Raw genomic sequence first — 108,582 nt, 5'->3', positions numbered from 1 at the left:
CGCGTTGGAAACCGTAAGCAGTATTGATAAGAAAACCGACACGCTGGTCAAAATACTGCAAAACACATCCCGCAAGTGTTTTCCGCCACAGAAAAGAGACAGCGCACCAAAACTCTCTGCTGAGACACTCGAGCTCATGAGGAAACGACGAGAACTACCATCGTTTTTGTCAGATAAGGCCTTAAACCGAACAATAAAAACGCTGACGCGGCGCGATCTCAGATGCTCCAATACCCGCGCCATCAAGGCTGCGATTGAGCAAAATCGGGGATCGAAAGTGTTCGCTCGCAAGTTTGGGAGGCCGCGTCTGACGAAACTTAAAACTGAAAATGGTAAGGTCGTTACCTCAAGGCCTGAGATCGTCGGAGAAGTAGAGAGGTTTTATGGGCAGTTGTTCTCTTCAAGATCGGATAAACCTGTGGGAATCAGTATTGATGACCAGCGCGCCCCTCTTACGCGCCATTATTCCGAGGAGCTCCCGGTCGTTGACCAAGGCGAGATTAGGGCGGCTCTAGAACAGCTTAAAAACAACAAAGCTCCGGGAGATGACGGAATCACAACAGAGTTGCTTAAGGCAGGCGGGACTCCGGTCCTGAAAGAGCTAGCAAGCCTCTTTAATTCCGTCATCCAACATGGCAAGACCCCGGAAACGTGGAGCGGGAGTGAGGTGGTACTGTTCTTCAAAAAAGGTGATAAAACCCTCTTGAAAAACTACAGACCAATCTCCCTCCTGAGTCACGTGTATAAGCTGTTCTCAAGAGTCGTCACGAACCGTCTCGCCAGACGACTTGACGAGTTCCAGCCCCCAGAGCAAGCCGGCTTTCGATCAGGCTACAGCACCGTAGACCATATCCATACTGTTCGGCAGATTGTGCAGAAGACCGAAGAGTACAATCAGCCGCTGTGTATGGCTTTTGTGGATTACGAGAAAGCCTTTGATTCCATCGAAACCTGGGCAGTGCTCGACTCATTGCAGAGATGTCATATCGATTGGAGATATATCGAGGTATTGAGGTGTCTGTACAACGCCGCTACAATGACTGTCCACATCCAGGACTGTAAGACGAAGGCGATCCAACTGCGCAGAGGGGTGAGACAGGGGGATGTAATATCCCCGAAACTGTTCACCAACGCGTTGGAAGACGTCTTCAAGACGCTGGATTGGACTGGATATGGAGTCAATGTAAACGGCGAGTGCATCTCACACCTTCGATTTGCCGACGATATCGTCATCATAGCAGAGTCGCTGGAACAGCTAACCGAAATGCTGCGTAGCCTAAGCGATTCTTCCCGGCGTGTCGGTCTCGGTATGAACTTGGACAAGACCAAGGTCATGTTCAATAGGCATGTCGTGCCGGGGCCGATATACGTCGAAGGGAAACCTCTCGAAGTTGTCAGTGAATATACCTACCTAGGACAGGTCATTCAAGTCGGTAGGAACAACTTCGAGAAGGAAGCCGATCGAAGAATTCGCTTGGGATGGGCAGCATTTGGCAACCTTCGTCAAGTCCTCACGTCGTCTATACCGCAATGTTTGAAGACGAAAGTCTTCAACCAATGCGTCTTACCTGCCATGACATACGGTGCCGAAACGTGGACACTGACTGCGGGACTAGTCCACAAATTCAAAGTCGCTCAGCGGGCTATGGAGCGAGCTATGCTCGGAGTATCTTTGAAGGATAAGATCAGAAATGAGATTATCCGGAAAAGAACCGGAGTCACCGACATAGCTTGCAAAATTAGCAGGCTGAAGTGGCAGTGGGCTGGTCACGTATGTCGTAGGACCGATGGCCGTTGGAGCAGACGAGTCCTAGAGTGGAGACCGCGAATCGGCAAACGCAGCGTAGGGCGCCCTCCAGCCAGGTGGACCGATGACCTCATGAAGGTGGCGGGGACCGACTGGATGCGGAAGGCGGAGGACCGGGAGCTTTGGCGCACCTTGGGAGAGGCCTATGTTCAGCAGTGGACAACGATTGGCTTTTGATTGATTAAGTAATTACTGCATTACCTAGTAATGGAAATATGCAGTTTTTAGTATAGACTAGTAAAGAAAATTCATCACCGAATTAAATTTAATAGCTGAGTAAGTACCTAAACATCAAAAGTAAAGAGAAGAAGTTTCATTATATGAATATCAACGCTCATAGGATATTTTTTAATTTTAAATTATTGTCAAAATATTCTGCCAATGTTCGAATAGAATTAATTGTACAACTATAGCTATCCGAATCAACAATATAATTAAAAGTATCGTATTATAAATGAATTATACAATAAGCAGTTTTCGGACGAATAAACTATCAAAGTAAGTATCAAAATGACAGCTGTCGTACAAAATATTGACGATTGACTGAATTCACTGAGTATAAATATTAAATATGTAATTTGCAATCACAGTTTGTATTTACAAAAAGTATAATATAAAGTACCGCCACTCTTTAAATACATTTTTTTTTTATATAAAATGGCAATGGCTAACGATACACCCGAAAGCGATTTTTCAATCGAATGCTTCCAAAACTATTCGGCCCCAGAGGTTTTTGTTCAAGGGTTGGCTGGAATGGTAGATCAAACTGATGTAGAAATGATAATACGTGCACAAAAAACGATGTATGTTAATTATATATATTTAATAAATAACTTTCCACGTAACACACTTGATACTTATTTAATTAGTTTTATGTATAAAAGTGAACGTTTTACTGTGTAACTATTTTCTATATTACAGGCTACAACGCTTTGAGAAAACAACAGAAATGCTAACAAACTGCAATCAATTGTCGGCCAGCCGACTTCGAGCTGCTTCAGTGGAGTTCAAGAAACACACTCAACTACTTCTAGACATGAAAAAGGATTTGGAATTTATATTTAAAAAGATTAGAGCCATCAAAACTAAGCTAAGGTACTTTTATTATTTACTATCATTCAAAATATTCAATAAACATAATGTTTAGAGTTTAATACACCAAGTTGCTCCAGTACATACCAGCGAATACACATTTAACAATATAAATCTGACACATGTAGGAATTATTAAACTGCTTAGCATGGGATGATTTATAATTATGAATCATATATAGCACATGCCTGTGATGCTTGAATGTTGACTTGAATCTTCAATTCTCTTGAGTCGGCTCAGCTTGATTTTTTTCATATATAGGATTGATCGAGCCTAATATTAATAGAATTATACAAATATTAAAGCGAAAGTAACTCTGACAAACCATTGAAGTAAATTTGATGAAATTTAGACAAAGGCTACTATTTTGTATATAAAACTGGACAACCATCTCAAAAAACATGAACAACCAAGTAGGCAACATCTATTATTAAATATTAATAATATATTAATAGATGATTTAATAAACATGCTCTATTTTGAAATACTTATTTGTATATAACATATCATGCATTTAAAATTTCCAGCACACAGTATCCCGATGCATATAAAGTTGCAATTGCAGCAGCAGTAGAACATAAAAAACCAATAGAAGAAGAGGAAGATTTCAAAGCAGAAACTAAAATTGAATCCAAAATGGTTGCAACGGTTTCAACAGAAACATTAAAACCAGCAAGTGTGGACGAGAAGAAATCAAAGAAAAAATTGTCTAAACCAGAAATTGATATTAATTGTAACGAAGGAGAAGGTTCTAGAACAACGAGAAAGGTTAAAAGTAGTAGTTCTTCTGAAACGGAGAGTGCAAGTTCAGGGGACGAAGAGAGCACAGATACTGGTTGAAATATTTAATTATTAATTGATAATTTGAGTTTCAAACTATTACATTGTAAGTTTGCTTGAAATATTTCATATAATTGAGCATGTAAAAACTCAATAAGATTGCATTAATATTGACAAAAAAGATATGAAAGTTTTAACCAACATTTATTGATGCGTTTGTCTGGGTTGGTACCAACCACACATCATATATTCTACCACCAAACAGTAATAGTTAGTATTGTTGTATTCCAATTTGAAGGGACAATGAGCCAGTGTAAAGGGACATAACATCTTAGTTCCCAAGGTTGGTGGCGCATAGGTGATGTAAGGAATACTTAATACTTCTTACAGGGCCTTTGTCTATGGGTGGTGGTGACCACTTACCATCAGGTGGCCCATATGCTCGTCCAATTCTTTTTATATTATTTATTATGACCATTTATATAGTGTCAAATTAATGTCAAATAATTTTTATTTGGCTTTTGTTATCTAGTGATTGGAATGGAGTATATAAGAAGTAATTTCTGCTGAAATATATAGAAACTATACATGGCCCAAATTCTAGCACCACACCTTAAATGTTTTGTCTCTAGTGACGGTACTTACACTGGCTAACCCTTCAAATATATATAGGTACATAAAATAATTCTGTTTGCTCTAATGAAATGAACATTGTGATATTTTCAAATTCTATCTGTAAATATAATTAATCTACAATTCAATCTTAATTTATAGACAAACAAACAAAAAAAGAATAATAGAGTTCTGTATTGTTTTAACTTAAATCAGTATTCTTTTATATTTAACGGAAAGTAATAAATTAATTATTAAATTTACCTGTTTTATTTGTTATTACATTCATTTTCCAATGTAATATAACAAAATCAGTATTAATTAAAATATAGCAGTGAAAAAGTAGGTAAAAAAGCAAAAGAATAGATAATAGGTACTTACTAAGATACTTATTAACTTAGTCTAATTAGTATTTTCAAAAACTTTAAATTGTTTGTTACTAGCTAATAAACTAAAGAGAAATATCTATGGCCATGCACGTTTTTGAACAGCTAACACTAATAGGATTCTTGATCCTGACCTCTATGGATGAAATATTTCATTTTAACTATATTTTTTACACTTTAGAGTTAATTAATACAAATACCTCAGTATAATGCTTATTTATTGTACATATTTAATAATAAAATAGATCACAAGGTCGAAGACACTGAAGTTCTAAAGGTAAGGACTTAAATTCGATTTAAGTAGTTTTTTTTTTATTAATTGAATAAAATAGCAAATGCTACACTAATAATTCATTTACATTTTTTTAACTTTCTATACAAAGAAAATCTTATTTTTAAGGTTTTAATACAAACTTTATTAGAGAGCATTTTATAATGAAGCAACTATAAATATTTTATTATATTTTATATATACGCTGACATTTTATCGGCATTTTAATATAATTCTTCTCGTTTATATTTTGCATTGTCGATACTTTTTGTTAAATTTTATTCATATGACATTTATGTAACCTCGTAAATATTTTAAATTTAAATAACTTGGTACTTAAATAGCGAACACAAGTTTTTTAATTATTTATCTGATATTATAATAACCGACTAGCGACATAACGTTTAAATGTAACAAAATCCAATACATAACAAAATGATCAAAAAATAATTTATTAATTTCCCGCCCTTATTTGACAGACACGACTGCCGACTGGGCATAGTGGCCAGTCTCGATATAATATAAATAGATGTATAATAAAAATAAAAAAATACTAATATAAAAGTAAAAACATTAATGGAATATGCTTACAATAACGAAGTAATATAATATGTATATTTCGCACACTATGAGAATAGGATGAAAATTTTGTCGAATTATATTGAAAATGAGTTTTATATAAATGCTAATGCAAAGCTAAATGATTCTGGTTTGGGTCATGGTTACCGTTAACATGTTTACGTAGGTATGTTTATTAAAATGTCTAATCACTAAAATATATATAAATCTCACAGTAGCAAATCACGAGCTAAAATCCATACTATCAAATAATAAATAACATTCCATTCCACTACTGGGCAGACTGTAGGTATGTTATGTGTCAGTTAAGTTCCATTTTGACCGCACTTGGATATTAAATTAAATATGTTTTTACATATAACATTTTGTCATGTCTATTATCACCAGTTTAAAAAAAATAAATGCACTTTGCTTCAGCATTTTCGTTTCAGTTTGTCATAGTAAAAGAAACAAAATTTTTATTACATAAAAAAATCCTTAAATAACATCAAACACAAAAGTTATTTAGATGAGAGCTTTTAATTTTACTTGTATTTTATATTTTATTGATTTGTGCACTAGTAGTAACTATACCTCAATGTATAATTAAAACTGGGCCTTATAAGAGATTAGTTCCAGCTAGTCCCATCTAAAATTGGTTTCAATCTAATAGGAAATTTGAAAACTAATCACAAATATTAGAGATGAAACAAATATCTGTCAAATTTTCGGTGTTCAGTTGGATAGCCCAGTTTTAAAACTAGCTATGTATTTCTAAAGATATTTTAATTATAATATAGATGTAGTAGTACAATATCACAAGTAAAAGATATTTGCGTAGCGATGAATACAAAATAAAACTTGTAAATAGAATAAGAACTTTATTAAAATATGATTAATTCGTTGTTTTTGAGTAAGTATTTAATTAATACTTAAATTTAGCATGTGGTAAATTTCCTTTAATAAGAAAGAAACTTTTAGCATTTAACTTTATTGAGCACTTAGGTTTGTTTTCATAAACAAGACCAGTTTAAAACTGACTCTAGAAATAAACACTGGTTCCAAGAAGTTTTAAGCAAATATTCTATAAAACTTTGTCAATTATAAATGTATCGATGCATGCTATAGACAGATTTAGAATTGTCAAAACATTGCCTGCGTGGTGCTAAGATAGTTGCGACATACAAAGAAATAACAACAAATTGAATTAGAAGCCACTGGATATCAGACTATCAGACCAAACAACTATCGATTTCATCTCTAATATAGATCCATATTTTTATTTTATTTTAATGTTATTCTAAATAACAAATTAAAATGAGTAACAAAAAATATTGTTCCAATGGATTAAATTTTACATAACATTCACCCAAATCTCAAACAAGACCAAAACAATGGCCTCACCATAATGATCATATAGCATACTTTTGTGTGTGTTTCCGTGCATTATCTAAAAATTTCTCTATATCATGTTTGTATTCTATCGCCAAGTCCATCATGAGAGGATCATCTGGGTTCGGATTAGCGAGGAGGCTTTGCACAGAAATTATAAGTGTTTCTATTGTTATGGTCGGCAACCATGATCCTTTTGGTGGCATCTTCAACATGTTCATGCATATTCTACCACCTGAAAAAATGTAATAATATCTATAAATATATATTTTTTTTTAATTCAGTATAGTTATACAGTGATGTTTGAATTAAATTAATGGTGGACATATATACCAACTCATTGTCTCCTATGTCTGTTCATATTTTGGTCTGAACGCATTAAGCTTAAAAAAGTGGTCAATGATTTGGCCATGAAAGAACAACAGACTGACAGAGACTAGAGCTATTTTCACATTTAAAATATTAGTATAGATATTGCTGTAAAATGTTATATGTTGAATTATATTGTATGATAATGTTTAGCTAAAACCTGAATAAGATGGCACCACTTTCACAGCATTGTTTTTAAAAATCACAGTCATTTTTTTATAAATATAAATTAACTAAAAATTACAGTTTTAAATATACAATATTTAAATTAACAAAAGTTATAATTTTGCAGAATAACTAAAATTGCCAACATAAAAATTAATTTTGTTACAACAATTAAATGTAATACTTTTTTTATAGATAAATAATTTGAGCAAAAGTAGCATTTAAGCAGCAGTAGCAGTAGTGACATCTAAGATTGTCATAGAAATGAGGTTTTATTACTATAATAAATGAAAAATATATACCTATCAACTTAATAAAATAAAACTTTGCATATTTTAATAATAAGGAATTAGGCCGTAAAATGTTGACATTGAAGGAAATAAATATAATTCCTGAAACACAATTACCCTGTTTATTAGCCATAATTGATTGTCATCATAATATGCTTAAAATTATATATGTAACCATTTCATCATAATTAAATATAATTTCATTATAACATAGGTAAATAGTTACTATATCAGATAAATAATGTTAACAAGTACATTCATTTTCTGATAAGCTATCACTTGAGGACAGTAGTGATTATAAAGTTAAAATGACTAAATTGTGCTAAATAATCTTAATATACAGAAATCGGTACCTTTGTCAATATTGGGGTGATATACAGGCGTAATAAACTTCACTTGTGGTGGTTCGAAGGGGTACTTCTCGGGGACGTTGATAATAAGATCGAACACTCCACTTTCATATGGAGAGCCTCTGGGTCCTAACATTTTCACATGCAAAACATTTAGTGATTCATCTTTATCTGGATTGCAAGTTATTCCCCAGGGAGGCGATGCTTCCAAATTTTTTATTTCACGCATTAGACGCGCATTCCGCATACTTGCCATGGCTGAACTTTTTTAATATTACTTTACATGGAGTATTTACATTGATTTATATCAATACAAAAAAAAAAACTTAACTTTTTTTTTATTTTGCTTTTATTTGTGCAATAACTTAATTGTAACATCAAAATAACCTGAATAAATATCGTACCGCTATTCCTTATTATAATTTGACTTTGACATCAAATAAAACATTTGTATAATAACTGATAAAAACTGTTATAGTTTCTCAAAACATTTTTCTAATCTTTAAAATATAATAAACATATTATTACGATTAATAATTTACATTTTAATTATCAAAATATTGTATTTGTTTCATTTTATTTTCAATTATTCTAAGTATTATTAAAACACTGCTTAACAAGATAAGATGTTAAACGTAATTCTGAAATGTCAAATAGTGATACTAGCGCCATTTTCATGCAGTTCGGAAAGTGAGTGAACTACAAATAGACAAGTTCGAATATTTACAAGGTGCAGGCGGTAGTGTAGTGTGTTGAATCGTATAAAAAATTATAAAATAGTATATGGAAAGGTCATTTCATGAAATAATTGTTCTCGTACATTCTATGGTTATTCTAGATAATTATTAATTATTATTGTTATATTAGTGCACGAATAGTCGCTGTTTTATTTAGTACAAGTAAAACAGTAAAAATATTCATCCTACAGCATCAGCACATATATTGGTAAGTAAATTTATTACTAGTTAACTGTATACGATTTATAAACATTACATACTTAATAGATAAGCGTATTAAACCTAATTGATAGCCAGTATGAAACGTTTAAAGTTCTGAAAATCGATATACACACGTTGGGTTGATGGATCGAGTTTCTATCTATTTAAGGAAATAAATTAAATGTGAATAGGTCTTTTAAAGTATTTCAGTATAAATTAGTAAGTGTAACGATAGATTTTTCATTTATAAGATTCTTCATTTCGTTTCTATAAGCCGGTATTCGACGTAGTTTCTAGGAACTACCATTTCTTAAGCATGTAACTCACATGTATTATTTCTTTATTTAACAAACGAAAATGTTATAAGTTTTTAACTTAATAATATATTTACGTTTTCAAAAATATTTTAATACTATATATACTGTATTTTGCAATGATCATTAAACATTTTTAGATGTCTTTTTAACATGTGGGCATTATAGTCAAAAAAAATGTTACATAATTATAACATCCACTTAATAATGGCTTTTTACCTTTGTCTGTAAATATGTTAACTACAGAATGATCTGAACTGGAATCTGACTGGCAAGACAGTTGATATTGTTGATATATTGCTCTTCTGTCTTTAACCAAGGTAATAAGTCTAGTGATTTGAGCTTTAAAATGATTAAGAATATATATTTTAAAAATAAACATAAGCTAATAAGCTCCTTGATTTAAACTTTACCTTCAAAAAAACTGATACTGACTGATACTGAACTGATAGACTGATGTTGATTCAGTATTAGATTCAGATTTAGTAGTAGATGTATCAGTCAGTTTGATGAATGGACTTATTTATTAAAATAAGTCCATTCATCAAACCGATTAGCCACCAACCAGGGAAGAAAAATCAGTCTTGTATACTCACTCACCCTTTAAACCAAGACACATAAATCCAAAATAGTAATATTAATGCTTGGGTGATCTTTATAGCTACCTTAAATAGTTTAACCACCATTCAATTTATTAGGAAGCAATTCTTGAGTTCTGTCATTAGTCTGAAAGACCATACATAAAATAGATTATCGATAGATTAGTTATGTTTAGGCTAAAACAATCGCATCAAACATGGATCACTTATTATGATAAAGTAAATTAACATTTAGTAAATTTAATTATATTATTATTACATAAATAATCACAGAAAAACTCTATTATTACATAAATTTTCAACAAAAACAGTTAATTCAAAAGGTTTATTTTCTTTACTCAAACTGAATGATTATGAATCTATATATTTTGATAGTTGAGATTTAAAATCATAATTATTACAATCGTTGGGAGTATGTTGATGATATGTAAAGTTACAGCTTATTCTGACGATATCTCTGGAAGTTACCACTACTAAATAGTGGACATCTGTCATTGTTCACTTGTCTGCCTTTTAGATAAAATAAAAAGTAATAACGAAAGATAAAGTCAAGTAATGTATATTATATGAATGAAAACATCCATTCAATAAGCGTATAGTCCTATAAACATATCTGAGAAATTGTTTTATAAATAGTGTTAAGTTTATTACATGAACTTAAATGATATTGTATTACTATAAGCATCGTCCAGATTGAAATGAAACTATAACAGAAGTAGGTGTCACATGTTATATATTATTACATAAACAGTTCCAACACATAGATTTGTTATTGCTCCATTACTAAATAATACAAAGCAATTGTTTCCAAATTCGAACTGAAGAAAAAAAAAAAGTTAAGACTAACATACCAAAGAGTTTTTATATAAAATGATTGTCTCAAAGTAATTTATCTTAATTTGGTTCTTGAACATGAATTTTCTGTTCTTGATTACTATATAATTATCCTTGTTTATAATAACGATATGCATTGCTAGTACAAATAGTAACAATACACTTTATAACTAATAAATATATATTATTTCCTATTCAATTTGTTATTTCATTGTATACTTTTTAATATGTCCTTTCCTGCATAAAATTCTGAATATCTTGAATAATTGTAAGCTTTGCTTGATTGTGCAAACTCATCTGGGTAAGTATCACCCATTTATAAAATAATCTACCTCTCAAGCTTTAATAAATACTAATTATTGTGTTCCTGTTAAAAGGGTGAGTCAGTGTAACTAACTTCCGGTACAAGGGTCTTATGACCCTTTATCTCAGTTCCCAAGGCCATAGGCAATGTAAGAAACCATTTATAATTTTTATAGTGCAATATCTATGCCCATTGATGACTATAATCACGTGGCTAATTTGCCCATCTAACAATGAATAGCATGAAAAAAGAATGTAAATATTAATTTTTGCCGGATGGTACCTGATCAGAGAGATGGGGAAGACCCACAGATCTGCGTGACTCAAGTTTTATCACATAATTGACACGTATTCTACCTGATTAGATAAAAACAGGTGATCTTACTGTCTCAACTGATATAAGCTTGGAATAAGATCAATAGATAAAAATGACGATTTTTATGACTGGGTTTTTTGGGTATGTTTTCCGAATTATACGATAAAATACTGTTAAGGCTAGTTGCAAATCTAAAGTGACTTTAAACATCTAGTCGATCTATTTATACGATTAGGCTTGATATTCAAGGTCTCCTCATGATAAGCACAAGGGAAAAATAACATACGAGATATTTATACTAATATTATTACTACGAAACTCTGTCTGTTACCTCTATCCGCTTATCGTTCTTAAATCGTTAAACCGATTTGGTATGGGGATAGTTTGTGTTCCGGGAAGGATATATACTTCTTTTATTAATTCATCTCTCGAGAGGCGGAAAATTGGTTTGTACTTGAAAGTTTTATAAATTTCACACGGGTAAAAGCGCGGGTTCAGCTAGTTTTACGATATTACCAAAATGAATACTGATACAAAAGTCATTTACAAAATTTAAAGGCATTAAATACATATGCAGTAAGATAAATTATATTTTTTCCGCTGCGTGTGATGTACACAAACCCAAATAGAGAAACATCAAAGCATATAGTATTCATGCTCCGGTTACAGAAACAAGTAGAGAGCGAGAGAGAGAGAGATGTTGGAAAGAGGTCATGGTGGCTTAAAAGAACACCGTACCGTTGGTCACAGTATTCAAGCAATATCAAGAAATTGAGAATTTTTTGATATTGCAGATCTGACTGCATATCGAGACACGATTTATACTTAGATCAATATATATGACGATTTATATTCAGATAAATATAACAGGACCATAAGATTTATCGGAATCCAATTGAAGATTCAGGAGTAAGTGTTATAGCCATCGATCACGCAAGCCAAGTCCCGTTAAAAACGCCCGTAATAAAAGTGCTCCTTTTATCGTTCATCATTAAAACAGTACAATCAATACGTCGTATCGTGTTAAATGTTAAACTTTATATTGAATAATTCGTTAATCCAAGAATTCGATTCTGTATTGGTATTCTGTATCTGTAACTTATTACCGGTCACGTGAGTCGGTTGTCACCATTTCACGAGTGAGGTGCAAAGCGAATTCTTACAGAATCGCACTGCTGTATTATTTACCATTATAGAAGAAAATATCGTATTCATATTCTATTTAATCGTTAACATAATAACTAAGTCATGCAAAATTTTTATAAAAAGTAATCTTATGACTTCATTCATTTCACTTGACGGGGTTGCTTATAGTAAACCCGTCTTGGTAGGTCAAATCATCATATGGTCACACCGACAGACAGAAATGCTGAGTAATGTTGCATTTTTAAGATTTGTGATTGTTAGTACGCCAACTACAGGCGCAGGTAACATCTTAATTCCCAATTTTGGTGACGAACTGATGATGTTAGGAATGGTAAATGTTTCTTACATGAAGACTACTATCATATGATCTATTTACCTCCGTATGTAAGTGTTTTTTGTAAGCTATTAATCGATACGACACATTCACTTATGGTACTAGACCAGTTCTTGAGACAACAACTGGATAAGGTTAAAACTCAATCGGAAGAACGTTCCGTGAACGTATGAAATTCGAACAAAAACAAGTGTTCACTTTTGTTGTAAAAACTAGTCTGTACGCGACTTTGTATCCATTGAATTACTGTTTACGTGTGTGTCTGATTATACGAGTTCTTAAGGCGAGGTTCGACGTTGACAAGGCATCTAAGTCTGAAAATCTGATGATTTTTTTAAAGTTTACTACATTTTTCTATGGTAAAATGTTTCTTAAATGACGTATCGATTCCCTAGCAAAGCTCATTTAAAACCTTAAGTATCTAATGTATGTTTATCTGCAAAAAATAAATATAACGCATTTAATAGTGAGTTTGGACGGACGCGGATCGTGATTTTCTGAAACCATTTCTCCTTAAAAGAAAGCGAGTAATTAAAGTTTCTTCACAGAATGAGAGAAATTGCACATTAGGGGTACTGTTCTATGTATATACCTCGATTAAATCATAATTACCATGGAAAATATATTCTTTGTTTATATTTCGCAGAATATAATCTATTTCTGTTTGCGATAAATATTTTAAGATAAGATAAATATTTCTTGCAGCACAAGCTGTTCTCCGCTGTGCCGTAAACGTCTTTTTTTTTTCTATAAATCCAGTTACATGTTAAAATTAATGACGATCACATTCGAATCAAATTGTGATGACGTAACAAAAAGGCAGACATAGTATCACAATTATAATATTGGTAAATATTGTGTACAATAAACTGCGTAATGCTTTGCTAAAATGGGATAAGCTTAGTTTTTTAAGTTAGTTGAATGTATAAAAACCTTCGATGTACAATTTTAAGTCTGTGGTAATCAAACTACGATAATTTGAGTAAGTTGCTCGATTTTCTGGAAATTAGTAAAATTAAATAATAAAAGTTAAAAAGTCTTATATATTGGCTAAAAATTTGACCGAAATTATTGCGGTTGAGTTTCATGTATATTATTGGACATTCTTGGAAATCCGAAACTGAAAGAAAACAGTTATTTTTGTAATAAACTGTGTACCCCTATTGATATTTTAATTTTACAGGATAAACTGTATCCCGAGATTATATTCATTTGCACATTTTAAACTTCAAATTTGAAGAACATGCATCCCCTCAATCCTATCTTACTTGGTGATAGAGCTTTGTGCAAGCCCGTCTGGGTAGGTACCACCCACTCATCACATATTCTACCGCCAAATAACAATACTCTATATTGTTGTGTTCCGGTTAGAAGGGTGAGTCAGCCAGTGTAATCACAGGCACAAGGGACTAAACATCCCATTAGTTCCCAAGGTTGGTGGCGCATAGGTGATGTAAGGAATGGTTAATATTTCTTACAGCGCCTTTGTATATAGGCGGTGGTGACCACTTACCATCAGGTGGCCCATATACTCGTCAGCGAACCAATGCCATAAAAAAAGAAAAAATCTTAACCCCCTTTGAATGGCTGAATATCTGAAGTTTTACTGAAATTGACCCAAGAAAATATATGAATACATTTATAGGGTTTTAATCAAAATATAAACATTCTCCGAAATTATTTTAACGTCGCTAGCGCTCGCTCGCTACCGCTAGACCGAAATTAGTTTCAACACTCAAAGTATATAACGGAACTAATATTTACATTGTAAACGTTATCGATAACTTAGAAATTAATGTTTACATTTTCTTTACACGGCATAATCGTGTACCTTCGTAATTACAAGGAAATATTAACTTTAATTGAATGCGTTAAAGACGTATTCGTATTAAGGCGTTCTTGTAAAACATGGCGGGCGTCCTATTTAATAACAAAGTGATGTTATGGTTTCCAGCGATTACAAGATTACTTCAACCTACTGTCTACTTGGTTGTACCACTCAATCATTACATATTCCGAGCCATAAACAAAGTATTGCTTGTGTGTTGGTTTGGTCAGTGTAGCTACCATCCCAAAAGGCATATCATCTTATTTCCTAAGGTTGATGGTGCATTGTCTATGTATGGTCGATGAATGTTGCTTAATGGTAGTGCCCTTGTAAGTACTTATTATCAAGTGGTCCATTGGTAAGACTGCGTTCCTTTTCGAATAAAAAAAGCTTAACTCCTTATGCCTTTGTATCTAAACGCAATAAAAAAAGTTACCACATGGTTCAAATACATCGTCAAACACTTTATACGAATGTCTTGGTCGTTTTTTTAGTAATTTCTATTGTATCTTAATGAGCCATTGGCTCGAACACGTGTATCTTGTTCTGCGTAAGCACCATTGAATTTTTGTGTAGGTATTTATTTATCTTAATTAGTTTTGAGGTTTATCTCATGTACTGTGTGAAGAAAAAGTCATGAGTCATGTGAGTTAATGACGTCCCCATAATTTAAGAGTTTCGATTTTAGGGTAGGAAATGGGAGATGTATTTTTGAACAAGTTTTACCAGTACGAGTTCGAAACGGTACTAACTATTAATGAAAATATGAATTCATATTAGTATTTGTAAATATTGATCCGCATTTGTATAAATAACGTCCGTCCAAGCATCTTGTTGACAATGTTTTATGACGTGACCTAATCTTATATGGTCAAGTTCAAGACTTAATCGTTATCAGCAAGATTTCCGCTCAGCCACGGATTGATGCACGGTTAATGGCGGAAACGACCAGACGTTTTTCTTCGGTCAATATTTAGCGTCAATGTTTTTTTTTTTATAATATTGGTAGAGAGGTGGGCAAATGAATGGATTCCAAAATGAATTGATAGAAAAAGAAAATTAGTACGTAAAATGCCACTCAAATCAGTTAACCTTTTTCGCTCACATATATTGTTTTTGATCTGAGATGGCCGTAGATAGGCAAGCATCACTGAATTTCCATCTTTTTAATTTCTGTTTATAATTCATGTCTTGCTCGGCTGAAAGAAAACTTCGTAATGGAGGTTCCATGTGTCTCATTTTAATGTAATTCTGTAACATCTGTGTCGCATTCAAGCGTCGTGTTGGAACTAGCTCTAAACCTTCCCCTCCAAGCTGGCTGTTAATGTTTTAAGCAATATTAGTTGCAAAAGCCAACACCTCGCAGCTGGACTCTCCTTTTAGGCTTGGAGCTTATTCCACCAAGATGCTCAAATCCGCATTAATGGATACAAATGTAGTCAATTTTCATATGATAAGTATTGGTTTCCTCGCGATGGTTTCCTTCGCCGCCGAACAGGAAAATAATTAAAACCAAACATGTAAACTAAAGAGATGTTTGCCGGGGCTTATATCCGCGATCATCGGTGAAGAGTTACATTTTGGCTGACAGGAAAAATAATAAATAGAAAATACTAATACTAGATAATAAAAAAACACAACAAGTTAACACAACATTGCTGGTAACAGACTATCACATGAATAGCTACTAATATAGATTAACCTTGGTATTATTTTACAGTCATCCAATAATCCCACACAGTGCCTCTATGGTAACTATATATATGTACACACGAGTACATTGACACTAACTAATGGTACACGTAAAAAATATTACCAGTTTGGATTGCAAGAATACAATAATCGCAATCTGACCAAAAAATTGGCTCCGAATTAAGAAAAAAAAACAATACCAATGTACATTGAAACATTAATAATTACATCATTATATGGATGATAACATAATTACGCATAATCACATACATGCACGTAATTCTAAGCAAGGTACTTATTTAATACGTAAGCAGATTGGCGAATTAACTTAATGCTCACCACCTCCTTAGACTTTGGTACTGTGAGAAATATTAATCGTCCATTAAATCGTGGCTGACCAAGTCTGCAAACCGAAACACAACAATTCCAGGTATTGCTTTGTAACAGTAGCACGTGTGATGTATTTGCAGTACTAATGAATATCCTTACCAAACTTATTATTTACCGTGTGATCGATGCCTAGGCGTACAATGTTGAATGCACGTCATTCCTCCCTCCCGACGATGACGGCGTTCTAAGCCGAGGCCCGGCCTCACGTGCATACTCTGAGCCCTTAAGTGGGTCCTCAAAAACCAGGCTTGAGTATTTTAACTTGCCTTCCCACCCAGTGACGCTGTAGATGCCATTAGGGCCAAAAGCATAAACAGTTTGAAAAAAAAAACTTGCAGTACTAGTTTACGGGTACAGCTTAGTAGTCCAAAATGCTAATGAGATACAGCTTTTGTCAAATATAAAATGTTTCTACCAAGATGCGTCTCTGTAAATTGATAGATTCACCATACCAAGGTAGGTATGGTGAATCTATCAATTTACAGAGACGTTTATTCACCTTCGTCTCTTTCCTTTGAGAAGTAGTTTTGGAGTTTGGGATGGTGATATAAATGTGAAAGATTTTTTTTTGAAATGAGACACATGTAGGTTTCTCACGATGTTTTCCTTCACCGACTGCGAGATGAATTAAGCACATAAAAATTCAGAGGTGCTTGTCTTTGGGGACCGCAATCATCGGTTAAGATGCACGCGTTCTAACCAATGGACCATATGAACTGTAAATTCATGACCTCTTTACAAATCAATGATGAACAAAAAAATATAAACGACATCGTCATCAATATGTAAACATGAATCAGAGTATCTCGGAGATTTATTATTTACAAAGGACAATTTTAGCTTTGATTAGATCTCATCATATGTGAAGATAATGAGAAAAAACGGCAATTTACGTATGATTGCATAAATACACACAACATTTTAACACAAACCTGTTATAACATGTCTGTTGGATGTTTTTTGTTGATACGATGACTTGCACGATATGGCTGCTTGGACACTTGGCTAATGATTGATTTGAAAACAAGAAATATAGAAGATTACAGAAGATTTGAAGATTATGTTATGTTGTATATGTATTAGGTCAGAGAAATCTATAGTAATGTTAGAAAGCTTATGAGTATGTTTGACTGCGCTAATCTTTGGAACTAGCAGACGGACAGAATGTCGCTCGACTAAAAATGTATACAAAAGTAATGTAGCTTGTATACATCGCATGGCTGGACAAAGGCTTTCTTTCTTCTGGAGTCGCCAGCTTTTATTTGGAATTTATTTCACAATGCTGCTCCAATGGGAACAGCGCACCAAACCAAACCGATACAGCTTGGGAACCTTCAAGAAAAGAGCGTACCCCTTCCTTGAAAGGCCGGCAACGCACCTGCAAGGCACCCCGGTGTTGCAGATGTCCATGGGCTGTGGTAGTCACTTTCCATCAGGTGAGCCTCCTGCTCGTTTGCCATCTATCACAAAAAAGATATATGGATACACCTGTCGTATATTAATTTTTCAATGTTTTATTGGTTCTAAGTAACCATACCATATATCTTCAATGTGATCCCAACCTTGGGAACTAAGATGTGATGACTCTTGTCTATGCTATTACTGTGGTTTACTTACCCTTTTATACACAACGATACCCAGTCGAACTCGGAGTCCACCAGGGTAACCAACACATTTATTCTCGTGGTTTCCTTTTTCATAGGCTTTTTATCACTACGATACGGCGAGGACAAAGCAGAAAAGTTTATCGTACATGAAACCGCAAGGAACATGTGTACATCATATTTGATAGAACTGTATTATTGCTCTCTCTCTTTTTTATGCGTGTAGTAAAAAGGATAGAATTTCTTGTTTTATTTCTGTCAACATAATTTTTTCACCAATGACGTTTGGCAAATTTTACGGAAGTTCAAGCAACTTCGTCTCTCTTCGGGATGTTTTTAACAAAGTAGTAATAATCACGCAACAGCGTCATAATATATTTACAACAATATTATGTATAGTCACAGTAGCATTGATCACTTTGATAAAATCAGTGATAATCATTGTATGTGCACAAGAAGTAAGGATAAGCTTATAACGCCAAGTTTCCGACTCTGCAAAGTCAATAAATCATTCTTGGGGCAAGATATCCGTTTCTATAATAAATTCCACTGACATTTTTAACTTTGCCGTTTCATAAATTCAAATCATTTGTAAAAAATACATTGGTAAAGAAGACATATTATTCCATACAAGATTATATCGATGATAAAAAAGGGTGGAGTTAATGCTTGTTGACTCCCAGACAGGAGACATAACACACATATATATAATTGTATTTAACTAACATGACTGTATTTTTAGATGTTGAAAAAGAGTAACTACTGAGTTTCTTGCTGGTTCTTCTCGGTAGAATCTACATTCCGAACCTGTGGTAGCTTTACTTAAAATAGTTTGTTAAATGACGATTCAAAAAAGCTTGTAAAAGCCTACTTGAGTAAACTATATTTTGATTTTGACTATTTAATAAATGTTTGTAATAAATTATCCTTCCGAAACAATGGTGGCAAAAAATATTGTATAAATAAAGTGTACGGTAAGTGTATTGTAATCATTTTACAATAAAAGTTTTATAGCGTGTTTAAGAATTCAAGTGCATTGTGATGTGAGATTTACCAATTACAGTATAACCGAGATTGCTCAGTGATGCGAGTCATACCAATGACTGCGGTTTCAAACCTAAGCAGCCCAATGCTTCCAACTTTTAGACTACTAATTGTATTACAACAGAAAATTCTAATAACCCGTTGAACCAGAACTTCGAGACATTAAGTGATAAGTACTAAACAAAAGTGGCAGTTTAATAAAACAAAGACGATATAGTTGTTAAAAGAAAATAAAAAGTTCTGAATCTGTATAAATGTTTTGTAGAGATTGCAACAATCGATATAATCACGGCCTTACCAATGAACTGGGCGGAAGTATTAATTGAACTTGTTTTAAATCGCACAGATTATTAATAATGTCGAAGCACAACATTTGATGACCTTGTCGACATTATCTGTATTATTTATTTAATATATACATCTAGCTAATGGAGTCTGATGATTTGTTCAAATGTACGTGATCAATAAATGAATCAAGAAAATATGAACTTGTTTTATTATATTACTGATACACTTTGCTGGCGTTGTGGCAGTTGTTCGACATGCCCAGCAAGTACTCCAAAGAGTAACTACCGAAAAGCCGGTGAACAAAGGTCCAGGAAGCAGCATAGATGTCTGACCTACACCCCGAATTTGACATACAATTTTATATTACTTAAATTTCAATTTTGTGGTCCTTATTCTAATAATCCTGTCATTACATTAAAAAGTGTAAGACTTAATTAGAATGTATAACCTTATATTAAATATTATATGAGTTATTATTATTTGTATATTACAGATGAGTATCTGTCGTTTTTTTTTTTTTTTTTATTGCCCGGGAGGGCAAATGACTCTGCTCCACTTGATGGTAAGTGGTAGTAGAGTCCAAATGCGACGACGGCTAGTGCAGTTGGGAAAGGTGATCTGCTCTAGCCGCCCCCGCCTTGCCGGCCCGCAAGATGCCTCTTCACGCCTCGCTTGAAGGAACCCAGGTCATAAGAGGAGGGGAATACGTGCGCTGGTAAAGAATTCCATGTTTTGGAAGTGCGGCAAAGAAAAGAGTTGCCAAATTTCTTTGTACGCGATGGAATTGATGTCACAGTTAGGCGGTGACATCGAGAACCAGCACGCGTGGACTTGTGAAGGAAAGGGGAAGCAGGAATAAGGGAGAATAGTTCCTCTGAGCACTCGCCGTGACACATTCGATAGAAAGCGCTGAGTGCCGCTATCTCTCGACGCAATTGTAAAGGCTCGAGGGTGTTGGTGACCTTTACATCGCCAATAATGCGAACCGAACGTTTAATCTAGTAAACTTTATAAGATATTTTTAATCTGGTTACATGACATTGACAGATACTGTCAGTCATGGCGGGAAAATTGATTCTCGAATATATATTTTTAACTGCATATCGAGTAAAACATTATTTAAAATTCATATCAAATTATATAAGACTAACCTAATTAACATTGTTTTATTTCAGAGTTAAGACAAAGTTCTTACTAAAGTAGAATTGTGTAGGTAGGTACCTGCCCACTGTTCCATGATAAAATCAATATTAGTCGAGTCGTTCAGGTAGAATGATTGACATGGTTTCCGAATAGCGAAATGGTGTTTTTTATTTATTTATTTATTTAATTCTCGAATCTCCAACAAAAGATACACACTAAATACATATTCTTAAAATTAAACAATACAATGGTTACAAGTTGTGTGCTCCTTCAATTATAGCCAACCACAGCTTGTACTAAATAATAATTTAAATACAATTAAGATAAAAAGTGAAAAAAAATATACGTAGCAGTAAAAAACTAATATAAATTAGTAACTTAAAAATTAAGATTAGCTTATTAATTAAACATTTCTTTGTGTTAGGTTAAAAGTTTAGTTAGACACACTCTGCTGCTGCCTAGCGATGTAAAAAGTCGCAGGTTCTCGACCCCTTTGGGCTATTGTCGTGCAGGGATAAATAGGAAAATTAGTAATTCGTCAAAATTGGACATTGCGTCCAATCTTTAAAAAAAAAAAACATTAAGTTATTACGTATTACGTACATAGATAAGAATACATCATTTCAATTTCCATTCAAGTAGGATCGCAGTCATCTTTGATATCGTTTACAAGATTAAACGAAGCTGTCGCCGCTATTAATTAGATGTTCGGTGTGGGTGTATCTAGAGTGTCTGGTATATTAGATGTCTAGTGAAGTATCAAACGTCTTGTCAAAATCGTTAAATCTCTGTGAGGTAACACATAAACATATATATGTCGGAAGATTTCTCCTTTGTCATAATAGACATACGTAATATGTAATAGTATAAAAACGGCAGCTTAAAAAAAAATCTGGATTTATATTTTTTTATTGAAGTGAAATAGCTTGAATAATTTTGCTTGGTGGTAGGGCTCTGTGCACGCCTGTTTGGATAGGTATCATCCGCTCATCAGATACTCTACCGCAAAACAGCAGTATTCAGTATTGTTGTGTTTCGGTTTGAAGGGTGAGTGAGCCAGTGTAACTACAGGCACAAGGGACTTAACATCTTAGTTCCCAAGGTTGGTGGCGCATTGGTGATGTGAGGAACGGTTAATATTTCCTACAGCGCCATTATGGCACACACATACACAATACAGGCGGTTGTGACCACTTACCATCAGGTGGCCCATTTGCTCGTTAGCCTACAGATATCATAAAATAAAACAATAGAGCCGTACAAACGAAGGCAGACCAGTAAAGAAAAGACAGTCAATAATGCCGATTTTCAATTGTTTTTTTTTTATAGTTTATTCAACGTTGCACGTCTTATATAACCTTGTACTGAGGTTGAATTTATTATAATCTATAATTCGTTGTATAAATAGTTTCTGATAATGATGGCTTAAAATTGTTTGCGAAATTAACAAAACTAATACCCGTTTAGTGATAAATAGATAAGAATTTAGTTATATTTTCTAAATGAATTTAGTTTATTTGTGTGATATATCAGTATGGAAACAAACCTTAGCCTATTCCAAGGCTATAAACTTTACTTAGTGGTAGGACTTTGTGTGTCCGTCTGGGTATGTACCACCGACTCATCAGATATTCAACAAAACAGCAATACTTAGTACGTTTGTGTTCCAGTTTAAAAAGGTGAGTGAGCCAGTGGCGATGTAAGGACAGGTTAATATTTCTTACCGCCCTACTAATATCCAGTAGTATCTCTCCTTTGCCCGCCAATCTTTACTATAAAAAATAAACTCACGATATTGATCGACATCTTAAATAGTCTGTGGTATTCATTATGATTTCGCGAAGAAATGCCGTTTTGGATGGAATGGAAACTGCGGAGTAATAATAAAGCTGTTAGTTAAGTGGAACAGAGTACCTATTATTACAAATAAAGGTATATTTAATTATTGGAAATCAAATAGTACTTTATAAAAGTAAGCTCGTAAGAGTACCTACATTTGAATTGACATTTTACAAGTATATTTTTTGTATAAATCTGCCCACGGTCGGAATGTAGGTTCTATCGAGAAGAAACGGTAAGAAATTCAGGAGCTCTGATCAATTATATAGTATTATAAATGCGAAAGTAACTCTGTCTGTCTGTCGCTCTTTCACGGCTAAACCAATTTGATGAAATTTTATTTGAAGCAAGCTTGAACTCCAAGGAAGGATATAGGCATACTTCTTATGAGACTACCTCCGTGGTCGAGTAGTGTGTACACCGGTTTTCATGGGTACGTCACTCCGAGGTCTCGGGTTCGATTCCCGGCCGAGTCGATGTAGAAAAAGTCATTAGTTTTCTATGTTGTCTTGGTTCTGGGTGTTTGTGGTACCGTAGCATAACACAAGTGCTTTAGCTACTTACATTGAGATCAGAGTAATGTATCTGATGTTGTCCAATATTTATTTTTATTTATTTACATTTATGCCTAAGACCTGACGAAAAATCACTAAAACGCGAACAAAGCCACGGACGAAATCTAGTTATAAATAAAATAGCTATATTCGTGTATCCTGATCGGAACACCAACTAATAAAAACTCTAAGCTCTCTCATTATAAACGAAACCATGAAACGCTTTTAACGTCAATAGACATAATATCAATTTACAACTGCGAAGCGCTACTCACAATATAATATCAAACACTAAAAGTTTAGTAATTTTTTTTTAAGTTAAACATTACAATAATATAGATGTGTCAATCAAACATTACAATAATATAGATATCATTATTAAGTAAGCTTTATTTATTAATACATTTTGTTTCTAGTTTATTTTTAAAAATAAACATTGTTCTCTTTTTAAAGTTACAAAGTCAGAAACAATCTATAATAATGTGTCTAACAAAGTCGAATGCACGTTTTTAAATTTGGAACGAAACTAACCTATTGAGAAACAGTTCAAATATAAATTACAATTTTAAATTCGGAAGTCAAGTGTCGTACTTCGCTTTGATCATTTGAATCCATAGAACAGAAAAAAATAGATGTGGCATAAATATGATTCTCGTATAGAATTGCACAATAGTAAAATTATATGGCGCAGTCTACAGTTAGTGATTTTTTTTTTAAATCTTTGTAATATATATTTTTACTAATAAACAAGTGTATTATTAATGTTTATGTTGCCTTCGTATTATTTTGTTTCCACTGCAATTAAGCACGTGACAGAAAATTTAAATTACAAAGTTACACGTAATTGCAATTAGTCAAAATGACCAAAATTTTTCGTCTGTGTTAGTCTAGCCGTCGCGGTCGTTTCATATCTTGCTAAATATAATTGATGTCATTTGTAAAGCTGTATGTTCCGAGGTTGAGTCAGAACATGATTAAAATAATCAGTTGTCGCGTGAACGCGTTGGAGAGCGCACGTATCGTTTGTTGCTAAATCTGTTCTACGTTGTTCTAGTGTTTTAATTGGTTTCTGAAAAGTTTATTAAAGTGATTAAGAATATTATTAATACGTGAGTATTTTTTTTAATGAGGCTTTCACTGTAGATTTTATATTATTTGTATTTAGAGATTTAGAATTTTGTTCCAAGGAATATTTAGATATTTTTTAATTGTGGAAATAATATGTAATTATTATTTTCTACACAAACTAATATTCCAGGTTACATGCAGCGTTTTGTGCGAAATGCAATGCATTTTGTTTTGCGTCATTGGATATTTTTATTAAATGTGAAAAACAGATTTTTTTGGCTAACCTTAGTCAATGTTAAGGTATTTTTTTTTAATTTTTCCAATTTTGACGAATATTTTTGGGTAGCTTCCAAATAATGAAAAAATATTCAATTACAATTTAATTATTTTTCATAAAGAAATGATAAATTAAAACCAATAATGTGTAATTAAAATCTTCATCTGATTTAATTATAGGTTTGAGTACATATTTTCAAATATTATAAAGAAATCAAATTTGTTTGTATGCTGATGGGTATTATCTGGAACTTGTAGATAAATTCCAAAAATATTTTCACTGGAAGATAGATATTCCTGCGAGCTATGGGTTGTAAAATATAACTTTCTTTCGAGCGAAGCCGGGCCGCGTCGCTAGTAGGTAGTAATAAATATATTGTGAAATAATAATTTTCATTAGTCACCTAGACTCTCTACTAATATTATAAATGCGAAAGTAACTCTGTCTGTTAACACTACACGCTTTAACCGCTGAACCGCTTTAGATTAAATTTGCTACGTTCATAGTTTGAGTTCCAGTTAAGGACATAGGCTTTTTTTTTTACTTTATAGAAGTTTTTTTTTTTTCTTTTATATATTTTAATATTAAAACAAATAATATTAAGGACAATAGGAAATTTATTAAAATAATAATAGTACTTTAAAATTGTATTTGATTTTGATTATTTGTACATATAAGTAAAATACTTGATTTAATTATATATATAGTACACTAACCCGTATTTCATTATATATACAATAAATAAATATTAAAAAAAAAATATAAGGTCTTAATAATCAGCAAGGTTGCTAGAATATGTGACGGTCGCTTTTCCTAAATTATAAATTAAATTAGATGCTTATATATACAATAGAGTTATTCGATAGATGGTTATTACAAATACGTCTGATACGACTTGATACGACTTTGGAACGAGAAAAGAGCGTACATGCCTTAAAGGCCGGCAACCTGCAAGCCCCCGGTGTTGCAGATGTCCATGGGCGGTGGTAATCACTTTCCATCAGGTGAGCCTCCTGCTCGTTTGCCCCCTATAACATAAAATAATATATAATATATTTAACTTGTAGTGGTTGTATTGGGGATTTTTTTTATATAATTTGTGATTAAAATTTTATTAAAAGTAGTTAAAAAAACCAAGCCAGAATTTAACCAACTTGGTGGTATAACCAATTATTTTCAAAAGTAAAGGAAACCTTAATCCAGTTGAACATGTAAAGGCAGGTAATTAAAAAGGTTATAATAGTAAAAGGAAGCTTGGATTGAATGCCACTGTTGAGAAAATTATCGAAAAGTGTTTTACATTAACGCTCAAATGTTCGTAAATAAACAAATTATAATTTAAATCGCCGTAGAGCTCCGCTTAAGTCTGTAAACTGATAGAACTATTTGTAACTATAAGATTTTAAATTAACATGCTTATTTTGATTAGTACAAGTAGTTAAAACTTGTTCACGAAACAAGACGTTCGTATATAATGTCGAAATATCGAGCACCATCAAAAAAAAGTAAAAAGCTTGGTAAATAGCATGTTTTAAGTACTTATTTGTAACTGATCTGTGTTTAATTATCCGTTATTATTTGTGTATAATCCTCTACGTCTTTCAAATTGATGATTTAATTTTTATATATTATGAATTGATAATGATATCAGGAAGCCAATTATAACGTAATTATCGCTGATAACATATATATCTGAGTGAAAATAACTTGTCATGATTGAATGATATTTTTTGTTGACAGACTAGCTTCCTGCCCCGACTTTGTTAGGGTATTTTTTTTATATACCTGTAGCTGGACCTACAACGCCCTTACACCATTTACCACCTTTAGGAGCTAAGAAGTTATGTCCCTTATGCCTATAGTTACACTGGCTCACTCATCCTTCAAGCTGGAACATAACAATGTTAAGTATTGGTTTAACGGTAGAATATCTGATGAGTAGCTAGTACCTACCCATTCGGGCTTCCACAAAGCTCTACCATCAAGTAAAAAATCATACACAGTTAACTCCTATCTGTCCCTACCTACCTAATGTCCTGCCCTAAATGATAGCTGCTGACACTGAGCCTTAATGATGATGACGTTATAAAATAAACCTATGTAGCGAATTTCAAATTTCTAAACTCAGCAGTATCGGCTTCAAATTCAACTGGATAAGGTCCCAACTTTAAAATTAAGTAACTGTTCGCTCAACTAGAACTACTCTCTTTTTTTTAATCTTAAATTTTTGTAAATATTATGGTATGTTTTTACACTCCAAGATTTTTGAAAGATACATTTTTCAATGTTATTCACTATTTGTTTTGTGTTCTGAATACATATCAATGAAAATTACGCCGTCTTGAATTTGGTTCTTAAAATATATCTAATTATGAAGATGGTTGCAGGGCTTATTTCGTAGGAAACATATTTTGTAGAAGATATGAAGTACTCTTGTACATTGTCTTCTTTGGCAATGTACTTGTAAAAAATATTTTTAAATCTTTTTTTTAAATGAGGTTCTATATATGTAAAAGTCTTATTCGAAGAATAATTAACGGAATCGTTGTCTTCATGCACTTGGGGCTTTACTGATAACCAAAACGGAGTTACATTATGAGTCCACTTTTTGGTGTCCACCCATCGACACATTACAATTGTACTTGCTAATTACACAAGTGTTTGAAATAAAGATGCGCTTATTAAAAGGTCAGATGACTAATTACCCTTTGGAACAAACTCATTAAAGAATGGATCTTCTAACAAATTTACAATTATCAGCATTAATATCACCTGTCGTCGTTATATATCCTTCCTGGGGGTTCAAGCTTGTTTCATATCGAATTTAGTTTAGAGGTTAGGCCGTGACACAACAACCGACAGACAGAGTTACTTTCGTATTTATAATATTAGTGTTTGTATTAGTTAACAATAAAATTTTCACTTTTTTAAACAAGCCATTTAGTATCTAGCAAGACAAATTATGCGTAGGTTTTCGCCTTTCCTACTTATATTGTACGTCAAATATACAAAGCTTGTTGACAGAAAACACGAAATTGAATTATTTTCGAAATTTAATTAAACTCAAATATGATTTAATAGAGAACTCTGCCTTGAAATTGAATTATTGAGCATTCAAATTTTACCCTGTCCAGGTTGAATGCTATTCGCAGAGGTCCAATAATATAAGTACATAATAGTAAGCTATATTAATATCGAAAAGTCGCAGCTCTCTTTGTCGGACACCCTGTGATGAATTTCAGTCACAAATTTTAGTTTGCGTATGTCGTATTCGACTTGATTTAGGCTACTATACTTTTCAGTGCTGGGTGTGTATGCCAGTTTAACTACAGTCACGAGGGACTTAACATTTTAGATCCCAAGGTTGGGCGTATTTTCGATGTAAGAAATGCTTAAAAATATTTAAGCGCCAATGTGAAATGACATTACTAAGCCTTCAAAAAATATTCCCAGCTATGCTACTGTACTGAACAACGTAACACATATTTAATGTAATCACTGTTCTGAGTTAACGATTGTCTCGTCGTGTACTTAGCTAAGATTGCAATCGTCTGAAATTAATGACTTCAATTACTGTGCATTAAATTACATGCATAGCCTAAACTCTGTACTCAGACAATGTTGATTTTTGAGACATTGAAAATTGTTGAACAGCTTTGTCAATTTCCATCGAGTCGTTCAAAGCGTCATTGTTTTTACAGCACAAAGGTGACATGATAATGTAAACCTTTCGAGGTGAGAAAATTGAGTGAAAAACGCAAATATATTTTATTAACGTCTCCGCTCAAGCCGCAACGCGTTGTACTAATGCCTTTGTAATATACATACACATATCTAATTTCCATACATTCTGGTGGTTTCTAAAAGGTCTTCGTTGGTATGTAATTATGTCTGCGCTGTATTGATTATCTAGAGGGCATGAGGGGTTAAAGGTGGGGTGAGGTGACGATACAAATTATATCAAATCAATAAAAATATCTAGTAACAATGCTGTTATTACACATGTGTTTTATATGGGGCGCAGAGCTCGTAGTACTGACGGCCGTTGGAACCGAAAAGTTCTCGAGTGGCGACCACGGAACGGAAAACGCAGCGTGGGCAAGCCCCTTACATGGAGGGCTGACGATTTGGTAAGGGTCGCTGGAATCCTCTGGATGCGGGAAGCGCAAGACCGTCTGTTGCAGTGATATTTGGGGGAATCCTTTGTCCAGCAGTGTTCTCCTGGCTGAAATGATGATGTTAATGTTATTTTATTTATAAACCTAAAAGGTATTTTCTTTGCAAAATGATAATAAAATTATTTTAAATCTACTAATAATTTATTTAGAGTGCTTCGATTTGCTAAAATTTACAAGCATTTGCCAGAAAAGCGTTGCCAAAGATTTAATCCGAATGTGATGACATAATATTGGTACCATCTCAAAACATATTAGATAACAAAATATTATATATCTTGTATCCATCTTATATGATTCCGCATTATCTAAAGGAACTATGAGCATTTAGATGATTAATATTTATTCAACCATCACTGATTAACTGTTCATAAAATGTGTAGCCAAAAGTTGGCCCTCACGTAGAGGCACTATTAAAGTAGTATGGTGTTTGGGAGTGTCAAGTTGTCACGCACATCGACATAATAAAATAGGCCCGTTTGTTTTAGTTCTTTTGTAGTCCGAAACTCTATTTATAATCTAAGTTTACATATCTTTTACAGTCTGAATATATTAATAACGATGAATAAAGTATTGCTTCATTTCGTTTTATTGCTACAATATAAGTCAACACTTTGCAGCACGTGTCTCTTTCTGGAATTGCGGAACTTAGCGGAATCCATATTCTGATTAATGCCCATCATCCAAGGCAAGCCCTGATATCCGAGTAACCGAGGACTATCGCGAAACTGCCATCGATTGATGTCATTGATACACAACGTGTTAGGTGTCTTAATATCGATGGCTTATGATTGATAGATAAGTTATTCGTTGTGCCTACTTCAGACTCCTCATTTGAATACAGGATCAGGCTCTTCAGCGTGATGACAGGGATCTCCTTCTGAACGATTTTTGGCGACAGCCTGTCTCAGGGGAGATTATCCAACTTGTACACCAGTATTTGCGCAAAGTTGAGTGCATTACCTATTACCTAGCTCTTTAATTCGATGGAACTGCAATGCGACGTGGTTAAAACTGCCAAATCCCCAGTCCTAGGCTGTTATTGAAAATATAACTTTGTCAACCCAACCTGAAATTTGGATTCAAGACCTCGTGATTTGAAGCAACATAAGTTACTAGACTAGACCAACAAAAGTCTACTACAATTTCTTACATCGATTGCAGTGTTAGTTTCGCATATTAATTTTGACGCTTACCAATTTTGATGTTTTTGTAATTCCTAAAACAATAAACAGGTATTATCGTTTATCAAGGAAAATACTTTAGTAATTACAAATGGACTTATACACACAGGTGTACTGACCTGCCTATTTACGAAGCGCAGCTCAGATATTCATACGAAGAATTTACAGGTCCTTCCCGTTTTATACTACATAACCGATGCACTTTTAGTGCCTCTGCCATTTTAATTTTGTTCACGTTTCATTTAAATGCAAAATACACATTTTTCTTCTCTGACACTCACCAGATGTCAATATTTAATAATTAATTATGAGTTTTAACCACCGTGTTTCGATAAAATTAACCTGCTGTCCTAAACTGATTTAAAGAGCCAACCCAGTAAAACATAAATTATCGCTATTAAAACCTGAATTAAATAATTAAATATATGTAGACACATAAAAATTTTAAAAATTTAACTTATTAAATTACGGCGTTGATTGCTTTATCGGACCGAGGATTTGAAGTTCAATTCTATGAAGAACTACTACATATAGTCCTTTATTAATTCGTAGTAAAACAATGTAGGACGAAAACCCTTTCAACTCAAACTCAAATTCCTTTATTCAATAAAGAACCATTACACGTATTTATTGATTGTCAAATTAAATTCTACCACCGGTTCAGAAAAGAAAATACCCTGACCAGAGAAGAACCGTCGAAAGAAGCTCAGCGTGGTTTAACATTACTATATAGTGTTATGTATATCCAACAACCTCTGAAATAGTCCAAAATTAATCAAAAGCATATGTCCAGTTAAAGCACATAGAGGTATACTAGTTTTGAAATAGGAAACAAGTCATAACAATAAAAAGTAACTTTTTTTTATTATAAAAAAAGAACTATTCCGGCTTAAGGTGCAAAAACTTCGTCCCAGACATAAATGTCGTACGTCATTCCGTTTCCTATTTGCTTTTAATAGATTCCATTTAATGAGAAAACGTACGTCCTCCATTCAATACTTGGAATTGTTAATCGTGTTTTATTCAAATGGTCTTTGAAATTCTATATTTCTTAATAACTACGTTCGAAGGTTAAAGCTTATATTAAATAATACAAACAGACAATTCTTTTTATTTAATCCATAATAATAGCAACTTTATCTATAAAAAATGTTTAAGAATTAATTGCTGATTATTTAGCTTAGCTAACGCTGTTTTCTTCTTTCGTATGTCAAATATGTGTTGACAGAAAGAGACAAACGAGAAGATTTTCTGTAATTTACTGAGAAAAATATTAAACCAATATCCATTAAACTTATAGCAGAAGAATAAGCGCGTTCCAAAGAAGCAAGGAGTTGTCATGTAATATTATATGTATAAGTAGCTGTTAAAAAATTCAGCTGCTTTAAATTTAAACCATTAACTTGATAACAGTTAATTACTTGTAACGTTTATAAGTAAGATGATAAACTTATGACGTGCAATTAGAAATTAAACTAGTTTTTGGTAATTAATGTATTTACAAATATAACCTGATTAGTTGGAAAATTATGAATAGGAGCCAACTGGAGTGGAGAGCATCGAATTTTGAAAGTGTGATTGATGGATATGTGATATTTATTATAGGTCATATTCATATTTCTATTTGAGTTGGTCGATGTCGGTCGTCGTTGTTATACGGTGGAAGCAATCCAATGACGTCACACAATGGTGGAATAGGGTACAGCTGGTTTTTTGTAAGTAGTCTGGCAGTCGGCCAGGAGTACAAAACCCACCCTCCGATGCCGGGGTGAGGAGGACGTATGAAAGTATTTTTGGGAAAAAAAATCGTATGTTAGTTTGCAATACTATAGTTTGTTATTTCTGACCTAAATTATTTTATGAGTAGAGGAGGATCTGTTTGAGTAATTTCGTTAAAGGCTCGTTCTTCTTAATCGTTACTTGAGTTTTTATATATTCTCTGTTAAACTTGGGGTTGACTGGAAGTCAATGCTTCTCAGGATATTGTCCACTTTACCTACAAAATCGTGTCATATTTTTCGATTTTTCATTTATTTGTTACTAGTCTGAACAAAATGCGGATTTTCCTCTACAAAAAATATAGTCCAAACTGCCTATATTTACACGTGCGCCCTTCGGGTTATTTCGGTTATAAAGAATAATAACATGTTTTAACCAAACCGTAAGTTGCGTCACAAATCTGGTTCAAATAGATTTGTGACGGCGTCCAACGGAAAAAAAACAAAGATTTAATTAAGCCATATGAATGTTTTTTGTTTTACTTGGTTCGTGTATAATTAATATTGATATAATTTATTCTGATACACGTGTGTCTATTACCGTATGATTCAAATCAAACACGCCACATCGTATTGCGCCACAGCAGATTTTTCAAGTGTTAAAGGAAATTTAAGTACATTACTATACTATCAGGTCTTAATCCATACTATCAAGAGCAATAAGAACCGCGCGATACCTTTGATGTTTATCGTATATAACCCGCACAGCTTATTTGCAAAGAGTTGGATGAATTTGGGTTGATACCATCTGGCGAACAACTCAAGAACCGCACGCGCTCATTGGTCAAATCAAATGTTACGCGCTTCCGCGGCTACCTGTTACAAACTTCCGTCCCTTTTCACGAGTTGCAGGAAAGCGAGGAGAAAGATGTTAGACATTAAAAAAAAGGTAATACTTTTGAATGTATAACTCATAAACAAAAACAAATATGAGGCTACAAAGTAGAAAAAATAATGACTACAAAGGTACAATACAAATGAAATATCTATTCATTATTTAACCTTTAACATTTCATGGAAGGGGGTGTTAAGTTAACCCCTTCCCCCTACCCACCCACGTGTACCGGCAACGTGCCAGACTTACACGTGAACTATAATTTTGCTTATGCGACAGGCATTTGTAATCACTGTTCTAGCTGACATTCTCTTTAACAAAGTATATTATGCAGTTGCCAACTAATCTATTTCCCTAAAACGTTTTAGACTGTCCTTGATGGATCCCAGGTCTCGTTTCGTGATTAATGCTTTTTTATAACAAAGGGAGGTGGAGGGGCAAATGTGCCACCTAATGGAAAGTTGATCACCGCCCATAGACGCAGTGAGTACTATTAACTTTACATCGTCAATGCGCCACCTGCATTATTAATTTATGTTCGGCTCTAGAATATTCGATTAATGGGTGGTATCCAGACCAGCTGGCACCAAGGAATGAACTGCTTAGATGACGATTCGTCAATCAATATTTAAATTTGAAGAGTCAATAGCGCAATGATTTATGGGCCGCCTAGCGATGTAAAAAGTCGCAAGTTGATCCTGACCTCTTGGGCTATTGTCGTCCCCAAGTGATAAGCTTAAAGGTAAAGGTAGATACGAACATTAGTTACTCCTTAATTAATTTAGGGGCATTCCTAGTACATACTTAAAAAATAATAATGAGCGAGAAGTAAGACATGATCCAGAGAGAAAGAGAGCTATATATTTAAAAAAGTTCCGCTTCTATGATAATGTGCAATAAAACAGTTAACGTCACTCCTGCCTAATACAATATAATAATTCTTGTGAGTTGAATGTTGGACAATATGTAAGAGAGGAATAATTACGTTATTATAAAAAATGTTACTTCAAACTTGAAGCAAGACAAAATCTATTATATATGTTATATAGTATAAATTAATTTCTTACCAAAATATATTTTGGACCAAGCACCAACTCTATACTCTACCAATTATTGTAGTTCATACAACATAAAATGTTTATACAAACACTGCGTCAGAGAAGGTATATTTCCTTTTATCCGTCCAATCTTTAGTGCGATATAAAATAATATCTCTGCATCGATGGCTCACCATGACACGCTCGAAAATTTCGGAGTTTTCGTTTACTTTTATTATTTATCACCTTCTTTTCATGACTTTGAAGTCCATACAATATGACTTATCTGAAATAAGGGTCATATTCAGTCCCTCGAAGGCTTAAGCCGCCGCAAAGACCGACATCCCGAGTAGCATGGGACTCCCCAAATATACTTATGCGCGTTTAATAAATGTTCCACTGGGATTCACCTGCGTTAAAAATGGTATATATTATATGGACCTTTAGATCTTTCTAAATAAATTAGACGAAAATGTCTCGAAAATAAATTATTCCTTTTCAATTCGGACTTGTAGGTTCTGAGATAAGCAAGTTGAAACAAACATGCAAATTCTTCATCTTTGTATAATACTACATTTAATATGTCGGCAATAAGACAATATGTATTTTTTGTCCAGGTAATAAAGACTTTCAACATATAAAAAAATCATAATTATTTTTACTAAATGTTTAAATGTAAATTCAAGACTAGTAAGAAGGCTGCAATTTACAAAATTAAATTATGTAATTAATGTACTGAAAATTGAACAACATGTCAGACAATTTAAACATTTACGTTATGATTAGAGTGAAATTGAACATTTGAAACGTTTTGTCAAAATATAAATCCAATTTTTCGTTCTATGAATTTTAATATTTATCCCAGGATTTTAACATCGGCAACACTATCGTTTCGTTCAGGCATGTTTTTTCGTCAATTCTATTTTTGGAAAATTGAATTTTCAAAAATCGAATGGCATTATTTTTTTTTTTTTGAATAAAATCATCTCCATCGAAGTTTATGCACTGTGTGCTAATTTTCGAACAAACATACACGAGAATTAATGTTTTACCTTTATCTAGATATGATACGAGATGTTGAATAGTATAAACCCATACATTGTTATCTCCTATCTTATCTATTAACACCACTTGACACATCAATTTCGTCACTGCAAATACTTCCTCGAACAGCTTACACGATATAGTGTTTTATTAAAAGGGGCGCGGCAAGGGGTAGCAGAAATTTATTTTATGTATAAATAAATTTGTTTACAAAATTTCGACTGGGGCTTCGAAAATTGCGGCGTCACCAATTTTATCTGATGAAGTCTGATTAGATTACCAGACAGGTTGAAAATCAACCTAAAAGTTATCTGCTAGATATAAGCCTAAAAGCCTAATTCCTAAAATTGTGTCATTCTGACTGGCCCTCTCTCTGGCTCCTTATAGTTAAGATATTATTTTCTTCTTTTGGATTTTTTTCGTATGATTATGTTCAGTTTATGTTTGCAAAATTTGTCTGTCCTGTATAAATGTTACCTTATCCTCCGAAACCATTAAATACCCTCTGTCCTTGGACCAACATTTTGTCTAGAAGAAAAGTAAAATACTACGCCTGATTAAGCACATAACCCTCCCAGTGACTCTAAGAGAACCTACTAATTCTATTCAACCATTGCGCGGCTATGAACTTTTTTAAATTATTTAAGAGTAACGTAGGCTGTATATGTGACTGCAGATCAAAGACATCCTAGCGAGGGGAATGAGAATGTGGATTCGGATGTGACAAAAGTCCATCCAAGGCATTCAGGTAGGTACCTATCCTCACGATCCCAGTACACAGTCGAGCAAGAGATGGAACATAAACACAAATAAAGCATATAAAAACTGCACGTGTTCACGGACGTATCGACTAGTATTATTAATATACATAAGTCTATTGTATGTACTCCACGCAAAGAATGTTCCAGCAATTAGCCCGAATGAAAACATTGTGGTGTTCATAAATTAACATTTATATCGAACGATTTATTTGATAGTATGTCATATGTCAGCGTTTTAAGTCTGTGGTTTCAAATGATGCGATGCTATGTTTTTATTTAGCAGTGCCTTTGGTAGAACTTAGACACTACGTGAGATACGTATTCGTGAAATGTTTAAAATTAACAGCGATATGGCATTTTGATTCTAGTTTCGTTTAAATGTTATCTTTTATGATAAATGTTGCAAACAACGATTATTACTTATTTGTATTTTATAAAAGCACAACAATGGAGTTAAATGGAAATGAACGGAAGATTGAAAATATGAACGAATTTTTGTCAGAACTGAATTCTAAAAATTACCAGCGCTATTGTTATTTATATCAATCATATAATTATACATTTAATGATAAACACAATAGTTTTATATATATTTTAAGGGTCGTTTGTGTGACTGCAGTTACGTTGGTCTAATCACCCTTCAAACCGTAACACAATACTACTTAGTATTGCTGTTTGGCGAAGGATCTGATGAGTCGGTTATGTCCACCCAGACGAGCTTTGTACATAGTCACCAAGTGCTTAGTTTCATGAGCTTATTTTGAATGAAAATTCATCTGTAATCAGCGGTGAAGAAAAACATCGTGAGGAAACCTGCATGTATCTAATTTTGAATAACATTTTGCCACATGTGCATCCACCACCACATATTGGAGCAGCGTGATAGAATATCCTCAGATCTCAAAGGGAGAGAAGACCTCAGTCCGGCAGTGGTACATCTGCAGGCCGTTACTTTATGCAAACTTTCAAAATACAATTAGACCAGTCCCTGACTGCGGAAGTGAATTTAAAACAGTCAAGAGAAGTCAGTGATCCATAACAAAATGTTTTGGCACTATGACAATCGTGCGTTATTTTCCATAAAAATTTAAGTCACGAATACTTGAAATATTTGTAACAAGAAAAAAATACACGATAACAATTTAAAGATACGTTTGTGTGTCAGTCGTGTTTATATTTATCTCGTAAAGCTAGGAAGAGGATGCGTGTGAGCTCGAAGTATCAGAAACGAATAGTTCGATTTAAAAAAAATCATTATCTGTTAAGTGAGGTCGATTTATAGGTTGCGATTATAAGGGTCGCAATGAATAAAAAATTTAATTAATGACACATCGTCATAGGTACATATGTGTAGAACTGGCTTATTTTTTTTTTGGTAGTCGATATCAGTATGTCATGGACATGGTACTGTAAGAAATATTAATGATTCCTCGTATCACTAGGCCGGCAGTGCACCTGCAAGCACCCCGGTGTTGCAGATGTTCATGGGCAGTGGTAGTCACTTTCCATCAGCTGAACATCTGTCTTTGCCAGCTATAATATAAAAAAAATCACCAATGCGCCACCTACCTTGGGAATTAAGATGTTATGTCCCTTGTGCCTGTCAAATCAAAATATACTTTATTCAAGTAGGCTTTTATTTTTAAGTAGTCCTTTTACAGAACTACATTAAAAGTAAAGCTACCTCCGTTTCGGAATGTAGTTTCTACCGAGAGGAACCGGCAAGAAACTCAGGATTTAGTCTATTTCATCATTCGAGATACATTGTGGTAGTTAAATACATTTATATATATAATATATGCTGTCTGAAAATTTTGGTCAAATACATAATCTTGTGTTGAATATATATAATTATTAATGTATTTCTAACAAATAATTTGAATATATCAATCGACAAAGTTTTAAAAATCTGCGGAATTAATTGTAGTTACAAAACTGACCATAAGTATTGCTGTTTGGCGGAGTGGATGGTACCTACCCAGACAGATCAGGCACAAAGCCCAACCGAATCTATCGCTCCGAAACGATCAACTATGACATTAACTTATTGGCTGATATCAAACACGCGTACTCAGATATTGCTCGACCTTTGATATTGAACGTCATTGTATTAAACATTATCATCGAATCGTTGTGTGTTGTAATTTGAATAAAAAAAACGTAAATTTTCCGACTATATCTAGTTATCAGATAAGCATAATAATTTCGACTATTATTTCATGCGTTTCCAAACTTAATATAATATGTGAATATTGTGTTTATTTGTTATAATGACAATTTACGATCAACAGTAAATTTGTTCCGTGGTAAATTTGTGCGTGAAATCTTATTATTTATAAAATTCAGATTCGGACACTCGGACGGGTAACTTGGCCACCTCATGGTCACCCAGACATTGGCGCTGTTAGAAATATTAACCATTCCTTACATCGCCAATGTACCACCAACCTTTGGAACCAAGATCTTATGTCCCCTGTGTATTGACACTGGCTCATTCTTCATTCAACATTCAAATCGGAACACAACAATACTAAGTATCCATTTTTGTTTGGCGGCAGACTATCTGATGAGTAAGCTGGACATACCCAGACGAGTCTTCACGAAGCCCTACCACAAACTAGATCTATCTTTAGATTCATATTTAATTATTATCGGAATCAATATTACTATTCTGTTTGAACTCATTTCGTTTATCACTCGTGAAATGTTGGCAACCGATGTACGGTTATGATGGGATGTTATGCGCGTACCTATTCGATAAATATTTCACGATCTCGTTCTGTGGTTAATTTCGAAATTGTTACCTTCGTTACATGATGAATAAAAAGCGTAATGATACACACTACACGTCTTTAATAATAATATAATCTTATGTTATACAAAAATGGCTTACTCATTAATGGTTTTTTCTAATGAGATAAATATATTGATTAACTAGTTTTAGGCATAAAAATCACCCCTTGGAATTCAAACTTGCTTCACACCAAACATCATCAAATTCAGTTCAGTGGTTCGGCCGTGAAAGACAGACAGACAGATTTACTTTCGCATTTATAATATTAGTATACCTAGGATTGCAGGACGTTAAGAAACAAATAACATTTTGTTTTAATTGACAATATATGACGGTATAGTTGTGGTGTTGACCACTATTATACCTTATGGTAGGTACTGGTGTCATTTAAAATGGAACGCGCTTGTCGAGATGACTTCACTCTAGCGTTGCAAATGTCTCGGAAAATAGACGCTGGAAGACATTCCACACCTTGGCTGTGAGTATGGGAAATGATACTTTCTCATTTCTAATAGGCACACCCAAAATATTCGCTTCGTAGGCATGTAGGCTTTCCCGAAGTCAGTTGTCGAATGTATTTGTTGGCATACACCCTGAAACTTCGAATTCCATGGTATATTCACATCTCATACTCAATTTTTTTTTAATTAAAATTATTTACTTCAATGTAACGATTGCAATCAAATTACTGCCGTGACGTCACAGCACTTTAAAATGTGCATTGTATTGAATTATATGCATTTGTAATTGTTCTTTTAACGAGTTTTCGAGATTATTTCGCCCCGCTGCTGCAGTTTGGGCTAGTGGATACATATGTGTCATTTGTTAACCATAATCCTCGGAATGATATAATTCGTCAGTTGGATGACAAGATCACATATAAACAATAAAGGTTCTATATGAAATCCCGTTGTGCTTTCTACGCTTTGAAAAAGTGATTTTCGACTTTGATGTGTTCCTTGTAACACTGACGTGTCACCAACCTTGGGAACTGAGATGTTAAGTCCCTTGTGCATGTAGTTACACTGGCTTATTCAACCTTCAAACACAAACAAATCTATACTGAGTATCGCTATTTGACGGTATAATATATGTCGGTTAAGGTCTGGCACAAAGCCCTTTAGCCTATTTCAATGGAAGTAGGAAAAAAGATAAACAAACCTTAGACTTACGTATTTCATACGATTTACTAATAAATCAGCTATGTTGTGCACTACTAAGAGTTTATGATTAATATATATTTATTTATAACACAATTCTTTTAAACTTCACTACTTATTTCCTCTTTAATTTTACTATCAAAATACGTCGACGTTCTAAACGCCTGTTTTTGCAAATACAGAGTGAGTATGGTAGATCAAGCTCTCAACCAATGATATCGCGTCAATATGGTTAGAATAGAGTTTACCATTAGGTGAACTAATAAAAACATATATAAATAATATCATCGTATATTACTGGTATAGCATGATATACAGTGCCAGCCTAACTTATCAGCGATTGTTATCAATACGCGTGCGGTTGTGATGTGGTTGCCTGACCCCTACACGGATGCCAATGTTAAAGATATTACGTTTACAGTTATTTTACAATCGTTATTCAACAGTTCCGTCCACGGCCCCAATTCTAAATAAATAAATAAATATTGGACAATATCACATACATCACTCTGATCCCAATGTAAGTAGCCGAAGCACTTGTGTTATGGAAAATCAGAACGACGTTACCACATACACCCAGACCCAATACAACATAGAAAACTAATGAACTTTTTCTACATCGACTCGGCCGGGAATCGAACCCGGGACCTCGGAGTGGCGTACCCATGAAAACAGTGTACACTCTACTCGACCACGGAGGTCGTCAAATTCTGAAAATAATTTGACAGTATTGTAATCGAATCGTTCGAGGCAATTGTCAGTTGTACTAATTTAAGTGAAGTTAACACATTCGCTTCCTCTAAGAGTTTTTACTTCGGGCATCAAGTGTTAAGTATGAAAAGTAGCCTTTGTCCTTACTTGGGGTTCGACATTGCTTCAAACCTAATTTCATCAAATACGATTCAGTTTTAGCCGTGACAGACATACATTATTACTGACTTAGAATATATCTATAGAAGAACCGGCTAGGATAACATTAGTTACTTTACCTAATGAAATAAATGGTCTACAATATTTATTTATTTACATATGTATAATGTATATATGCACTCAGGATTGAATGACGATCCAAGATAAGAAAAAAATAAACGCCGTATATTAAAACGGTTTTTGGTTGAATACATAATTTTATGGTAAATACCATAAAACATATAAAAAAACGCATAAAACAATCTTTATGTAACTGAAACTTGATCTTTATAATAAATAATTGTATAAAATTTGTTGCAACAACCGACTTCAAATCTTTTATTTATTATTTAAATGGAATATAACGGGACGATCGGGACTCGGGACGTACCATACGAAAAATAATAATGTTCCAAATCGGTTTATAAATAACGGAACTCTGTGTTAACAAACCTCGTTCATCTTTGAAGTCGTTTAATATGATTACAATGTAGCGAGATTAGACTAAGACTTGCAATTTTATGACATTTGTACAAAACGACCGTTTTCGCGTCGTGTAATTCATTCTTAATGACAGTTATTGCTTATTATGACGTATTTTAACTTTAACAGATAAAACAAAAGGATTTTGACGTTGACGTTTATTATGTCATAAATAAAATGTATGTCATATTACGTACATTAGACGTCATAAAAAAATAATTATTACGTCATTGTTTGTTAATATATATATTTTTCAATAATACTAATGGACATTGTACCAATCATTTATATTGAACAAATATATCTTGAAATGCCCTTATTGCACAGTGGTTGATCATAATCAATGGCAGGTTTGAATCCAGAAATAATACAGCTCTTATAATTTTGTGTTCGACGATGAAAAAGAAAATCGTTAGGATACCTACATGAACGAATTTTACCGCTACGAAATCAGACTGGGTTATTATTTTATATATGTCTAATATAATTGTATGTTTGTTTCAGATATACCAACAACCTCGAACTACACGAAGATCAAGATAACTAACGAACTAAAAAATATATTCAATAAGACTCAGACAAGTCCGTAAGACTGTAAACTGCATGTGATATAATTTAACTTAACGCATTTAAATTTAGAATTCTAAATTCAAATATTTAAATACTCAACGGCAGCTACTGTCAGTTTTAAATTCATAATCAGTAGCGCCATCTATGATATAATCTGTGAAGATGAGGGACGGTATGAAGTCTTGCCAGCACACGCTCTCAGATGACGTGGTGTACAAAGATGTGGTCGTTATCGGTGAGTTTTTTTTTACGCTCAATTAGCTTGGGACGAAATTATGTTGAATCATTTCGACGTTGTTACAACTGATGATTGGTGCTTTTTATAATCTTTATTTAAAATATGAAAAATGTTTTATTTCAAGAGAATGAGAATTTAATTTAATTTTATATATAAATTATATCTAATTATATACATACGTATGTGTATGCATGAGTACCTATATATCAAGTATCATTATTTTATTTTAAATATATTATTAACAACATCAATTTATATATCTATATATATAACGGTAAGCTGGCAATATTGTTTGGTTCGGGGTTACCATCTTCCTCATACATGTTCACAAATAATACAACAAATCGATGGGTGGATTATCGTATATTCATTTTTACAATATTTCGTTGGCCGCGACCACATCTGTCTTATCCTTCTTGACAACTGACATTTTATGTTTTTCTAACGTGAAAAGGAGTGATTGACTTCACTGGCCATCCAGAATCAAAACTCAAAACTCAAAACTAAGAGATTACAATCAAAGTATTTAATTATCTGACGCTGCGATATATATATATATATATTGATGTCTGCTATGTACACCCTTACCTCTTTTTACCTCTCTTTCTTTCCTCACCTTAAGGTTGCCTGGAAAAGATCGCTGTTTTAGCGATATGACCGCCTCTTGACTCTTGTGCATCTTTCTTGAACGTGACTTATGTTTATGTTTATTGGTGTACAATAAAGAATATTTTGATTTGATTTGATCTCTCATATGAGCTGGCTGGGGCATGAGATTAGGCGTATAATCATTCATTTAAATCCAAAGCTCCTGAATTGCAACTATCTGATGTCTGGTAGACTCTGTGCAATCCCTTACACGTGGGTACCACAAACACATAACCTATTATATCAATAAAATACTACTTGTTCCGTCGTTCAGGACCGTTGAATAAAACATTCGGATTTTAACTACGACGATATAGCTTCGGTTTATTGAAAATATATTAACTAGATCAATAATTTAAATATGTAGAATTTTATGATCTACAGACAAAACAATCAGATATATATATTTATGTAGATATATCTCAATAAATATTATAGTACATATTACATAATACTTTATAACAATTCGAGGCACGTTCTTTATCGATATGTTTACGTGAGAATTAATTTAACTAGACGTAAATACGTTTGAATATCCTGCGCATCTAGGTCATACCTAGATATATAATTAGCTAGGTTCAGACGAGAATATCGTTGTTAATTTATCGGTAATACTGATTGTATTTTTTTTATACGTGACGCGATGGTCACCACGGCCCGTAGACATTGGCCCTGTTGGAAATGTTAACCATTTCTTACATCGCCAATGCGCCACCAACCTTGGAAACTAAGATGTTATGTCTGCCTGTCGTCACTGAGTCACTCACCCTTCAAACTGGAACACGATAACACTAAGTATTGCTATTTGGTGGTAGACTGTATAATGAGTGGGTGGTTTATATATGTATACACTAATAGGCTTGCACAAAGCCCTACCAAGAAATTATAAATCAAATAATGAATGATTATTATTAATCACGAACTGTTTGTAGTGCTATACAGCAGATCTATTAGCAAATCGCAGGTATGTAAATATACCAATATGTAAATCTAAGGTTCGTATAGTCCTTCGATGGGAAAAGTCTATTACAGATTTTGTATCAATATAGCGAGCAAGTTATACTAATATACTTGATGAACCTGCGGCTTTACCCGCGAGAAATTTATTAAACACAAACTTCAAGACATTTCGTGATTAATGAGTTGGTTGTGTTTCGCTTTTATATATATATACATTCCGAACCGGTGGTACCTTTACTTTAAGTAGTTTGTTAAATGACGATTCAAAAGTGCTTGTAAAAGCCTACTTCAATAAAGTATATTTTGATTTTGTTTTTTTTTTTTTTTTTAATTTAATTTAATTGTGTTACATAAATTTCTCTTTAGTAACTTATGTATAAAAAGATTAAACGCTGGCTTGAAATTCGAAAGTTACAAATATTTTATCGTACGCAGTATTATCATAACCTTAACATACTTTGTATAGTTAATCGTTTATCAGTTTAAAATGTAATCTATATTGATATGTTTAGAGTTCAAATTGATCTGTTGGTATGTTAGAATTATAGATTGTAGGTAGTGCAGGTTTGTCTGGATTTTTCCAATAATATCTTATTTTACCGCCTCCATTTTACTAATAGTATTTATTTTTTATAGGGATTATTTGTATTCCTATTAATTAACTTATTCTAAGGGTAGATTTTGTGGTAAAAGTGGGGATGTCAAATAACCAAGGGGTTAAAACTTTTTATATCTAAGAAAGGAACAGACATCAATTATTAAATAGACAAAGTAAACATGCGATTTTATAATAGTTTTGCTAGATGATCTCTACGAACAGTTCTTAATATGTATTTTTATGTAATACTGGATGTTGTCCGAGGCTTCGTCGACGTGTGAAGGAAGGGGGATGTTGCAGGTTTTAAGGATAAAAATACCCTATATGCTATTCCTGGATATAACCTATCTGTGTGCCAAGTATTATTCTGATCCGTTTAACAGCTCTGGCATGATTGAGTCACAAACATACTTCCTATTAAAAAAATTTAAAGCTCATGTCAATAAAACTATGATAAATAAGGCTTATTACTCAATACAAGATTATAATAAACATTAAAAAAAGTTTATTATTACTTTACTGTCATACTCTATAGTTAAATTGTTAGAATAGAGTAACTACTGAGTTTCTTGCCGGTTCTTCTCGGTAGAATCTACATTCCGAACCGGTGGTAGCTTTACTTGCAGCTTTATTTTCATTCAATTCAACAGTATAACATGACGATTCAAAAGTGCTTTTATGAGCCTACTTGAATAAGGAATTATTTCATTTTCTTGTATAGTTACGAATACAATTTCGCCGATAATCAAAACGATTTGTTTTCGTAATTGAATACCATCGATTATTATTCAAGATCTCGCCCGATGATACCGCGCTAATTCAATGTCGAAGTTGTTTGTTTGCCTTTACTCCTCTAGCTGTTGGAGTAGGTTATAAATAAATTTTAATATATAAATATACATAAAAGTAAATATTGGTATATCTGTTATATAAATAGATTCTAAGAAGTTTGGTACGTAGAAGTATTTTTAATTCATACTGTTTCACAAATCGCTTTGACATATGTATATTAAAATAAACACTGGAACGATTTTTGGGTTTTGTTATTATACATATGTACATGTAGTTTTCGCCCGCGTGTTCGGGGCCGGTCGTAGTTTTTAAGTATAAATTATTAGCTTTTTTTTTTTATTTTTTACTCTATCGAATTTCCCGGCTGCTGAATTTCACCTTAGGACATCTCGTCAAAATTCTAAGTTTTACCCGCACCACCTAGATGTCCGAAAATCCACAACAGCGCAATAATTAAAACTTTTTCTACCTGGCACAACCACTCTGTGGAACCAGCTTTCGTCGCCGGTTTTTCCGAACCGATACGATTTGGGAACCTTCAAGAAAAGAGCGTACTCTTTCCTTAAAGGCCGGCAACGCATCTTCGAGCCCCTCGTTGTTGCAGATGTCCATGGGCGGTGGAAGTCACTTTCCACCAGGTGAGCCTCCTGCTCGTACCACATTTGACATAAAAAAATAAAGACATATATTAGCTATATATATTAGCATATGTCCTTTCTAGGGGTTCAAGCTTGCTTTATACTAAATTTTATCAATTCCTTGATAGCGTAACATTCATACAGACAGAGTTACTTTCTCATTTATAATAATATTATATATTAGCTGTAAAATGACATTTTACATAGGAATGTAAGTTAGTGTCAATGACTTTAAGTAATTGTTATAGTAAAGTATGTTATAAATGGTTTTTGCGTTGCTTTTGTTTTTTTTTTTTTAATTTAGATATTTTGGCAAACAGGCAAATACCTAAGTTAATGGTAACTACTATAAACATTGACACTGTGAGAAATATTACATATCCCTTACTCAAACCGATCCTAACTCATATGGTATGTCTCTTGTTCCTATCGTTACACCGGCTCACTGATCCTTCATCTCGGTCATGTTTGTCGGTAGAGTAATTCATGAGTGGATGGTTACCGGCTTACCAAACCCTTCCACCAAGTAAAAGATTATTTTATTTATAAAATATTAAATGGCATATTTTTCGCTAACAATAGCATTATAGCAGATAAATCAAACTGAAACTGCATCCTTATTTTTCTCTTTGACCTTGCAATGATCAAGTTGACCAGAAACGCGATCTTATTGATATTACTGATTACATACAATGTATGTACGTTATGTAACATTGTTACAGATATAGTCGGAACACTTCTGCTCCGTTGTGTTTAAATATATATCTTATATATAATATAGATACATAAAGACGTTGCCGAAGATCAAGATTATCAATGCGTAATATAAAATAAAGTCCTCCCTCCATCTGTCTGTATGCGATAAACTAAAAACTACTGAACGAATTATCGTATAGTTTTCGCCAATGGATGGTCTTTCATGAGGTTTAAGTTTATAATTGGAATTAAAAGTCTCAAGACTAACAATGTAGTTAAGATCGTCGTTTTGATCGAATCGTATGTCGTGACGTTAAACGGTATGTTGCTCTCACGTTATGACACGTTCCCCCCGCCGCTCTCTACCCCCTCGTTACTATATATAATAATAAAAAATATGTATGTATATTTAATCTTACATCTTATTCATCAATACATCATCATTATGATGATCAGCCTGTATTACTCCACATCTGGACATAGGCCTCCTCCAAGGCGCGCCACTGAGCCCGATCTTCGGCCCTTCTCATCCATGTTCTACCGTACATCGTCGCACCACCGTGCCGCAGGGCGTCCTACACTACGCTTGCCGATTCGCGGTCTCCATTCTAGAACCTTCTTGCCCCAACGGCTATCACTTCTTCTACAGATGTGGGATCTGTAGAAGAATATACATATAGAAACACAAATTATTATGAGGAATGAATGATGAAATGTCGAGAAAATGATTATTTATTAAAGTTTATATTCGTTTAAAGGTTTCTTACCTGCATTTTGAATTTTAAATGTTTTGTTACTTAGAATAAAACGGACATTAAAAGCTTATTTTTATTAATTTTTATTTCGTATAAGGAAACTCTACATACGTCTTTGTGTTACTCCACAATTATTTGAATTCTTTAATTGTAATAAAAAGACATGTGTGTATGAAGGTCATATTTAACATTTTGTAAATATTCAATTCTATGTCATAACGCCTTCATTTATGGTAAAATTCAATGTTTAAATAATGTTACATATGACCTTTATCCAATCGTATCTTCAATTATTTCTAATTTTTATTTTTTACGTCTACCGGTCGTACCGTAACGTAAGTTTATTCATAAAATTTATTACTTTAATTAAAATACCCTCCGGAGTAATACACTTTATGACGTCATAAAAATCAAATATTACGGACTTAATTGTTTTAGATGTTATTGAAGTTATATTTTTATTATATTTAATTTTTAAATCATGTTTTTCAGGTAACGGCCCCAGCGGTATGGTGACTTCATTCATGTTGGCGGGAAATGTACCATACCTAAAGGAAATACCAGATAACCTGCCTATAGATGAAATGCTCAGAGCCAGGTAGGCTACACGTTTCGTTTTTGCTAAATTATTATTTTTGCTTTCAATTTTCTGTTTAGTGATTGAACAAGTCGTGACGGAAAATTTCGTGAAAAACTGAAGGCAATCCTACTAACTCAACGAAGCGTTATAAATTAGTACATAGAGTTGGCTACATGCACGTAAAGGAATACATATTTAATTATTTATTAAAAAAAAAAAAAAAATATTTTCAATTTTTTTTTAAATTATATTATTAAAAATTCAAATGACATATTGTTGGTCTGATCGATAGTATGATACTGAATTAAAGAACCGTCTTACTCTCTGTAAGATAACAGAGTGTGAGTGTGTAGATGTAAAGGGAGTTCATTGATCCCTCTTCCAGATTACAAAACCTACCGCCCGGGCAGAGTTTATTGGAGACGGATCTCACGGAACTCGCTGAAGGTTTGGAGGGCAGGAGTCAGAACCCTTTACCTTTATTAGTAAGTACATGCCTTTCAACTAAATTATTTAAAAAAAAACTTTGAATAAATTCGGTTCCAGTTTAATAGGGTATAATTAGATTTATATATATTATATATGGAACATCAGATGAAAGCCGAGATGGCCCAGTGGTTAGAACGTGTGCATCTTAACCGATTATTTCGGGTTCATACCCAGGCAAGCACCACTGAATTTTCATGTCCTTAATATGTGTTTATAATTCATCTCGTGCTCGGCGGTGAAGAAAAACATCGCGAACGAAAGAAATTCTGCCACATGTGTATTCCGCATTTCAGCACCAAACCTTCTCCTCAAATGGAGGGGAGGCTTTAGCCCAGCTTTGGGAAATTTACAGGCTGTTAATGTAAGATGGGGCTGGGCGATGTTGTATTAAGTTAAACTAATTAACGATACGTTTAGTTTATTATCTTAATGATAGATGTCACTGTACCGAATCAAAGCGCGTTAACATTCGGTAGTCCATATAACCCTCCAGGTAAATCACTCCAAATAATAAAACATACCGTGAAGAATCTCTCCTCTCATGCACGACTACTTGAGCTGTAACTCCGAGGAGGCCTTCACCTGAGGAGGGTTCTTGTTCACTAACATATTATATACATTTATAACTCTGATAACGTTGTGCAATCTTTATATACTTATTATATAATTTATATATAATTACATTTTAGAAATTATACGTTTTGTTATGACTGTTAATTTATATCTGAGGAAACAATGGGTAAAATGTTATACGTAATTGTTATAATTAGTAACTGTATAACAAATTTTAAGTTACTCCAAGTTTATATGTTATTTATAAAACAAATATTAAGTAACTCTCAGACGGGGAGAGGTATTCGTTTCTATAATAAGATCCCACATTTATTTATATCTTTGCTTATCAACTAATTTAAATCTCATGTCAAAATACATTGATAACAAAGTTTGGACTTAGTCTTTGTTTCCAGGGAGTATGTATGTATAAATAAATTTAATTGTACTGTATTGACATATACCTTGTAATAAAAATGGTGGAAAATATTAACTACTGAACTTTTTGCCGATTCTTCTCAGTATCTTACTTTTCGAACCGGTTGTTGTTTTACATTGACGACCTCCGTGGTCGAGTAGTGTGTACACCGGTTTTCATGGGTACGCCACTCCGAGGTCCCGGGTTCGATTCCCGGCTGAGTCGATGTAGAAAAAGTTCATTAGTTTTCTATGTTGTCTTGGGTCTGGGTGTTTGTGGTACCGTCGTTACTTCTGAATTCCATAACACAAGTGCTTTAGCTACTTACATTGGGATCAGAGTAATGTATGTGATCTTGTCCAATATTTATTTATTATTTTATTTATTTAATACTGTATGACTAGTCAAAAGTGCTATTATGAGTTGGAATAAAAAATGTTTTGAATCTGATTTGATTCGACGGGGATCAAAAGTCGTTTTTTTTTATTACTCGTCGTGCATAGTAAAACGCCTCTATTTCCAGATTACGTACCGATACACTGTGTTACGTTGTTGCAAGATAAAGATTTTATTGCAAAAATATACATCGAAAACATTTAAAATTGACATTAAAACTCATATCAAAATAAATAGCATAATACAAAAATATTACATCAAAATTTAATTTTTGACCAAATCTCGTGTTGATGCGTTAATCGTGTGTTGAAGTCGGTTCGTGTGACAATCCCTTATCGTCCTAAATGTGGTTGTTAAGGACTAAGGAAGCAGGCAGCTAAATGTAACTGGTATAGATCTGTTCATTTACGAAGACGCGCTCCTCTATGTTAAATTATCTGCATGCATTAGTATGAGTGACGCTCGTACGTACAAGATGTCTTAGTGTGCGTAAGAGGATTAACATAAGAGTACAGACAGCAAAAAAATACTAATTAGTTTACACTAGTTGTAACCCGAGAGTTCGGTCGCGTTTTAGAGGTTGGTCTTGATTTGGCAATTAAAAATACCCTATGTTCTTTCAAGGAGTTTAAGCTAGCTTTATAAATTTCATTAAGGCGTTCTATAATAAAATAAAACCTTAGATAATATAGAACGGTTCATCTCGATGGTTATTTTTCACAGCTGATTTAAAATGATGACAGATAACCTAATATTTTTATTTTTTAAGTGTAAATATACGTCTAGAAATGTCATGTGCTTAATAAAACTACGTTAAAAAAATATTTGTTATACTATACAAAACGAACATAGCTTTATAAATGCCCATGAAAGAGCAACAGGAGTTACTTTCGCGTTTAAATATTAGTTTACTATAAGTATAGATTTTAAGTTTGTTTTTAAGTTTAACTTGTAGCTTAGAGTGGAGCGACGTGGGTTGCAAGGGAACGAATCTGAAGCCCACGTTTCTTATTATCTAAATACAGTTCACTGAGCTACCGTGGATACAGGTATCGTTTTAAATACAATCTCGTCACGGTCGTACGTACGATAACCTTTATATCGTACGTATACTCGAATGAAGTAATTTCAGTCCATTCCGCTTAACAACAGTTTTCATTGATAAGACTTAATTGAACTGTTATAAAAATCAAAAAAAAATAATAATTTAGTAGGTAGGCAGACTTGTCCTACTCTGGGGTAATGCAGCTGACATTAATACCATTTTTGTACTGTAGAAGAGGGCCCAAAAGATTAGTTAAAAGGTAAATTTAAAGAAATTAAAATAATGACTGTCGTTTCTCAAATTGTTTTTTGATAATGTTATGTATGTACGCAAAAATATAAATGATTTTCCCAGAAATTGTGACGTACATTCTATTAACACTAGGAACAAAAATAAAATTGTTACTCCAAGTACCCGATTACACAGGGTTAGTAACTCTTTTTTGGGGCAATGTATACGTTTTTACAACAGGATCCCAGAAAACGTTCAAAATTATTCAATTATAAAATTCAAAAGAATCGTTAAAGAGCGTTTGTGTGCTAAAGGATATTACAACACTAATGACTTTTTAGTTGACTGCACACCTTGGGAATGAAATGATCGCCTTCAGGCTGTTTCAAATAAATAAAATATAATTATTATTGTACGTGCAAAATGGAAAAAAAATATATCCCGCTGAGTTTCTTTCGCCGGTTCCTCTCAGGTCCGAGGTGCTAAATTCTGAACCGGTGGTAGATTTTTGACTATCACTAAGCAAGTGTAAACACTTCTATATTGAATAAAGATTTTTGACTTTGACTTTGACGAGATCTGATGGTAAGGGGTGACTACTGCACATACTGTAGGAATACATACCTATATTTGGAGCTAAGATATTCTTTTTGCCTGTAGTTATACTGGCTCACTCACCCTTCAAACCGAAACACGATAAGTATTCTTTAGAGAAATCGTTCGAGAAGTTGTGACCCGTGATGCTGCAGCATGTCATGAGTGGTGGTTATTAGATCTAAACAAAACCCTACCACCAAAAATCAATATTAAAATTAATTAAAATAAAATATCGATAAAAACGGGCTATATTTCGCATGACAACAGTCCGTTATCACGAAAACCTGATAGCTAAGTGATGTAATATGCTAATTGATAGATATATTAAATATCCGCAGAATACATACTATGTTTGTTCCGAGCTTTGACTAAAGCTTTTTTTTTTAAGATAAAGTGACTTATTTCTAGATCACAAACCTAATTCTGAGAACCTACGCCGTGTTCGATGGTAATCCTTATTTTTACTTCTGGGTTGACTAATGGGGGCGGGGGGTGTTAAGTACTCTATGTCCGTTTCTGTACGATGATCGGTTGAGTGGTTAAGACGTGAAACTGTAACACACAAACTGACTTACGCAATAATAATTAATATTAATCAGGACTTAATATTAGTCAGGAGTCCCGATACAATACGGATCGTTCAGGCACAGACGTTAAACTAACACTTCAGCTCTATATATTAGTATATACGTATTTACTTGGTGGTAGGGCTCTGTGGAAGCCCGTCTGCTTAACGACCACCCATCATATAGTCTACCGCCAAACCGCAATACTTAGTATTGTTGTGTTTCGGTTTGAAGGGTGAGCGAGCCAGTAGAACTACAGGCATAAGAGACAACATCGTAGATACCAAGGTTATTGGCGCATTGGTAATGTCTTGTTGTCGTGACCACTTACCAGCAGGTGCCTCGTTTGCCATTCCGCCTACTTCATAAAAACATATTTATATTTTAGATCTATACATATATGTCACCGTGAAATTGTAAATACCGTTAGATTATAATCTATCTCGTGCAATTGTAAACTTTCGAAAGATTGTGAACGTTTATTAAACTTATTATAAATTATAAAATTTCGATAGTTCATAATGTTTCAGTTAGATTAGAGTTTTTTTATAATTTAACTTTTATTAGTTATTAGATTATAATCTACCGAAAAGTAATGCGTTAAATTGTAATGCCGTATGTTACGGTTCACAATCTTTTGACAGTTCACAATCTCGCGAGATAGATTATAATCTAACGGTGTTTACAATTTTATGGTGACATGGTGACATAAATGTATCGATGGGGTTAGTCATCATCTCGCTATCAAACATGAAATATTAGTCTAGTCTTTCACGTTAGTAATAAATATTGCATCAACTATGACACTTTTATGGACAAACAGACAGTGTCCATTTGCAATTATTTATATATAATTTGTCACGCTACATTAACATGGTGGTAAGATAACAGCGATGGTGATTTATGACAGACAAATAGGTTACCACTCACAACCATTTAAAAAAAAATCGAGATAGTATTATCAACGTCTTGTTAAATCAAACGCGGTCAATCACCTTTCACATTACAAAGCTTTATGTATGTAAATTGATAATTATATATATCATAGTAACATATATGTTTACTTTTTAAATATATGTCTGGTCTTTTTAAATTATTATCTACTTTTATCTGTCTAGACCGACGTGGCTCAGCGGTTAGTGATTAGCGAAAAATCTTAATTGAATCGAAAAAAATTCGATGTCATCGGTTTAACAAAACATCGTAAGGAAACCTGCTTGTGTCCTAAACCTGATAAAGATTTGGTACGAGAATTCCAAACAATAGTTAGTAAAATACTTCCAACAAACCGCATTTTAGTAGTGCGGTCAAATAAGCTACTTGTAAACATATGTATATAGAAGATCATGTCGCTCAATGTTATAAACCAAAAGGCCGAATAAACGATTTCAAATATAAATTAAACAATCTTTGAATATTTATTTTTATATCGGCTGAACTCTATCACGTAAAATTAAATAGTTTCTACGGAAATCAATCAGAGCTAGTGTTCAGTCAGAGGCAGAAATGAATTCGTAACATGTCTTTGTACGGTCAGAACATTTAAAAATGGAAAATTTCAGCTGCGACAAAAGAGTCCGGATATTCGGATGTCCGGACGTACGTACAGCCGTAACGTAAAGCCTCTAATGTTCTAGTATATTCTACCGTCAAACAGTAATGTTTAGTATTTTCGTATTCCGGTTTGAAGGATGACTGAGTCAGTTTAACTACAGGCACAAGGGACGTAACATCTTAGCTCCCAAGCTTGGTGACGCATTGGTGTTATGTAAGGTTATTATTTATTACAGCGTTAATGTCTATGGGCGGTGGTGACCACTTACCATCAGGTGATCCATTTGCCAGTCCACTTATCTGAAATCGTATCTTAATCACAGTTTTATAGTTCGCAATCCACGCTAACATCTTGTCCGATAGCTTTGCTTCTTAAATTCGCTCGTTATATCGGCCTTGGTTCAAGTTCACGAATCAAAGAGGTCACTTAACATTTTCGGGTTCAATCCCAGGCAGGCACCACTGAAATTTCATGTGCTTAATTTGTGTTTATAATTCATCTCGTGCTCGGGGGTGAAGGAAAACATCGTGAGGAAACCTACATGTGTCTAATTTCAACGAAATTCTGCCACATGTGTATTCCGCCAACCCGCATTGGAGCAGCGTGGTGGAATTTGCTCCAAACCTTCTCCTCAAAGGGAGAGGAGGCCTCTATCCCAGCAGTGGGACATTTACGGGCTGTTAATGTGATGTAAAAAACGACTTAAAATAATATATATAATATAATTTTTAAAATGTGTATAAGTAACTATTAATAATTATTTTAGTCCGAGGTTTCAAATGTTATTGATAATACTAATACTAAATTTACTACAGAACGTTCACAGTTTTTCAGCCGTTAGACAATACAAACCGCTATGTCCCTGCGTTTTAAATCTGTAATATCTTCGAAAATATTCATTTAAATTACATGCTGTAAAGGGCCATATTGATTTGTATTAAATACACAATGTATTTAAGGTACTTAATTGAATAAGGATTAATGTTGTGTTGCTTTAAATCGCTTCGAAAATATACTAATATTTCTTGTTAAAAGTAAAGGATAGAAAATTGTTATTGTAGGCTATCCCTAAGAGATAGACATATACTATCGCGGTTTTTTAGAAGATGTTTTTAAGTGTACAATACTGTAAAACATTATTTTGATCGATCTCGTTAGGTTCAGCCAGCGTTTGCAATGCAAGCGTAAAAAATGTGTTTATTTACGACGTCACATTAGAAACCTCTAAAATTATCATTGTTTCTCTACTATATTGTGCATGTATTATACATATAAATCTTGCTATTATTATTAAAAAAAAACGCATCAAAATCCGTTGAGTAATTTGAAAGATCTAAGCATACACAGGGACAGACAGATAGAGGCAAGCGACTTTGTTTTATACTATGTAATAATAATAATAATAATAAAGATGAGCTGAATAGTATTACAACATTTATTAATATTATTTGTAGTTCACTACAGGTTTTACATAAGAATGAGCATGACAATCTTTGTACCACTATCGATACCTCTGTTTGGGTAACCAAATTTGAACCTCTTTGTGGTTACGAACAAAGCCTGTTTCGGAGAAAATGTATACCTGGTATACAGGTTTTGTCAGTTATAACGTCATACATCAATGATTTATTGCTGCGTAAAGGTTGGGTAACCCCCCCCCCCTCCTCACATAATTATAAGCACGAGACTCAATAACTCACGTCTCATTTGATTGACAGAACATTTGTAACGTAAGGAACAGATAACATCAATGAATGGTCGGGGTATTTTAAATACTGTTCTTTAAACAATTGTGTCTTGGATTTGTGTGGGTTTGGGACATATACAAGAAAAAAAAAGGATTTACACATGTAATACTACTCTACGGACAGAGATGATAATTTTCAATTAATCAGTTTTTTCGTCTACTCTGTAAAATTTTTAATGGTTATAGAAAAGTTACAAATGTCAAAAATTATTATGTCATGATTTTCGCGCTTCGCCATTTTTTTTTTTTTTTAATTACGAAAGGACTAATGTATTTCACTATACAGCCATATATTTTAACAACTCGTATAGGTCCCGTTTATGTATATAATTTTGTTAATTTTTTTTTTCAATAAAAATAAAGGCAAACGCATTTATCATACAGCCTTATAGGTCTGTATATTTCCGGAATCATAAATTATCGTTTGACGTCACTAACCACAGGTAGTGGTTAATTATAAAATCAGTTGTGATTCAAAAATAAAATTCGTTGTTTTTTTTTAAACTTAATTTATAAATTAATTTGGGACTTCATATGGGTTTTAATTCATAAAATGCACTCCCATTTTATTTAAATTTTGAAGAAAAAAAAAAGCAATGTTCCAATTATCACATTTTTTTCTTAGTATCTTGGATAGTCAGTCAAGACGAACAATGTTATAAGTTATTCTTATATACAAATATCTCTTCAAAGTTCTAGAAAGAACCCGAAGGCATCATCAGTTAATTTATTTATTTCTTCTCCAGATGGACAACTTATTGAGGCCGTGCGCAGATTTAGGATTACAGGAAGATTCCTTGATCGAATGGAGATTTGACGCAGAGAAACAGGTAATGACTTTATGCCATGACTTTTATTTTACATTTATGAGATAGATAGTTTGATAAATAGATAGATAGAGCCAGTTCTATAAGTTGATATATTAACTAATGCGACTTCAAATTGAAAAGTGATAGTTGTAATGAGACGATTCAAAATGGTTTTAAATGTAAATGTCATAATTATATACCTAATTTTTTGGACAGCTGATAAGTAAGTTCTCAAATGCCGAATTACTTTTCAATAATCGGTAGACCAGTTCCTCTCATTTGTTCTTGGTAGGAAAAATACACCAAATTTTTCAGCCTTTCGTTTAAATGTGGTCAAAGGCTAGGTCATTGTCGTTTTTCAAAAACTCGCGTAGTCATCAAGCGTGTCGGTCTCGGTCAGATAGAGCACATCGTGCTGGGCAAGGGCCCGCCGGGCGGCTCTTGGCCCACGTTCCCGGGCTCGGTGCGCACGCTGTCGCCGGCGGCGTGGCTGGCGCTGCCCCCCCACGCGCGCATCGGGCCGCGCGCCGCCTCGCGCCTGCCCGCGCGCGCCGTGGCCGCCTACTGCGCGCGATACGTGCACGCCTGCCGTCTGCAGGTAACGCTCTGGAATACTTTATAAGCCATTCAAAAAACAAATGCACACTTTGATTGCTGACTGTGTAAATAATATGTTACTCTTCTGTTTGATTACATGAAGAAGAATTCCAATTTTCGTGCTCGGCGGTGTAGGAAAACATCGTGAGGACACCTGCTCGTGTCTAATTTCAATGAAATTTTGCCACATTTGTATCCACAGCATTGAAGTAGCGTGGTGGGATTAGGGTGGAAGACCTTAACCCAGCAGTGGATCATTAGCAGCATGTTGCTTTGAGAAGGATCGGATTAAAACAGAAATTTTCAATACGGTTCTTTTATTTTGGATTTAATTACTTTTAAAAATTCAAATTATATTGCTCTTATAACTCGTATAACTCTTTGCCTCTAAGTGTTGTAAATTCGAAATCTCTAAATATATATAAAAAACGATTAAGAACCCATATATTAGAGGATTTCACTGATCTTATTTAATATCTACTACTGTTATTATTTGTAATATATTAATTGTAGTTGTAATTTTAAAATTTCCTTTGTAAGCGAACTTTGTTCTTTTTGGAAATAAACTTCTTTAAACCTAAATTATGGTAAAATATAAAAAAAATATATAGTATATTTTTTCATATTATGAAGTATTTGAAATCAGTGCAATAACCGAGAGAAATAAAACTGGTGAAGCACTCAAAGCTCTTCAGGTGACATAATAATTCCGCTCATATTGTCAACCTAAGAGCCTGCATCCTTTGAGGGCCCCGTCACGCTGAGTGTGCACTCGTGTCATGTCATGTTGCGTGTGCTCCGCAGCGCTACTTCCGCTCGGGCGCCACGGTGACGCACGTGGGCCCCGCGCCGCGCGTGGCGCCGCCGTGTCGCGCCTCGTGTCCGCGGAACGCCAACTTCTGCGTGTCGGGGTGAGTGAGCACCTAACGAGAACTCCATTATTGTCACAGGACTAGCTTCTCATTGGCTGATCATCCCGGGATGATGATGTACTCTATAATGGCTTTGCAAACTAAAAAATGCCAGTAAAATAAATGATCACCAGTTCCCTGACCGATTTCGGCAACGACGGAGAATTTCAAGAGACTATTCAACTAGGCAGGTTATATATATGCGACACGACGGAAAGGGTTCAGACCCAGGACCAATATGTGCTTTTGCTCGGTCTGCTGTTCAGAATATTTCGACAGAAAATCCCAATAACTTTTTTATCGACTCGACATAGGATTTAAACCCGAGACCATGGATAACAATGCATACCTATATTCAGTAAGAAACGGCAGTCCGACTAGTGCTGTTAGGCTTACTCAGAGCCTTAACCGTAGACTTCGTGCCCAGCAGCGATTCATACCCAGAAATTTATAATAATAAGATTTCTCAATTGTTAATAAGATCACATCGCATGTACTACGATATTTTATTTACCCTCGTCTGTTGCGCGTGTAGATAAACATACGCAATACAATTTTAAAACTTAAATTTTCTAATCGTTTGGCGAGCTGGTGACATACGTCTGGTCACCTAAGTGACAGGCGCTTAAAATCTTATTGTTAAAGTTTTCGTCACTTACTCGAATATCCCGAACGTCCAGGTACGACCACAGACAAGGGCGCGGCTTCCGCTACGTGTGCGCGCGCGTGGTGCTGGCGTGCGGCGCGTCCGACCGGCCCAACGCGCTGCCGCCGCCGCCCGGCGCCGCGCCCGCGCCCGCGCCCGCGCCCGCGCCCGCCGCGCACGCGCTGCCCGACGTGGAGCGCGCGCTGCGCCGCCTCGCCGACAGAGGTGCCTTGCACTTATTCAACGTCGTGAATGTTTACATATTCAATTCACTTTCCGAACCGGAATCTCACCGGAACTCATTTTGATGATAGAACGCTCCTGCGTCGTTGCACTAGCTGTGAGCAATCAGCTTTGACTCTTAAGCTCTCGATATCATTATTTCTTTCTTAAAGATCTCGTCATGTTTTGTAAACGTCAATCCTAAGTCAGTCTTCAGGGTCTGGGCCAAAAGTAGGCGTTCCACAAGAATACATTTTGGGTCCTTTTTTATTCTTGTTATACATAAATGACTTTTCGTTATATTTAAGATATTGTTTATGTATGATAGACTGAAAAAATAGTATTTACGAAAATGTCAACATATATAACGAATTAAACGCCTTCGCTCTTTATCCAATGTAAACATAACAAAGATATTGAACAATACTACCTGCTTTAGCATACGGCAGACCTTTATGAAAGTCGGTTTTATCACCAGAAAATTGAAGCCCGAGTTCTAGACCGTATTAAACACCCCTTTTAAGATATTTTATGGCAACAAGAAATGGCGCAGTTATTGAGAAGACCACTGTTAAAATTATTTTAACCCGCTTACCTCTTATATTCTTCCAACTTGGAATGATTTGCACAGAGAAGCTAATAGCTTAAATTATACTTAGGATGATAAAAAACAGGATATCACCAGGTTCAGACGCAATAATACGAAAAATACTCAAGTATTTGGCTTATTCTGGTATTGGTGCATTGCATGCGATTTGCTATTCGGCATCAATATAATCTTGGTTTGACCAATATACCTTATTTATTATCAATCATTAAATTTATAAATAAGCAAAATTTGAAATGTCTCCAGCGTTTTTTTTCTATAGAAACAGATATCTTGCCCCGGATAGAATTTGTTGTCTTATTTTATTTTTGTGGCATTCAAATTATTGATAATAGGCCCATTATGTATTCGTGATAATGCACTGCTTGCATACCTTATTTTCTTTATTTGTCAATTTAAAAAGTATTGAAGTATCGCCAGCAAACAAGACAATATCATAAATTCCTATAACATAAGAGGAATATCATTTACATATACTAGAAATAAAAAAGGCTCCAAATGTATCCTTGTGGAACACCCATTTTCAGCACAGCTCTAGACGACCGAGATTAATTTACATACTGACGGTGTCAGTTACCTACCTCGAAACCGAATCCATTTGAAACGAGCATGTCCGATCTGTGTCCCCAGCGGCCGACCGCGCGACCGTGCTGGTGCTCGGCTCGGGGGTCAGCGCCGCCGACGCCGTGCGCAGCGCGCGCGCCGCCTCGCTGCACGCCGCGCACGTGCACCGCCTGCCGCCGCACGCGCTCGCGCGCCTCTCGCCGCACGACTACCCGGACTACGCGCACGTAAGTACCGCCGCACGCACGCACACACTCACACACACACACACACACACTTTGTGTCACGATGAAAACGCTCTGTTATGTCTCATTTATATTTTGCGACAGATTTTAAATATCTCTTGATATTAATTTGAATAAAAACGAATATATCAATATACTCGTGGACAAATTAGTACTATATTAATTATTTGTATTTATATCTACAGGTATACAAAATGATGCTCGATGGGCCGTCTGGAAATCACCCCTACTACACGCCCTACCCCGATCACATGATTGTAGAAATTACCCCCATAGCCGACCAGAAATCCTCTCCTAAACTCTACGAAGATAAAGACGACGCAATGCTCGCTTTAAAGAGGGTGAAACTCCTCAATTTAGTCACAAATGAGACGGTAGAACTGACCGTCTCGCTCATAGCAGTCCTTATTGGCTCAAAACCAGATCTTTTCTTCCTCCAAACGAACTTCAGTCTCAACAACATGGTCCCTCAAGAAGAATGCATCAAATGCATCGAAAAAAAAGAAAGTGACGAAAACCAAAGACAATGCTTCCTCAGGAACCACTGGCACTACATCAAATCCGTATTCGGACAGAGTATACAGATATGCAAATCGAGATATTTAAATTATTCAGAAATAAATGGCAACACCGACACGAAGTGCGTGATACCGGACTGCAATCGACGGAGTATAAAATGTGTGTGCAATCGTTTAGAAATAGAGAAGGCTGTGAAGTGTCAATGTGAGATCATTCCATATAGCGATAGTGTTAAGAGAAAAGTTACCTGTCAGTGTCATTTGACTAACCCGTTTAGTGACGGACTCGGGTTTGGTGTGGATCCAAGCAAGCCAGTGGACGGGAGGGGGAATCCAATTGCAATAGACAAGAGCACGCATGAGGTTTTGAACGCTCCCAAGGGGCTGTATGCGCTGGGACCCTTGACTGCTGACAATTTCATCCGCTTCATACCGGGGGGCGCTGTGGCGATAGTGGCACACTTACACAAAGAAATGAAACAATCTACAGAGTGACTACTTCAAGTGAATTACGATACTTAACTTTTTTTTTTAACAATAAAATATTTTTTATACTCCATGTCAGTCTTTTATTATCGTTATTTGTGAAAAGTTTTCTTTATTTGTAATTATGATTATTATTTATTTGTATATAGAATGTATTGAAATTACAGAAATAAAATTATACCACGAAACAAAATATACATTGCAATAGTTTACTAGTGTTATTAATCACTCATAAATAACCGGACAAGTAAATATTTTATCGCGCAAGATCATAAAAAAAGGCAAACAATTCTGACAACTGGCAACCCTATAACCAATATCTACCAAAAGCACAATAATTGTATTAAACTAGTTAATATTTCAAAGCTGTGTAATGTAGATTCTGTATTATCACTATTAAGATCACTAGTCAAAGATAAGATTATCCAACAGACAATATACAACTTTTAAAAAACTGATTTGATTGAGATGATAGATGAAAAACATATTATTCCCAGCAGCTTGTAATAAAAAAAAAAAAAAACCACGAAAGTAGTAGTAGCCCTTTCTATAAACTATCAAGGCGTAAAGGTAAAAAATACTTTTATTTATATATTAAACTCTACAAACAGTTCTTGATTAATGTAATATATTTATTTATAATACATAATTTTTTCACTTAACTAATATCCTATAACTTTAACTCTTAAAAGTTCGGATTGCAACTTCGTCGACATTCAAAATATACAGGGTTATTGGTAATTGACGTATTCCCGTGAGGAGGTGATTGCGATAATTATAACCTGCATATGCATGATGCAAAAGTGAACGATTTTTGAGTTAACACGTTTTTATTTCCCCAAAAAATGTCTTAAAAAAAACAAAAAGCCATTATAAAAGCTGTCATGCAGATTATATTAAAAACATTAACGCTTTCTTAGCTCTTCAAAAATGTATTACAACTAGGAACTTATTAAAAAGTAACTGAAATAAAATAACCACAAAGGATGGTGGAAATTCGTATTCGAACATGAACGAATTCGGACTTAAGGTCGCTCTTTAAAATTTCCACAAAAACTAAAAACAAATATATAATAAAATTTATGAATTTATGTTGAGGAGCAACACATAATTTTTTTTTAAATTTATATTTCAATGATTCTTTAGCTCCTAGGTCATAGATTGCGCGAATAGCCCTTTTATGAAGCACAAATATCGCTAGCGGCTGCGTTATCCCAAAATAAAACATTATGTTGTGAAAGTAACTGAAATATACTAGGCGACACGTTTCAAAATCGATGAATAATCTAATTTTTTGACCGCAAATGCCCCAGTGCTTAGTTTACTCGCCAATCCGTTAATATGGAGGACCCATTGCAACTTGGAATCAACAGTAAGGCCAGGGAATTTAGCTGCCTCAACTTGATCCATCGATTCCCCATTGATAAGTACATCAGCTTTTACATTTTGATTGATATGATATGATTTATCCTAAGATTAACCAGTGTACTATATCAGAGATAATATTGTTTATATCGTCATACTGTACCTGCTTTCTTTTAATATTAAAAACTAGGAGGAATTATCAACAATACAAACACTATATAATGTTTTTTTCCAACAAGAAAGAACGAGTCATTTATGTATATGAGGAAAAAAAAATGTCCAAGAATTGATCCTTGAGGAACTCCATACCAACTGAGATCCCAAGTGACCTTTTTCCTTTAACTTCAACCCCTGAATGATATTGTTAAGATAAGAAATCCAAAGGTCGAGCGCATATTCTCTAATTCCGTAGTGATAAAGTTTCCTTACTTACATTCTTTAACAATTGAATTACGTTATAATGACTTGACATACTCTTAACATTATTCTGGATGTAAATAAACTAATGAAACTAAACTATAACAGCATTTTATTGAGTAATTTTAAATAATATATAAATTATATAATAGAACAAGTTATAAATATCTGCAAAGTCAAAGTCAAAGTCAAAAATCTTTATTCAATATAGAAGTGTTTGCACTTGCTTATTGATTGTCAAAAATCTACCACCGACATAATAACAACAAATACCACAATCCAAATAGCAACAAATTGTTTACAATAAACCAAAATTTATTTATAACCGGCTATCAAACATAATTTATACTAATTTGTTATTGATTAGAAAATATTTGAAATTGTTGACAAATGATAAAACGTTTATATTTAGACAAATATAAATAGTGCTCATTAAAATCAAATATAATTATTGTATAGATCATTTTTACTCAACTAGGGCATAGCACAAAGTGGTATATGATTTTAGTAGGTAGTTTAGATTTTATTAGGTAAGCTTATTAAGGTAAGTATGTGTGCCACACAAGACTGATGCATCAATGATGACTGAACAACTATTTTAGTCTTCATTTTTATTAGGAAATGCAGCGAAGGAACGTCAGATATTATTGTTATAGTATAGGTAGGCGAACGGGCGAATAGCCCATCTGATGGCAAGTGGTAACACAACCCAAAGAAATTGGCGCTCTAAGAAATATTAACCATTCCTTATATCCTCAATGCGACACCAACCTTGTCAGCTAACATGGTATGCCCCTTGTGCCTGTAGTTACACTGGCTCACTCACCCTTCAAACTGGAATACAACAATACTATGTACTGTTGTTTTGTGGTAGAATATCTGATGGATGGGTCTAACCTACCTAGGCCTGCACAAAGCCTTATCACCATTTTTTATTTTTTAATATTCTTAGTATATAAAAATAAAAATATGTTTTGCTGTTTGATTGCCAAATCTCAGACATAGGTATAGAAATCCTAAAAATGTAAATCCGAGATAGATTGAAAAAAAAAACCAGAGTATTATCAAAAGTTATTTTAATTAATACATTAAACTTAATTAGAATCAAACATCACAATAAGTTATATGGCACAAAGTGATAACGTAACACTTTTTTATAATTAATATTAAAAAATATAAACTTTGATAAACCAATTCTAGTCAACTATAAAATTACTTTTCATTTTTTTTTAATTATTAATTTTGAAACAGGCATCGGGATGTTGACAAAGATTGAATATCAGCATCGTCAGTTCCCCCAATATCACTTTAAAGTTATTTACAATCAATAAAATTTAAACAGTGCTGATTCTATCGTACACAATATATAAAGTAGTTAAAATAATATCTATCCTTCTTAAGCCCACTGTTAAGACCGAGACACCAATATCATTCAGTCCTGTTTTATGAACAATATAATTAATATTATTATATAAATATTGAGATTATTAAATGCAGGGACAAACAAATTGTATAACACTTTTATAAACACTAAGAAATATGTATTATTTATTATTGTTTGAATTAAAAAATGTGAACATTTGTTCGGTATAAAATATCTGATATGAAAATATCTATAATTCAAACTAAATTTGTACAAATATACAAAATTATAAAGGTCATTTTGATATAATATTTAATTAATAACATAATAAGTACTTATATAAAAGAACAGTGCAGACGATTGTATTCTTATTTAATGATAGCATACATATTCAATTTATTTATTTATAATACAAAACTGTATACATTACAGGACATGGTTGTCCTAATTTTATATTACAGCACATTTATTAACAATATTAAAAATAAGTCTCTACGTTATATATGATATAGTCCAAGTGGCTATATATGTTATAGTTGTGAGTTCAATATAGTTTATTATTTGTTCTGAGCAAACATAAAATCATAGTTTATTTAATTTTTTTAAGATAATTAGTGCCTTATTAATGTTTACCTTCTATCTTTGATCTTGTTTTAAAGAATGTAACATATTTATTTCTTGTATTTTGCTGTAACATTGGGACAAATTAAGTCTCTTGGTACAGGTTGTCTTACTACAAATAAAAGTAGGCCTGAAGCTTAAATTGTAACAATCTTAAAACATATGTTTTTAGTAAAAAAAATATATAGGTAGGAATTTAAATGATAATATACATAATACTATTTTGCAATGCCATCACATATAACATACAATATAACATAACAACATAGTAAGTTATTTAAATTTTTGATATTTATTTCAAATAAAAATAATATATCAATTAAGATAATTAACTGTTACACACAAATTGAATATGAATGGGCTTTATAAAAATGTTTTTTTATGCACCAAAGCTTAAAAACAATATAGTTTAAGATGCTTGTTTTGTCAACCCTCTTAGAAGCAACGTGCTAGGATAGTTTCCAAGCCTCATAAAGGTGAGCTAAGGATTTTTTTTAAATAATACGATATTTAGCACAATGTTTATTTGTAACATTTAAACATAAAAGTTTTATACTTCTATAATTTACACTGAATTGTGTAAGTTTCCATTTATTATCTGATATATTTATCTCAGAAGCTCATTAACATGCTTTTCTTATTGAATAACTTACTCTAATAGATAAAGCAAAGGCTCAAAAGAAACTCTATACTTGTGTATGTGGTACATTATAATAATTTACCATATAAATCATACTAAACAATCTTACACAGTGTAGAAGATTGTGGTACTTTCTATTTCAAGGTGTTTTTTAAATGCCATTTTAATTTGTGATATATCAATTTAAAGTGAATGATACCATCAGAAAAATAAGAAAAAATACTTAATTTCAATAAATACAAATTGTACACAAAACTATATATATAAGAACTATTTAGCAAATCAGGAAATTTTTAATTTAAACTTCCCGATTTGAAAAAATAAAAAATATATATCAATTGATAGGCCTGTTAATAACCTGAATCACTCTAAAACTGTAAATAAGAATGTGGTTATTTAAGATTAGTTCTTAAATTGTTTCAATAATCAGACATTTTATTTACATTTTCTCACAATAATGATAGGACTAAGTCCGTCAAAACCATCTAGTTTCAGGGTTCATATTTAAACTTATGAATCCCTCATAACTGTGGTCTTTCAGAGATAATAAGTCATAAATATCATAATAATATCAAATATATAATGGGTTAAACTCTATTTGAGTGATTACATACTATGGGACCATGGGTTTAGGCACTTGAAAAATGTTTTCTCAATAAAAATTCCCAAAAAAGAATATAAAAAATTAAAAAAAATATATATTTATTAACCACTAAAATATAAATTTGTATTAAATATTGATTATTATTATTATTAAATATTTATAAAGATCTTGGTTTCAGTACAATACAGTCTTAACTTATATTCATTGAAGAATTTAAAGTAATTTGCCATTTTTACAAGCTTTTATTTGACAACAAGGAAAATTTATTGATTTATTTAGGTCAAATCTACGGAGCCCAACAAGAACCAGTCCCATGGAGCATTGGTTCAGTCCAATTAATGCATTTTTCACCCTGGATTGGCTCCAGAAGATGGAACTCCTCATAGATCAATAGCATTGCCATGAAATAATGTTTATAAAAGCTTGTTTTCAAAAATGCTTCTGTAATATTTATATATTTTATATCTAATATTGTTGCAAGGCAAAAGTGCATTTCTACTTAGAACATTGTTTATTTACTGTTAAAAGTGTTGACATTTAAATTTACGAATATACCTTATTATTAACATATAATTTAAAAAGTGATTGGTTAAACAATGTTGTCTCCTTCTTTTAAATATCAAATCAAAGATGACAAAAAGAGAAATCAGTGTTTATCTAAACACTCACTAAACAATTTTTATAAGGCCGTTACGTTTGGTATTTGATTGAACATATAAAAAAGAAGAATTGATTTTCTGTACCAAATTAAACACGGAACATCTTTGGCAAAATTTCAAGAACTTCATACGTAATGAGTCATTAAAGATACCATACAAAGAAAGCTTCTTTGTTCTTACGCCCTTTTGTTATTAACAAACGAGATTATTAAGAGAATATATTTAATATAAAAAATCAGTAGTTCTTAATGGTAATCGTGAATTATAAAAATACAACTCTTATTTATATTTATGTATTTTAAGCTATATGTAAAGCTATATTCATGCATATTTGTAATATCATAATTACTTATAGCTTAAATCTTTAAATGTTCATAATAGTCTCTCTAATTATTCACTTATTGAATTTTAAGTGAAATTATTAACAAGAGAATTTCAGTTTAAGATAAGATAATTAAGATTTTTATTCCATATAAAATAATGCAGGAAATTGAATTTTGGTAATTGGAGATAAAGAACCCTAAGACTGTTGCAGACTACACCTTCTTTTAATTTCTACTAATATTCTTTCTAATTTTATCAGCAATACACGGAACATGACAAATAGCATTGAGGATGTTTATCCTCATATTTTGCTTGATTTATTTACCTGTACAACATAAGCATAATAAGTTCCAGTGGCTCATAAAGAATTATGCATTTTAGTGGGACTAAAGTGTCGAGTATCTCCAGATTACTGATTTCACTACTTTTAATCACCCATTCGTGACAAAATACAGTATTTTATTGAAATGATTTTAGTGATTAATCCAGCTTGTTATTGTTGTTACCGTTTCAATTAAATTTATATTATGTATATTTATGTAAATAGGACAACTGATAATGACTTTGATAATAGTTAATTTGAATGAGAGATAACACAGATTAACGACACTATTTTTCATATTTGAAAATGAATTGCAACATAAAATATCACAGTTAAAAAAAGCATATATGTACTTATAATGAATTTGGTTATAATAAATGCATAAAATTACAAACTAATTACTTAAAAAGCTTTACGAATACCTTCGTCACAAGGTAATGGAAGTAACACCATGTTAGGTACAGGAATATGATCATTACAGCAATCGTAAATATAATTTGACGTCAGTCGCGCTGTGGAGGTGTTCTTGGTCTGTGGAACAGTCGGATTAGCTTCTGCAGTTCCTCTCCAAGTACTCTTGGCAGTCCGAGAGCGTTGACAGAATTGGGATCGTCTATCTTGATTGCGAGTGTCAACAAAACCGTATGACGAAGACTCCTTACACCGATTGTGATGTTCCAGTTAGTCCTATACATCATGCCGCCTATGTTTCTCGGTGGTCTGTAGATTGGCTTGTTGTTTATAACGTAGCTTTCCTTGGTAGCTACATCTGTGAACTCCCAGGGGTGAGTTATAAAGGAATTAATGTCAAAAAACGTGCCTGCCTCTAAACGGACGTAATGTCGCTTCGCTCCGTGGAAATCTCGCCACCACACGTCGACTGGCCGAGAGGTTCTGTTGGTAAAACGAAGATACACTCGGGACGTCGACTCCAACGATTTAACGACAACCCGTTGCCCTTTTTCGTCAGTTTCGTATATAACATCGGCCGGTTCTTCGTTTTCTCGCTCCGCCATCATCAACAAACGGAATATTATGTTCCAAAAAATTTTGAAGGATTGTAAATACCGCGTTTAAAATAAAACCTCCCGATTAAAGGAGGTATGTACGCAACCGCGATGAAGTCGCAAAATTGTAAAGTTATTTATAAATATTTGTTGGATAAAAATAATTTAAATTATCCCGCCATATACGCACTTCGACGGTCACTTGACGTTTAATTCACTTCCGTTCAGATTTTGGTACACAATGGCTGTTTGCGTAGCGGTTATCGGGAAAGATGTAAGTTTGTTTCACTATCCTTTGTTACGATTGTTTAGTACACATTAATATTTACACTTTTGATTAAACGGCAAACAGTTAAGAGAATTACAGTCTTTGAAACCGTGGTTTTCTTTGTTTACTGATGTAAAAATAGTATAAATTCAACACGTCAATCTTTGTTGTCATATTAACTATAGACAAATGGATTCGTGATAATAGCCAAATCTCCCGATTTTAAGGGTAATTGTACACTTAATTATACTTTTGTTTTAAATGAAATGATTTATATTTTTAATACAAAAATATTTTATTTATTTCGTAATTATCAAAAATTCAAGTAGTTTTTTTATTTTACCAACGTCTTTTGTCACTTGCCTCTTTGAACCCGGTTGTTCAGAGGGGCAAGTGACATCACAAGTGACATATTGAATATGCCTGTGACAAACACCTGAATAATATTTCGTTTTTAATTCCTTAAGAACAGTAACATTATGACAACACAGTGGTTAAATTCTGTAGGCCATTTTCTAGTTACGTGATAATTTGCAAATTTCACGTAATACATCATTTATTACTATAACTACATATTTTTTTTAATAAAAAATTTATTTTTAGTATTATTAAACTCATTTTTTCAGAATTCCCCGCTTTACATCGGTGGGATTGGTAATGATACGAGTACAGATAATGAACTGTCGCGCCAATGGTTGGTACACACTGCTCTGGATGCTCTAGAGGAAAGATTGGCCACGACGAATGCCAATAATGCTACTGCTAGTGCTAATGCAGCCCGAACAGATTTACGTGACCTCTATCTTGGACTACTTTATTCTACAGATACACATAAAATGTAAAGTAATAGTTTTGTAAGTATTCTTTATTAGGGCAAGTCACATAGTTAAAAGTCAATTTTATTTACAGTTACGGCTATGTTACAAATACAAAAATAAAACTTGTACTTGTAACAAGTTCTACTTCGCCCAGCGGTAGCAATATAAGAGACGCTGAAGTTAGAACTGCTTTACGTAGACTTCATGCGCTCTACGCTGATGCGATCTGTAATCCATTCCATTTGCCTGGCGATCAAATCATATCTCAGTAAGTAATAAAATTGTATTGTTTTTTAAAACTAATCTGAATGTACTAAAATATATTATGTTTACAGGAAATTCGACAAGCAAGTAAAGAGCTTAATGTTAAATAACGTCTAAAACTGAAAGAAGTGCTAGATGTGAGAAGAAGCGTGAAGATGAGCTCAGTTTCTATTCTCTTTGATTTATATTATTTAAGAAATTAAATATTAGGTTATATTTAATCTTGTATATGTAGCATATAATTTGTTGTAATCGTTATTTCATTAAATGCTTAGTAAATAAAACAATATTGAGATAAATGTATTTGTATTGATACCGTTTTCAAATGGAATTTTATGTAATATAACCCCCAGCATTGTAGCATGACAACGCTTCATTATTATTTAGTATTTACATCTATAAAGAAAGAGATTGAATTCTTTTAAAATTAATATGACTTAATAATTAAATTAATTCAAATTACATAGTTGCCATACATTAAAATCTGGAGTAATATGAAGCATAGATATTAAATTTTAATAAATATGATAACTATACTTAAGTTATATTTTTAAAAACTATCTAAATTATATATCAATAAAGAACAGAAATTGTTGTTATGATTGTAAAATATCAACCATAATTACAAAATTATAGGACTTAAAAATTTCTACACGAATCGCCGAATTTAGTCTGTGCAAGCACCGTTCCATTTTGATTCTCTTTTAATGTGACATTTGTTTCAAGCTGTTCTCCGGTTCAGCGCTGAGCAAACTTTAATAGAAAAGTTGTTTATCTCGACCGGGAAATCGCATCAAAATGGTAAGCAATATGTTCCCTACACGAATGAATTATTAATTTACATGTACAGACATATTTAAGAATTGTCCGCCAAAATGTCCGGTTAGGTTATGTTTGCACGTGTCAACTTTTTAAATACTTTTTTTTTTAAATTAATATATTGTTTATTTAGTGCTATTATTTGCCTAATTTTATATTAATATGTTCTAAAGCCTATACAGCATTAACATGTAGTTCATAAACATAATTGCAGGCAGCCGCCGTCGTATCAGGAAAGGACATTGAGAAGCCCCAGGCTGAGGTTTCTCCAATTCACCGTATCCGTATCACGTTGACTTCACGCAACGTACGATCATTAGAAAAAGTGTGCTCAGATCTTATCAATGGAGCCAAGAAACAGAAACTGCGTGTTAAGGTAACCAAAACTTGCTGATATCATTATTAACGTCATTGACATGTTCAGAGCATAAACTTTGTAACAACTCATAGTTAAACTTTTTAAGCACAGAGAACATCATCCACTCATTAGATACTCTACCATCAAACACCATTACTTAGTATTGTTGTGTTCGGGTATGAAAGGTGAGTGAACCAGTGCAACTACAGGCACAAGAGACATAACATTCCCAAGGAGGCACATTGGTGATGTAAGGAATGGTTAATATTTCTTACAACACAAATATCTATGTTCTACGGTGATCATTTACCATCTCGTGGCCAATTTGTCTACCTATCTATATGATAAAAATGTAAATTAAAGAAAAAAAACATTTGTCAAATTGCAGTTTATAACCAATATGGTATAATAATATCACCAATGCCACAAGGGGCTATACTTTTGCTCCTATTGATAAACCTTAGTAAAATTAATGTAATTATATCTATATGTAGACAAATATATCAAATACAGTAGCGCCAAGATGAAGACACATTATGTTCTGTACTGGTGTGTTCACCAAGTAGCGCTAGAGTGACGCTTTTCAAAGTGCAGTGTATAGCTGCTTAATACTATACTCTGCTCATAGGAAAGCAACAGATAAAATATAACTATTATTAATAATTAAAAATCTCCATTAATTATTATCAATAATTAAAGAAAATAACTGTTAGACTTTGTCTAGATAGCAATGGAATATTTGCATAAATTTTCTATTTATCTATAAATATTAATAAAATCGCATGACATAATGTCGAAATGGTGCTTGCCATGATCCACATGATCTTGATTATCAGTGTAGCTATTTTAAATATTGTTTTTTATAGTGTATGTATTTAATAGTGTGGCCTATTAAAAATGTTAAGATTATGTCAATAAAACATTGATAAATAAGGCATGCTACTAAGGTATATTACTCAATACCAGGTTATATTGAAGATAAAAATGCATAGTATTTATTGGTATCTGGTAAGGATATCTAAAAATTGTACTTTACTATCATGTGTAATTAAAATGGTAGAAAAGAGTAACTACTGGTAGGATCTACTTTCTAAACCAGTGGTAGCTTTGTATTTAATTCTATACTGTATTATGGCAATTCAAAATTGCTTTTATGACCCCAACAAAGCCCAACCAAGAATATTTTGATTTAGATAGGTTTTCAATGTAAATAGATTTTTGTAAAGTATAATATGTCATATATATATTAATAATATTTGAATTATTTTTTTCTTATCAGGGACCAGTCCGCATGCCAACCAAGATCTTGCGCATCACAACCAGAAAAACACCTTGTGGTGAAGGTTCCAAGACCTGGGACAGATTCCAGATGAGGATCCACAAGAGAGTGATAGACCTGCACTCCCCCTCTGAAATTGTAAAGCAGATCACCTCAATCAACATTGAGCCGGGTGTAGAAGTTGAAGTCACTATTGCTGATGCGTAGGCACATCTGCCAATAAACTTTTTAAATTGATTGATGCTTTTATTTTAAAGTTCCTATGCATATATTTTCAACATTTATTTTTCTTGTATGTAAACCCTTTTAAGTCTATAAAAAATTATGTATTATATATAAGTACACAAACAGTTACCCTCCCATTTTACCCCCTCGAGAGGTGAAATAAAAAGAGTATTTTATGTCCTTCGCTGGCTCTCAAACTGTCTCCACACGAAATTTCATCTTAATCGGTTTTGCAGTTTTAGCGTGAAGACATAACAGAGTACTTCCACATTTTTAATTTTAGATTTTAAACCACCTGTTGGGAGTGTCGAGTACGGAGAAAAACTGGCAAGATATTTAGTAGTTACCCTTTTCCAAAATTTCGATTACAATGTTATGTCAATCAATTGAAACTAAAAAAGAAGCGGATACTAAATAAGTTATACACAAAGTCAGAAATGTTTATTCAATGTAGAAGCATTACATTTCTCATTGCTTTTTTTTGGTTTTGATAGGCAGACGGGCAAATAATTCGCTTGACGGTTAGTGGTCACCACTGCCCTCTATGGGCATAAAAAAAACTAACAATTCCTTACATCGTGAATGCCCCCCAAACCCTGGGAATTAAAGCGTTTTGTGCCTGTATTTACACTGGCTCACTCCCCAATCAAACTGGAATTTGTATTCCAGTTTGATTGGGGAGATATTAAATATTGCTGCTTGGTGGTAGAATAAATTATAGATAAATACTTAACCAAACTACCTACCACTAAGTGATTGTCAAAAATTTACCACAAGCTCGGAAATACCTATAACATACATCTCGGAAATACCTATAACACCACCTGACAAGAACCGGCTATAAGAAACGAAAAAGGTGTAAACGTTTATGTTTTAGCATTTCACTAACATGAGATTCGAGTCGAATATTATGGACAAAGGAATATAATTTAAGAATTTCATGTGATTATATAATCACGAAATTTAATTTGACTTTTATTGTCAGAATTGTTACTTTGATTTTACACACTTATTTAGTACCTACTTAAGATGAATAATCTTTCGGTTGCATCAAAAAGTTAACTAGATGGCGCCACTTGCTAAAATATTTATTTAATAATGTCTTGAATGAGTTATTGGATACATTCATATTTTAAAATTGATGTATATTAAGTAAATCGTAATAAATTCGTTATCCATGATTTTCTTGCGGTTTTAAGAAATCAGAAACCACAAGACGAGGCGTTCTGAGTAATCAACCATTTAGGTATTACACGTTAAACCATAAAGTAGTACCTACTATATAATGCAAAATAATACCTATCAGTAATATTGTTATATGATTAATTCCTAATATTCATTCCATTAAAAAAAAAACAAAAAACAAGTGAAACGTAATTTTTTCAATTGGTCTGAGGTCAAGGCAAGATTAAAGAAAATTATATTTGTTTGCCAATTTATAAGATTGTTATAATATTTGAAATAAGTTTATAAGCTTAATCATCCATAGCGAGATTTAATTTATCGTCAATAGGTATAATTTACGTAACAAATAAGGAAAGAAAGTAGCGTGGGCGACCGTAGCGGATTATAAATGTGTGCCGTCATATTCCGTTTTCGATCAGCACAAACTGCCGCTAGACATGCGTGTACCTTCAATGTCTTCAACAAAATTGATGGTATACAAATGTTATTTATCATTGGAGAAAGTCAATTGATTGTCAAAAATATTTTAGACTTGAATTTACAATAATTACGACATTTACATACACATGTGTATGCATGTGTACTTATATATCAAGTATTGTACATTATTTTATTTTAAATATATTATTATTTTACTGTATAGTATTTGTATGTTATGTTTATCACTGCAATGTACATCTCGTCCTCTTTTTACCTCTGTTTCTTTCCTCTACCTTAAAGTTGCCAGGAAAAGCGCTGTTTTAGTGCCCCTTGTGCATCTGTCTAAAATGTAACTTATGTATGTGCTTATTTTTGTACAATAAAGAGTATTCTGACTTTATATTCTTAATATATCTGTATAAAATCGAGATTTTGATAGATCATCCACATCGCTCGTTCGCATTTTATTAAATTGTTGAATTATAATTATGATTAATCAAAGTAAGGGTGTCAACGTCCCACATCTGGACTTTTTTTTTTTTTTTATTACCCGGGAGGGCAAATGACTCTGCTCCACCTGATGGTAAGTGGTAGTAGAGTCCAAACGCGACGACGGCTAGTGCAGTTGGGAAAGGTGATCTGCTCTAGCCGCCCCCGCCTTGCCGGCCCGCAAGATGCCTCTTCACGCCTCGCTTGAAGGAACCCAGGTCATAAGAGGAGGGGAATACGTGCGCTGGTAAAGAATTCCATGTTTTGGAAGTGCGACAAAGAAAAGAGTTGCCAAATTTCTTTGTACGCGATGGAATTGATGTCACAGTTAGGCGGTGACATCGAGAACCAGCACGCGTGGACTTGTGAAGGAAAGGGGAAGCAGGAATAAGGGAGAATAGTTCCTCTGAGCACTCGCCGTGACACATTCGATAGAAAGCGCTGAGTGCCGCTATCTCTCGACGCAATTGTAAAGGCTCGAGGGTGTTGGTGACCTTTACATCGCCAATAATGCGAAACGCACATCGCTGCAACCGATCCAAGGCCTCCAGTAGGTACTTAGCGGAGCCATCCCAGAGGTGCGAGCAATATTCAACGCAGGACCGTACCTGTGTTTTATACAGCAGGAGCAGTTGAGCAGGCGTGAAAAAACGCCGCACCTTGTTCAGGACTCCGAGTTTACGTGAGGCTGTTTTTATAACAACCTCGATGTGATCCTTTGGATTGAGGTCGCACCGAACGTCGATTCCCAGTATGGCGACTTTGCTATGTATCTCCAGCGTGCCACAGAGGGAAGGAGGAGGGGAAAATGGTGACTTTTTCGCTGTGAGAGCGCACACCTGTGTTTTCTTGGCGTTAAACTCAACAAGATTGTCAGAGCCCCATTTGGCGATGAGTCCTAACGTCCTATCGAGCTCAACAACAAGATCCCTCCGTCTCTCCTCAGTTTCCGCCCGTCCAGCCGCTGCGCGTCCGTGGTATCCCCCGTGCACCGTACTGTCATCTGCATAGCAATGTATGTTCCCGAGAGAGAGCATATCATTGATATGCAGAAGAAAGAGCGTGGGGGATATCACAGACCCCTGGGAGACTCCAGCATTCACTACATGGGATTTTGAAGCGCAACCATCAACTAGAACGCGAAGGCTGCGCTTGTGTAGGAAGCTAGCAATCCAGGTGCAGAGCTGAACCGGCAGACCGTATGCCGGCAGCTTGGAGAGAAGACTTCTGTGCCAGACTCTGTCGAAAGCCTTGGAGATATCGAGGCTGACGGCCAACGACTCTCCACGCTTATCGATAGCTTCACCCCAGAGGTGTGTTACGTACGCTAGAAGATCACCTGTGGACCGTTTTGGTCGAAACCCGTACTGACGATCATTAATTAGACAGTGATCTTCTAGGTAATGGATCAGTTGGTTGTTTAAGATCCGTTCCATCACCTTACAAAGAACTGAGGTGATAGCTATTGGCCGATAATTTGCCGGGTCAGATCGATCCCCTTTTTTGGGAACCGCTTGCACATTAGCTTCTCTCCAAGAATCCGGCACACATCCTGTAGAAAGAGACAGCTGGAACAGGCGCGTTAACACAGGAGACAGCTCCGCTGCACACTTCATCAGCACTATGGCTGGTATTCCATCGGGACCGCTAGCTTTCCGCACATCAAGTGATTGTAGCTCTGCACGTACATCACGTTGCCTGATTTTGATGTCAGGCATCGTGTAGCCACATGAAGGAATTGTTGGTGGCAGCGCACTACAATCATTGATTACGGAATTATCCCCAAAGAGTTTTGCCAGAAGATCAGCTTTCTCCTGCGGACTGTGAGCTAGCGATCCGTCCGGATACCTGAGCGGTGGCAGCGAAGGTTGACAGAAATTGCTTTGCACAGATTTGGTCAGACGCCAGAAGCTACGGGAGCCTCTAGGTTGTGAAATAAGGTCATGGCCAAACCGCGCAATGCGCTGTGCATCCGCTCTTGTGTATGCCTTCCTACAAGACTTGGAAGTTTTATTGTAGGTTGCTTTCAGTGAGTCAATGTTAGATGCCCCACTAACGCAGCCATTGATCCACGCGCGATATGCCGCCTGCTTAGAAGACACAGCATCGGCACATTCGCGAGTGAACCAACGGTTACGCGTACCCTTATTGGCGAGGTCTGAGTTAGGAATGTAGTATTCCATCCCCAACAGGATCTCACCAGCAATAGCAGCGGCGCTAGCTGTCGGGTCATTCTCACTGAAGCAACGCTCCTTCCAAGGGACTGACGCATAGTAATCGCGCAAACCGTCCCAATCTGCCGACTTATAGTGCCAAATGCGACGTTTGCTTACCGTTGGTGGCGGCAGCTTGGCCTGTGGCACTTTGGTAGATATCAGGCAGTGATCCGAAGAACCAAGTGGAGCCCGAACCTCAACCTGATATTCCACCGGGTGGCTAGTCAGCAGAAGGTCCAGTAGGGAAGGCGCTTGCCCGTCAATGTCTGGGATCCTGGTGGGCTGATCAACCAACTGGGTCAAGTCATGCGTGAGAGCGAAAGCATGGGCAGTCCTTCCCGCATGGTCAGTTTTGGAGGACTTCAACCATGATTCATGGTGAGCGTTAAAGTCCCCCAAAAACACCAGTTCCGCGTTAGGAAACTGCTCTTGCGCAGCATCTGCCACCCGACTAAGATGGTCAAATAGTCGGCTTGTCTCCAAGTCACCATTGTGGGATCTGTAGAGGCACACGTAGACCCGACTCTGACGAACCAAGTCCACACGTACCACCAACAGGGAGAAGGAAGGGTCCTCCAAGCAGCGCAGACGGTGACAACAAACATCCGTCCTGACGAACAAGCATACTCCGGCTTTCGCTTTGAAGGATTCTTCAAGCATGTAGCCTGGATAATTAAGGTAGCTGGTATCGACAGGACGGAGTATTTGAGTCTCCGTCAGAAACAACATTGCTGGCCGTGCTGTCTCGAGATGGTGGTGGACAGCATTGAGGTTAGCGTGGAGTCCACGGATGTTAACGAACTCAACCTCAAACAGCGTGGGAATGGTGGGGGTGTGCACCGCTGTACGACCGTCATTTCTTTTATGCACTGTCATGGATAGGGGGAAAAAAGAGGAAGAGACGTGAAGCGAGCGATGCGTTGCCACGATAAGGACGGTCAAAGTGTGGAGCTGTGTTTCCCCAATAAGTTGCCAGAAGAGAAAATAAACTGACCCGCCGGGCGGAAGTGCCCCCGAACCCTCCCGGTAGTGGCCGCCGGGACCCCACCGTCCGGTCACCAACCGGCACGACGGTCCACACCGGGATTATGCGTGGCCTGGTGGGGCAGCCTCGCGAGCTGGTTAGGAACGCTTGGGCCCCTGTACTCTGCCACGGGCGGCCAGCGGAACAACCGTTTCTACGGGTCTCCCTGACCGGCGGGTCAATATACTTTCCTCCAGCATTGGTTCAACAGCAACATCCACCGGACCAACACTTATCGCGACAATGCGCGCTCGGGCACTGGCTGTACGCCGGCTGATCTCGAAACGCGGCTGCAAGCAGCCACTTCACGAGTGTTTCACCATGCGTACGGTGGTAACAAGCCAGGCGGATGATTGACATCCTACCACCAGATGAGCAGATGGTCGCTCAGATGTCCCTTAGTCGCCTCTTACGACACCCATGGGAGAGAGAGGGGCAGTGAATTGTATTCTTACTCCGTCACTGCACGGAATAGTCTAAGAGCTACTTTTATTGAGAAAAAGTCTTTAAAGTTTATTATATCGCATTTGAAATATAAATTTTACTAAAACATACTAATGCGTTTGTCCGGATTTCAAACCACAATCTTCGGTTAAGTGTTCATCTTAATTGTGTGCTTTAAAAGTTGGACTATCTCGGTTCTAAATTATTGCGATTGGTAGTTGCTAACTCGTAAATTAATGAATACAGCTTCCTAATAAATAAATTAAATAATACTAAGTAATGAGTTTTAGAGTCATTCTACTTAGTTTGATGGGACCTATTTGTTGTGAAAACATGAAAGTTTTCATAATTATTACAGTAACTATTCGAAACAGATTAAAATTTAATCTGCCTCGTAGCCGGTTTATTTCAGTCGTAATTGGTATGATGTAATCCTGTAGTTAGCTAAAAAAATGGAGCTTGTCTCTGCCGGCGCCACGCGTCATTGGCCATAGACAATACAAACAAATCGATCTTTGAAAAATGTTAAAGGACATCTGTTGAAACGACAGTTTTAATGGTGTAATACTTTGGCCATTGATTTTATCTTGTTAAATATTGATTTGTTAAATTGCGGCATTGTATGGTTGTTCTTAGACGATATAGAACAGTTTCAGGCTTAAGGAACATTTAATTATAATTCGTCATTCTATTTGGTCATTAGTTCAACAACTCCTATTCAAATTTATTTAATTCTCCGTTGATGAATCGTTAGTAATTGTTAAGTATGCACTCGAGGTCAAGAACAATTGAACTTGTAAACGCAAAATTAAAAATAATTGTTTTTATTTGTAACTTGCAACTTTTACCCAATCACAAAAAAACTCAATATTTCTTATTTCTTTGTAATTAAAGTCGCGTTCTTTGAATAAGATCTGTTTTGTTCACTGCGATTCTGCTAATATAAATATGGATGAACATTAAACATGTATTGAAAATATAACCTATCCATAAATAATATTGCCAAAAGAAAAATAAGTTATGAGGTATAATAAATTTCCAAATCAACACTAAAGTACAATCTAAAATGTTGAACCTACTTTCTGAACCGGTAGCTTTACATTAATTCAATACTCTAACATGACAATTCAAAAGTGCTTTTATGAGGTAACTTGAATAAAGAATAAGTACATATTTTGATTTTGATTTAATAAATTATGATACAGTACTAATATACATTAAGCTTATACAAAATGATGTACACAGTAACTATTTTAATTCATATTTGTATATATCTAAGGACTTAATTTCAATAATACTTGACGTGTACCAACCCGCATTGGAGCAGCGTGCTGGAATATGCTCCAAACCTTCTTCTTAAAGGGAGAGGAGGCATTTAGCCCAGCAGTGGGAAATTTACAGGCTGCTAATGTAATGTATGTATGTAATGTGTAACAATATTTATTTTTCTAAAATTAAAAATTTAATTTTTCCTGAAGATATCAAGACGCTACGTCGGAATGGTATCAACAATTTATCACTCATCAATCGAACGCAAAACATCACTACACAGAGCAGCTGTGTTTCGGTTTGCATGTGAGTCAGCCAGTGTTATTACAGACACATTGGATGTACGCATTGATCGTATCGACGTGGCGCATTGACGGTGAAGGGAGTGGTGTACATTACCATCTTTACCATAGGGCACATTGGGAACGTGCCCAGGGCCCCCATCCTGAGGGAGCCCCGATGAACCAACAACTTATTTCACACGTTTATTCTCACGTTGACTGCTATGTATATTTTCGAAAGTGATATATTTGTAAAAAACAACTAGCATATTTATCAAAAAAGGCTATAAAAATAGCCATTAGATTGTACAACCAATCAGATTTTTACGAATATACGAAAATTACCGTACCGTTTATTTGAAATTATACATAATGCCTGACCTTTTATTTGTAAATGTCTACTCAAAAGTGTCCCAAATTCATGGGCGCCCAAGGGCCGCAGCATAGATTGAGACGGCTTTGGTGGTGTATACATATATTCCACGTCAGTGCTTAATTCATCGTCTATTTTATAGTCTATGGTACCTTAGATACCCAGAGAAATAACATATTCAATTAAGTATGACGTCATACTTAATTAATAATATTATCACACTCACGAATACGCGCCCTCGAAAACAAAGGCATAAAGTTGGATTCGGGTAATTTAAGAAACGTACGTAAAATTTTGGAATGTTCGTTAAAATTAACAGTTATTACTGTTTTTCTTGGTGAATGAGCGTTACCTAGTACAGGGTCTCTTGTTACCAGTACTTACTAGTTTGTAATGTTTTAAATTGTTATCAATAAAACATTTTGTTTTCATTACTTCCAACGAAGGTATCATAAGTCTCATTATTATATGTAGTATAGAAGATATGCAAGAACAAACAAAAATACCTATATAAACTGCTGAAATCATGTCCCCTCAATTTGACTTCGCCGAAGTCAATAGTGTAACAAATATTTCCTTCTGTAACTAATACAATCTTTTTTTTTATGGCATTGGTTGGCGGACGAGCATATGGGCCACCTGATGGTAAGTGGTCACCATCGCCCATAGACATTGGCGCTGTAAGAAATATTAACCATTCCTTACATCACCTATGCGCCACCAACCTTGGGAACTAAGATGTTATGTCCCTTGTGCCTGTGATTCACTCACTCACTCACCCTTCTATAATCTCTTTAATAAATATGATTTAATGGTTTCTGCGAAATTTGACACAGTCGAATAGTCAAAGTTCACACGCTTCGAGTCATGGTAAATCAGAACTGAAAGCCTGCACGCTTTCTAAATGCATTTAACCGAAGAGTTCTTTGCAAATGTTAAGAAATAAATATTAATTTTTATACTAAAGTGGTAGAATTCCTCGTTACTAGACTGCCGCAGTGCTGAACATAATATTTTATTACGCGACGCGGCAAATTTAGCCGCGAGTCGTACGTTACAGCTATAGATATATATCGAATAGACTAATATTATTTTTAGGTTGTTATAAGTAACTTTCCTCATTACTATAAAATTAAAATAAATGAAACACGATTGATTTGTTAAACATCACTACAAGCTTAAAAAATACAAAAAGGTTTAAGCAAAATTAATTAAATTTAAAAAAATACATACTGGCAAATACTTGGCAGTAGGGCTGTGTAGTACAACCCACTTGTTAGATATTCTATAGTTAAACACCAATACTTAGTATTAATGTGTAATTGGTGTGTGTGATTGAATGGTGAGTGATCCAGTGAAACGAGAAGCAAAGGGACATGACATCTAAGCTCCTAAGGTTGATTATGTAGTGGTACGGTTAATATTCCTTATAGCGTGGGTGTTGGTGACCACTCACTATAATATAATATAATAATCACTATTTAACCGACCGCCTAAATCTATACTAATATTATAAATGAGATAGTAAATCTGTCTATCTGTTCCTTTTTTACTGCCAACAACTAGACCGAATTTGATTAAATTTGGTATGAGCAGGGTACATTTTTGCCTTCTTGACCAATCATTAAAACTGGGGCGAAGCCATTGGCGACAACTAGTATGGTAAAAAAATGATATAATAATAAAAACGTGAAAAACTATATATTTCAACAAAAAAAACTTAGTCTTTACTATGGTTTAATGTCAAAAAATAATGTTACCTAATATCATAAACATTGATACTCTATTAATATTTTATTGTGTTACTTAACTTAATTTTACTCAGAATCTAAACGAAAACAACGCTACAATTAGCAACGTCGATGAAACGGAGATTGATAGATGAAGTAAAAAAAAAGACTGATAATATTACACAACCGAAAAGGGAAGACCGACAAGGGTAGGCCTTTGACCAGTTGTTTACCATTAAAAGAAAATTTTCAGCGTACGTGGCAGAGATATATATCTCGCCGTTACAGCGCGTACCTTACGAGCCTTAGGCTTCGTTAGCGCAGAGCCCCTAGCCGCTCGACTGCATCGACAATTTGCTGAATGGAAGCTAAGCTAAGCGCAGAATTAACAATGACTTGAACTTTGTAGCAGCTCGAAGCAATTTAATTAGGCTTTGCCAACATAATTTAATTTTCTATTCGTCGACGGCCATTACAATTCTATTCATATTTTTCATTCTATTATATAATTTATTCAATGTTGTATAATACACTAGATGCCCGTCCCGAATTCGTTCGGAAAAGAATATATTTAATTAACTACTTTCACTAAAAAAAAAATGACACCCTGAAATTCTATAGCTGCGCCATTTATTAGGTCCAATCAAAACCAACTAGGGTTTTAAATTAACACATAGAAAAAGTCATTAGAATTATTTCGGCCGGTTATTGGGAATTCAGTGACGCAACTATGTATTTATCTTTGAGTGAAGGCCAAGGACGGGTTTAGGAAGGCCAAAAGAAGTTCTTCAGTCCTAAAGAAGAAAGGTTTATTAGCTTTTCATTTTATTCAGATAATTTCACATTCACGAGGTACGTTTTATTTTTGATGAATTTATTGAATTTTTAGCTATAATTTTATAGTTAATCAAAAATATTTACGTATGTATAAACGAAACATTTATCAAAAAGCAAAAGATAATTTATATCTATTAATACAATTAAAAAATTAACTAATAACAATACTCGCATTGCAGTTATCCAATTTGCAAGTCATATTAAAAAATCATGGTCTAATAGGATACTATTTCTTTTTAATTTAAAACTTAAAAGGATTATTGCGTAATGCTATTTTAAATTTAATTATAAAATTCTTTTCATTCAACATAACTGTTTCTGTTATTGTATGGATGTATCAGAATACAATAAGAAGATGGAATATTTATACCGTTCGTCGAATATAACGTCTTGGCTGAATAAGCCAAAACCAGTGTCGACTACCATAAACTATTAAGAAATATTTTTTATGGACATCTGTCACTGATCAGAGATTTTGGTATGGGGTGCCATTTTTGGAAATTACATTAAGAATACAAAAATAATATGGTCTTTTAAGACAATTTTAAATATTTGCATTGTCTTACAAATTATTATTAGGCATATTTAAATTTATATTTAATTTATTTACTGTAGTTATTAGGCTCGATGGTGAAGTATTTTTACTTTTTCCGAGTGAAAAAATTAAATAACATTAAAATATTTTGGCTCTCGTTGAAGCAATCTTACATATATAAAATATGTGTAATAAAAATAATAACTGTATTTAGTTTATATACTTACATTTTATGAACGTAAAATATGTAAAATAATTATTTACAATTAAATATAATTATAGATGTGTATCTAATAATATAATATTATATCGTATTTAATAAACTATGTTACATTAGTTAGAATTAACATTACTAAAACTTTGTACTGGCAACAAAATATATTAACATTTAAATTTTTAAATTAAGAATATCTTGAAACTATTCAGATTGAATTTAATTTAAAATCCCTTTGGCTGCTGCTTAATATTTCACGTCTGACGTAACTTGAATACGATGGCTCTTGTCGATTTAATTTGTAAAAGAGCCGCATAAACTATAGCTGAGACCTATGTATATGAGTTAGGTCGTCGCTCCAGAGATCAATACAGTCTGGGAACGGGATGAGCCGGTGAACCGTAGCTTAACTAGAGTTTAGCGTTTATTTGATCTTCGATTACTCACTTTCATCACACTCACAAAAAGACGTTAAGTTATATGTAAGATGTAGTTCCCTCAGCTGGTGGCATTGGTGACGTAAGGAATGGTTAATATTTCTTACAGCGAATATCTATGGTAGTGGCGACCACATACCCTCAGGTGGTTCTGGTATTTTGCGGATCTGTTTAACAGTTCTCCCACTAAACATCAAAATTATTGTTATTAATTTATTTCGATTTGAAGAGAGATTCAATTATTGCACCTGCAATCATTGACTGTCATAGAAATGGTTTATCAGTGCTAACGGGGTATCCCGTTTGCCTGCCTGCCTTTCCACAATATTAAAAAAGAGTTACGATTTATGAAAAAACTTTTCATTAAATAGATGAACCTATAGCTCCGATATTCAAATAAATAGCTATGTCATGTACGCTTATCTAATGGTTAGTTTACGATACGTGCAAATTTATTGATGTGACATTTCTTTGGGTGTGATTAACATTAGTGTATAAAAGTATCTTACGCATAACGTTTCAAAACGCCTGACAGAATTGCGTTTTGTATTACTCGCGCTTTAATTAATTTTTTTCATGATTATATAATTATCATATATTATTTTATATGAGTATGGATTATGTAAATCTATACTAATATTATGAAGAGGTAAAATTTGTTTGTTTGTATGTTCGGGGTAATTACCGGAACTAATGATCGAGTTCTATTTTTTTTCATAGATATAGAGCCATATTTTTTTATACCAGATAATAATTGCACAATAGCAACATTTGCACCCATGCGGAGCCGGTGCAGTGCAATTTAATATAATTTTAAAATATTTTTCGTAACAGTTATGTTTTCTTAACAATTCAAGCAAGTCTGGTCTAGTATTAAAGTAAAAAACTAGTTCTTAGACTGGGTTTGGTAACAGCCCAAGGGGCTAGAGCCTGCTGCTTTCACGTCGCTAGGCAGCTGAGCTATTAAGACTTTGGATATCCTTTTTATCCAGTTCACTTTCGTAATTTTGTATGCTAATCACATAGTTTTACATTTTTAAGTGGTTTATAAAATAATTGTTTTCTATTATTTATATTCATAGCGAATAACATACATTTTGATATTGTTTTTTTTTTGGTATTAGCCTGTAAATCAGAAAAGTATATTTTGTTGCGGAAAGGACGCATTGATTTAACGGTTGGTGTTACAAAAATAAAACCTTTTACTTCTCGTGTTTCTCCAATAGCTGACGTTAACGCTATTAGGATAAACTGTTTTATTATTTTATTTTATTTATTTAATAAGTACACTAACAATATACATATTAATTGATGGTTTACACAACATCCAAAAAAAGAAAATCAACTTCTGATATGTACATCGATTACAAGTGTACATAACATTCACAGTGTATGGTGTCAACATGTGAAATAAAGTTTAAATTAAGTTGAAACTAAAATATATTATACAATTTTAAAAAAGATTATTGGCCTATGCTATCGTCGTTTACAAACACAATAACTACATATTATAAAAGAAAAACAAAAAACAAGGAATTTAACGCACTATTTAGCTGACAAGAAGTAATCCATGAACTTTTTTTTAAAAGTAATGAAGCTATCATGAAAGATGTCAATGCCATGTATAACTATTATTAATCGATAATATTGTTGTTAGAATATCTTGAACATAATTTCAACTAATAAATTTCAAAACTTACCGAAGGCAGACTCGAACATTACAAATAGACAGCTCTTTTATAAATATTGAAACCAGTTTCAACATCTGTAGCGTTATCCCAAATCAATTACTATTTCTAGGCTGTCATTAAATAAAATCAGTGTTTTAGTGAGTTTATGGTTCATAGCACACCTTGGGAATGAAACGATCGCCTCCTGGCTATTTCTTTTAATATTGGCTATCTGTAAATAATAAAATTGACCAAAAAAATAGTTCCGCTCAGTTTCTTTCGCCGGTTCTTCTCAGGTCAGGGTACTTTCTTTTTCGAACCGGTATTTATTTCAATTAGTATTCAATTTGCCAATCAATAAGTAAGTGTAATGCTTCTATATTGAATAAAGGATTTTGATTTGATTTACTTATTATCGATTATTTTTATTTATTATGTACAAAACTTTAATTTAGCGTAACTCTTAATCACTAGTCAAGTATTTTTTAACTATCTGTGGTGTAGTTGGCCTTTCAACCCACCTAGGTTTGTCAGCAAGGGGCGTGGTTAGGGCTCTTCAATTATTTTACTCGGGCTAGAAAGAGAAGGAACGTAAATTTCTCCCTCACACTTTCGGTTCTGGATGCTGCGTTGGCATAGCAACGGGAAATAAGCTAGATATTGAACTGGGAATTTTTATATTCTCCGTATATAATAGACTTATTATGTAGTGCTTATGTAATGTGGGTGTGTTCAGGTTATTTAGGGTATCGTACTCAATGTAAAAAACCCTTATTAATATAATGTTTTTGTTGTATCGGTTTGACTTAGGATCAAGATTATCTCAGCCATCTTATTATGAATTTACTTAACTTTTCAATTCGTGATAGAGCTTTGTGCAAGCCCGTCTGGGGTGGTACTAACCACTTATTATACGTTCTGCCGCCATACAGCTATACTAAGAATTGTTCTGAAATATAAGTAAGCCAGTGTAACTGCAGGCAAAAGGGACAAGGCGCAACGGCGATGTAAGGAATGGTTCATTTTTTACGCCGCCAATGTCTATGTGCCCATAGTGGTCACGTGGTGACCACTTTTCGTCAGGTGGCCTATTTTACCCTATTTTTATGCCTTAACAAAAAAATGAAGCAAGACACTTAGATAGTTTCTTAACATTTATTTAGTCGTAGTAAGTGGTAGGAATATTTTTACCAAGATAAAACCTAGTAATTGTCTTTGGGATCATCTTAATGTCTTTGATTAGTATCTACATATCTATGAGTGGGGTCAAACATCTTTGTATTCCATTGATTAATCGTGCGAGTACCGGGTTAGCATGGCGGAGGGAGAAACTCCGCGGGATTTGCAAAGGTTTAGGGGGCTTCCTACCATCACATGGACAATATTGTACGAAACTCACACATCCAGACTAACAAACACGCGGATTTATTATCTATGTTAAGGTTGACATTATTATTTTTTCTATTCCAAGTACGAAAAATATAAATAATCTTATCAGGGTACATATCTGTCGTTAGTCTTTGAACCGGAAACGTAATTATTTACACCTGCGCAATGAGGAATATTTTGGGAGTACACACACACACACACACACATTGTAACAATCGAAAAAAAAACATAGAGCTATTTGTTAAGTGATTTAAAAAAATCATTAAAAGATGATTCATTAAAAATAGATCACATAGTGACCTGGAATTTTTGATTTTCTTGTCGGTTTGGATTGACTGGATGTGAAAAACTGTTGTATGCTCGGGACATATTGAAAATCATAAGTGTCTACGTTCTCCTGACAGATTTCAGCCACGGCGTCTAATTTCCAACCAAAGCAACCTGCATTGGAGCAGCGTGGTGGAATATACTCCAAACCTTCTCCTCAAAGGGAGAAGAGGCCTTTAGCCCAGCCGTGGGAAATTTACAGGCTGCTAATGTATGTATGTATGTCTAATCTCAGGAATACTAGCAAACTACGCAGGACATATGATAAACACAGTACATAAGTGTGTGTGCAAACATAGTCTGCTCTATTCCTATACACTCAAAATCCGATGGGACGTTCGAAAAAGTTCCAATAGGACCAAGGGCTCTACGTGTTTTACGAACTAAAGGCTTCTAGTTACTATTGAGAGCATTCTCCAGAAAATTCAATAACTTCTTATCGACCCGACCTGAGACCCAGAATCAGAATTTGCGGCGTTTTATTTAGCCACTAGACCAATCAGGTAGTCCACTATAAAATATTTGTATTACATTTACTTACTGGAAGAGATTTGTGCCAGCCCGTCTGCGTTGGTTCAACCCACTCCAGTTTGAAGGGTGAGTGAGCCTGTGTAACTACAGGTAAAAGGGACATGACTTAGTTTCCAAGGTTGGTGGCCCATTGGAGATGAAATGGATGTTAAAATAAACGGCACCACAGTGACAGTGACCACTTACCATTAATTGCCTTTTTCATAAAAATGGAAGAACAACAGTACAGGAAGAAAAACATAGATATTAATATGTTACATGTATGTATGTATGTCTTTGTGATGTTTTCCTTACCAGGATTTGTAGCCGCTGTCTTTGGCTATGATAATGTTTTATTCACTTCGCCATATTGGCTCCCCATTAAATTAATTTAGCGTTACTTTAAACTTCATTACTTTGGATCGTTTTCATGGGTAGGGCACCGGATTTTCTTGCGGGGCCGAACGAGGTGCGTTAAGCTAATCGGGATACGCCCATGATGGATTCTACTTAGCTGGCAAGAATGTTAGCAGCCTTTCCTTGAAGCACTATTTTGATAGTCTAGACGAAAAATACATTAGTTAATAAATAATAAAGCGAACTTGTGTAACTTACTTAGGTTCCCTACGTTATTATTTTAAGCTCAGTAACAAAAATTTGACAATAGTAACAAATCATTAGTATCATAGTATATCAAAATCATTCAAAATTTACTTTATTCAAGTAGGCTTTTATAAGCACTTTTGAATCGTCATTTCACAAGACTATATTAAAATATTTTACAGAACCAAACTTTTTTTTTTTTATTATATATTATTGTACCTTGTACTCAATTTCAATTTCGTGACAGACAAACTGACAAACACTAGGAGGATTATTGTTGCATTAACGAAACCCTAAAAATAAATAACATTTTAGTAAATTTAAAACTTTTTAAATTTTTAAAAAAGATTTAAATACCGGCATAGTGTGGCCATTTAAAAAAACTAATATTAGTATAGGTTTTTGTTGTAAGTTACTTGTTAACAATACATCGGAATACCAAATTGAGCTCAGACACATGCGAACTGATCTCGCCTAATAAGGCCGTCTGGCTTAGAATGTGGGTGGGATTCAGTACCAATAAATTAAAATGTGTCGGTTTTACCAATATGTCAACTGCAGTATTCACCTAGAGTGATATCTTCTAACTTTTTCAACTCGTAGCCCTTGCTTTTCGGTTTTCGGTAGGGTCTGCTTAGCTGACTGCTGACTGATGAGACGAGATGGCCCAGTGGTTAGAACGCGTGCATCTTAACCGATGATTTCGGGTTCAAACCCAGGCAGGCACCACTGAAATTTCATGTGCTTAATTTGTGTTTATAATTCATCTCGTGCTCGGCGGTGAAGGAAAACATCGTGAGGAAACCTGCATGTGTCTAATTTCAACGAAATTCTGCCACATGTGTATTCCGCCAACCCGCATTGGAGCAGCGTGGTGGAATATGCTCCAAACCTTCTCCTCGAAGGGAGAGGAGGCCTTTATCCCAGCAGTGGAACATTTACGGGCTGCTAATGCTAATAATAATGCTGCTTAGCTGATATCGTTCTACAAATTCTAAGCGTTTTGCGACCAAATAATATACGAATTGCCAAAATTCTAACTAAAACAAGTTTATTCATATTCATCCGATGAAGCAATGTAAATATTAATAACTTTTAAGTAATTTATTTATTACCATTCTTTACATTTCCAATACGTTACCAACCTAGGAAACCGTGGGGGTTGTTGCCATATACTTTCTTCCTTCAGGTTTCCTCACAATGTTTTCCTTTACTGAAAATCCTGCAGTGCTTACCTGAGGAACTCAGAATCGTTAGTTAAAATTAACATCTCCTAACAAATGGGACATTCATCAGAGCACAATTCACTGCTATATGAGCAATTACAAAATTACGAAAACAACTTCGTTTACAAAACCCTTAACAGTGTAACCGTATTTTTGTCGGTTGATTATTCCCTATTATATTTTCGTTCACATGAACTCCTTGTAGCTCGTTGTCGACCTTGGGGATTTAGACGACTTTAGATATTATTGATCTATAAGACCTCACTTCGTGTCGCACGCGCTAAATGTAAAACAGTTACGCAATTACGCAATTTTGACGCGTGTATCTTTTAAATATCATTCAAATAATTATGGTTTGTATCTTAGGATCTTTAGGTAGATTTTTTGGACCTTACCTTTTATGAAATAGGTAGGCAATTGGGCTACAGTTGGCCATTTTTTTGTATTTTTTTTTTATTGTATTAGTAGGCGGTCGAGCAAATGGGCCACCTGATGGTAAGTGGTCACCACCGCCCATAGACAAAGGCGCTGTAAGAAATATTAAAAATCCTTAAATCGCCAATGCGGTACCAACCTTGGGTACTATGATGTTATATCTCTTATGCCTTAAGTTACTCCAACTCATCTTTCAATTCAGAAAACAACGATACCAAGTATTGCTGCTTTGCAATAGGATTTATGATGAGTGGACGATACGTACTTAGACGGCTGGCACAAAGCCCACCAAATAAGTATACCAATGCTTATGATTTTTTTTATTCTGAAAGCCGTCTTCTGCACTTCATTAATGAATTAGAAGAATAATTGTGCAGAATTTATTTTAAACTGCTATTCATACATTATTATTTGCCTGATTTTTCTAAGAACCGGTTGCGTTTTCTGGTTTCTGGTTAATTTAATATTGAATATCTAACGAAAAATAGATAAGTTTTAAATTATTAATGGCGAAGAGATCCCCTGATTGATTTTGGCCACGGCAAATTCTCAAGGGAGACTGGCATTGCGCAAACACTAAGTACACTCTTTATCCCCTAACACTTATAATGGGAAGGCAAACCCGATACAACCGGAAACAGTTCAAAGGCTGAACCAAAGGCTTGGAGCGTTCACAAAGTAAACTAACAGACTCCTTTGCTACTGAATTTATTATTAGAATTTATTGTCTGCCACAATAAGCTAGACCACTAGACCGAAGTTCCAATTAATAATATATTTAGTAAAATACCTTTTAGCATTTCACAGTTAAGTAAAATGCTTAAACTCAGCTTAAATATGTCTTTAATAAGATCTCCGATGCGTCGGACATTGTTTAGAGAGTAAATGAAGACAAATGTTCATACAAACCGGTTTTATGGGCTTAAATTCTATTTCAAGTGTGGTGTAATTGATTTTGACCCTTCGTAGCTCAAGATAAAGATTGTTTTCCTGTTTTTAGATTGCTTGTAAATAGGATAGGAATACTTCACATCGCCCACGCATGGTTACACAGAGTAGATTGATTATAGAAACGTTAATAGTAGACAAATAGATAAATTAATTAAATTTTTTGTTGCACTGGTTTTTATTCATAAAATTACATTTTTTTTTAGGTTTAAGTAGCAATGCTTAGGTTCAGCTTACACAGTTACACTTGGCTGTCAAAATTTTACCATCGACCGATAAACATTATATGTCAGATTAAAAAATAAAACAGTTAAAGAAACTCGGATAAATTGTTTTTTTAATAATTATCATAGGCATATTTAATGTAATACATAAAATTTATTAGACAAAGGTATATTAAATGTATTAAAGCCACATTGTTATAGTAATATTCACACAATAGAATAAATTTTGATGGAATCATGTTCTTTGAAAAATATAATGAAGCCCAGTCACGCCAGACAGTCTCAGCGACGAACAGCTGCGTAGGAGGATTTTGTAGCAAGCGAGTTGGAATATTATATTCACTAGCAGAGAAATTGTTACAAAAAAATTAACACAAAGGATTTTATTTCATTATTTTTTATTAATGAAAATAGTTTTTGAATGTATTCGAGAATAAGAGAGCTGAGATGTAAGGAGTGCTCAAATAAGGCGGAATATCTTATGTAAATTTAACTGTATTTAACTGACATAAATTTAAATTTCAAATATTGGAAAAGAGTAACCAATGAGTTTCTAGTACTTCTCGGTAGAATCTGCATTCAAGACCGATTTACGTTAAATACAATTCTGTAAGATAACGATTTAAAAGTGCTTGTAAAACCCAACTTGAAAAAAGTATATTTTTGTTATATTTGATTCTAAAGTTGTCCGAGTAAAGAAAAACGTCGATAGGAAACCTGTACAATCATATGAATATACTATCATGACATAAACGATCTTGGTGGCAAATTTGGTGAGTTTTTAATTTAATAAACAGCACGACAACAAGAGACAATGAGTATAAGTTATCTCACACCAAACTCAATCGTCCAAGACCCACGCGTCAATAGCGTAATGTATATCACTGTGAAAAGTCGCAGTTTCGATCCTGACCTCAAGAGGTAGAGGAGTCTCCTAGTCGCAAACTTAAAGCATAGCATAGGAGGAACAATTACTAATTAGTAATTTCCTAAAAAAAGGAACATTGCTCATATTTTCTTTAATTTTATATCACTAAAAAATAAACCCCAAAAGGCATCATAGTTCTTGGTTAATAATCATTGTCTCTGTGTAATCTTTCAATCAAGAGATGACTTAAATACAAAGTACTAATTCATTAAAAGGGCGCTTTCAATAGTACATATAATCATGTTCAATTATTAAAAGATTATTTATTTTTTTAGTTCACGTGTTTGCTGTAGCAGTTCAATTCATGACATTGTTGATGGGTTTTTATTTTAAGCATACATAACCTCTCTAGTGTCCAACTACTCTGTATGCAAGTGGTCCACCTACACGTAAATATAGTTGATAGGTTTAGTTAACAGCGATTGTCTAATTCTAATCAATACAAGGCCTCTGCGTTAGATTAATGGTTGTTAATTAGAATTTATTTTATTACTTTCGAATTGTCATTGACACAAACATCGATAGCATTCTTCTAACTAACTAAATAATGGCATCCTTCTGACTAGAATTGGTCGAAAGTTCGGCAACAGTAATCTAAAAACTTTTATAATTCGATCAATTGTGATAATTCTCTTTTTACTTGGTGGCCTTATGAAAGCCTGGGTAGACGCAACCTTTTTTTTTTATGGCATTGGTTGGCGGACGAGCATATGGGCCACCTGATGGTAAGTGGTCACCACCGCCCATAGACAAAGCCGCTGTAAGAAATATTAACCATTCCTTACATCACCTATGCGCCACCAACCTTGGGAACTAAGATGTTATGTCCCTTGTGCCTGTGATTACACTGCCTCACTCACCCTTCTAACCGAAACACAACAATACAGTGTACTGTTATTTGGCGGTAGAATATCTGATGAGTGGGTGGTACCTACCCAGACGGGCTTGCACAGAGGCCTACCACCAAGTGTCTGTCCAACCTGTCATACATTCTACCATTAAACAGCAATACTTAGTATTGTTGTTATCCATTTTAAAGTGTGAGTGAGCCAGTGTAACGACAGACTCAAAATACATAATAGTTTCTAAGGCTGTGGAGACCACTAACCATCAGGTGGCCCATTTGTAAAACCGCCTGAACGATGGAAATAAAAAAATCTCAGAATTTGTTGACACTAAAATTCAATATTTCGCAAACGTTCGTTCCCGGGTTTCAAGAGCCTCGAGATCTGAAACCGACAAGGTAGTCGTTAACAAAATAATCTACCTGATATTTTTCTAACATAAACAGATCCAAAACACAACAGAAACAAAAACTTCATCGCTAGCTTTGAATTCGATATTTGTTATTCTAATTAAATTATTATTAAACAGTCTCCTTGAAGCAAAACAAAATAATCTGTTCTTTTTAATCCATTTTGTTAAAACCCTTCAGCGGGCTTAAGCCTTTTCCCAAAGACAATCCTGGATCTCCTCTGTAAACCAAATTACTTTCCACTAATAACACTTATGAATTAGAAGCATAAAATACGTATCCACTAATAGTTAATACACTTAAGAAATATAATTCATCACAAAATAAAATACAAATTAATAACAATGATTAAAAACCAAAAAGACAATGATTACATAAGGAAAATTAACGTTAATTGATTCGTTAATGCTATTTTCAAAATATAAAAGGAAACAGTATCACTCCCACCCTTCAATGCAAGGCAATCCCTGAGATGTCATATCCTGCATTTAATTATACTGGCTCACTCACTCTTCGAACCAGAAAACCGCATTGATGTTTGATGTTTAGCGGTAGAATTAATGTACCTACCCAGACCTGAACGAAATCCTACCAACGGATTAGAGTACCCAAGTGCAGTGATAGATTTATTCTAGTAATTCAAGTAGTAGGTATATATAGTATAAAAACATATTTTGCTACTAACAGTATTTAAAACGGGATATTTACCATGTTTTTTATTTTTATTCGTTGGAGCTCGATATTTCGACATTATCTACGAATGTCTTGTTCACGAGACTGACGTTTGCCGAACGCAAACGTCAGTCGAGCTCCAACAAATAAAAATAAAAAACATGGTAAATATCCCGTTTAAAATACTTTTAGTAATAAAAATAACCATGTTAATTTAAAATCTTATATAAAAGCACATTTCGATTTTGATATTTACATTAAGACTGATAATTTTCGATCTTTTTTCCGGACGTCAATGATAAACTCATATAGTTAATTAACAAAACTTCGTTCAGTTATTTGTACTTTCAAGATTATATTTAAATTATTGAAGTCATAACAAAACTACTTTATTATGAATAAAGATTAAAAGATATATTAATGAAATACTAAATTAGGGCATGTTCATTCATAAGCCTTGAGCCTTTCCAACTGGTTGGATGACTTCATCCGGCATCGAACCTGCACCTACGATCTTGACTCACCGGTCCGCCTACTAGATTATATAACAATCATTTTGCTGCGACTATTCTATATAAGATATTTGTCTGTCTGTTCGATACAAGCTTAAGCTTTTGAGGTGGCATTTAACTGTAGGTACTTTTTAATAAGTTGGCACAGCATCTTTTATTTAAGAATGCGTCACTAACCTTGAGAACTTAAAATATATGTCCTTTGTTCCTATAGTTACACTGGTTAACTCCACCTCTCAAACCGGAACAATATTATACTAACTTATGCTACCCAGATTTGCCGGAAGTCGTACCACCAAGTAAAAGTCAATCACCTGATGGAACGACTACCATCATCCATGGGCATCTGTAATACCAGAAGACTTAAAAGTACGTTGTTTCGAAAAGCCAGCTTTATCGGCTACAGGTTTTAAGATCCTAGATTCGAAACCTAGGATCGGTAAATCAATAGTTATTGGGTTCTCAGTCAAGAAATCCTCAAGTAAATTCACAGAGTTTAGCTCCTGTACTTTGGAAAGGACTCATCATATTCGATAACCGTGGAATTATGAAACAGTGAACAAAAACTTCTAAATATTATTATTTTTGATTGGTTTAGTGTCTATTATTTGACTGTTCTGAGACTAGACGAGGACAGAGTGGTGTGGAGGAAGCTTAGCTCGACATATCGGTGAAGCATTTCAGGACAAGCATGACTTTCAGTAATGAAGCACACGAAGTAGAATATTTGACAGTACCCCAAAAGGCTATGTATGAGCTGGTTCTATGGCGGAGTATTTATTCTATTACAATAATTACGTAAACAGTGATTTAAGCGGAGCCGTCTCAAGCTATGCTGCGGCCCTTGGGCACCCATGAATTTGGGGCCCTTTTGGTAGATATTTACTACCATGTATAAATAATTAGCTTATGGCCAGCCCTTAAGTATAGTTACAAATAAACGGTACGGTAATTTTCGTATATTCGTAGAAATCTGATTGGTTTTACAATTTTATGGCTATTTTATAGCCTTTTTTGATATGTAATATGTTAGTTATTTCTTACAAATATATCACTTTCGAAAATATACATAGGAGTGAACGTGTGAAAGAAGTTGTTGGTTCATCGGGGCCCTCTCTGGATGGGGGGCCCTGGGCACCTCATATGCCCCATATCATATGGTAAAGATGGTAATGGTTCTAAGACCTCGATATCGTCCACGTACGACGGGGTGGGGACTACATACTTATTTGCACATTTTCAACTTCAAATTTGAAGAACTTTCATATATATCACTTCAAACTTACCCTTGAGATTTAAGCTTCATACCAAATTTTATCAAAATCAGATCAATGATTTAGCCTCAGCCGTGAAAGGATAATAGATGTCAGACAGACTTACATACGCATTTATAATATTAGTATGGAATTATAGATTAGTTTTAAATAAGACATTTAATATAAGTGATTATAATACAGAAAAACGGATGCACTCTGTCTATGTTGTAATATTTGCGTGGCTTAGGCTTTAGATGTGTAATTTTTGTTGGTAACTTTATGTAATTACAGAAACATTTGTAACCAACGTATATAGACAACGCATGTATTCCCAATTTATGGAGTCTAAGCCTTACAAGTCTAACGATTTGTGATATCATTAATAAATAATAATTTGTAGTTAAGTTATAATATAACAAACGATTCAAGTCACGAAGTCTCATAACTGGAACAATCTAGAATGTTCTAAGTGTTCTAACCTCATTTTGCACATTTTGTTTTATATTAGCGAGTATTTCGTGTTGTGTGTTATATTTACGTTTATTTTGTGTAACGTTCGTGTCCATTATCAAATTTACTCACCCCTAGGGGGCGGCACGTGATGTCACGGTACGGTGACAACGTGATATGAACTTGACAGAGACATTCCCGATCGGGATTTTATTACGTTATCACTTGCCATTAATAAAATGTATATTTAATTTAAATAGCTAAATATTTAAAGATAAATAAATAAATAAAACCACAAGTGACAAGTGTAAAACGAATTGACTCCGAAGCTTTGCATCAATACTAAATGATACGTATTCAAAAAAAAACTACACCCTCAAAAATGCTTGAATAGTTACGTAAAGACATAATACACACATACAGTCTTGACTTTTTTATCATATACTAACTGTATGCAAAAAATTCGGTATGTAAATAATGGTAGAACATACCCCTAATCAACATAATATGACTAGTAGCCGCGAAACTCCCCGGGAGTTTCGCGGCTACTAGTTTTCTTAATTCTCATAGAGTAAACTTAAAACTTACTTGCATTGCAACATATGCAGGCTACTTGCATGTGTGTTTGTTTGTGTTTGTGCAATGTGTTTTTTTTAATTTACTTCATTGTTTATTAGAATAAAAATTCTCAATAATTATAAAAGTTGTACATGTAAAAAACGAACGCATCCCAAAGGCTGTACAGAATTTTATCTCAGTTGCGGAAAGCAAATTAGTATATTGATATTTTTGTTGTCACAGCTCCATAAAAATCCTTTTTCCAATATTATCTTTTCTTTACGTATAAGCTTTTAGTTAAATTATTTTATTTTAATGGGATTCTTAAGACTAGACATTAGCATTCGTTTGATGGTGTGCTTAATTTGAATACCCGCTCGCGTTAAATATTTGAATTGTTTGACAAATGTTTACAAAGACACGTGAAAATCAAACTATACAAACATATTGGTAGTATATTAACATAATTACAAAGCCTGTATTAGCTTTAATAATAATAATCATTGACGTTTCCCCACTGTCAAATCAGAATCAAAATATACTTTATTCAAGTAGTGTTTTACAAACATTTTACAGAATCATACTAAACGTGAAGTTTTTGATTATTTACATATATAAATGGAGTGTCGCACTACAAAAGACAAAAACAAATAAGCCAACTCTATTATCTTGGTGTGCGTGACAGCTGCGCTTGACATTCGCCAAACATCATACTATTTTACTAGTATGCGTGTACTTAGTGCCCAACTGTTGGCCACTATTTTTTCGACGCGTTGTCCGCTTGGACAGTGTCTTGTTTGTTTCGTTTATGACATATAAAAAATCTATGCGTAAAGTTACTGTGTCACTTCCCAACTTTGCATTACTGTATATAATGAAAAACAAAACTGAATCAGATAAACAATTTAGGAACGATTGCGATACAATTAAAAGTCATATTATATTCCTTTACCTGACAAATGAATTAATGACTCTATCGTATTTAATAGGTTTGCAAGTGGATGGAGCGGCAGTAACTGGATTAGCGTCGGTCATTATTGACATTATTACATAGTATAAACAAAGTCGCTTACCGCTGTCTGTCCCTATATATGCTTAGATCTTTAAAATGACACAATGGATTTTGATGCGGTTTTTAATAGATAGATTGATTCGTGAGGAAGGTTTATATGTATAATACATGCACAATATAGTAGAAAAACTCTGATAATTTTAGAGGTATCTGAAGTGGTGTCGTAAATAAACACATTATTTGCGCTTACATTGCAAACGCTGGCTGAACCCTACAAGATAGATCAAAATGATACACTACAGTATTGTACACCTTTTTTTACATATATATTTATTATCAGTATTAGTTGAAAATAAAGGAATTAAAAAAAATAAAAGAGAATAAACGACTTTGAAAGCTTAAAAATATTATTTTGAGTTTGCTATGATGTCACATCAAACTAATCATGAATTTGATAACGAGGAACTTGATACCGGTGTAGTTTTTAGTAACTTCCCGTTAATGTCCAACAATTTCATATAATGTTTAAGGAGAGGACTTTGAGCTTATTTTGCCTTTGATACATGTAAATTAATAGATATAAAGCGATTTACAATACATATATTGAGTTAAAATACCAAGATTTTTTCATCATGACGTTTAATACTTGTTTTGATTTGAACCCGCAATCTGCAGTTAAGATCAGCGTTCCCTCACCATTCATCCGTTACAGATGACATTTAAGTTTATAGATGTATGACAATGAACTGATATCTTATCTTGTTCTCTAAAATTTACTGCAAGCCCACATACCAGATTTATTTAAATTAAGAGTTATCACGTCAAAATAATCTAAATTTAATGACAGTAACAGCGGTATGCAGCTGAGTTTCTTGCCGGTTCTTTTCGCTTGAATCTACATTACGAACCGGTGGTAACTTTACTTAATATAGTTTGTTAAATGACGATTCAAAAGTGCTTGTAACAGCCTACTTAAATGAAGTATATTTTTTATTTGATTAGATGTAAAGACACCCACACACACACTAAAACCTTGGAAATCCTCTACATCCTCTGGTATAAGATTTACGTACATTGGCTTAGTAGTTTCTTCAGTTAGACGTTACAAAAACAAACCGTATTTATTTATATACGTCTTTGTCCGTCATAAACCAATCGTGTGGCGAACCGCTATGAGTCACCACCCACCGACAGGGTGTATTTCGGAGATCGATAGCTTCGGTCAAACGATATGGCTTCGTAAAATTTCGGCAATATATTTTTATTAGTTTTATTTTTGATAATCATTTTAGATATGTTTTATGACTAAGCAGTGTAACTGTGGATCAGGGGTTAGAACATGCAGGTCGATTGCTCGTTCAAACGTAGACAAGCACCTGTTTTCATATACATAATTAGTATTTGTATTATTGAGGATCCCTTTATTTATCGGATGAAAGTTAGTATAATTTGTTTTCATCAACAGCCATTAAATCAGTTGATAATTTACAAGCTGTTTCTCTTACTTTACAGCGATTAGGCAATGATGAGTCTTTAAAGATAGTCAAAGTATGAACAACTATAAACTATAGTAACTTTTCACAAGAATTACCAAAAACACTGATGCAATTAATTCTCGCCTCCAAAAACATGCATTATGCAACTAATTCCTCACCGTGGTCAAAGGGAAAGTCATAGAGGAACAGGTTAACCAAAAGCAATTGTATTTGAAGATGTTCACATCGTTCCTGTCACGTCTCGTAAAAGATAATACTGTCAGGCTTACTTGGTGGTAGGGCTTTGTGTAAGCTCGTCTCAGTTACCAAACAACAATACTTTGCATTGTTGTATTGCGTTTTAAAGGTTGAATGAATGTGTAACTACTGGCATACAGAGCCGTCTCAAACTATGGGGCCCTTAGGCATCCATGAATATGGGGCCATTTTGGTAGATATTCTCTACCATGTACAAATAAACGGTGTGGTATTTTTTGTATATTCGCAGGAATCTGATTGGTTGTACAATCTTATGGCAATTTTTTAAGGCTATCTTTTTTGATAAATATGTATGTTAGTTATTTCTTACAAATATATCACTTTCGAAAATATACATAGTGAGAACAAACGTGTGAAAGAAATTGTTGGTTCTTCGGGGCCCTCTCAGGATGGGGGCCCTGGGCACGTGCCCTATGTGCCCAATGGTAAAGACGGTAATGCAGGCATAACAGGCACAAGGGACAGAACATCTTAGTCCCCAAGGTAGATAACGCATTGGCGAAGTAAGAGACTGTGACGGTGTCTATAGGTGGTGGTGACCACTTACCACCAGGCAGACAATTTTATGATTTATTATGATTAGTTAGTTAAAATAAAAAAAAAATACACGGTTAGTCAATATGAAATTAGCAAAATATGTTTTATAAACTTGTACCTCTTAATTAAATATGATTATACAATTAACTTACATTAAAAACAGTGTAATGTAAAAAAAAAACAACATTTCTTATGATTTTTAAATAAAGACAAAAAATAATAAACGCTTTATGCTTTAAATTAGTAATCAATTACCGGGAAATTATAATTGATTATTTAATATTTAAAGTTTTATGAATGAATTTTACGAAGTTAATAATTATTACATTTAAAATTATTATTAAGTGCGTACGGAAGGAACGTTTTTATAAATTACTTAATAGCTTTTTAAACATTGAATTAAAGTTTAATAAAATATAAAATGGTTGTTTAAGTATTTCTTTGGTAGATAATTGATAAAAAAAAGCAAATTTGTTAAACAAATTCTTTTCAGGTGAAGGAACTTGGAACGTATTTTACTAGGATTTCCTATTTTCCGTATTTTCTAGTCTCGTGGATCTTTCATCTGCAATGCGACGGCTCCACAGAATATTCTATACTAGAAATGGCATCGAATAAAACATTCGTAAGAATTGGTGAATAATCTACTGTTTACTTGCGAAGGTTTACAGAACAAAAGTATTTAGGAACTACTCCAAACAAGCAGGTTTCCTCCCAACAGGAGGTTTGGAGCTTACTCCACCACGCTACTCCACGTGTGTGGCTGGATTATGCAACGACTAAGGGCAACATAATGTTGTCTTAGATTTTCGCGATTATTACACATTGAAATAAAACTAGTTTTTTAACGGATTTAATCGCGTATATTAATTATTTTTAACATCCCGACGTTTCGAGCACTTTGCAGTGTTCGTGGTCACGGGCAGAGTCTGCCCTAGTTTTATTTCAATGACTAAGGGCAAAGCGAGCCAAAAATTGGGAAATTAGGTTTTTAAATTGTCAATGAAATTTTTGAAGGTAATGTCTTTCCTATTCAAATAGCGTTTCGGCACAACAAATATAGCAAAACACGTCATAACTATGAATAACATTGTATCATGGTTTAAAATAATTCTTTTGGGAAGGTAACAAAGGATAAAAAAGGCTCCGAAACGTGCCTTGCCGACAAGACATTAACTATAAACACATACTAGATATATTAAAGTTTAAAGAGGCCAGCCAGCCCAGGCATGATGCCTCGACTCTTTTAAGTACATTATTATTATTTAATAATTGCATCATCATATACCACTTCTAGCTAGTTCCAACTCTATGGACTCGCATTGCGACATTTCAATTTAGCGCTTCCAGAGTTCATCTCCTGTGCCAAAAATTCAACGGAAAATACGAATATGATGGAATTTTCCGTACTTCAGCATACATGGTTAACTTTTCAATTTAAATTTAAAATATCCATTTGAACCACACCGTCAATGCTGACAATCACGAGAAAATGTTATCATTGAGATGTAAAGCTTGTTCTTATAATTACACTGGCTCACTCACAATTATATTTTACTTGAAACTCCAACGAAGAATACATAATCTACATCTTTGATCACAGGAAACATATAGCAACATTTGATGACGATAATAATGTTCTTCTGTCAAAAACATTCAAGAGAAACTTGCCAACACAGGCTTTGTGCAATCGTCACATGTTTTGTCTAAAATAGTGCTCCGATTTGAGAGGAGAAAGAGCCAGTACCAACTACAGGCACAAGGGACGTAACATCTCATTTCCCAGGGCAGTGTAGTGGTTAATATTTCTAACAGCGCCCAGGTGGACCATTTTGGCAGTCCGCCTACCAATTAAAAAGGTGCACTCTGTTCCCACATGTTCAGGTGCATTAGTTCCAATGACTTTATCTATTTTCCGAGGTGAGTTAGAGTCAATAGTGCCAATTTCTCTCCTGGTTTCTACTGAGAATTTATCTGAATAAAAATCCAATAAAATTTAAACGCAAGATTCAACTTTGCGGTATCTTGATCTGGCGACTTATATGGTATGTGCAGAAAAAGCAGTTTACAGTTAATCTATACTAATATTATTAAGAGATAATATTTGTTTGTTTGTATGTAGTATCTCCGGAACTAATTAATTTGTGAATATAATTGCTGGAGTATTTTTATTAATGCAACAATATCTATCCGTCTTAAATATACAATAAACTCTGTTTCGATCAGCCTAAAACGAGGTGTAGTTTTTTTTTATTTGTGACAAGAGGGCTGGTTCGTTTTTAGCCAAAAGGATCGGAATTGCGATTCAAAATTCTTGCCACCATTCCACGCGGTCTAGATTTATACAGTAACTATTTTTAATTCATATTTGTATATATTTAAGAACTTAATGTTATCAATTCTTAGTACTAATATTATTTATACATTAATAATGCGAAAATAAAATAATAAACCATATATATACACATTAAAAACATTGTTTAACAGAATATTCGTGTTCCAGTGAACCGCCCGCCGCCCGCCATTAAATTTGTCATTACTTTTATTGCTCGAATCGTATAAAATTTATGAGAATGACGGAAAGTCGTGTTTTAAAAAGCATTTAGAGTTAAAATTAACGTGATGATCTCCTTCTGAGCGATATGACTCTATAAAAACCACTTTTTAATTTGTTACCGGTTCTTCATGTATTAAAAAGACTAAAGTCTATCTTCGTGCCAAATTACATTCAGATCCGTTCTGCCGTTCTTGTACGATTGAGTAACAAACATCCATTCATCGAAAATTTCACAATTAAAATCTTTTTGTAGTAGTAGTCTGTCAATTCGTCCGACAATGGCAATGGATTTTTTCTCTGCATTTCTCCAAGCCGATATGTCTTGGATACCTTCTAGAACCTAGTCATTAATCAAAGGCACTTACCACCTCCTCTATTGCAGATGTCTATGAGCGGTAGCTACTTTGATGAACTGCTTACAAAAATACTCGTAATAAATTAAAATGAGTGTAACGTTGAATGTTTGTAAACGCGTGAATTCCTAAACCATTCAGCAGACTGTGATAAAACTTTAGTGATTTTTGCACACGTCAGAGAAGGTTCCAACCCAATCAAAACAAGAATTCTTCTATATACTCCAGTATTTGTGTTTTACGTATACCCTCATTCGACTCGTGCAAGGCCAGTGAAAGAACCTAGGAAAGGAAAACGGAAACGAGGAATGGACTTATAAAATGACAATTCATAACACACTTAATATTTTAATGGAGAATCAATCGAGATAAGAAATGAGATCTTAATCGAATATAAAAAAAAATAACAGAAAAAGAATATAAATGTATATTTATTTAATAATATGTAAATATTATGGTCCTCTGTCCAAAGGTTGCCTGGAGATCGCTGCTGAGCGATAAGGCCGCCTGTCGCACCTCATCTAACTTTGTGTAGCACTATTGTTATTTTTAATTTTAAGTTTGGGTGCAATAAAGAATGAATAAATAAATATGAATGTAATTGAATAAATACTCGTATTGCATGTTCAGCGAGTCGTTTCCATAACCGTCATGTCCCCGATACCAGGCGATTTCTTCGCCATAATCGGAAGCTTACACGACCGCTAACGAATGACACCCTTATGTAATGTTAATTTTAATCAGCCATTTCGGGTAAGGTTTTAAAATCATTTAAAAGGGTAACGTTATCCTTATCATACTAGGAATTTATTGTGGTTTTACTCGGTGTGTAAAATATATTTTATTTATTAACGAAATAGGCAAAATAAAAGTTTTCGGTTAAAAGGTTCTATTAATAAGAAAATGTATATATATGATATGATGTATATAATAGTACTAACGGCTACAAAATGATTAAATAGGTCTTCCGCAGAAGTTGTCACCTTTCATCATTAATCTAAGGCATTGAGCAGATTCAAAAATTAAATCTTGGGGCGTATCCCAACTTGGAAGCTGAATGGTACATCTAATTAGGACACGTTTACTATCATTGCTGGCCTAATCTCTTTTTTATATTTTCTTTTCTTTTATGTTGTGTTTTTTGCAGATTGTGTAGTATATACTTTATAATTTATTTTTTATTTGTCAGGATTGTGACCTAAATGAACTTTTCTTTCTTCTTTCTTTCTGTCTATGCTAAGTTACGCACCTCGTTACATGAGGTTTGTGCAAAAATATGTTATTTGACAGTTTTCGTCGGTACAGGTAGGACAGGTAGGCAGACAAATGGGCCACTTGATGGTAAGTAGTGCTTGCCCATAGACGTTGTCGCCGTAAGAAATTTTGACGATGTCGTCCATCGCCATTGCGCCACCAACCCTAGGGGCTGAGATATGATATCCTTTGAGCCTTTACACTGGATCAACCTTCCAAACCGGAATAAAAAAGCCCTAAGTATTGCTCTTTGATACTAGAATATATGATGGGTACCTCCCGTACCAACCCAAGAAGGCTTGCACAAAGCCCTACCACCAAGTGAAGTCACTTACCATTGACCGTTTACTTGAATTCAATACATAAAAATAAATAATATAAACATATAAACACAAACAGACTAATAGTTTAATTTGTAATGTTATTACAGAATAATGAGTCCGTACTATAAGTGAGCGAAAGTGCGTAATAAAACAAAATAAAAAAATTTTCATTTACTATCGGTGGAGTTATTCCGTACGCAATGATTCGACGTAGAGTGAAATGTCGGAAAGTGAGAAACGTCATGGATTTCAATAATAATTATAAAAATCACGTAGTGGCTTAGTAGCTAGTATAGTTTAGTCCAGAATAATCTCGGCAGTCACTGTAAATCATTTATTAATCTCACGATCGAATATCGTGTAACCTATTTTACAGAATAACGATATTAATATACTTTATTATGCTAATTAACAAATATATTGGTATTAAGTCGACGTGATTACATTAATGTCCGTGATTTCTGTTAAACATAAAATATAAATTTTAATTTTATCGCCGAAAGTGATGTCGAAACTCTTAATAAAACAACTTTAATGTATTTAAATAGTTATTAATTTTTATATACAGTTTCTTATTAGCGTCATAAATTGCTGGGATAAGGGTGAGAGGTGAGAGATGATTTCCAATTGACATGATCATCATGCTTTTGACTGTATAAAATCGGGTGAAATACTTGTACTAATGGGTCCAAAAAATAAAGTGACATTGTATTTATTTTGATTTTTTTTTATATTTATTCCAGATCAATTTCAAAGTAATCCCCTCCCGATGCAATGCACTTATGCCAACGAATTTTCCAATATTCAAAACACTGATTGTAGTCACTTTCCGGATTGGCCTTCAGTTCCGTCTTCACTGCGGCTTGAATTTCCTCTATCGTATCAAAACAGTGTCCCCGGAGCGGTCTTTTGAGCTTGCTGAACAGCCAGAAGTCGCAGGTGAGTATCAGATGAGTATCAATGATATAAAAGTAACGTTAAATTCATTTGGTAGGTAGTATAGAAACGATTTTTATTTTCTTTTGATTATGACATTTGATGATGACAATTAGATTGATACCAAACTTAAATGTGTTATTGATATCATAAGAAATAAGCACGAATGCTGTCAACATTAAATTCGGCGCCGATCGTGGATTATGTAACGTTCCTTGTTACCAACCAAATTTCGGAGCAAGCCTAAATAATCTATTTTTCTTACATATCTCAAACTCAACTTAAATTCCTTTATTCAATATAGATGCATTACACTTACTTATTGATAGTCAAATTACACACTACCACTGGTTCGCAAAAGGAAAAGAAATAAAATTTAAAGTACCTAGTATTTTATAAAAGAAAAATCATTACTAAAATAGTTTTAGTAGGGATTTTTTTTTTCTTCGATTGGTGGATCAATCTTGGACATAGAGCTTTGTGCAAGTCCATCTGGGTAGGTATGTCTCACTCATCATATATTCTACCGCCAAGGATACTTTGTATTTTTGTGAAGTCCAGTTTATAGGGTGAGTGAACCAGTAGAGTAACAAGCACAAGGGACATACTTACTCAGTTGCCATGGTTGGGTTATTGATGAAGCAAGGAATGACACAAATTTCTAACGGGACCAAAGTTTATGACAAGTGGCCACGTACCATCAGCTTCTCGTCCGCCAACCTATTCTATTTAAAAAATATAAACCTTACATTTTAGATACAGTTTTAATACCAATAGTCCAGAATTATATTTATTAATAATTCATAAACATCTCATTGTAAGGAACCCTCGTTAATCAGACTCGCACGTGTCGTTTGTTTGTCTCGTTCAATTTGTTGAACATCATATCGTTTTTGCATCAATCATTGCATTTTATCTTTTTAAAGAAGCTCGTTCGATTCAATATGAGACTTGAGTTGTTTTACAGCAATTAACTGATTACAGAATGCCAATTATGACAAGTGCTGTTCAACCAGATACATGGAAGCGATATCGATAGCTATTAATCGATATTTTGTATACTAGCAACACTTCTCGGCTTCGCACGGGCAAAATATTAATAAAGAAAATCATATTTAAATATAATTTATACCCCATCATAATGTAACTTTCTACCATTTAAATCTTCCGGATTTTATTACCTACATACAGACGATCAAATTTTACCTGTTTATATAAAACATTATATGAATGTCTGTCTGTGGTTTATTATTAAAAAACTGCTTTTTCTAAACTTAAAAAGGTATTCGCAAGTTATCAAAATAATCCTTTTATTATTTTTTATCTGTGATTGTTTTTGTCCGAGTGTAATCCTCAAGACGTGAAAATATTATAAATGTAAACACTAAGTTAGACTCTGTATTATTCTAAGGTATTTTATTGTCTTTAATTAATGAAAACTAATAGAGTCTAGCAAAAGTCACAAGCAGGGGAACGCAGCTAGTTACAGTAAAATATTATATATTTTTTTTAGAAAGGCGTTAGTACAACTCTTTTAGTGATAAATAGTCACCATTCATTATGACATTGACTTGCAACTTAAGAAATACTTACCATTCTTTGGAACACTATGTTCTGCCAACATTGGAAACTAAAATGTTATGGCTATCTTTTTATATATAGGTAGGTGGACGAGCTAAGGTGGCTACCGGATGTCAAGTCGCCACTGCCCATAGACATGGCATCGTAAGAATTTTTAACCAATGCTCCACCCATGTTGAGAACTGTGATATTACGTCCCTTGTGCCTGTAGTTTCACTGACTCTCTTACACTTCAAACCAACCCACCAAGTAATATAGCAAGTCCTGAACAATGTCAACCACAAAAGTACAGAGTATTGCTAATCGTTGCCCATTGGATCATTAGGATCCAACACAGATCAGACCAAAGCCTTTACAAATTTCCATCGTAAAGAGATCCAAAGTGAAGTGTTCCTACGACACCAGTCTGGCGCCAGTTAGTCCGGTCATTAATATTATCACTTCAATATATGGATGAATTTACAATGCGGTTTAAAAATACATTTCATGTGTAAAGACGATATTAGATTTCATTGTCATCAGCCTAAGGTTGATTTTAGGTTACACTTGAACAGTATCACTCGGTAATAATAGAGTCATAGGCATTAATTGACTTTATTATAAGGCGATATGTATGATTAATATTAATTTATCTCTTTTTATTTCTGATTTTAATCATTTGACAATGGAAAGAAGAAGAAAGGATTGTTTAAACGATTACCCTCCAAACAACATTATTAAGGACATTAGGTGATCACTACTAGTATTATTTTATTTAAATTGACTGCCTACTTTTTTTCTTGGTGACATTATAAGTCTCGAAATCCTAACCTCAAATTCTAATTAGGAGCAGTTAAAAATTTTGGATGTTTATATATCAAGCAATTTTTAATGGAAAGATGGCAATAACTTTATGTCCATTTGCCCTGCGCCTGAATTATTTGTAGTCGTGTCAGATTTTGAGGGAGGCCTCACTTGTATTGAATGTATTCATTTTTGCCATCAACATATCATTTATGGGGTACTTTTAATGTTGAAGTGTTGTTCGCATTGAGAACAGTTGACAGAACGCGTTGATCTTAACCTAGAATCACGTATTCTTATTCATAATTCAAGCACGAACAGAGTCCTGAAAAACTTCGAAAAAAAACGTCGGATGAAAATCTGCCAAATAATTTACCAATCGGTATTCAGACAGCGTGAGGAAACTTCTGCATAAAAGTACGCTTCCTGCGACAATTTACTATTACCAAACAAGGGCGTATTAGCAGCCAAACAATGACGTGTTATGTCATCATAATCTATTTCCTCACCAATTAACTATCACATAAAAAACTGCAAGCGATAACAATGGGCTCACTGTATAATTCGGCGTCCAGTGGGCGTCCCTCGTCATTCAGTCTTTTCAATGCCTGCCAAGGTTACTTGATTCATTGTAAGACATCCTCACTGCGTCAGGTCACGATAGAATATGCTTCAATTAATTTAGAAAAGATTCTTGACTAGGTCAAATTGATCTTGGGCACACTAGAATGACAATTGTTACGGGTTTCAAGTGCAGTCTAATAGTTAACATCTACGTCCTCAATTAAATCATGTTCTATATTTTTTGGACAAATTACATAAGCGTGATAGTTTTGATGTCCTCCTGACAATTCAATTTCGGTCATGGAACCGAACCAAATGCGTAAGAGATGTGAAGTTTAAGTGTGTGCGCAATTAATAGGAAACTCTTTATTCCTTTATACTTGACCCAAGAGCTCTTACACAGTCCTTAGCTGTACGTGGAGTGTTAATTGTTGTTACGAACCGGTGTTTGAACTCATGACTTCGAAATCTGCATCTTCATAGCCACTGCACTGTTTCAATAGATCTTACGGAGAGCCAAGCTCCTAAACCCACGTCTAACTTAACACTCTCTCATCATATGGTATAACTTCTTGAATTTCTAAGGTAGAACTTAGGCTATAGGGCCAAAAGGCCTACCAACTGATTGCTTAATTTCTAAGCTGTCTGCGTGCTTATCCTCGCTTTCATACAAAATTTCAGTGACAGAATCTGGGTAGGTATTTCAGATATAAATAATATATAAAGTATAACAGCTATA

General features: G+C 34.1%; 6 protein-coding genes across 7 annotated transcripts; 4 read left to right on the top strand and 2 right to left on the bottom strand.

Annotated features, from left to right (window-relative positions):
• The first annotated feature begins 2,350 nt into the window (after positions 1-2,350).
• Positions 2,351-4,016, top strand: LOC125073418 (kxDL motif-containing protein CG10681). Its single transcript, XM_047684238.1, has 3 exons — positions 2,351-2,610; positions 2,729-2,902; positions 3,427-4,016. Exons 1-3 carry the CDS (start codon positions 2,465-2,467, stop codon positions 3,737-3,739), a joined length of 633 nt encoding a protein of 210 aa, XP_047540194.1. The 5' UTR covers positions 2,351-2,464; the 3' UTR covers positions 3,740-4,016.
• An 862-nt stretch (positions 4,017-4,878) lies between these two features.
• LOC125073576 (ubiquitin-conjugating enzyme E2 T-like) lies at positions 4,879-8,488 on the bottom strand. Its single transcript, XM_047684446.1, has 2 exons — positions 8,076-8,488; positions 4,879-7,133 (listed from the first exon to the last, which is right to left on the bottom strand). The coding sequence occupies exons 1-2, from the start codon at positions 8,326-8,328 to the stop codon at positions 6,919-6,921; spliced, it is 468 nt and encodes a 155-aa protein (XP_047540402.1). The 5' UTR covers positions 8,329-8,488; the 3' UTR covers positions 4,879-6,918.
• A 302-nt stretch (positions 8,489-8,790) lies between these two features.
• Positions 8,791-60,492, top strand: LOC125073496 (oxidative stress-induced growth inhibitor 1-like). 2 transcript variants are annotated; one of them, XM_047684349.1, is made up of 10 exons: positions 8,791-9,017; positions 41,248-41,548; positions 47,131-47,236; positions 47,604-47,703; positions 55,561-55,644; positions 56,024-56,221; positions 57,025-57,131; positions 57,812-58,002; positions 59,237-59,397; positions 59,601-60,492. In XM_047684349.1, the coding sequence occupies exons 2-10, from the start codon at positions 41,476-41,478 to the stop codon at positions 60,426-60,428; spliced, it is 1,848 nt and encodes a 615-aa protein (XP_047540305.1). In that variant the 5' UTR covers positions 8,791-9,017; positions 41,248-41,475; the 3' UTR covers positions 60,429-60,492. The 2 variants fall into 2 exon arrangements, with proteins under 2 accessions (XP_047540305.1, XP_047540306.1); XM_047684350.1 differs by lacking the exon at positions 8,791-9,017 and adding an exon at positions 24,232-24,347.
• A 6,592-nt stretch (positions 60,493-67,084) lies between these two features.
• LOC125073488 (von Hippel-Lindau tumor suppressor homolog) lies at positions 67,085-68,180 on the bottom strand. Its single transcript, XM_047684340.1, has one exon. The coding sequence runs from the start codon at positions 67,751-67,753 to the stop codon at positions 67,238-67,240; it is 516 nt and encodes a 171-aa protein (XP_047540296.1). The 5' UTR covers positions 67,754-68,180; the 3' UTR covers positions 67,085-67,237.
• LOC125073489 (trafficking protein particle complex subunit 2-like protein) lies at positions 67,964-69,390 on the top strand. The gene is made up of 4 exons (XM_047684341.1): positions 67,964-68,015; positions 68,636-68,847; positions 68,919-69,095; positions 69,163-69,390. The coding sequence occupies exons 1-4, from the start codon at positions 67,983-67,985 to the stop codon at positions 69,206-69,208; spliced, it is 468 nt and encodes a 155-aa protein (XP_047540297.1). The 5' UTR covers positions 67,964-67,982; the 3' UTR covers positions 69,209-69,390.
• A 379-nt stretch (positions 69,391-69,769) lies between these two features.
• Positions 69,770-71,784, top strand: LOC125073333 (40S ribosomal protein S20). The gene is made up of 3 exons (XM_047684120.1): positions 69,770-69,892; positions 70,125-70,286; positions 71,548-71,784. Exons 1-3 carry the CDS (start codon positions 69,890-69,892, stop codon positions 71,752-71,754), a joined length of 372 nt encoding a protein of 123 aa, XP_047540076.1. The 5' UTR covers positions 69,770-69,889; the 3' UTR covers positions 71,755-71,784.
• Positions 71,785-108,582: the final 36,798 nt, after the last annotated feature.

Source organism: Vanessa atalanta, chromosome 24 (assembly GCF_905147765.1).
Source record: "Vanessa atalanta chromosome 24, ilVanAtal1.2, whole genome shotgun sequence".
Classification (NCBI taxonomy): Eukaryota; Metazoa; Arthropoda; class Insecta; order Lepidoptera; family Nymphalidae; genus Vanessa; species Vanessa atalanta.
The sequence above is the reverse complement of the archived record's forward strand: the minus strand, read 5'-3'. Positions and strand labels throughout refer to the sequence as shown.

Bases quoted from the DNA above. Each gene is read 5' to 3' on its own strand.
- LOC125073418 (XM_047684238.1), top strand. From the start codon at position 2,465: ATGGCAATGGCTAACGATACACCCGAAAGCGATTTTTCAATCGAATGC. The intron at 2,611-2,728 runs GTATGTTAATTA...TCTATATTACAG, and splicing joins ATACGTGCACAAAAAACGAT to GCTACAACGCTTTGAGAAAA. The intron at 2,903-3,426 runs GTACTTTTATTA...TAAAATTTCCAG, and splicing joins GCCATCAAAACTAAGCTAAG to CACACAGTATCCCGATGCAT.
- LOC125073333 (XM_047684120.1), top strand. The intron at 70,287-71,547 runs GTAACCAAAACT...TTTTCTTATCAG, and splicing joins AACAGAAACTGCGTGTTAAG to GGACCAGTCCGCATGCCAAC.
- LOC125073489 (XM_047684341.1), top strand. From the start codon at position 67,983: ATGGCTGTTTGCGTAGCGGTTATCGGGAAAGAT. The intron at 68,016-68,635 runs GTAAGTTTGTTT...TCATTTTTTCAG, and splicing joins TAGCGGTTATCGGGAAAGAT to AATTCCCCGCTTTACATCGG. The intron at 68,848-68,918 runs GTAAAGTAATAG...TTTTATTTACAG, and splicing joins TCTACAGATACACATAAAAT to TTACGGCTATGTTACAAATA.
- LOC125073488 (XM_047684340.1), bottom strand. From the start codon at position 67,753: ATGATGGCGGAGCGAGAAAACGAAGAACCGGCCGATGTTATATACGAA.
- LOC125073496 (XM_047684349.1), top strand. From the start codon at position 41,476: ATGAGGGACGGTATGAAGTCTTGCCAGCACACGCTCTCAGATGACGTG. The intron at 41,549-47,130 runs GTGAGTTTTTTT...CATGTTTTTCAG, and splicing joins CAAAGATGTGGTCGTTATCG to GTAACGGCCCCAGCGGTATG. The intron at 47,237-47,603 runs GTAGGCTACACG...TCCCTCTTCCAG, and splicing joins GATGAAATGCTCAGAGCCAG to ATTACAAAACCTACCGCCCG.
- LOC125073576 (XM_047684446.1), bottom strand. From the start codon at position 8,328: ATGGCAAGTATGCGGAATGCGCGTCTAATGCGTGAAATAAAAAATTTG. The intron at 7,134-8,075 runs GTACCGATTTCT...ACATTTTTTCAG, and splicing joins TCACCCCAATATTGACAAAG to GTGGTAGAATATGCATGAAC.